The sequence below is a fragment of the Tenrec ecaudatus genome, chromosome 8, assembly GCF_050624435.1.
Source record: "Tenrec ecaudatus isolate mTenEca1 chromosome 8, mTenEca1.hap1, whole genome shotgun sequence".
NCBI classification, from domain to species: domain Eukaryota; kingdom Metazoa; phylum Chordata; class Mammalia; order Afrosoricida; family Tenrecidae; genus Tenrec; species Tenrec ecaudatus.
Window position 1 is genome coordinate 120,365,347 of NC_134537.1, and position 144,179 is coordinate 120,509,525.

Consider the following 144,179-nt stretch of genomic DNA (forward strand, 5'->3'; position numbering starts at 1 on the left):
TTATTAGTGGCTAAGATATTTAAATTTGAACACAAAGCCATATTTAAGCACTGTGAAAGGATACCATTTTACTGAGACCACATTTCTTCTGAAATTGTTTGTTAATGAGACCAAGTGATTTGCAAAATCGCATGCTCTACATTTTCTTTCGTTAAGACTTACGTGAGACATTGTCAGTCCCTCATATTTCTTATAGAAGGACACAAAAGGGACATCATTATCTACTCCCCTATCTTTAAATGTGAGAAGCATGTGTCCAATTAAATGGAGCGCTTCCTCTTCATTGTTCTGTGTGAATAATTAACCTTTCTAACTGCTGACTTCAGGAAGGTTGTGATCTCTCCTTTTCTTCCAGGGGAAAAATAAATGAAGTGTCGGACTGATGCATCTGTAGAGTTTTCTTGCTAATCACTTTGAAAGATAGTTAAAATAGGGATGTTAAAATCTAAAACGTCGATCCTAAAAATTATTGTTTATTCTTTGGTACTAAAGATTGTGTTTTTACTGTGGGCTTTTCTAAAGTAGTAATGTTCTCTAATGCAATCATTCAGAACAATATGGTCCCCAATTTACTTTCATTAGTCACATGGGACACTGTCATGGATTGAGACACTATAAATCAATTTATATGATCTTTGCAATTGAAACTTGCTGGATGCCAGCTGTGATAATTTCTGCTAATTATCATCCTTTTAAATCTCATTCTTTCTGTAAGTAAGATACACACTCTAAGATTTTTTTTATAGTTTAAATTGTTCTGCTCATCCTCCTACAAGATTTTGCCACTCTAAGTTGACTTATAATGTAACCTTGAAATAAGGAGAAGCATTAGTGGACTGCTGTTTTTATAAATGGCCTTTGAATTCTTAATTACTTTAAATATTTAGTTGGACAAATCTTGACCATATCTATAATCTTGTACAGATAGTTGACAGAGAGAAAGTAACTTGGCTCTGTCTATATATTTTGATATTTTTGTCACTAGTCAATTTAAGAAGTAGGAAATGTAATGAAATCATTTTACATTTCAGCTTTAAATGATATGTTTTGGGGGTGCAAAGGTGTGCTTTAAAATATTAGTATTATGGATTCAATTTGACCGATTTTGAACCAATTAATAAAATATGGCATTTCCCTCCCCTAATAAATATATTTGTTGTCCTGAGCTTTTGTTTCTGCAATCATTTGTATTAAAAACAAAAATAAGGAAAATCCTGACTATTCTAAAGCTACACTTCCTACCGACAGAAGTAGAACATGGCCACTGCTGCATTTTGTAGTAAGTATGTGGATCTAGACCCGGGGTGTCCCTGGCTGCAACCACTGCCAAAGCGCTGAATCTGCCTCGTGGTGGGTGACTTCGCGTGAGTCTGAGTGGAATAGCGCTCCACGTGGCTGGTTTTCAGAAGACTTTCTTCCCATGCCCCTCGATGGACCTTTCGATTAGCAGCCAAATACCGTGCCACGAGGAAACTCCTCAGTGACTGCGAGAAACAGACACCTGTGCTTCCTGATGGGAGAATAAACTATCATCCAGTAAGTCGCCTTGCCAAAGGAAAATAGAAAAATTAACATAAGCCTTTAAAAGTTCAGGAAATAAAGGAACCTGATTATACCACAGAGCTGCCAGAAGCAAAGTTCACACTGTAGAAAACTCTACAGGACAAACAACACCATTTTGTCAACAAGTACATATCATGGGAAGGAGGGGCCTATGTTCACAAAAGGCTGAGAAGTGTTTATCAACATTGCCGTGTGTGGACCTTATTTTATTCTGAGAAGGCAAACAAGCGATCATCTAGCTCAGAAGCAACAAAGCCCACAGAGAAGAAGCACACAGCCTAAGCGAATACAAGGTGTTGAATGGACCAGGTAGCAGACACCAAGGAACAAAAACAATCATTGTGTAATCACCTTCCTCACATAAACGCTGAAGACGAATGTGTGCATAAGCAAGTGTGGTGAAGAAGGCTGATGGTGCATGGCTATTGAGAAATATAGCATCCGGGGACTTAAAGGCTTGAAAATAAACAAGCGACCATCTAGCCCAGAAGCAACAAAGCCCACACGGAAGAAGCACACACCGATACGTGTGATCGTGAAGGGCAGAGGGGACCAGGTCTCAAACAATAAAGGCCGGGGGGGGGAGGAATCACATCACCGTGAGTGAGGGGGGAGTGTGTGATGGGGACCCAATGCCCATCTGTACATAGCTGGACATCCCTTGCAGAGGGGTAGTGGGGAGGAGATGAGTCACTCAGGGTTCAGTGTAGCAACAATGAAACTCAAAACCTTCCTCTGGTTCTTGAACGCTTCCTCCCCTTCCAGATTATCATGATACCAATTCTACTTTCGGACCTGATTAGACCAGAGGATGCACAGCGGTGCAGCAGGGATCTGGAAACACAGGGAATCTAGGACCGATGAACCTCTCAGGACCAGCGGTGGGAGTAGCGACACTGGGAGGGAAGGGGGTGTAAAAAGGGAGAACCGATCTTGGGGATCTATGTGTAGCCTCCTCTCTGAGAGATGGGCAATGGGAAGGTGGGTGAGAGGAGACGCCGGGCAGTGTAAGATAAAATAATTATTTATAAACTATTAAGGGTGGAGGGGGAAGGGAGGAGCGGGGAGGGAGGGGGAGGGAACAAAAAGGAAAACGAGCTGATTCCAGGAACCCAAGTGGAAGGTGAATTTTGAGAAGGACAAGGGCAACGAATGTATAAGGGTGCTTTACTCAATTGATGTATGTATGGATTATGATAAGAGTTGTATGAGCCCCAATAAAAAGATTTATTAAATTTTTAAAAATTCACAGGATCTTTAAAGTGTTCCAGGAAAAGTGTAATGAAAGATTGAAATTTTCCATGTACTGTGGGAAAAAAGCATCATTTATAAGACAATTATAAATTTGAATCCTGACTCATTGTTATTTGATGATGATGTTATGCATTTCCTCTGTATGTGTATGTTAACATTTTATTATTATTAAAATAATTTTATTGGGGGCTCTTACAGCTCTTAAAACATTCCATACATCAATTACATCAAGTATATTTGTACATATGCTGCCACCATCATTTTCTAAACATTTAGTTTCTGCTTAAATCCTTGGTATTGGAGAGCAAATGCTTTGAGAATGATTGGGGCAGGGAATGTATGGATGTGCTTTATACAACTGATGTATGTATATGTATGGATTGTGATAAGAGTTGTATGAGGCCCTAATAAAATGTAAAAAAAGAAAAGAGGAGAAAAAAAAAGAAAATGATTAGGGCAAAGAATGTACAGATGTGCTTTATACAATTGATGTATGTATATGCATGGACTGTGATAAGAGTTGTATGAGCCCCTAATAAATTGTTTAAAAACAAAAACAAAACAAAAAAAACCCTTGGTATCAGCTCCTCTTTTTGCCCTCCCACCCCAATCACACCCTCATGACACCTTGATAAATTATAAATTATTATTGTTTTCATATCTTACATCAAACGCTGTCTTCCTCCTCTACCCACGTTTATGGTGTTCATCCCCTGGTGGTGGGGGATGGGGTGAGTCCTCTGTATAATTTTATATATGAAATTTGGTAGTTGTTTTTAAACACACCCTTAAACATTTGCCAATTGTGTCACAGCTGAAATTCTGAGCACTAGGCTGGGTGTGTTTCAAAGTGAATTAAAACTACTACTCTACACAGCCCTGGGAAGGGCGGCCTTGTGATTGATCTGGATGTGATTGATCTGGATGAAACTTGAGACAAAATCTTGTGGACTTTTCTAATCTGCAAGAGTGTACAAATTTCAATCATGGTCCCTTTCCAATTCTGTAGGCCTGCCTGAAACTTGCTCTGTCACCACTCATGGCTTTTTGACCGTTTTCTTTGTTGCCATGTCCTATTTATGTGGCTGTGTGGTTTAGAACCCTTGGACATTATAGCCTCATGCGGATGGCCTCCCTCATTTGGATAATTCAGTTTTGTCTTTGGCCTAAGAATCAATAAATGGGTCTCTAGAAAATATATTTTCCCATTAATATTATAAACTCGAGGCTTGAATTTTTCTTCAGTTCAATATTTCTAGGGAAAAATATTGGATGTAGAAAGCATCAAAAGAAGATGGAAGGAATACACAAAGTCACTGTACCAAAAGCAATAGTCAACATTCAACCATTTCAAGAAGTAACCTGATCAAGAACCAACGGCCCGGCGGCACTGAAGGCATTAGCAGTGAAAGAAAGCGCCAGGGCGTGCTGGAGCGCCCACTGAATGTCTCCACAGCCCAGGAAGCGCTGGAGCACTCACCAGTCTACACCCAGAACTTCAGAAGAAGTCTAGAAACTGGAAGACTGGAAGAAATCTGTATTTGTGCCTATTCCAAAGTAAGGTGATAAATACAAATGGCGAAATTATCAAACAATTTAATATGACATGCAAGTCCCATTTTGCTGAATCCAATGTAAAACTTGATTGTAGCAGTCCATTGACAGGGAGCTGCCAGAGATTCAGGCCGGATTCAGAAGAGGACATGGCATAAGGAATATCACCGCTAATGTCAGGTAGACCTTCCTGAAAGCAGAAAATTCCAGAAGATGTTTTCTTGTGTCTTATTGACTAGACAAAGGCAGCTGACTCTGGAATAAAACTGTGGGGATTCTCTAGCAGTGATTACGCTCACTTGGAACATGTACATGGACCAAAAGGCAGAGCAAGACACCGTGGGGTTTGAAAGTAGGAAAGGACATCCAAACAGCCAACAAAAATATAAAGAAATGCTTATGATCACTAACTATCTGAGACATGCAAATCAGAACAAAGATAAGATACCTCCTTTGCACTCAAAGTGACAGCCATGCACGCACACACACACAAACAGAAAATAAGAAATGCTGGAGAGGCTGGGGAGAGATTGGCACCCTCACACCCACGGCTAGGGAAACTACAGAATACGTACAGCCACTATGGACATACAGGGCTTATCTCCAAAAGCTGGGAATTGAAGTTCTATGTATGTTTAAAATCCTCAAATAAAGTGCTTTAAAAAAAAGACAATGTTTTTACAGTTAAGTAAATCCTGTCTAAGGAAGACAATATTCAGTCATTGGTGAAATTTGCCCTACATTACTTGCAACCTGGTTGTTATTATTTTAGTACTATGTCTTTTAAATAGCATCCTACATTGTGACTATGTGATTGTTTTATATTTTAGTTTCTCGTTATCATCTCACTGTAATTATTAATATTTTAATGACTGGTTCTCTTATGAATTTGTCTGACAAAATTTAATTACATAGAATTTTAATTTTAACACTAAAGTACCTACTGGGAATCTTGGTGAGCTGTTTTTAAAATACTTTTCTTGGACAATGACTTTTCCCTTTCCTTTATTTCCCTATTTGACAGATTGTTGCTTCTAGGAGTTTATTTCTCCATCTTCTGCTGGCAATTTGTACCCTGCTTCATATTTGGAGTCTGCAGTGCTTCTCTTACCAGCACTTATTAGACACTGCTGTGTTAAACACCATCGCCACCCCTTTTCTAAAGAGTTTACAATCTAATGTATTTAAAAAAAAAAACAAAAAAAAACTTTCTTTTAAGGAAATTCAGGAATACAACCAAGAAATTATTGTATAGATAGAAATGAGATTGTAGGGCATCGTGAATGGAGTGACTCATCACGATAGTATTGGGGCTTAGGCTGTGGGCAAGATTTAAGGAAATTACTTCCCAGTACTTTTATGCTTACTTATTTGCTATAAGAGTTAAATTATCTTAAGAAAGCAGTATCATTTTCTAATGTAAATTCTATACAGTTCTGAACCTCCCCATTCAAATTTGATCACACTCACTTTTCACGGTGATTTTTTTTCTCTCAATATGCACACTTGTCATTTCAAAACCACGCTCCCCTTAAACAGAAGTTCGTATGGAGTCTTTCTCCTCCCAGGCCCTTGCTTCTCTTCCTCTCTTCTCGGTTCTATCTCTCTCGCTGGCACTACAATCCATGCACTTGACTGGGCTGAAAATCTGAGGGCCACTCTAATGCTTCCTTCCTGCTGTACATCATCAGGGCCTGATAATTTTCCCTAAGTATTTTCACTCTTCTTTCTCCTTTCTCCTTACAACTGCTGCCTTTTCCATATTTCAGTGTTTATTATTTCCAAACTGACCTGTCTTCCATCAGTCTTTCCTGCTTTGCTTCCTATCTGTAGGCAGCATGAGTGTACAATATGCCATAAAAGTCTTTTTTTGCTTCCATAATGAAAATCTTTAACAAAAAAAAAATCTTTGATTTTTCTAGAATGCACTTACCAAAATAGATTCCTCTTACTGTTGAAAATTTTTATTTTTAATATATTTTTATTTTTTAAACTTCTGTCATATTACTGGAAATTTAGCTCACGTCTTATAACAGAACAATAGTAATGAGCAAAACAATATAACATAAAAAATTCAAACAAATACACCTAGAACTTCTCCTTCAATTATATCTTTTGATTGGATAGATGAAGTATCAAAGCTCCTAAATACAGTATAGAAGTCTCTTTAGTACCAGGCCTTAACCACATCTCCAGCCTTTTCTCTTACATTACCTGGCATTGCTCCTACCACTTCATCTGACTGGAATTCCACAAAATCACCTTTTGTGATCTCGCAGCATCAGTTTTCAAAGCACTTTGCTAATGTCAATGGGTCTTTATCATCTCGTAATCGAACTTCAAACCGGCACCCTCTTGAGGGCCCAAGCCATGTTTTTGTTGTTTGTTTTTAAATATATTTATTGGGGGGCTCTTACATCTCTTATCACAATCCATACATTCATCCAGTGTGTCAAGCACATTTGCACATATGCCACCATCAGCATTTTCAAAGCATTTTCTTCCCATTTGAGCCCCCGATATCCATTCGCTCCGTTTCTCCCCGCCCCATCACAAACCTTTGATAAGTTATAGATTATTTTTTCCATATCTTACTTCATCCTCCGTCACCCCTCCTCCATTTTTCCGTTCTTCATCCCCCTGGGAGGGGGTTCTAGTTGATTCTTGTGATGATTCCTCCTTTCTTCCCCCCACCCTCTCCTAATCCTCCTGGTATCTCTACTTTCCTTGGCCCTGAGGGGTTTATCTCTCCTGGATTCCCTGTGTGTGGCCTCTTATCTGTAGCACTGTGCATGCTCTGGTCTAACCCGATTTGTAAAGTAGAATTGAGGTCATTATGATAGTGGGGTGAAGGAAGCACCAAAGAACTAGAGGAAAGCTGTGTTTTTCATCAGTGCTATACTGCACTGACTGGCCCATCTCTTCCCTGTGACCCCTCTGTGAGAGGATGTCCAATTGTCTACAGATGAGCATTGGGTCTCCACTCCATGCCTTCCCAGTTCACCTTGGGGGTTGTTCTTAGACGCCTGACACATAATCCCATCAACACCTCATGATCAAACAAGCTGGTGTGCTTCTTCCATGTGGGATTTGTTGCTTCTGAGCAGACCATGGTTTTAGCAATACATTTGCTATTCATCTATTGACTGTCTCATTATCTGGCATTTCACATTTACAACAATAGTAAAAAACCTACTACCCAACTAGCTGGCATGTTACCAATGGATTTCAGTAAGTAATGGATTTAGTAAGTAATGAATGTTGAGGTGGCTGTGAAGGCTAAGGTTTTTGTCAACTTGGTTGCACTAATACTCTCAGTGGTTGGCAATGATGTAATTTGGCAGTTAGATAATGATGCAGGAGAAGCTCTGCTGGTAGTGGACTGCTACTAACTGCAACATCACCTATTTGAAACCACCAGTCGCTCTATGAGAGAAAGATGAGGCTGTCTACTCCTGTAAAGAGTTACAATCTCAGAGGCCCACAGAGGCAGTTCTGTTCTATCCTGTGGGGTCGCTATGAGTCGGAATGGACTTGACAGTAGTGAGTATGATGACGTAGTCATTCTCCATTGTGATATCTGATGTGGTCACTTGTTTTTGCATAAAGACCTACCTGATCTGTGAAACCGAACCATGTCCTATAGCTATTAGTAATAGTAATCACAATATCAATAATAGTAATAAAACAGCTTACAATTTAAAGCAATTCTCTTAAAAGAATTCCTTATCATCCACCAATACCATTGAATGAGAATAGACTTAGAACTAAGAGGAGTTTTAGAATTATACTCTAAGAATGTTGCTATTTGAAGTCATGATTTTGGATCTGACCCCACATATAACAGAATGAAACAATGTCCAGTCCTATACCTTCCTCATAATAGTATATCTGCATCCATTATTGCAGATAGTGTCAAACCATCTGGCTGAAAATGGTGAATTTTAAATGTGCCTTTCCATTTTATCATTCAAGGAGCTTAGCTTATTCCTTGGGATCCCTTCCCACCAGCAGAGGAAGCATCCATCCAGTGGCAAGAGCTGCACTCAGGCTACTTTGTCCCCAAAGAGATCAAATAACCTCCTAACTCTAAAGGATAGCTATTGCTGGATCTGCCTCTCATTTAGAGAGTGCGATGAACCATTCTGAAAGTCTTCTTCACTGAAGCTCAGAAGAAGAGAAGCATTACTTGAGTCCCACCTGAATTCTGAACTAAGAATCAACCATAAAATAAAGAACTTGGGCACATTTAAAACAACAATGTATGAGTTTTCCCAGTTATGTGTTGTTTTTATTTTACTCTTAAGTAATTTTAGATACTTGACAATGAAAAAATGATTTGTGAGGGAAACTTTTATCTACATCAAGCCTTGCCCAAGAATGATGCCATTGCTGGTTTTTGACGATAGAATCCTAGCATACTTCTGTGAATCCGTGTGGGGAAGTACTGGAAACTGTGCTGATGAGAAAAGTATAAGGCTCCGAAAAGTTCATGGAAAAATTAGAAATAAATTATATAAGTGTGTGTATGTATGTGTATATTTATATATGTATATGTATATATATACCATATTAAATGAAGGGGGAAGTGCAGAGTAGAGACCCAAGGCCCAAGTGTGGGCCAATGGAGATCCCCTCATAGAGGGGTTTAGGAGAGGAGATGGGTTAATTAGGGTGCGAGGTAATACCGATGAAGAACACAGCTTTCCCCCAGATCCTGGATGCTTCCTCCCCCCAACTACCATGATCCGAATTCTACCTTGCAGGGCTGGATAGGGCAGAGGCTGTACACTGGTACATATGAGGGCTGGAGGTACAGGGAATCCAGGGTGGATGATACCTTCAGGACCAAGGGTGTGAGGGACGATGCTGGGAGAGTGGAGGGTGAGTGGGTTGGAAAGGGGGAACTGATTACAAGGATCCACATGTGACCTCTTCCCTGGGAGAGGGACAGCAGAGAAGGGGGGGAAGGGAGACTCCGGATAGGGCAAGATATGACAAAACAACGATGTATAAATTACCAAGGGCACATGAGGGAGGGGGGCAAGGGGAGGGAGGGGAAAAAAAAGAGGACCTGATGCAAGGGGCTTAAGTGGAGAGCAAATGCTTTGAGAATGATTGGGGCAGGGAATGTATGGATGTGCTTTATACAATTGATGTATGTATATGTATGGATTGTGATAAGAGTTGTATGAGTCCCTAATAAAATGTAAAAAACGAAGAGCCTAGTGGGGACTGAAACGAACGCCGATGGCACAGTGGCCTTCAAACTGATATGCTAGCCGCAGGTCATCAGGTCAAACCCAATTGTTCCACAGGAGAAAGAAGAACTGTAGACTCAGGTACAGATTTGCCTTCAGAAAACCACAGGGGGCATGTGGTCCTTACATAATCTGTTGTCAATTTGAGAGGATTAAGAGTGAAGGGGGAAGTTTAGCCTGTCAATCAAGTGGCAGCTTGATGGCCTCATTTAGAGGTGCTAAGAAGATAAAAACGCTCACTTGAAGCATTGTCTCATTGTAGCATGGGAAGAACTGGAGGAAATTGAGTTAAGCAAAGTAAGCCAACCACAAAAGGACAAGTACAACATGAGTGTGATGAGGTAAACTTAAAAATGCAAAAAAGGGCATAGGGAAAAAGCTACTGTATACATACATTCCTGGGTTGAGGTCCAGGTAATATGGCAGGGGCCAGACCAAATCCAGGGCTACATCTGGACAACAGGGTAAGACATGAAATAATAATAATAATTTATAAATTATCTATGGTTCATGAGGGAGGGTGGGGGGAAAATGAAAAGCTGATACCAAGGGCTCAAGAAAATGTTTTGAAAATGATGATGGCAACAAATGTACAAATGTGCTTGACACAATGGATGGATTGTGATTAAGTTGTATGACTCCCCAATAAATGATTTAATAGATACACGGACTTGATGTGGACTGGACTAGGTTGTTTTCTTAATGTATAATTACTCTCTATATAAAGCTCTTGCTTATTCACATATGAATCTCCCTGGATTTGTTTCTTTCGTCTACCCAGATTAATACAGGGCAGTTCTACTGCATCCTATAAGGTGACTGTGAGTTGACATAGGTTGATGGCAGTGAGTGTGGGAGTAAATATCAAAGTCCTGGTGGTGTTACTGGGTTCAAAAGAAGAAGGATGAGGCTATAAAGATCAACAACGCTGGAAAATCTATATAAAGGTCATTATGAGTTGGGGTTCACTCAATGGTGTTGGGCTTCATTTGGGTTTTGGTAGTGGATATTGAGGCACCGTAGACAAATGTTGGACTGCTAACTGAAAGGGCAGCAGTTCAAACCCACCAGTCTTTTTCTGGGAGAAGTATGAGGAGGTCTGCTCACACAGACTTACAGTCTTGGAAGCGCTACGTAGAACTGCTGGGCAGGAACTGAACGGATGATAGGGGACTTGGCAATTTTGGTTTCAGTGAGTATATTCAAGTGCATTTTCATTGTGATTTTGCTTTGGATTTTCTTACTGAATAATGACACCAAGAATGTATTCCTTCATGGCCTTATATCTTCTTTGGGAATAGTAAGATTATTTGTCCAATTATTTGAGTTATGTCTTTCTTGTTTTGTGCATTAACATTCTTTGTCACTAGCATACTGTTATTTCTTGGAAAACATTTATTTATAGTTGAATGTTTATTCTAATATCTATTAATCAATTTACTGTGTTCCATGCGTGCGTTTACTCTAGTGGCATAATTGTTCAATTCTTGGCAGCTAACTGAAAGCTTGGTTGTTTGAACCCATGAGGGACTTTTGTGGGACACAAGATGTGGTCATCTACTTCCATAAAGATTACAGCCTAGAAAATCCTACAGAACAGCCTATTGTGTCCAAGAAAGTTACTGAGCTAGACCAAGTTGATGATACAAAAACACCTGGACTAGAAATATAGTTTGGTTAAATATCATTCTGGTTAGTTATCTCTCCCTGGATCAGTACAGTAATGGCCCATTCCCTTTTCAACAATCTATCCAAAAGACTTTAAATATATATGAATTAATTTGGCCATGTTACTTACTACCCTTCAATGCAGCCTGTATTGACGATAAAAACCAAGTCCAACTCTTTAAATACAATGTAAAGAGACTTCAAATACTGTCCTTTACTTTTCTCCACAAGGTCTTTCCCACCTCCAGTAACTTCGTGGATCTTCTAGGTAACTCCCTTAACTAGTTCTCACTCAATCAGTGGAATTCTATGACAAAAGGGCATTTCTTATATACCGTTTGGGGGCTTGGGGTGGTGGTGGTGTAAAATGCTAATGTCTAAGTAAAATGTATAGTCACCTGCTATATAGATATCTTTCCTGAAGGAAATTGACATATTTCCGTTAGTAATCTGGTGGAACAGAGTGCTCTCTGCTACAAATCATAACCAGGTCTTAGGCCAAGCTGAAATGAATTACTGGGACTTTTACTACAGATTCTGCAATGATTGGGTTCTCTGAGGCCTGACTGGAGAAAACAAAGCATGTTGATATTCTCTTGCCTTTAATAGGGTCTTTAAATGTCCTAGTTTTATCTCCGTTTTACTGTGGAGTGTTAAAAGTTCATGCCCATGTTTACACTAGGGTGCTTCAGGTGAGCATCTCCCTTTAAGGACAGTAATCTCAGCAGCAATGAGGAATATTACCTTAAAGGGAGCCAGGGCCCTCCCAAGATAACAGAACAAGTTCTAAAGATAAACTGTTCCAGCCATGTGGAGGTGTAGACAATAGATTTGCTTTTAGAAAATAGAGCTGCATTTTTTTTCTGAACTACCCTACTAAATAAGCCAATGTCTTCTAGTCCAGGAAGATGACACTCCTTGCCTCACTGTTAAGACTGCCTGAAAATAGACCTGCTTTGTGACGTTGAAAAGGTATTAAATAAGTCCAAGTGTTTTCTACTGCTGTGTGATCCTGAGACCTGGTTCTCTTTCAAATAAATCCTATCCATTAGCTTTTCATTCCCCCTTGTAGAACACACACACACACACACACACACACACAAATGAAGTGGTATAAAACCACCATTTTAGCATTTTATGGAGCTGGAATCTGGGAAGGGATCATCAGGATAGTTTGTCTCCAATTCAAATGACATCAGCAGAGGTTCCTGTAGCTCTTAAGATGGCTCCCTCCCTCATGTGGCCGACACCACACCTCACTGCTCATTGGTCACTCAGATTTCATGTCTTGTTCTACAGGCCCTTGTGTAGTGTGCCATTCACCCAAACATGTGGATTTAATGTGATACTTAAATTGGTGGTAGCTTCCAAGCAAGGGAAGCAGTAGCTACCAGGCCTCTTAAAACTTGAGGCCCAGATTGACATGGCATCACTTCCATTGTCTGCTAATTAATCAAAGACAAACCCAGATCTTTTTTGGGGGGGGGGGGATGAGGGGGTTGATAGGTAGGTTTATTGTGTCAACCTGGCCAATAAGTACATGAGGGATTAACAGGGTCACAGTTTGATTGGAGGGAAAAGAGATTAATGGCTCGGTAAGCCCCGCCTCTCTCTCTCTTGCTCTCCAGTGATGGGACCATCATGCAATTGCCTTAGCTAGTTCTCTGCCTCAACTTGTGAGCTACACTACTGGTGGGACACCCAACCCATGGATCGTTTTGCTATTGCTAAGGTTCCTTCCAGATCTGCTGTGCCATGCTGCTGGTGTATACATTGCTTGAACTGTCGGATCCAGTTGCTGACTATTGATGACCTGCCCTGATGTTTGCTGCCTGTGGACGGCCTGCCTACATTGCTCTATGGAAGACTCAGCTGTCTGCTTCCTTGACCTTGGACCCAGCAATCCTCGTGAGTTGAAGGAATTCCAGTATATTAACTGTTCAACGGAATGATTTGAACCGAGCTCTCTGTACTACTGTGTGGACTAATTAGTTGTAATATTCCTTAGTGCTGTATGTAGCTATCATACATATATAATATATATGTATATAGCTATTATATATATAAAATCATAAGTTTTTGTTTCTCTAAATAACCCTAACGCAGGGGGTAAGAAACAGATCAATTCTTTCTCTCTTTTTTAAACATAAGAATAAACTTTAGTAATCTGGTTAAAAGAAAGAGGTAATTAACTACTTGAATCTACAGATGTTAGGAAGTATAGCAGTCAATCTACATGCATGGATAGACTTAATCTTCTCAAGGTGCTGAGGTTTCAGGAATGTGCTCACTGTGCCATTATTATGATTACCAACATTCTTCATGAAATCATCTATAGTGCTATGGATTGAATTGTGTCTCCACAAAGTATTTTGAAATTCTACACCCTATACCTCTGAATGTGACCCTACTTGAGGAGATAAGGTTTTACTATGCAGATGTGATCTATGTGGTTAACAAGGTCGTGCCCAAGTTATGTATGGGGCTGCTACCCGCAAGGTCAGTAGTTCAAAACAGCCACTCCATGGGGAAAGGTGAGGCTTTCTACTCTAGTCATCATTTTTGGGAAACCCACAGGGTCAGTTCTCTGTACAACAGGGTCACTATGAGTAGGGATCAATTTGATGGCAGTGAGAGTTTGCCAAAATTGAGTGGATCCTAAAATCTTCTGAATGGTATCTTACAAAAGAGGAAAACAGGCAAGTCAATAATCACACATACAGGGAAGACACATGTAAGGATCCATCTACAGACTAACGAACACCAAGAAATGCCTGGGGTTACCTTCCCACTGAAAACAACTAGGAAGGCTCTTTCCCTGAAGTCAACAGAAAGAATACTGTTGCCATTATGTGCCACGGAGCCGTTCTGGCCCACCGCCACCCCATCTATACACAAGCCAACAAAACAACGCCTGGCCCCACACCATCCTCACAATGGCTCCTCTGCTTGAGTCCATTGCTGTAGCCACTGTCAAACAGACCAACTCTCAATGGAAGAGTATCAAATAATTTGCAATTATCTTTAATCAGAAATAGCAAGCTATAAATACAAACATTTCCTCCCTTCACAAAAATAAGTGGCATCCATGCTGAGCTCTCAGCAGTTCACAAATATTTTAAATGCCTATGTAAGGACGAGGTCACTAATATGTATTACATATGCAGTTTACTACCTTATTCAGTCATTTTTATATTTAATGGCCATGATAATCAGAATTTGCTCAAGTTTTATGACTTCTTTGATTTGGACCCCTCCCCACACACATGTGTAGCGATCAACATTTTGAGAAGCGGGAAACATATATTACATATTTTATGACACAGAGCTAAGATGTTGGGAGTATTAAGGATAGTTTATTAATGCCTAGGGTATCCTTCTGGCCTACCTGATGCTTTTGATTTACTAAAGTCACAAAAGTTATGTTGGCTTTTTTCCTTTTTTTAACAGAGTGAACTTTCACCACAAGGTAAAAAAAACAAACAAAAAAAACCCTCCATACAGGTAAGTTCATGTCTGTCCCATTGACTTCTAAGAATTCCAAATATGGGGTCATGGAGAGAAGCTAAAGTCTTAATAAAAACCACGTGTTCACCATTAATGTTCACTGACCAAATCCTGCTTAAACTCGTGTACTCTCAAAGCTAATTCCATCCAATTGCCTTTTAATTACAGTCTCTTGCTCAGAGTTCCAAATATAATGGCTTTTTAATATAATTTTCACTGCTCTGTGTCCAATGTAGGATGTAATCATGCAATTTAGTCCATCAGAGCCAGTGTATCAGGTAAGTAAAACACAAGCACACCCAGATTTCTGTACATGCATATTCCTGGCCAAACCAAAAATCCAAATTCACTACCATTCAATCCTACTCATACCAATGCTGACAGGGTAACACTGCCTCTATGGGGTTTCTAAAACTACCGGACGGGGAGAGAAAGCTGCCTGTCTCCTGCAGAGGCTAGTGCATCTGAACTGCTGACCTTGTGGTTAGCAGTGCAATGTGTAACCTTTAGGTTAGATTCCCCTCACAGTGACCAGATCGGACAGAGAAGAATTGCCCCTGTAGGTTTCCTAGACCCTTTAAAGACTTTGAAAGCCTAGTTGTTCTCCTGAGGTGTGCTGGTAGTTTCTAGCAGCTGGTGGTTTAGAACTGCTAAACCCTGCAGTTAGCAGCCCAACATATATCCATTATGCCACCAGGGCTTTGGGAAAGATTGCTATAAATCCTACTATTGTTGTATGACTATGACTTTTTAAAATCAAATCCTTACTTGGGAGATTTGGGTACATCTCACATATAAGACAGTAAGATAAAAGAAATTGATTTACTATCCGATCTGTTACTGGTACGTAGTTAATCTCGAGGCTCTCAAACAACTCCACTGCCATTTTGATTGAGTCTGACTCACAGTGACCCCACAGGAGGACACAGAACTATCCCTCTGGGTTTCCAAGACTGTAACTCTTTATGGGAGTAAAAAACCTCATATTTCTCTTGCAGTGGTCAGTGATTAATGCATAACCGCTACACCATGGTGCCTGTCAGTTCTTCATTGTCTAGGTGTTGGGATAAGAACACTTTCTTGACTGTCCCTTTTGGAGGTGGAAGGCAAGGTAAGAATGCTGTTCTCTACTCATAAAGATGTACAAACAAAATGTGACTACAGAAACCTTATCTGAACACCCTTAAACTGATTAGCTTACAAAGACATGCTTTGTTTCTAAAGCATGTATAATTTTAATAACAAATGTAAAGTTACTCATGTTATTTTTTCAGAGTAACCAAGAGGTTTCATATAAAAATGCCATTGTTGAATTCAATATTTTCAAGTTTTTATCAACTTTTATATAGAATTGTGCCATGAATGATACCAAAAGTGATGACCTTGGCATGAACTTCACTTTTTTGTATGTGTATTAGAAGTGAACTTTTCTGCTACATTTCCGTTACGTTTCGGCTACAATGATTGGTCGCTGATAAAAGGATTCAGGTAAACATGCAACAAAAATATAAGTGCAAAACAAAATATTTATTCAATTATCAAGACTTGGGATTTGTTCAATGCCAACATAGAGAAGCATAAAAACCTAGACGCAATGATTTTGGGGGGGGGGGATATATTTCTCAAAGATATGTACTTAAATATTTCTCCAAAACAACCTTTTCACCTTCAAAGTACTCTCCCATTACTTCCCATATACACTCCAGTATAAGCCAACCTGAATATCAGCAGAAGCGCCTAATTTTATCACAAAAACTGCATTAAAAATATGCTGACTAAAGGGAGGGTATTGTTTATATCTCCACAGAGAAAAGGGGACCAGAATTCAACCTGGTACTCCAAGATGTGAATGCAACATGCTGGTGTGCAGTAGGAAACCAGTGGAGAGGTCTGAGGAGCCAGCCCCAATCCCAACCACGAGAATACCTGCTCCCCCCTGCCCAAGAATTTATTTCAGAGGACAGCACTGAAGCTGCAGCTCAGGGAGAGGGATATGTCTGATCAGAGCACACGGGAGCAAATGAAGGGGAAGAGAGTGGAGCACATGCTGGCCCACCAACCTTGAGTACGATATTCCTGCTCAGAGCAGCCAATGCACAGAGAAGACCATATGGCCGGCCCCTCTATGAGACAGGGCATCCTTCCCTGACCCATACCCCTAAAGGGAACAACACTGGAGACACAGTGTGGGAATTGCACCCGATCTTATCCCACCACACCGAGGTGAAACACTAAGGGTATGCAACAGAACAGCAAGGGGAAGAGAGCAACAAACTCCCCAGGGAATACCAAAAATAGACTTTGGGGCCAGGTCTTGGCACCCAATCAGACTTGCCTGGAAAACACTCCTAAAGGCCAGCGAACAGTCCTTGAACTAACTACAGGCTTTTATTTTTTGTTGTGTTCTTAGGTTTTTTGGCATTGACTTTCTGTTTTCTTTTGTTGCTTTGTTTTGCTGTCTTTTGTGTGCATATTATTGTCTCCACAGGTCTGTCTAAATAAGATAGGCTGGATGAACAATCTGGAGGAGAAAACAACAGGACCAACAGTTCTAGGGAGACATGGGAGAGGGGGAGGAAAGGAAGTTGTGGTAACAACCCCAGGGACAAGGGAACAAGTGATCCAAATCAGTGGAGAGGAGGGTGCAGGAGGCCTGGTGGGATGTGATCAAGGGTAATGTAACTGAGAGGAATTACTGAAATCCAAATGAAGACTGATCGTGATAGGGGGATAAGAAGAAAGCAAAAGGAAATAGAGGAAATAGCTAGGAGGTAAGGGCATTTATAGAGGTCTAAATAAAGGCATATACACATGGAAATATATATATGTGAGGGTGGGGAAACAGATCTATGTAGATATATGTACAGATTTAGCATTAAGGAAGCAGATGGACAGTAGGTGTCCACTCAAGTACTCCTTCAATGCAAGAATATTTTGTTCTATTAAGCTTGCATTCCATGATGCTCACCTTCCCGACACGATCACTTAAGACAAAGCGGTGCATAAGCAAATGTGGTGAAGAAAGCTGATGGAGCCCGGGTATCAAGATATAGCATCTACGGTCTTTAAAGATTTGAAGGTAAAAAAGCAGCCATCTAGCTCAGAAGCAAAACCCATATGGAAGAAGCATACCAGCCTGTGTGAACATGAGGTGCCAAAGGGATCTTATCAGACATCAAAGTACAAAAAAATCATATCCTTGTGTGCTCACCACCCCAATACAATCGCTGGAGAATAATGGAAGCATAAGCAAATGTGACAAAGAAAGCTGATGGTGCCCGGCTATCAAAAGATATAGGGGTCTTAAAGGTAAACAAGCAACCATCTAGCTCAGAAGCAACAAAGCCCATATGGAAGAAGCACAACAGCCTGTGTGATCATGAGGTGTCGAAGGGATCAGGTATCATCAGAACAAAATATCATAGCATTGTGAATGAGGGGGAGTGAGAAATGGGGAACCAAAGCCCATCTGTTATAAACTGGACAGCCCCTTACAGAAGGGTCGTGGGGAGATGAGTCAGTCAGGGTGTAGGTACAACAATGATGAAACACATACAACTTTCCTCTAGTTCCTAAATGCTTCCTCCCCACCATCATGTTCTCTATTCTACTTTACAAGTCTGGCTAGAACAGAGGATGTACATAGGTACAGATAGGAACTGGAAACACAAGGAACCCAAGACAGATGATTCCTTCAGGACCAGTGGTGAGTGGGAATACCGGGAGGGTCCAGGGAGGGTGTTGTAGAAAGGGGGAATCAATCACAAGGATCTACATATAACCTCCTGGGAAATGGACAATAAAGTGGATGAAGGGAGACGTCAAGACAGTGTAAGATATGACAAAACAATAATTTATAAATTATCAAGGGTTCATGAAGGAGGGGGTAGCCGGGAGGGAGAACAAATGAGAAGCTGATGCCAGGGGCTTATATGGAAAGCAAGTGTTTTGAGAATGAGAGTAGCGCATGTACAGGTGTGCTTTATACAATTGTGATGTATGAGCCCCAAATACAATAATTTTTTTTAAATGTGCTGAAAAACTCAGCTTATAGATGAGTATATATGGTAGTAAGAGTGTTTCTCAACCTTCCTAATTCCGTGACCCTTTAATACAGTTCATGTGTGGTGACCCCTTCCAACCATAAATTTTAAAAATAATTTTATTAAGGGCTCATACAACTCACAACCCCAAAATACATCAATTGTGTAAAGCGCATTTATACATTCATTGCCCTCATCATTCTCAAAACATTTGCTCTGCACTTAAGCCCCTGGCATCAGGTCCTCACTTTTTCCCTTCCCTCCCCACTCCCCCCTCATTAACCCTTGCTAATTTATAAATTATTTTGTCATATCTTGTCCTGTCCAATGTCTCCCTTCACCCACTTTTCTGTTGTCCTTCCCAGAGAAAGTCACATGTAGATCCTTGTAATTGGTTCCCCCTTTCCAACCCACTCTCCCTCTGCCCTCCCAGTATCACCAATCACGCCACTGGTCCTGAAGGGATCATCTGCCCTGGGTTCCTGGTTTCCAGTTCTTATCTGTGCCACTGTATATCCTCTGATCTAGCCAGACTTGCAAGGATTTGGATCATGATAGGAGGGCGGGAGGGGGAAGGAAGCATTTAGAAACTAGAGGAAAGTTGTATTTTTCATCATTGCTACCTTACACCCTGACTGGCTAGTCTCCTACCAGAGACCCCTCTGCAATAGAATTTCCAGTGGCCTACAAATGGGCTTTGGGTCTCCACTCCCCACACCCCCATTCACTATGGTATAAGATTTTTTGTTCTGATGCCTGCTACCTGATCCCTTCAGCACCTTCTGATCGCACAGGCTGGTGGGCTTCATCCATGTGGGCTTTACTTCTGAGCTAGATGGCTGCTTGTTTACCTTCAAGCCTCTTAAGACCCCAGACGCTACACCTTTTGATAGCTGGGCATCATCAGCTTTCTTCACATTCGTTTATTCATCCGCTTTGTCTTCGGCGGTTGTGTCGGGAAGGTGAGCATTATAGAATCCCAATAGAAGTATTCTTGCATTGAGGGAGTACTTGAGTGGAGGCCCAATGTCTTTCTGCTACCTTAATACTAAACCTGTAAATATATGCACATAGATCTATTTCTTGATAGTCATATATAAATATTTATATATGTACTTGCCTGTGTTTACACCTCTATAAAATGCCCTTTGCCTCCCAGCTCTTTTCTATTTCCTTTGACTTTCCTCCTGTCCCACTATCATGTTCAGTCCCAACCAGGGTTTCAGCAATTCCTTTGTTACATTACCCTTAATCATTCCCTACCAGGCCTCCCACACCCTCCTCCCCACCAATTTGGATCACTTGTTCCCTTGTCCCTGGTTTTGTTAACACCACTACCTTCCCCGCCCCCCTCTCCCCGCCAAACTGTGGGTCCCGTTGTTTTCTCCTCCAGCCTATCTTATTTAGACAGATCTGCAGAGATACTAACATGCACAGAAACAAGAGCAAAACCAAGCAATATACAACAAAACAAGGACAAAAAACAAAACACAAGAAAAGCTTAGTTCAAGGATTGTTTGTTGGCCTTTAGGAGCGTTTTCCAGTCCAGTCTGTTGGGGTACCACGCCCTGACCCCAAAGTCCACCTTCGGCATTCCCTGGAGACCTCGCTGCTCCATTCCCTTGCTGTTCTGTTGCACCCCCTTAAGTGTTTTGTCTTGGTGTGGCGGGATCAGCTCAGGGGCAATTCCCGGTCTCTGGTGTTTTCCCCTGTAGGGCTATGGGTATGTTAGGGGCATCATGTCTCATAGTGGTCCTCTGGACTGGCTGCTCTAATTGGGATCCTCCTCCTCACAGCCTGGGGAGGCAGCATGTGCTCTACTCTCTCCTCCGCCCCCTTCATTTGCTCCTGTATCCTATTAGATGTGTCCCACTCCCAGAGCTGACTGAATGCTGTCTTTTGAAATAAATTTTTCTGGGGGAGGGGCCAACCATAAATTTTCATTGGTACTTCATACTCCATGAATTGGGCGACCCTCAGGTTGAGAACTGCTGCGGTAATACATTTGTCAAATCTGTGCTCCCATTCTTGGAATCATTTTCCAAACTCATTGGTTTGGATGGCTAATACCACCTACCCCATTTTTTCTGTTCACCTATTCTGTTGTCAAATCACTGTCCTTTCGTGTCCCTCTTATTTGCCAAAACAAAAAGAACTCAGAGTGGGGCAAGAGAGGCATTGTGCTTTTTGCCAAACACTTGTGCACTGATGGCTGCAAAAGTAGGTGCATTGTCGTGGTGGCAAAATCAGTCCCGTCTGCCACGAATCAGGCCATTTTGGTCACATATTGTTATGCTGTCTTTTCAGAACCTCTAAATAGAAAGCTTAACATTCTGACTTGGTAGAATGAAATCCAAATTCAATACAAGTCAACATTTCCAACTGTTCATTCGTTGACAGATTTCCAGAACAAGGTCTGTCACCAATCACCATTTCACCTTTTTGAAACAAGAAAAGCACTGTACACTCTTTCCATAGTGCTGTCCTTGTCAGCTAGGTCCAACGTCGCAAGTTACTGCAGCATTTCTCTAGGCAGGAAACAAAATTTCGCAGACGCATGCTATTTTAAGTTTTGGCAAATCTTTTACAAAAAATTTCAATGACCAGAGAGAACCTTCCCAGGCAACACCACTGGGTACACTAACTCAAAGTTGCTAGATGCTGGTGTAGCAGGAAAAATGCATACTACAAAATGTCCACCCAGTGTTTTTTTTCCTGGGGGTTATAAATCCATCCACATCTTAGATGCATCAATTCTTTAATATAAATGGAGAACGTATGCACATTTCAGAAATGAGACCTTTTCAGATACGAAGCCTCATCAGTCATCTGAAATTCCTACTATAGAAGTCCTAGTGATCTGGTTACATGTTGAGCTGCTAAGCATAGGTCAGTAGCTAGAAGCCACGAGTTGCTCTGATGGAGACTTGGTTTTTCTCTTCCTGCAGAAGTCAGTCTTGGAAACTCAAGAGTGGCAATTCTACTGACTTATTGGGACACTGAGTCAGAATTGACTCCATTGCAATGAATTTTGGGGGGTTAGCTGAAGTAACATTCCGCTCCACTTCTTTTGGTAAAACAAGCATGTTCCATCCTCCTCTTGGGAGGACAAAACCCAGGTAGAAAGAAACCAGCCAAACACCATCCCAAGAAATGTTAGGGAGCCCTGTGGTGCAATGGTTAAGTGCCTGCCTGCCACGTTAAAGACTGGGACTTGGAACTCGACAGCCACCCCACAGGAGGGTTTGTTTCCTAATGCAATGGATTTAGTTTGGGGTAAGACAAATTGTTTGTACATATAGCTTTTGAAATTCTAAAAACTGAGCTTTTGAGCTCAGTAGGATGACTTAGACCACCTCCACTCGGAGAAATCTTGATTCCAGGACATCTCAAATGTTTGCAGCTACAATTCTACCGTGGGGTTTTCATATAGTCTCACTTGCTCCCCACTTAATGTCTTACAGCTGAAGTTTCAGAGAGGCTGTCTTTCTTCTTCTCCAAAGTAGAAATCCCTCAAGGACCAAAAGCAACACACGGTTGCAAAAACAAAAACTAGATTAACCTATTTTCTATCACTCATCCACCCTAAACTCTACACTGGGATGTTTGATTTAGAGGCAATTCCAAATTTTCAAATGGGCTCTGTATTCAACATTTATTTTATCTTAGATTTGAGACTCAGGGTTGATATTACTAAAGAAATGATGGTACAACTGCTATTCAATATTAATAAAGTTAGAACTCCAGGCTAGTCCACAGTAACAGTTCACTCATACTAATGTCAAAAGGCCGCACTTTTCATTTGACATTACGACATACTTGCTTTTATATTTTATCATTTGTAGTCAACATTAGTCATAAAATGGATGTCAGTATGATTACTTAACAGATGAAAAGCTAGTAAAACCATGTTAATCATTGTCTTTAGTAGTCCTTAAACTCACAAATATCAAAGATATGTGGCATTCTTATTCTGATTACTTAAGATTTTGGGGGGATTGTATTGTATAAATCTGACAGCCATATTTTTCCTGCTTATTACAAACTGGCAATTTGTGGACAACCTTCCGCCTTATCTGTTTATTACTTTCTCGGATTTTCTTCCATATCACAAACGCACATGAGGTCCGATCACAGAAAAACAAAAACACCCTTCATTTTAGGACTTCCCTCTCATCTTTGTTCTTGTTTCTTCCTGCAGGCAAAGCTTCTTTACCTGCACATTTTCTATGGAACAGAGGAAATACGTGGTTCCTTCTTAAAGGATGTTTAAGTTATGATGCATTACTAGTAAAATTGGCTTCATTTAGCATATCTGAGCAAATATTTTACATTAGTGCAAATATTCCCGTAGAATTTTATAGTCTAAAAAAATGAGTATCTGCACAATGTTCTTCAAAAACTTGTACTCTAAGAATAGTGACAGGAAAATAAATGTTCAACTCTTTTTAAAGCAGCTTTATTTTTTTTACTCCAGATTTAGCATATTTGGAATTATTTTAAGATATGTAAAATGGATTGAACTTGATTAACAGTATATCAAATGTATGATGTATGTGTCTGATACAAAGAATCATAAAAATACCACTTTCAAATTCAATATGAATTTGAAATGTGTAACTACGCATCCATTTATTAATTTACTGCAAAATTTTTAATCTCTAGAATCGTCAAATAATATTAGGTACATTCCTAAAAGGCACAAGCTAAATAGCTGGAAATTAAAAAGTTAAAATCAAAAGTATCTTAGTAATATTGAAAGTAAAGCTTTATAGATTATTTTTAATAATAGACTCATTAAGAAATAATAATCAAGAGGCACATTTATCCTTAAAATGCTTACCCTGTTCGAGGACTACTCTCCCACCTGTATTTTGGCCTTTGCATGAGTTAAGATGTGAGCTTTCAGGTTACTAGACTGAATAAACTTCCGGGAACAGCCCTGATAGGGGCACGAAAAGCGTTTCTCACCAGTGTGGATTCGTACATGTGTGCGCAAATTGAAGTCCAGGGAAAAGCGTTTCCCACACCCTTCGAATGTGCACCGGTAGGGCTTCTCTCCAGTGTGCACCAGAAAATGTCGCTTCAGTTTTGAGCTCTCAGTGAAAGCTTTCCCACATTCTGCACATACATGGTCTCGGGGACCATGAACTAGGAGATGCTTTCTCAGGGAGGACTTATCCTTAAACTTCCTTGGACATCCACCCTGAGGACAGGGGAGTGTTTTTTGATCATCATATTCTGTACTTTTTCTCGGCTTCTTTCTAGTAAATTCTGTCAGCTGTTTAGGATCAGATAAGTCAACACCAGGTATTCCACCAGGGGGAAGCTTCTTGCCAGTCATGTACTCAGAATACACAAGTGAATTCTCTTCAGCAAACTGTTGAGAAACGTTTGGTCTGGTCCCTTCTTTGGCGCATTCCAAAGAGCATTCAAGAGAGTTGTCTCCAAGAAGTGAATTTTCTCCAAGAACCTGTTGAGCAAGGGTTTGTTCTGATTCTTCTTTCAGGTATTCCAAGGATTTAAGAATTAAGTCTTCTTCCAGGATGGGTTCTGAAAACTCACCTCTTATTATGCATTCAATGTAGCACTCAGGGAAGGGCTCATCAAATGCCTGAAGACCAGTGTTAGAGTGCTCGCTGTCTTCATCACATAAGGCCCACATTGTATTAGCAGGTTCCTCCTCTGCCTGCAGCATGGGGCTAGACTTCACTTGGTTTGGCTTAGTCTCAACAAAGGCCTTTTCACCTAGGCCCTTATGACAACTTTTTCTGAGTCTTTTCTTCATTTGCTGTTCCATGTTCTATCTGCTTCCTTCTTGAAGATTTACAACAGGATCTAGCAATCAGGTTTAGGTAGTAACAATCTGGTTTGCAGCAAGCACCTGTTTTGTGATAGAAATATTTAATTAAATTTCTTTCAACATTAGAGTGACTGTCAAACAAGAACCTCAAAAAAACATCCAGAAGCATGTTCTGTTCATGAAAGGCATATTTACATCATCTGACAACCTTCCCAAATTAAAGGAATTAGCTCCTATTAAGACCAAGAGGAGTTTTGGCAGTGTAGTGGTTATGTGTGGGGCCGCTAACAGCCAAGGCCAGCAGTTCAAAACCACCAGCCTATCCCAAGGAGAAAGATGGTGCTTTCTAATCCGCCAGTCTTGAAAACCTGCAGGGATACCTTTATCTGTCGTACAGGGTCAGGATTATCGTAGTGACAGTGAGTTGGGTTTTTGGGGCCTTGCAAGATCTTTTCTGGGAATCTTTATAACTACTGAAAAAAAGTGGGTGAATAAGCAAATATGAAGAAAGCTGCTGGTGCCCGGCTATCAAAAGATATAGTGCTGGGTCTTAAAAGACTTGATGGTAAACAAGCAGCCATCTAGCTCAGAAGCAACAAAGCCCACATGGAAGAAGCCCACCAGCCTGTGCGATCACAAGGTGTCCAAGGGATCAGTTATCAGGCATCAAAAACAAAAGATGATATCATTGTGTGCTCACCTCCCTGATACGTCCGCTGAAGACAAACGGGTGCATAAGCAAATGTGGCGATGAAAGCTGATGGTGCCCGACTATCAAAAAATATAGTGTCTGGGGTCTTAAAGGTGTGAATATAAACAAGCAGCCATCTAGCTCAGAAGCAATAAAGCCCACATGGAACAAGCACAGAGGCCTGTGTGATCAGGTGCTCAAAGGTTCAGGTATCAGGCATCATCAGAACTAAAAATCTTATCATTGTGAACGAGGGGGGGAATGCAAAGTGGAGACCCAAAGTCCATCTGTAGGCATATGGACATCTCCTTACAGAAGACTCTCAGGGAGATGAGTCAGTCAGGGTTCAATGTAGTAATGATGAAACATATGCTTCCCCTGCCCCTACTATCATGATCCCAATTCTACCCTACAATCTGGCTAGACCAGAGGATGTACACTGGTACAGATGAGAACTGGAAACACAGGGAAGCCAGGGCAGATGATCCCTTCAGGACCAATGGTGTGAGTGGCAATACTGGGAGGTTGGAGGGAGGGTAGGTTGGAAAGTGGGAACCGATTACAAGGATCTACCGGTGACCTTCTCCCTGGGGAACAGACAAGAGAAAAGTGAGTGAAGGGAGACTTTGGATAGGGCAAGATATGACAAAATAATAATGTATAAATTATCAAGGGTTCATGAGGGAGGGGAAAAAATGAGGACCTGATTCCAGGGGCTTAACTGGAGAGAAAATGCTTTGAGAATGATGAGGACAATGAATGTACAAATGTGCTTTACACAATTAATGTATGTATGGATTGAGATAAGAGTTGTATGATCCCCTAATAAAACAATTTAAAAAAAGAATTCAAGGTGGGGGAAGAGGAGCTGATACCAAGGGCTCAAAAAATGTCTAGAAAAGAATGAAGGCAATATATGTCCAAATTCCCCTGATGGCCAAGTGATGTATGGATTTGTCACAAGAGTTCTCAGTAAAATGAAGGAAAATAGATTTTAAAAATAGTATTCAAAACAAAACACCCATAAAGTGACTGCCATTAAGTTGATTCTGACTCATAGCAACCCTATAGGACAGGGTAGAACAAACCCCGGGGATTCCTGAAAGTGTAACTCTCTATGGTAGTAGATGATGGGTTCAAACTGCTATGTTGTGGTTAGCAGCCCAATGAGCAATGGCTATACCAACTCTCTATTTTAGACTTTATGGTTCCTATGGGCTCTGTCAAGGAGCCCTGGTGGCACTGTGGGTTAAATACTCTGCTATTAACTACAAGGTGAGCAATACAAATCCACCAGCCTCTTCATGGAAGATGAGGCTGTTTGCTTCCATAAATATTTAGTCTCAAAAACCCTAAGTAAACAATACTTTACTCTGAGTTAGGCTGCAAGGTTAGCAGTTTAAAATCACCAGCTGTCAGTGGGAGAAAAATGAGACTTTTTATGCCAATAAAGATTTATGATCTCAGAAACTCACAGATACTTCCCCATCCTTTAGGATTGCTATGAATGAGCAGACTTACTGACAGAGTTTGGTTTTGACATGGTCATTGCCACTATTCATCTCTGTCACTGTAGTGTCAAAAGAAAAACAAAGAAAAAAATAAAAGAACATGTAAGGGGATAAGCATAATTGTGGTCCATAAATCCCAGGGCTGCTCCATTTGACCTCTGAGTCAGTTACAAGAAACTTGTTTTACAAGATGAGGGTGTGGAGTAACACAAATGAGGTCTGGGGCACCCTTATTTTTTATGCGTCTACATAAAAAATAAAGGCAGAGTAGTTTGCCCTGAATAATTTTCTACCATCCCCTTAAAAATCTGAGTATGATAAAAGTTATAGCATATGTGGTATTGTCTTTTTCTTAATTGTATGCACAAAAGTTACAATAATATATACTTTCAACATTTTTAGAAGATGCTTAAGGTGGGGGGAGCACAATGTGAAGTAAACAAACTTGGATATATTTTTAAATAGCCACACTTAAAAGTAGCACCTCAATAAAATCATGAAAACAATTAAAAACAAAACATGCTTCTCAAGGCAAAAGTGTTAAAACATGTGATGCACATTAATTGGAACAAGAAGTTTAAATAGGGCAAGTAATAATTATTACTCTTTGAAAAGGTAAAATAAAACAGAGAAATTATGCCCAGAAATATTTGCCCAACTTGCTCTTGTAATGAGAAATAACTATTTTTTAAACAAAGAGTTTTTTAGAGCAAACTCACTAGCTATTGGTGAAATGTTAGATTAAGTCTGAAGTAAACTTCTATCCCCGCCACCACCCCAAAGTAAAACTTAAATGACTGCATTTACAGTAACTGCAATTTGACTTGATTTTCTAATTGTATCTTGTGCCATCTCTCACTTTCCCATTTCCCGTTCCAACTATAAGAAAATAAATTAAGTGCTTTTTCTTTTTGGTCTCCAGCCCATTGCATATGCTTTCTGTTTCACAATTAGCATACACTCTCACTCTTCTACCACCTTACCTGCATACACACTGGGGAGTCCCTACCGTACTTTCGATCACCCCTAAAATTCCTCCTCAGGAAGGCTTTGAGTTTTAGGCTTTGTTAAGTCCAAACTAAATGCTCCTCTAGCTCTCAATTTCACACTGACCTGAGACCCCTGATAAATTGCTTATTTCATGTTGATCTTACCGGAGGGAAAGGGTCTCTTTTGATTTCTTCACCATATACTCCAGCGCATAGTGTCTAATGTGATTAGTGATCACATGTAACACTTAAATACTCTAAAATTAATACATAAGGGACTTTAGATAACTTAAAATCACTGGGCTGCTAACCAAGAGGTCAGCAGTTCAAATCCACCAACTGGGTGCTTCTTCAGAGATGAGTACAATTTCATAACTTCTGTACCATGGCTGTCTTGGCTAATTAGTACTGGTGATACCGTCTGTCCCAACTACAAGGTCAATGGTTCAAACCCACCAGCCATTTGGCAGGGGGAAAAAGGAGGTTGTTTGCCTTTGTAAAGAATTATAGTAGGCCAGGTGCTCTGTGCCTCCCGGTGCGAAGGCGAGGAGACGGCGAAGAGCCAGCTGCCAGCACTGCGCGCAAGCAAGCACCCCGGACGCAGCGGGATCATCACCCACCCACTGGTGGCTCCGTCTGAGCGGCCGCGTGATGCCAAGGAGCTCTGACCCTCCACTTAGGATGCGGTGCCGTGGCCCCGGGCAGGGGCAGATTGCTTGGACCCGAGCCGGGAACTGGCCTGGGCTTGGGCCCAGGGTAACTTCGAGGCCCTGTGCCGTTGCTCCTGCGACCATGCACAGTCGTGCCTGAAGAGGGGCTGCGGCGGCGCCAGAGGGCTGGAGCGCGCGGCTTGGCCACCGCACACCGTCGTCGTCGTTGTCGGGCTGGATCTCAGTCCAGAGCACAAGCGCTGCAAGGTGCCCTTGGAGTGGGATGGACAGCAAGGAGCACGGAGGATGCCAAAAAGCTACTGCATGGGACCTCGGGCCCTCCGTACGGGCCTCCCGGCGGCACCTGAGAGTCCCGCGGAGGAGCAGGCCGCCTCCTCGAGGGGGCCGGCCACCACCGTGTCCGGGCACCAACCAGAGACGCACAGGCCCTGCTGCCCAGTCACACGCCAGGCGCCAAAGACCCCCGGAGGCCTGGACGCCACCGACCACAGCGCGGGCACACAACGCTTCCCGCCCAGACCGGCGCCAGCAAGGCCGCAGGGCCTGGGGACCCAAGTCCTTGTTCTGGAAGCTTCTCCGTCTCCGATGACGTCGTGGGTCCCTTCCAACATTCACATGTGCGAAAATACTTATACATGAAGATGGGCAAATAGATAGAAGCTGTAAAGGAGTTATCTTGCTTGGTTGGATCCACAACAAATATTCCTGGAGATCCACCAATGTTGCATTGCCTTGGGTAAGTCAGCTGAGCAAGTTCTCTGCTCCGTTGCAAACAAAGGGTGATGGGTTTGCCCCAATCCCAACTACTAAGTGGACACCTTCCCCTCCACTAAGAATAATTTCCTTCAAAGAACGGCATTGAATCTGCAGCTCTGGTTTGGGACATATCTGATTGGAGAACATGGGAGCAGATGAAAGTGGAGCAGGAGAGCATGGAGCACCTCCTGGCCCACCAGGTCTTGAGGACGATGTTCCAATTAGAGCAGCCAGTCCACAGAGAGGACTGCCTGCCCGGCCCCACTATGAGATGTGACGCCCCTCACTGACCCATCTAAATGGGGTGCCTTTGGTTGGCTTCGCTCTGATGCTCCCTGTGGTTACTCGTAGATCCTCAACCTGAGGCCCCTGGTCCAGGCTTCCTGCCACCCAGGGTTTTGTTCTCCACAAGTGTAGAGTTCGGGGGGCTGGTGGCCAGGACCTTCCTGTGGTTGGGATATTGGGTAGGGTAATGCAATTTGTGGAGCAAAGGATGACTGCGGTTTGGGGGAGCATTAGAACTGATTTTGATTATGTATCTATAGAACTCATTTTAAAAGCAATTTATCAAGGCAGTGTATGATATGTAAATACCATATCAAAAACCACTAAAGAAAAAAAGAAAGAGGGCAAACTTGACTGATGGTTGATATAGGTGAAGATGAATGAGTTGCTAGTGGATTTGAGTTCGTGTCAATGGTGGTGGAATAATTTGGAAAAGGATATATAGATAAATGGGTTGCACAATATGGAGTATAATAATGGCACTGGATTATATAAGTAGAAATTGTGAATTGAGAATGATGAGGGCAACAAATGTACAAATGTGCTTTACACAATTGATGTATGTATGAACTGTGATAAAAGATGTATGAGCCCCCAATAAAATGATTTAAAACAAAAGAATTATAGTAAAAAAAAGTATTATAGTCTTGGACACTCTAGATAGGTAGATAGGGTCAGTGGGGTTGGAGTAGCAGTGTTTTTGTTTTTCTTTGGTTTTAATGTATGTTTTAAAAATCTAGCACTTGTTGGGTGAAGAAAGGCAATCACAAAAAAATAACTATTGTATAAGCTCACTTAATGATCTAGAATAGGAAGCATATAAAGTCAAAATAAGAGGACTCAGGCGGCACTGTGAATTAGGTGTGAACTACAAGGCGGATGGTTCACACCCATCGATTGTTAAAGGAGAAAGATGAGGCTCTTCGTTTAAGGATCATCTCCATTGAGTGGATGCTGACTTACAGTGACACTACAGGACAGGGTAGAACACCTTGTCTCTCTTCCAGGAACAGTTGGTGGCTTCAATTGCTCCCCTATCAATCTCCCCTATAATCTAGAAACCCAAGGAAAAGTTCTACTTGGTCCTAGAGGTCCAGTGAGTAGAAATCCACTCAGTGGCCATCAGGAGAGACCATAAAGTCCCTGGGTGATGGAAATGGTTAACAAGCTCCATTGTTAACTGAAAATCGGGGGCATCAAATCCTCCCAGAGGCATCTTAGAAGGGTGGGGGATCTATCTCTGAAAACCCAATCTTTGTTTGAAAACCTAAGGAGCACAATTCTGTCATCATGAACTGGGAAAGTACTCAGAAGGGACCAGTTATGGAGATCGACGTTTATTAGTAGTTACCAAGGGTAGGAAGAAAGGAGCAAAGAAGGATCAATGCAGCGAGCACAGTGCGTTTGTTAGGCCAAACAACCCACTGACAAATGTAAGCGTGCTAAAATGTCTGTAAATATTATGCTGATGCTTGTTACTGAATTGTGATCTTAAAATGTCGAAAGTGGCAAATAGTTTGTTATAAACAGATATTTACCACATGCTCACAAACAAAACTCTTCTAACATAAAAGAAAAATGAACCTTGCTACTAAAGATGCAAAATTATTTTCTAGAAACATCCTAAGAAGTTAAAGTTGGAGGGAAAAGAATTTTTAAGGAATTTAAGAAAGGTCTTACCTTTCTAAGTTAGACTCTTTGCAGGTTTTCGAGCATTAAATCAGCCCTCACAGTATACAAGCCTATGAAATGATAAAATTAACATAGTAATATATTCATTTATAAATGGAAAATCCATACATATTCCAAATACTTGCATACAGAATCAAATGGCATTTTCTAAATAAACACAGTTGATAAGGTCAAGGCTTGACTCTTAACTGCTCCATGGCTCTGGTTTTACAAGGCTGTACCCTTTAGGAGGCAAACAGCTAGGCTTGTTCTCATCGGTGCCTCTGAGACCAATCTTTGGGCTTGAGGGCCAGCACATAACCATTTGCACTACCCAAGGACCTGACCCCAGAGCAATGAGAGATCTCAAAGTCACTGGTCTTCACGGATGTTTGGCACAAGCAAATGGTAAGTAAATCGGACAAGTTTCAGACTGAGGACAACGCTATGGAAAACAAAGCAAACACCAGCACCTGGGCGAGAAAGTACCTGGGGGCGGCCATCTTTAGAAAGAATGCTAGGCAAAACCTCCATTAGACCAGAGAGCATTAAAGAGGAAACTCAGCGGGCTCTGGGAGAGATGGAGGAAGGCACTTACAAATGGATTAGCATAGTAGCAGGGAAAGAAAGCCTATTTACCAAAGACCAAAAGAGCAAACTCACTGCCCCTTTGTTAATTTCCGAGAAGATAACTTTTGGGGAGTAAAAAGCTCAGACTTTCTCTGCAGGGAGTGACTGGTGGTTTCAAGCCACAGGCCTTGCAGATTGCAGCCCAACACTTATTTCGCCAGGGGAAACAGTTGTTTACTAAAGAATACTTGTTAAATTCCACAGGTGCAGAGAACTGCCCTACCATGGTTCTCAAGACTGTGGCCTTGCAGGAAGCAAATCTCCAAGTCAGTCTCCTGAGGTGCCAGTGGCTGGGCTAGTAGTAATCAGGCCCTTAAATTGCAATAAAACCAAAAACTAAGCGACCCTATAGGACAGGGAAGGACTGGCCTTTTGGGTTTCTGAGACGACAACTCTGTTCTATTTTTTAAGTAGGATCAATAAAAATATCAAATCATTCCGTAGTTCAATCACGCGCAGCTGAATTGTACTTATGCTACCACAATCCGTTTCCAAACATTCTTTTGCTATGAGATTGCAACTCCTTACGGCAGCAGAAATCCTCATCTTTCTCTCACAGATCAGCTGCTGGTTTCAGACTGCTGACCTTTGTGGTTAGCAGCCCAATGCAAAAGCACGATGTCAAATGAGGTAGTCATCTATAAGTCTCAGAATGGGTCCCAGAAGCCATTTCAGTTTCATTCCAAGATGAATAGGTAACCATCCTAGTGTTTCAAACGAAATAGCAACCACTGGCTTGTATCTGAAGTAAACCCTGGTGTTGATGTGGATTAAGCACTGGGCTGTGGCAGTTCCCTTCCTTACTAAGTATTCCTCTGGAGAAAAGTGAGGTTGTTTGAGCTCTTAAAGATTTAGTCTCAGAATCCCGAGGGCGCAGTTCTACCCTGTTCTAAGGGTCCCCATGCGCCAGAACCCACTGCCGGCCGTGGGGGTTTATATTAATTTAGTATATTATTATATTACATTATCTTATATTAATAGTTCTTATGTGATAGATTGCAAGCACTTGGCTGCTTATGTAAAGGCTAGAGGTTCAAGTCCACCCTGGGAAAACGACCTTATAATCTGCCTCAAAAAAACATGGTGCAAAAAGCTCTTCTAAGCCACATAGGGTCCACCATCAAATGGAACCCACTATCTAGTAACTGGTGTATTGACTGGTTTATAGCATTGTAAGATTACTCAGTCTGCTTGTGGGAGGATTGGATTGGCATAATAAAGAAGTGAAAGCAAAATACCTTAGACCATTTAGTGATTCAGGAGAGACATGTGGCGATGCTAAGGGGGAGGGGTAGAATGGTAGACAGCAGCTTTCAAAGTGGAAGGCATACACATTACGAGCTGAATCAAGGATGGGTTGTTCCAGGCTTTGAGGGAATGGCATTCGCAGAAAAGACTGAGGTACAGGGGAGTGGGGTGCAGTGGGAAGGGACCTCAGTCTGCTTCCTTGATAGCCATTTTGAACATGAAGGAACCCTGCTCCTACTGAAGTCGAATGTACCACTTACATCTATTTTTGAAACAAAAGGGTGCAACTTCAATGGAATTTCAACCCCACAGCTGGTAGCTTTCTTGAGTACTCGCCTTTCTTCTCCTGCCCGTTTTCAAAAGTTTGAGGCCAGTGGCTGCAAACACAAATGAACACCAACACCGGCTCGGTAGGTTGCCAACCAAGCAAACAAACAACAACCCACAGCCACGAGCTCATTCTGACTCAGAGACCCTACAGAACAGAGCACAACAGCTCTCTTGGGTTTCCCCGGCGTAAAGCTCTACAGGAGCACACGGCCTCATTTTCCTTCGGCGCAACGACTGGTGGATTCGATCTCGCGTTGGGCCAACACTTAATGCCCTCCCACCCACCTCACGCCACTCACGATAACACATATTAAATATACTCCAGGCACCGCCACCCCTCACATTTGGGAAAGAAATAAGACATTCACAAGAAAAAAAGACTTACGCACCCACAGGGCACTCCGACGTCTCCTACTCCTTTCCCAGATGCAGCCACGTCTCCTACTTCCTTTCCCAGATGCAGTGAATGGACCGAGGAAACTCGGAAGTAGCGGCCTAGGATCAGGTTAGGCCCCACCCACCTGATGATGGACACATGTCGATCAAGCGGCACCTCCTTCTTCATTGGGCATTAGATTGGCCCGCCCCCAGAAGGGGGCGGGTCTATGGGCGGTGCGTGGGAGGCGGGCCCGGAGCACGCCGCCTGCGAGGGTCACCTTCAACTAGGGCGTGAGGGGCGGCTCCGCCCACTGCGTCACAGGCCCCGGCCTCGCCAACTGCCTCCAATGCGCCATGTTTCAGCATGTAGTACGTGCTCAGTAAAACGTCTGTTGAGTGAAGGTCGTGTAATTAAATGTAAACAAGTGTAAAGAAAGTCAGTCGGGCAGGGCAGGTTTAGCCCCCAGAGTAGAAAAGAATTTACGTCTTCAAAAGGTTTACGGAAACACAGCCACACCTTCCCAGCTCTCCCGGCTTCGCAATCTCCCCTCCCCCTCCCAACCTCGCACGATTCTTCCACGCCCAAAGCCCAAGCCCCCCAAAACGCGCCCCCAAAGAAGAACCCACCTAACACATTGGACTTGAGTGAATCTTCCGCTCAGTGATCCTACAGGGCAGAGCAAAACTGTCCCTTCAGGATTTTCCTGGGTTGTAATCTCCACGGAAGCTGACAGCGGGCCGCCATCTTTGCATCTTGCCCCCAGGCCTGAACGCGTCGACGTAGCACTGAGCTTCCAACGCAGCCCTTCTAGTCGATGCCAACTCGGCGTGATCCTATGGACCGAGTAGAGCTGCCCCTGTGGATTTCCGAGACTATCGGTTTTTACAGCCGTAGAAACTCTGTCATTAACTAGGGGGAGTGGCTGGTGGTTTCGAACTGCTGGTCTTCTGGTGAGCAAGCCAACCCGGAACCACTATCGCTCCTGGACTCCTCCTGTGCAGCCACTTGTCTATCACAGCCTCTTCTGTTTCAGGTGTTAACGTGACTGTTCGTAGCCTCACTAAAACAACTCTCTTTGAGAGGAGCTATCAGTCACCGCTCAGCACCAGCTATGCTCTAGTGAAGTTTAATAGTTCGTGTAAGTATACACACACCATTAAAACAAAAACCAAATCAATGTTTAAAATCCTCTTAAATTTTCACTGGAAGCTTGTCTGCAATTTATATAGATATATATCTGGAAGCAGTTCTCCATTCGTCTATTTTTTTAGACTGTTTAGAGTAAGCTTCAGCTCTGAGAATGGAAAATATACGGTCATTCATTTGCAATAGAGAAAATTGTTGAAACTGTTGTGAAATGTATTATTCCTTGATCTCCCCCCAAAGGCATACCAAATCCCCATCCATTTATAACAAGTTAGATAAAGTTTTCTTAGCTCCTTACGTTAGAAATTATTATTTTCAGATGGATTTCTGAAGGCCGACCTTGTTAGAAACTTTCGCTCCTAGTCTCTGTGGTACCTGGCTACGGCACAATTATGTTCTCAAATCAGGTTTGCACAACGTTTTTGTTTTTGTGGGGGGGTGGGGTGAGGTGAGGTAGGGGTGATTAAAAGCCGAATGTTTTAGGTTTCAAGGAGAACTATGATTTCAAACATTTGTTAGTGAGAATCCCCAGCAGAGAAGTCTTCCTAAGCCCTAAATGGCGATGCTGTTCGATGTTCATTCTTCTACAATTCAGAGAGAGAGCTCAAGAGCTGAAAAGTCTTTTATAAGCATCAGATTACATACTTTTGCTGTCTCTTAGCCACTGAGATGCCACATACTGAAAATCACCTTCGTTTACAATCCCTTTCTCAAGAATGGGCCCCCCGGTGGCAAGAGTGCGTTAAGGTAGGGCAGCTAACTGCAAGGTCTGCACTTCAAACCCCAGCTCCTCCTAGAGCGTGATTGTTCTCTGTCCAGTGGGGGCTCTGAGTCGGAATTGTCCTTGGTGGCAGTGTTTGGATTTTCTCACTGATCGCATTGGGCTAACTGACCTGTGGTAGGGTGGCTCTCTCCGGAAACTGGAAAGCCTAAGTTTACATGTCACAGTCACCCTTATGTAAATGAGTTTTGCTCACATTTTGATTCAGAGCCCTGGTGGAGTAGTAGTTGGGAGTTTGGCTGGGATCCTTCAGATCCGGCAGTGCAGTTGAAACAACCAGTCGCTGTGGGAGAACGCTCGCACTTTCTATTCCTGTAAACGGTTACACTCTCAGAAACTCGATTTGATGGTGTAAGGTTGTTTCTCTACTTTTTTCCGCTCCTTTCCGAGGCCCTAAAGAAGTCAACTAAAAAGAAGCATCTGCTGTCATAGAAGCTGAGTGCTCTGAAAGACCTGTTTCCAAGCCAACCAGCTGTCCATCCTCCAGTGGAAAGATGTGGTATTCACTGCCATAAAGATTTACAACTAGGAAATGCTAATGGTAGTTCTAATCCGCCCTATTGGGTCACTGTGACAATAGGTTCAGTAGGCATCTCTTGTCATTTGACCCTAACACAGGAAATTTCTTCAAAATGAACTAAGGAAATGTAATTAAACTGGGAGACAAAAATGGGCTCCCCTTTTAGGCTGACAACAAAGTGAGTGAGATTGCTAGAAGTTAGTCCTAGTCATTCTTCTAAGACTATGACTATATTTTAAAAATAATATGTTAGAATAAGGCTATTTCTGTGTTTAAACAAAACACTAGAAAAGTATAAATATGCCTTAAATCATGCAATATATATCTGCATTTCTCCCAAGGCAGACTCTGGAAAAGCCCTGGGGATACTGCAGTAAATACAAGAGCAGGCATTTCTGTCCTCCAGCAGTTTACTGGCCAAACCTGCAGGGCTGGAACTAGGATGAGACAAATGAGGCATTAGCTTTGCACTGGTCACAAAATTTAAGGAGCTAAAAAATTTAGTAATCAAGATGAATAATATTTTCATGATTAAAAAAATACAAAAAGGTCACAATGAACCAGTTATCACAAATGTTAAATAAAGGCAGGATCAAAGGTTATCAATTTAATACATATCAAAAATGTATCCACTTTGAGAACAATGAAGGAGCAGTGTTTGGTGTTAATGAGAGCTCATACTTGAGGAGTAAGATCAAACCAGAAAAATTTCCTTGAAGCAATTGGAAGAGGAGAGTCGACATTGATTGGGTGGAAGGGGAAACTATCCCCAACTCTAGGGGGCATAGCTGGGTGGGGTGGGGAAGGGAATAAAAAAAAAACAAAACTGTCATCTAGCCACTTGGAATGAGGAAGAGGCAGAAATGCCCCTGTGAATCTCTGAGTCTATGGGAGTAGAAAGCCTTGTTTTCCTCCTGCAGGGACACTACACCTGACTGCCCAGTTAGTCGCCCCAAGTGTAACCACTGTGCCACTAGGGGTCCTGGCTGTGAAAAGAGGGAGAAAAATAAATGAGTAGGAAATGGAGAAAAAGAAGTCGTGGAGTTCAAGTATTGCGCCAGACATGGGGAGGGGGTCAGGGGAAGTTGTGTCTCACAGGAAGACGTTAGATCTTCATATCAAGGTCAATGGGAATGGATTATTATAAGAAAGCAGGCTGCATTTACTAACTTCAGTTACTAACGCTAGCTTAAGTTCATCCTGTAAAACAGTTCATTACTGGAGTTTTGGGTTATTTCTGTTTGGTTTATCTACTAGTAATTGAATGCATTACATGAATTGTCTCATTTTGTCTTGAAATAAAATTTATAAAATAGTCATTTTTACTATTATTTTGTTATCCTCATTTTAAAATGGTAAATCTGAGACAAAGCATTTACACCCTAGTAAATTGTTGTGCTCAGACTATTTATTACCCAAGGATGTTTAATTCTTTAAGATGTGTAATTAAGTTTTAATATAGCATTTTACATTACACTGCTATTTCAAAATTTCCATAGTTACCAGCAAATCTTTCATAAAAGTCTCTTGCATTATTGTTTTGCTATAGCATATAAATTTCTACTTGGAATTTAATATTTCTGTAGAGTATGATTTTAGAGAGAGTATACTGGGGTCTATTTTGACCCTTCTTGCTTTTTAACATTTAAATGGAAGCTGTTTGGTCCTTTACACTGAGAAGAATGAATCTTGTCATCAAGCTAGTGTGCATTTCCCATCGTGTACTCTCTGGAGGAAAGCTACTGCAGAGGTATTGGATTATGTAATGTGTGTTTTTCTAGTGAAAGTCTAACTGCCAACAAACTGCCTTTTCTTGTATGTGTCTGGTAAAAAACAGTGGGAGGAAATCCTCATAGTATACACCTGTGTCTAATTGTGAACCGGATTCCCTGGCTTGCCATCCTGCGGTGTATATAATGAGCCTTCTGAGAAGCTGGACGAGGGATAGCAATATTAGCAAGCCAGGGGTGGAGTGTGTCTTCTGGACCCAAGATTCCTGTGAAATTTGCCTCCTAGATTCAGAGGACAACTATCTTATCAGGGGAGCAGCAGAAGAACCGGAACCAGAGCATGGAACAGAGCGGTGAACTTCCCAACCCCTGGGGCAAATAAAGCTGAGTGCCTTTGTACAGGAGGCTGACTTGCGGAGTGGGTATAAGTGCTGTCAGGTAAGAAAGGGGGATTGGGCTTATGCATGGTAACAGGGTCTGCTCAGTTATTAACAGAGAGAGACTCAACTATTCTGAGTCAGGAAAAGTTAGACTTGGAACTATTTGTAAGGTCACTCTTTTTTTTGGTGTCTGTTGTACAAGATAGGCAGGATAAGTAACCAAGGAGACTGCAACAGACATATGGTTGAGAGGTGGGAGAAAGGAGTAGGGCAGGGGAATGGTGAGCCAACAATGACAGGGACAGGGAAATAGCAAGGAATCTAAATAGACTATGAGAAGGGTGTAGCATTCCTGGTCCTGTTTGATCAATTGAAATGCATCTGAAAGGAATTACTGAGGTGAAGAATGATGGTTGAAATGATAGTGTGGCAGGAAGAAAGAAAAAACAAAGAGGATAGAGGAATAAAGTAAAATTTATGTATATATATGCATAAACATAGATATATTACATGCAATTATATAAAGATATGATAGCTGTATTTGTTTATATTACTTAAATCTTACCTTGGTACAAGAATGGTTTGTTCTAATAATGTGGCAATTTATATTTATCTTCCTGACAAGATCGTTGAAGAGAAAAATGTGTGCATAAGCAAATGTGGCAAAGAAAGCTGATGGTGCCTAGCTATCAAAATACATAGCTTCCTGGGTCTTAAAGGTTTATAGTTAAACAAGCAGCCATCGAGGAGGAAAGCAACAAAGGAGCATACCAGCCTGTGTGATCATGAGGTGTCAATGGGAATAGGTATCAGAAGTTCAACAACAAGCAATCAAATAGATGTGAGGGAACATAGACAAAGTGGAGACCCAAAACCCACCTGTAAGATAATTGGACAGTCCCTCATAGAAGGGCCACATAGAAGTGATGATATATCCAGGGTGCAGTGCAGCACTGATGAAACACATAACTATCCTCTAGTTATTTAATATTTCCTCCCTTACTATTATGGTCTCAGTCTTACCTCATTAATCATATTAGCCCTGTGTATGTTCACTTGTATAATTAAGATCATTCAATGCATGAAATCCAAGACAGCATACTCAAAATTATGCTTCAAATGGATAATAAGTTATATTGTGAAATGTATATTCAGGAAAATGAACAGAATAGTTTGAATTTGAGCTATGGTAAGATTTCTTAAGCAGGACATAAAAAGTGCTGAATATAAAGGAAAAATGATAAATTGGACCATATTAAAATTGAACTTTAAGAGACAGTATTGAGAGAATGAGAAGGTATACCCTAATGATCTTTTAAAAATGTAAATGAAATGCAATTTCCTCCAATGGGCTTTGAGTCTCCTTTAAAATAAAATCTAAATTCCTTCTTTTCTTTGTCTTCCTTTTTTCTTTCTGGTTTTAAAGAAGAGACATTTATTTTCTAAAAGATCTGGAGGCCAAAGGAAAAATCATGGTCTTGGCCATGTTGGCTCTTTCTGTAGACCTTTCTCCTAGTTTCTGATGGCTCTGGCTCTCCTGGGCATTCCTTTATTAGAGAGGTGTGCTCACTTAGTGTTTGTCTTAAGACCAACTGTATTCGTTTATTCTGATCTTTTTAATAAGATTCTTTCCAAAAGTGACTCAAGTAAGAATGCACGCTATTCAGGCATGACTAGTTAACATCAACAAAATGAAACACTTGTACCCAAATAGACTCAATTTTTGCAGGATGCTCCTGATGCTGTTGGGTAAGCATTTGACTGCTAACCAGGTCAGTGGTTCCGATCCACCAATCATTCCAACGGAGAAAGCTGAGGCTGGCTGTTCCCACAAAGAGTCAAAAAGGCTGGGAACCCCTACAGAGGGTAGCAGTGCATCCGAATTGACTCAATGCAAGGAGTTTTCACAGATACAGGGATTAAGGCTCCAGCATAATGTTTTGGGGAGACACAATTCAATCATGACATCTGCATGCTTAGACTATTTTATCTTCTAGTTGAGAATATATACCTGCCATTATTATTTTAACAAGCATTTTATTTGATTTATTTATTTTTAACTATTTTATTGGGGGCTCTTACAACTCTTTTCACAATCCATGCATACATCCATTGTATAAAGCACATTTGTACATTTGTTGCCATCATCATTCTCAAAACATTTGCTTTCTACTTGAGAACTTAGTATCAGCTCATTTTCCCCTCCCTCCCCGCTCCTCCTCCTTCGTGGACCCTTGGTAATTTATAAATTATTATTATTTTGTCATATCTTACACAGTCTGATGTCTCCTTTTACCTACTTTTCTGTTGTCTATCTTCCCGGGAGGAGGTTATATGTGGATCCTTGTAATCGGTTCCCCCTTTCCACCCCACCTTCCCTCCACCGTCCCAGTATCGCCACTCTCAGTACTTGTCCTGAAGGGATCATCTGTCCTGGATTCCCTGTGTTTCCAGTTCCTATCTGTACCAGTGTACATCCTCTGGTCTAGCCAGATTTGTAAGGTAAAATTGGGATCATGATAGTGGGGGGAAAGGAAGCATGTAAGAACTAGAGGAAAGTTGTATGTTGCGTCATTGCTACACTGCACCCTGACTGACTCGTCTCCTCCCTGCAACCCCTTCTGTTCGGGGTTGTCCAGTTGCCCACAGATGGATCATAGGTCCCCAATCTACACTCCCCCTCATTCACAATGATTTAATTTTTTTTTCTTTGAACCCTTCGACAACTCATGATCACACAGGCTGGTGTGTTTCTTCCATGTAAGCTTTGTTGCTTCTGAGCTAGATGGCCACTTGTTTACCTTTTATATATATATACTTAATCATTTTATTTTAGAATGATTTTATATTTGCATAGAAATTGGGGGAAATGTCCCACTGGGTTCTTAATATACCTCAGTCCCAATTTACCCCTAGTATAAACATCTCAATTTAATATCCTATATTTTTAATGCTAATGCTAAACCAACAGTCTACTTTGAACTAGAGTCCATTCTAAAATCTAAATCTGAGGTAGTATGTGATATGCCTCTGCCTTCCTTTTATATTTCTCCTGCGTATAACCTAACCATCTTCCTTTTATATTTCTCCTGCATATAACCTAACCATCTTCCTTGTTCCTCAGGGCCGTGGCAGGCTGGGCAACTCAGGATCTTCCTGCTTGCCTTTCTTCTTTCTGAAAATGTTCATTTCAGATGATCATAAAATCGGTTCTTCACTTCATATGGGTCTTAATTAAGTGTGAATTAGGATCCGATGTAATGTGTTTCCTTAGTCAATCTCTAGCATATCATGGTGCATTTCAGAACAAGCAGGAGGCCATTTAGGAGAGGGCAAGTGAATCAACATCCACCAGCAAGGCAAGTTTGACGTGATTTCTCTACCACTAAGAGGGAAGGGTTTGCTTTCTCCTGCTTTCCCATAGGGACTTGATTAATTCTCCTCTTCCTCCTCCTCCTCCTCCTCATCCCCTCTGTTACCACATTCTTCTCCTCATCCTCCTCTGGAGTTCAGTGCTCAGCTGATGACCAAAAGGTTCATGTTTTGAACCCATTAGCTGCTCCTCAGAAGAAAGATGTACCAGCCTACGTTCACTGAGATTTACAGAATTGTGAACCCTAAGGGAGAAGAGCCCTGTGGTACAGTGGTCAGCAGTTCTAAGCCACCAGCCACTCCTAGAGAGAAATATGGGCTGCCTACTCCCTTAAAGGAACTTAAAGGAGGCCATTCACCCCTGTCCTGCAGGGTCACAACGAGTCAGTATTACTGGCAATGCTGGGCAGTTCTCTGTCTTTAGGGTGGATGTGGTTCAGAATCATGGTCAACAGTAAAGGATTGGTAATAAGACTTATTATTCTGATTAATTCCAATGGGACTTACATTAACAGCTTAGTGTTTAAGGACTCACATAGGTGCCCTCTAGGGCAGAGTAGAATGGTCTCTGGATATCTGAAATCATAACTCTTTATGAAAGCAGAAAGTCTCCTCTTTCTTACATGAGTAATCCAGGTGGCATAAGGGATATGAGTTATAACTGTAACCTGTAACTAAAAGGTCAGTAGTTTGAAACCACCAGCTGCACTGTAGAGAAAGAAGGGGCTTTCTACTCGGTAAAGAATTCCAGTCTCAGAAACTCATAGGGGCAGTTCTACCCTGCCCTATAGGGTTGCTATGAGTGGTCATCCACTTGATATGGGTGAGTTTTGGTTTCATTCTGATTAATACCAATAAGAGCTACTTGTCATTTGATGACAGAAATTCCTGGACATGTCTTTACTCTTTCCCGAGGAGGGAGTGAAGGAATCAGGGAAATGATAGTTCATGGTAAAATTCTTGTCTATTATAATGAAGACCCAGGATTGATTCCCAGCCAGTTCTTGGATGTTTCTTTCTATTAAAGTATAACATAGGTTTCTGAGACCCAAACCTTTAAAAGAAGCTGTGCCCTAGTGGTGCAGTATGTTAAGTGTTGGTCTATTAGAAAAGGTTAGAATTTTAGACCTACTAGGATTCTCTGGGAGGGAAATGAAGTAGTGTGCTTCTGTAAAGATTTATAGCCTTAGTACACCCTAAAAGCACTTAAACTCTGTCCTATAGGGTCACTGTAAGGAGCTCTGGTGGTGCTGTCAGGAAACCTTTGGACTGCTCACAACGTCAATGATACCCACCAGTGATGATGAGGGAGAAGGATATATCCATAAAGATTTATATCCGACCTGATGCAAAGGGCTTAAGTGGAGAGCAAATGCTTTGAGAATGATTGGGGCAGGGAATGTGCAGATGTGCTTTATACAATTGATGTATGTATAAGTATGGATTGTGATAAGAGTTGTATAAGCCCCTAATAAAATGTTTTTAAAAATATTTATATCCTCAGAGAATCTATGAAGGTTCTTTATGAGTTGCAATAGACTTGATGGAAGTGCCTTTTTAAAAAAATCCTGGTGGTATTGTGATTTAAGCATCAGAGTCCTAACATGAGGTTAGTGGTTCAAACCTACCACACACTCAATAGGAGAAAGAGCAGGCTGTGTGTTCCCATAAAGATTTACAATTTAGGGGAGTGTGAGTTAAAAAAAAAAACGATTTACAATTTTGAGAAACCCTAGAAAGGTTTGATATGACTCAAAGGCAGAAAGCTTCTTTGTGTGATTCTCCCACACCAGGGCCTTTGGGATGAGAATGTTCCTCTGTCCATGCCTGGTATGTCATTCAGATATGTCAGTCAGAAAAACCAAGAAAAGAAAGTGTTTATGAAATTGTAAAAATAAAAATTACTTACCTCAAGTCCCCTTAATTTTTTGCTTGGATGTTCCTTTTCTAAACTCCTTTCCCCTTTTCTTTGTTGCTGTTATTGTCATTTATCAAGGAGTAAGCCTAGACTCATGATGAATATGTATCAATCTCCCACAGCCTCATAAGTATGCATATACAGAAAGTTTGTAGAAAATGGTGAAAGAAAATGGAATTGACTCACTCACTCACTCTCACTCTCTCTCTCACTCATTCTCTCACTCGTTCTCTCTCTCACTCACTCACTAACTCACTCACTCTCACTGTCTCACTCTCTCATTCACTCTCTCACTCACTCACTCACTCACTTTCTCACTCACTCACTCTCTCAATCACTCACTCACTCACTCACTCACCCTCTCTCAATCACTCACTCACTCACTCGCTAAAAAAAAGGAAAATGGAACTGTTCTATAAATTTTTTATAGTCCCTTGCTGTTTATGTGTAGCATATGTATTATATATGAGATAGAGGATTAAGGGTCTCTCTTGTTTTTGAAGACCCTTCACGTTTTCAAGGCCTTCCTGGGTGACATAGAAAGTTAAGTGCTAATTAGTTAGATGCAATCCAAGAGTGCCTTGCAAGAAAGGTTTGGCCATCTACTTCTGAGAAGTCAGCCATTGAGAATGCTATGGAGCATAGTTCTATCTGCAATATGCAAAGTCATCATAAATCATCTCTGGATCAATCATAAGTCCCCACCCCCAACATTACTAGCAATTGGTCTTTGCTGATGACATGTCTAAAGTAAATGAGCCTAAGTTTAGGCATCTTTGCTTCTAAGGAGTATTCTGGCTGTCTTTCTTTTAAGACATATGTTTGTAGTCTATCTGTCCATAGTATAGTCATATTTCTTAAGAAGAACACAATTCAAATGCATCTATTCTCTCTTCCTTTTTCAACGTTTGCATACGTATAAGGTCATTGAGAAGACCACAGCTTGGGTTATCAAAGTGACCTATTTTTCTTACTAGCATCATATTAACTTCTGAGCCCTGTTATTTCCATATTTGTAATGTTCCCAAATATTCTGAGTTTTTTCTGTCTCTGCTGTATATGTGGTGTTACCTCTACCTGCAAGTATTCTCACAGTTCTATTTCAGAGCACAGCTTGCTTTCTTTTCTCATGCGATATCATGCTCCTTTTTAATCGCAGCATGCTAGAAGAGAAAATAAAATGGAATAGTTAATTTTCTTGTCAATGTTACTACTTTATTTCTAATGACAAAGAATGACATATTTTCTTAAAAGTGGTATTTACAGGTTCTCTAGTTGAGTGTGAAGATGGCTGAACTGACACCCGGCAATCAGGTTGTCCCCCCCATAAAATATGCCAAACCTAACACATGGTAAATGCCTGTACACTTGGAGGTCAACAACTTAGAGGTTATCTCCCTGAGGGTATCAGCTATCTAGAGCAATCAGACTCCAAAGTCTGTCCCACCCTAAATAGGGCCCACTCCCTGCTGATAAGGACAGTAGATTGTTTCCCTGAAGGAGAACCCAAAGACAAGGTCAAGCCAACTCAAGGAGGGCCAAGATTAGGCTGTCATCTTGAATATAGGGTACTCCATCTTGTCACATGTATGCCCCCAGCGCCTCCCCTTCCTATTGCATGTACATCCCTAGCTCATCCCCTTTCTGTCGCACGTATGCCTCTTGCACAGTCCCTTCCCGTTATGATATAATGGGGGGGGCAGGGTGCATGTCCCCTAAAATGTACATAAGCTGTGGTTGGAAATATATTCTCTCTCTCTGTGTGGACCTGGCTGCTGATATCATGACCATCCGGGAGGTCAGAAATTGCATGCTTTATCTAGTCTGATGTCTCTAATTTTACCCCTCAATTACACAACCGTCCCTTGGACCCATTCAATTGTGGGGGCTGGCACCCCACAAATCTGAAACTTTTTTTCTGAAGAAATTATAGGGTTTTTTTCTTCTACAAAGTGCTATAACCCTGTACCTTAACACTCTTAAATTGATCTGCCTTGTTCTCAGTCTATCTACCGATCATTATCACCCCTATGTCCATAAAGCTGTCCCCCTGGTTAAAAGCACGTTTGTCTGCATTAAATATATACATGGTAACTGAGCAAACACACAATGGGGCAAACGGTGAACTGTGAGTTTGCAACCACTAACCTCAAATGAAAGGAACCAGATGGAGCAGTGATTAAATGGTCTACTGTCAACTAAAAACATTGGTAGCTCCCACTGGTCAGCTGATTATAGAAAGTTTCACAGCCTTGGCTACCTTTGGGACAGATCTGCCTTGTTCCATAAGGCAGCTATGAGTGGGAATCATCTCCGCAGCGCACAGCACAAACCTCAAGTGGGTCCTTAGGCCGTGCAGTACGCCCTGTGCTGCTGCTGTTTTAGGTGCCATCTAGGAGGTTCCAACTAATAACGAGTCAATGTATGACAGAACAAAACACAATTTGGACCCGAGACATTGCCAAGCATGACGTCCGTTTCAGGGGCTAGTCACTCCTGATAACAGCCCAACGTATTTGATGCAAAATTGTTAAGTTTTTCTCTCCGGCCTAAATCTCAGCCTCAGTCCTTGGCTCCACGCGAGAAAGATTTCATGCCGAAGCCGGGCTCGTGATCCAAGTGAATTTAATGAAAGTTCAAAGAAGCATCAGGTTTTATGCGGCACCCATAGGATTCCTTTGACCATGCGGCCTGGCAGAGACTGCTCCGGGACACGCAAGGATCTCTCCCCTCCCACGAAGACGACCAGACCACCCAAGCAAGAAAAGACCAAGAGACCAAGAGCCCCTCTCCCTTCAGGTCCCTGCCTTTTAAGGGTTCCCAGGGGAGGTGTGGTGAACGACCCCAGGTCAATCCCAATGGCTGAATTGCAATCACCGGCCCAGGTGGGCTGCTCCATGTGTAACGCCCATCTGGGCCCACACGTGGGAAAATCCAGCTTTTGTCCTTTGCTGGCTCTCCTGGGCATGCGTAAATGGACTCCCCACTTCCCTAGGCTAAGCTACCTAACAAAATCTCACCATCCTCAATCTAAAGAGCATCCTGGCTGTACTTCCAAGAGATTTGTTTGTTCTTATTGCAGCCCACGATACTTCCAACATTTTTCACCAACACCATAAGTCAAGTGTCTCAATTATTCTATAGTCTTCATTATTCACTGTCCACCTTTTCTTTGTGTATGAAATGATTGAAAATAACATGATTTAATTCAAGTGCACCCTAGTCCTCAAAGTGACATCTTTGCTCTATAATACTTTCAAGAGGTCTTGTGCAGCAGATTTACAAGATACATCATTTGATTTCTTACTGATGCTTCCACAAGCATTGATTAGGATCTAAGTAAAATGTAACTTTAAAAAGAAATCATTTTACTGGGGGCTCTTACAACTCTTATCACAATCCATACAAACATCCATTGTATGAAGCACTTTTGCACATGCATTGCTATCATCATTTTCAAAATATTTTCTTTCTACTTGAGCCCTTGGTATTAGCTCCTCATTTCCCCCCTTCCTTACCCACCCTCCTGTCCTACCTCATGAACCCTTGATAATTTATAAAATTCCACTTCTCCCCCATGTCTTACACCGACCACTCTCTCCCTTTACCCACTTTTCTGTTGTCTGTCCCCCTAGATAGGGTTTATATGTAAATCATTGTGATTGGTTTCCAATTTCTACCCTACCTTCCCCTGCCCCTTCTGGTATCTCTGTTCTGTATCTTCTGGTATCTCTGTTCTCATGATTTGTTCTGAGGATTTTATCTGTTCTGGATTCTCTGTGTTTCAAACTCTTATCTGTACATGCTCTGATCTAGCAAGATTTGTAAGGTAGAATTGAAATCATGGTAGTGTGGGTGGCGGGGGAAGCATTAAAGAACTAGAGGAAAGTTTTGTGTTTCATAGGTGCTATACTGCACTCTGACTGGCTCATCTCTTCCTCATGACTATTCTGTAAAAATAAGATGTCTTCTTATTTTTAAAGCAAATATTTTCATGCAACAAGTGTTCAGTAAATATTGATCAAAGTGAGCTTTCCCTTTATTCCAGGGAAGAATGATAGGTTTAAATATTCTTACTGTTCTTAGGTGCTGTCAAGTTGGTTCCAAGTCATAACGACTGAAATACAACATAAACCAAACCCTGCCTGGTCCTGTGTGACGCTCACAACTGTTATGTTTGAGCTCTCCGATGCAGCCACCGTGGCAATTCGTTTTGTTAAATGTTCTCTATATAATTTATTCTTGGATCATGAAAATCTATGCTGACAGTGTACTCTTTATTCCCCACACATCAGCCTCCACACAAGCAGTCTGCATCATTCTGTTTGTTTAGAGCCCAATGCATGCTAGAGAAGAGATCAGAGGTTTGCAAAGTGTCTTTTCAGAAGAACCCTCATTACACAGAACGACAACTAAGTCCATCACTGTCAAGCTGATTCCAACGTAAAGCAATTCTACAAAGGGTTTCCAACACTGTACATCTCTGTGGTGCAGACCATCCTCAGGTTTCGCCCAGAGAGCGGCTGGTGGCTTTGAACTGCTGACTATACAGTTTGCAAACAATGCTTAATCTGTAGCATCATCAGGGATAAACTGTACAAGACAAATGAGATGAATGGAAATTTCTTTTGATCTTTGTCTCTTCACCTGCTTTACATCTCCCCTGTAATGTGGTCACTCCAGAGATGCTTTCCTTGATCATTGTCCTTGGAGGAGCACTTGGCAGTCACACTCTACCTCTTACAGTCCTATATTCTTTTTTTCTTTTTTACATTTTATTAGGGGTTCATACAACTCTTATCACAATCCATACATATACATACATCAATTGTATAAAGCACATCCATACATTCCCTGCCCTAATCATTTTCAAAGCATTTGCTCTCCACTTAAGCCCTTTGCATCAGGTCCTTTTTTTCCCCTCCCCCCCCCCTTCCCCCCTTCCTCATGAGTCTTTGATAATTTATAGATAGTTATTTTGTCATATCTTGCCCTATCCGGAGTCTCCCTTCCCCTCTTCTCTGCCGTCCATCTCCCAGGGAAGATGTCACATGTGGATCCTTATAATCGGTTCCCCCTTTCCAACCCACTCACCCTCTACTCTCCCAGTATCACCCCTCACATCCCTGGTCCTGAAGGTATCATCCACCCTGGATTCCCTGTGCCTCCAGCTCCCATATGCACCAGTGTAACAACCCCTACCCTATCCAGTCCTGCAAGGTAGAATTCGGATCATGGTAGTTGGGGGGAGGAAGTATCCAGGATCTGGGGGATGGCTGTGTTCTTTATCAGTACTACATCGCACCCTGACTGACCCATCTCCTCTCCTAAACCCCTCTGTGAGGGGATCTCCAGTGGCCAACAAATGGGCCTTGGGTCTCCACTCTGCACTTCCCCCTTCATTCACTATGGTATATATATACCTTTAAGAGCCCAGACACTATCTCTTTTGATAGCCGGGCACCATCAGCTTTCTTTGCCACATTTGCTTATGTACCCGTTTGTGTTCGGTGATCGTATCATGGAGGTATGCAGCCAATGATATGATTTTTTGTTCTTTGATGCCTGATAATTGATCCCTTCGGGACCATGTAATCACACAGGCTGGTGTGTTCTACCATGTGGGCTTTGTTGCTTCTGAGCTAGATGGCCGCTTGTCTATCTTCAAACCTTTAAGACCCCAGACACTATCTCTTTTGATAGCCGGGCACCATCAGCTTTCTTCACCACATTTACTTATTCACCCGCTTGGCGTCAGCAGTTGTGTCGGGAGGGTGAGCATTGTACAGTGCCAATTTAATAAAAGAAAGTATTCATGCATTGAGGGAGTGCTTGAGTAGAGGCCCAAGGTCCTTCCGCCACCTTAATACTTAACCTATAAATGTAGACACATAGATCTATTTCCCCATCCTGCTATATATATTTGCATGTACATGTCTTTGTCTAGACCTCTATAAATGCCCTTTGACTCCTAGCTCTTTCCTCCATCTCCCTTGACTTTCCTCCTGCCCTACTACCATGCTCTGTCCCCACCTGGGTTACAGTTATACCTCTTCTTTAGGTAACCTTACCCTTGATCATTCCCTACCAGGCCTGCCACTCCCCCCTCACTACCATTTTGGGTCCCATGTTGTTCCCTTGTCCCTGTGTTTGGTAACACCACTTCCTTATCTCCCCACCTCCCCCTATCCCAAGTCACCCCAAAACTGTCAGTCCCGTTGTTTTGCCTCCAGATAGTTCATCCAGCCTGTCTTATTTAGACAGACCTGTGGAGATAATAACTTGCACAAAAACAGGACAGAGGAAAACAAAGCAACAGTATACAACCAGACAACAAAACAACAACAACAACAAACCACTGACAAAGAACAAAACAAAACACATCAAGAAAGAAAAGCTTGTAGTTAGTTCAAGGATCGTTTGTTGGCCCATAGGAGTGTTTTCCAGTCCAGTCTGTTGGGTCACCATGCCCTGGCCCCAAAGTCCACTTTCAGCATTCCCTGGGAACCTTGCCACTCCATTCCCTTGCTGTTCCGCTGCACTTTGCCTCGGTGTGGTTGGATCAGGTCAGGTGAAATTCGCACACTGTGTCTCCAGTGCTGTCCCCTGTATTGCCCTTGGTCACTACTGTCCTATTTTCATTACTGATTTATGACTCTTCATGATCTATTAAGGAGCTATTGGGTAAGCACTGGACCACACGGCAATGATAGCAGTTCAAACCTACCAGCTGCTCTGAGGGGGGACGATATGGCTACCTGGCTCAGAAACTCTGTATAGCGTTACTATGCATCAGAGTCAGGTTAGGGGAGGTAGGCTTGTTTGGTTTAGGTTGTTTATGACTATCTGAAATTACTCATCCCACTTTTGTACGTTTTCAGCATCCACCTTTTCGTCCCTATGAAGTGTGAGCTCCATAACTACAGGAACATTGCTTTTTCTTATGTCCTGTAGTTATTGCTGAATAATTCAAAGAAGAGTGCTGGGCTGATAGAAAGTGCCCAGTAAATATTTACTGAAAGAATGTGCTAATGCAGCCTCATGTCACTGGATAGCATTTTTGGTCCTAAAACCTATTGGAAAAGAATTGAAATATAAATTTTATATTAAAGCTTGGTGATGAGTTAAGGAAAGTTGAGAGAGATATTAATTTACTTTGATGGGCTTCTGACAGTCTGTGAAAGGCTTGATAGAAGATCTTTCAGATTTGGACGGGGAAACGACTGAGAAAATACCTATTAAGCTAAAATGAAAATGCTGGGGTCTTTGTTGTTCAAGACATGTTCTCCTGTAGCAAGTTTTCAAATATTTTTGGAGGAATTTTCTTAGCCGATTATTTGGCAGAAGGATCCCTGGTGGCACAGTGGTTAAATTTTAGGCTGCTAACTCAAAGGTTGGCAGCTTGAGCTCACCAAGCATTCCAGATGTGGCAGTCAGCTTCAGAAAAGGTTTGGCCTTAGACACACTGTGGGGCAGTTATATAATCTGTCGACTTGTAAGAGGGTGGTGTCTAGCTTGTCGATCAGAACCTAGCCAGTGAGACTTCTGTGTGGGCATGGCCTTCTCCCGAGGATTCTGGGAACTTTGGTCATGCTCCTCCAAAGCAGGACACGCACACACACACTGCTGACAAGTCACATGGAGACCCCTGATGAAACCAGAGCCTTGGAGCTGGAGGAGCCCCATGGAGATCCATGCCAGCGCTGAGATGCTTCCATCACTACTGAATGCACAAGACTTTCCAGCCACTGGCCTGTGATCTTCCTGCATTCAGCATCATTACATGTGTTGTGTAAGTCTGAAGAGGAAATTAGAGACTGGTATCAGACATATGGACTAACATCAGACTTATGGACTTGATCTGAACTGGGTTGGGAGGTTTTCTCAATATATAATTGCTCTTTATATAAGTTCTGTCTTACACATACAAGTATCTCTGGGTTTGTTTCTCTAGCCCACCCAGACTAACACAGGCAATTCTGTTCTGCCTGCAGGGCCAGTATGAATCAGGATTTACTTGTAAGCAACCTGTATGACGTTTTTACTTTATTTTGCAGATATGACCTACAAGTAGCTAGGATAAATTTTGCCCCAGAGCCTGTGTTTAGAACTACAGAATTCTATATTGAGTAAAAATAGAACCTTGCAACTCAATGAGTGATTCCAGTCAGCAGAATGGCTATTGCCCTGGAGCCTGTCAGTAATACAGGACTTCAGGCCCTTGATCTCCTGAGACAGAATTCCGATCTTAACAAGATGCCCTGGTCAGTCTTAGGCAAACTAGGGAGTAGTGCAGTAGAAACCATGTAGAAGAATACCTAAGTGGGGTCCCATGAAGGCTGAAGAAGAATTGATGCACTTGAACTGGGGTGTTGCTGAGGAAGATTGAATGACCCTGGGCTGCCAGAAGGACAAACAAATCTATTTTGGGGGAGGTACAGTCAGAATACTCCTTAAAGGCAAGGATAATAAGACTTTGTCTCAAGTCCTTTGGCTCTCTGGAGGGACTAGTCCCTGAAAAAGAACATCAATCTTGGTAGAGGGTCAGTGAAAAAGAGGAAGATCATCAAGAAGGTGGATTGATATAGTGGCTGCAACAGTGGGCTCACACATGACAATTGTGAGGATGGTGCAGGACTGGACGGTGTTTTGTTGTTTTAGATGAGCTGGAACCAACTAAATGACATCTAACAATAGCAACAACAATGAAGGAGTAACAGAACTATTCTTTTAAAAAACAGAAAAGAAGGATAGATATAACAAAGATGAAATCTGGAGTAGGCAGTGTTTGACGAGAGATAAAGGGGAAAAGTTGCCCCCCAAGAGCTGAAATCATATTCATTTTCATCTCATGGTCAAAATAAATAACTTGGATTAAGACATTCATGTCATTAAGTCCTTGTGACTAGTCTAAGATAGAGCAGGTGTTTGGCATTATACAAAGAATCGGGGACAAATCTATTTTCTGACTTGATTTTAGTGAAATGCATTCTTCCTTATAATTAGACTTTTACTTCAGTGTTTTAGGATGCTAGGTGCCTTGTCTTAAGACTGTTCAGAACCTTTAGGAAAGAGGTAAGCCAAGAAGTGAGATATCTGATCCGATGCAATATGTCGACTCAGCCACAAATGAAACAGAAAAAAAGGAGAAGGCTTGGAGAAATGAAGAAAAAACAAAACAAAAATCCTTTGCATGAGTGGAGACTAAATCAAATGAGGGTTGTTTAAATAGGATCAGATTCCTACATGTATTTATACATGAGAGGGAATTTAGCTTTCCCTTGTTGAGGAAGAACATACATTGTTTTACAGATGTCACATAGAAAAGGAAAAAAGAATTGAACTTGTGTTCAAGTAGACCTTTGGCATGAGCAAGGGACTCATATCCTGAAAGAGGAGAAATCAAGAAGAAATAGACCTATGCTTGTTTGCTTACATATAGGGAGTTACAGTGATTTACTAGTGCACTATACTGCCATGACATCTTTATGCAGCCACTTTAAGCTTCCCGATATTTTTAATTATAAGTCACTTAGCCAGCCCCCTCTGATCCTTGGCAGCAATGGACTTAAATGCCTGTGGATTGATAAATGAGGACTGTCCTCCCTCCTACTGTCCCAGATTTTCCAAGGGCATATACTCACTGGCTGAATGTCAAGGGTATATTTTTGTGAAGTCTGGGGAAATAGAGTTTCACATCTCATGTTTCCATATCCCATCCGCTTTAACAGTATGCTCAACATACTTCTCAATATAGTGCTTTGGACTTAGTAGCCTCTCAGTAAATATTTGTTGAAATGCAGTTATTTGCTCCTCAGTCCTCCCAGTGTCTATAATCAATGAGTATCCATGACTTTGAACCAAAAGATGCATAATCACAAGACAAGAGAGAAAGAGGCCATCAAGAGGCCATTTTGAGTGGAGACTTTTTTTTCTCAAACCCACTGCTAGCTAATTTTGTGTGCAATTTGGATGAAAGGAGGGGAAGTGGGAGAGCAGAGCAGACTTTTGTGAGTATAATCTTGGGTGGTGTTGCCAGCTAAGCATTGGACGCTAACCCTGTGGCTGTCCACTCCAACCCACCCACAGTTCTGCAGGAGAACGATTGTGCTGTCTGCTCTCATAAAGATTTACACACTCTTCTATTGTGTCATGATGAGTCATATGGATCCAATGGCTGTGAATCTGTGGGGTTTGTTTAATCTTAATGCACTATTTCCCTGTAAACCACCACCACCACCACCACAACAAAACCTTTACTTTGACTTTCTTTATAAATTATCAATCTGGAGGCTGCCAATGACCAGAGGGGCTGGCTAAGTGACTTCTAATTAAAAATAAAGGAAAGCTTAAAGTGGCTGCATAACGATGTCACGGCAGTATAGTGCACTAGTAAATCACCGTAACACCCTATATGTAAGCGAATAAGCATAGGTCTATTTCTTCTTGATTTCTCCTCTTTCAGGCAACAATGTCACCAGCCATGAAGCCCAAACATCAACGATTATATTTACAGAGAAGGCGTCTGAGAAACTGAGCTTCACATTCCATCCCCGCCATGTCCTCTGTGTTGACGAGCTCCAGCTTTAAGTTTTTCTTATCACTGTAGGAATTTGAAAAGAGAATAAGAAGACAGCTTCCTGTAATCTTTCCTCTAATTTACTGCCCATTTTAAAATCAGATCTTCTTTGTGGATATACTGAGTCTGACTTGGGAGAGTTTTAGGTGGGCAGTCTAAACCCCAAAGCAAAAGAAACAAAAATGAAACCAAACTCAGCCCGGGAGTTAATTCGGAATCCAGGCAGCCCTGTGTGTTAAAGAGTAGCACTGCTCCGGTGGGCTTTCTTAGCTGTAATCTTTGGGGTAGCAGATTGCCAGGTCTTTCTTCCACGCTGCGGCTGGGTAGGTTCCAACAGCTTACCTGTCATTTCATAACCAAGGGAAAACTCTTTGTGTCACATTTGGCTGTCCTGAAAAAAAATTATATTATATATACCCGACCCAAACTCCCTATCATCAATTCAATCCTGATTCAGGGCCACCCTTTATGGCAGGGTAGAAGTGACCCAATGTGCCAAGATTGCAACTCCTTACAGGAGGGGAAAGCTCCATCTATCTCCAGAGGAGCACAGGTGATTTCCAACTGCTGAACTTAAGGTTAGCAGCCCAACACAGAACTCCTAGGACACCAGGGCTCCTGTAGCTGTCCTAACAATCCCACTGCCATCTAGTTGATGCTGACGAAGAGTGACTCCATAAGACAGGGTAGAATTGTCCTTGTGTGGTAATACTGAGAGGATGGGCCCTAGTTGAATCTAACTGGTGCATTTAAACGAAGCGGAGGAGAGACATAGGACACACATAGAGGGAAGATGACTATACAGAGGGCTTCAAAGATTCACAGAAAATAAAATGGAGAGATAATGAAATGTTTCCATATACATTTTGAAGCCCTTCATCTATAAGATTATATTTCCAAAAGCTAAAGTATGGCTGTGGCTAACATTGAAAAATTCAAGCTCGATTCAGAAGAGTACTTTTGATGAAGAATATCATTACTTATGTCAGATGGATCTTGGCTGAGAGCAGAGGACACAATAAAATATTTACCAGTTGTGTTTGAGAAACAAATCCAGTGACACTCATATGTATAAGGGAGAGCTTTATATCAAGAAGTAATTAAGCATCAATAAAACATCCAAGCCCAGTCCAACTCAAGCCCACAAGCCTGTTAGTCCATTAGTCCCTCTGCAGACTCATGAAGCCTCATGCAATGATGCAGAATGCAGGACATTCTGGTGGGTGCAAAGTCTTATGGACCCATTGGTGATGGGCACATCTCCAGAGCTCACACAGGTCTCAGCATGGCTCATCCACAGGAAGGAGGAAGCAGAGAGAGATGAGGTTCTCAGGACACTCTTTATGAGAAGGTAACACCCACAAAGAGGAATCATTAGGCTATGATCTTATTGACAGGCTAGACTCCACCCCTACATTTTTATATCTTCAACATGACATCAAATTATGTAACTACCACACTTGTTTTTTTGCTTAACTATTGTCATAGATTGACTTGTATCCTTTCAAAAGATGTGTCAACTTGGCTGGGCAATGAGTCTCACTGGTCCTGTAGTTATGTTCTATTGTGAGGTGGCACACCTGTGATCCCCCGTGGTGCAGTCAGTCAATGAGCGAATTAAGCATGCGATGCAACACCTTTAGTCTTGTTACAGCCCTGATCTTATGAGAGGAGAATGTACCTGCTGTGGACTGCCACCACTTTTCTCTCATGAGAGATGAAAGGAGAGAGAAGTGAACAGAGACGGGGAGCTACTACCACCAAGAAAGAAGAGTCAGGAGCAGAGTGTGTTCCTTGGGCACAGTGTCCTTGTGCTGTGAACTTCCTATTGCTGGTTCATTAAGTGCTGTCAAGTCAGTTCCAATCCATAGAGACCCTTTGTACAACAGAACGCAACACTGTAGGGTCCTGCACCATCTTCACAGTTGTAGCTATGTTTGAACCCATTGTGTGAACCACTCACGGCCAGGAAGAGATTGAGAAATGTAGGGCCTCAGTGGCATAGTGGTTATATGTTCGGCTGCTAACTGCGAGGTCAGCAGGTTGAAACCAGCAGCCACTCTGCAGAAGAAGATGCAGGTTTTTACTCCTGCCAAGAGTTAGTCATGGAAACCCACAGGGAAAGTTCTACCCTGTCCTACAGAGTCATTATCTCAATGGCAGTAAGTATAGATAAGGATCTTGCACCATCCCCTCACTCTGACCCCCAAGCTGACCTAGAAAGGCTTTGTCTAGAAAAGCATGCTGAATTTGGATTTCAACCTTCCTAAACTGTGAAAGAATAAATCTGTTTGTGAAAGTTGTTTATTTGTGGTATTTAAGTTATAGACGTGCTACTTATTGAAGAAAGTTATTCAAAGACATTTAATTGTTTGGATCACAATTACTTATGTAGAATATCCCAAAGAATGTGAATTCTAGACACTCCATTGTGCTCATGTGGAACCTATAAGTAGGCCAAGAGGTGGTTGCCTCAATTACTCTAGTATCAGGGAAGAGTGAGTGATTTAAAATCAGGTAAGGGAGACCGGAGGAGGAAGATGGCCGACAGGGACACCCGCATACTCTGAGAGCTCCTCCAAACAAAGCGGGATTGGCGACCAGGTAGCTGAATAGTAAGAGTCTGGTGAGTGAAATATCCCCCTGGGACAGCACCCCAGTCCTACCCCACGTATTTGTCCGGAGCAGGGGTCTAGGTGAAAGAGGACCGGACTCGTGGGACATCTCTGGCCACTAAGCTGCCGTGAGCTCACTGGCGACCGGCTTAGGCTCCATCCCCAAACCCGACGCCAGCCCAGAGCCGCTTGCCTGCCCGGCCTACTCCAGCGGCCCACTCCCCACTCCCCACTCGCGGATCCCCACTGGGAGAGAAGCTTTCCTCTCCCGCAGTTCCCCTCTCCCCACAGGGCAGCTATCTGCCCTCGGGCCCACGTCCCTCCCTCCATTCATCCAAGCTCAGGGGAGCGGACCCGCGGGTTGTCTGGCGACCCCCACGGGGGACCATCCACCCGCACCGCTGCCGCGGACCTCTCCACCTGCCCTCCGTGCACTGGCCTCCCACCCCCGCCTGCCCCCGCCAGCCCCTGGCAGCCTAGCGCCAGCTCCACTCCTGGCGGGGACCCTGCGCTGAGCACTTCCCGCCGACGGGAGCCATAGCCCAACCCGCGCCTGTTCCGGACCCTGAGCTTCCGTGGAGCACCGCGCCCCGTGCTGCTGAGTCTGCCCACCAAGGGCCCCTCCCTGCACAAGGCACAAGAGTAGGTGCCCTCCCCAGGGTGCTGCGGGGACCCCGGCGGCCGCGACTCTGAGCCTGAGCAGAGGAAGGGCGCCATTGCCCCCTGCGGTTTCGCGCCAAGCCTCCTTTGCCGGCGCCATTACCCCCTGTGGTCTCGCGCCAAAAGGGCGGAGAGCGAACACCATTGTTCCCTGCAGTGTCCCGCAGCTGCCTGCGCAGCTATCCAAGGGGCCTCCCCGAGCCCGCTCACAGCCCGGGCAGATCAAACACTCCACCTGCAGTGGAGCCTGGGTCTCGGCTTTGCAGTCCCTGAGGAGCTGTCAGTGAGCTCCAGCCAGCTCTCACCACCTGGGGCCCTGTTGGGTCCCCAGTGCCAGCCCTAAGCCTGCCGCAGCCCGCCCCAGCCACCCCAGGAGACGGCACAGTGGCCTGAGCCTCCACACAATAAGGTTACTCCTGTCTCCCAGAAGCATGGGGCCTATTAAAGGATCAAGGAAAAATTAACAGACCACATCACTCCCAACAAAAAAATCAGAAAAACGAGGCACTTTAACAGACCTAACGTCACTCATAGAAGAAACAGATATAGATCAGCCACAAAAGGAAATCTTCAGAACTCTGCTTGCAGTAATACAGGAGCTAAGAGAAGCAAACCAAAATAAGGATGCAACGATAGAAGGGATGAAATGCACAATAGAGGGGATGAAGTCCACAATAGAGGGGATGAATACTATCCACCAAAAGGAACTGCAGAAACTAACAGAGGAGGTAGCAGAGGCCACACAAAAGGTCACAGAAGCTATATCTAGGCTTCAGGAGGCTGAGAACCGTATCAGTGAACTCGAGGACACTCAAACCAAACGAAGCAAGCGAGAAAAACAATCAGATAGGAAAATTAAAGAAACAGAAGACAGCCTGAGATCAATGACAGATGCTATGAAGAGGAATAATATTCGAATAATCGGTCTACCGGAACACAACATAACACACAAATCGACCGCCAAGATAGCAAAGGAATTCCTGGAAGAAAATTTCCCCAACCTAACAAAGGAGAATCCGACTCTCATACAGGAAGCAGAGAGGACGCCGGCTAAGCTAAACACCAAGAAGAACACGCCAAGGCATATAATTGTAAAATTATCCAACTTAGAGGAAAAAGAGAAAATTCTACGAGCATCAAGAGAAAGGAAGACAGTCACATACAAAGGAGCGCAGGTAAGGTTATGCTCAGACTTATCAGTAGAAACCATGAAGAGGAGGAGAGAATGGAGCAACATCTTCCAAAAACTGAAAGATGAAAATGCCTCCCCCAGAATCCTATACCCTGCCAAGTTATCCATTAAGATAGAGGGTAAGATAAGGGTCTTCCAGGACAAGGAAGAACTCAAAAAATATACTGCAAGTCACCCGACACTGCAGAACATACTGGCTGACTCACTATGGCCAGAAGATCAAGCTCCAACTAGAACCACCAGGAGACCACCATATAGCCCATCTCCATCTAGAAGCCAACATGCCAGCAACACGTACCAGGACAACACGGTCTCAGATGGAAAAGAGGACAGGATAGAAACCCTCCACTCAAACGCAGTACACTGATATGAAGGAAGATAGGCAAAGACCCAAAACACAAAACAGAATATGGCAACCATGAAGCCAGAGATTGTAATAATCACTTTGAATACAAATGGGCTCAATTCATATGTTAAAAGAAAGAGGCTGGAGGATTGGATTAGAAAACATAACCCATCAATCTGCTGCCTGCAAGAGACACACCTTAAGCAAGCAGACAAGCATATGCTGAGAATAAAGGGCTGGCAGAAAGTTTACCAAGCAAATGGTAACTCCAAGAAGGCAGGAGTGGCTATCTTAATCTCCGACAAAATGGATCTCAAGATCCAAAACATAAAAAGAGACAAAGAGGGACATTACATAATGCTCAAAGGCTCAGTAAACCAGGAAGCAATAAGCATACTGAATATTTACGCACCTAATAATGGTGCGGCAAATTTCGTCAAACAAACTATTAAAAAAATGACAGAAGAAATCACGGAAACAACAATAATAGTGGGGGACTTCAACACTCCACTATCAGAGAAAGACAGGTCACAGGGAAAGAAGCTCAGCAAAGAGGCCAGAGAGCTAAACAATGTAATTAGGCAACAGGGCCTGATAGACATCTATAGAGCCTTTCATCCAAAAGCAAAAGGTTTCACATTCTTCTCCAATCCAATCTTTCTCAAGAATAGATCACATGCTGGGGCACAAGGCCAGCCTGAGTAAATTCAAACACATAGATATTATCCAGACGTCTTTCTCAGACCACCATGCCATAAAGCTGGAGATTAATAGAAGGGCACCCAGAAAAGCAAGGGCCACCAATTGGAGAATAAACAACGATCTCCTGCGACATGAATGGGTTAAGGTCCAGATCAGAGAGGATATCAGGAAATTTCTAGAAACTAATGAGAACGAGCATACAACATATCAAAACTTATGGGACACTGCAAAGGCAGTTATCAGAGGTAGCTTGATATCACTGAATGCATACATGAAAAAAGAAGAAAGGCGTATGACAGATATGTTAACACAAAACCTCCAACAACTAGAACAGAGTCAACAGAACTACCCCTCCAATAGCAAGAGAAAAGAAATAATAAAAATCAGGGCGGAGTTAAACCAGTGGGAAGACAAAAGAACAATGCAAAGGATTAACGCAACTAGAAGCTGGTTTTATGAACGAATTAATAAAATTGACACTCCCCTGGCAAAGCTTACCAAAGATAGAAAGGAACAATCATCAATAGCCAGGATGAGGGATGAATCGGGGGCAATAACAACAGACCCCAATGAGATAAAAAGGATAATCACAAAGTACTATGAAGGTTTGTATTCTAATGAATTCAGAAACCTGGAAGACATGGATAAATATTTAGAAAAACAATCTATCCCTAGATTATCTGAGACAGAGATCAAGAACCTCAACAAACCCATAGCGAAGGAAGAAATAGAGAGTGTCATCAAAAACCTACCAAGGAAAAAGGCCCCAGGGCCAGATGGCTACACAGCAGAATTTTACCAAACATTCAGGGAAGAGCTGACACCGATCCTCCACAAAGTATTCCATAACATAGAAACGAACGGCAAGCTCCCAAACTCATTTTACGAAGCCAGCATTACTTTGATACCCAAACAGGGAAAAGACCCCACAAGTGTAGAGAATTATAGACCAATATCTCTAATGAACATAGATGCAAAAATCCTTAACAAAATATTGGCCAATAGAATACAAAGGAACATCAAACATATCATTCACCACGACCAAGTAGGATTCATCCCAGCGATGCAGGGATGGTTTAACATCCGAAAATCCATCAATATCATACACCACATCGAGAAGAAAAAGGATAAAAACCATATGATAATATCCATAGATGCAGAAAAAGCATTTGACAACATCCAGCATCCATTCCTAATCAAAACACTCATGAAGATAGGATTGGAAGGTAAGTTCCTCAAGCTCATACAAGCTATCTATGAAAGACCAACAGCCAACATCATAGTCATTGGAGAAAAGACAAGAACAATACCACTGAAAAGGGGTACAAGACAAGGATGCCCCCTGTCCCCTCTTCTATTCAATATCGTTTTGGAGGTTCTGGCTAACAACATAAGACAGCGGAAGGACATCAAAGGGATCCAGTTGGGAGAGGAGGAGGTGAAACTATCGTTATTTGCAGATGACATGATCCTATACATTGAAGACCCCCAAAACTCCACAGTTGGAATACTTACAGCAATAGAGGAATACGGAAGAGTAGCAGGATACAAGATCAATAAACAGAAGTCGGTAGGGTTTCTATACACATCGGACAGGGTCATGGAAGAGGCGATTAAGAGGGAAGTACCCTTCACAGTAGCCAAGAACAAACTGAAATACCTAGGAATATACTTAACAAAAAATACTAAAGACCTATATAAGCATAATTATAAAACCCTATTACAGGAAACCAAAAGTGACCTTCACAAATGGATGAAGCTCCCCTGCTCATGGTTAGGTAGGCTGAACATAGTAAAGATGACAGTTCTTCCTAAAGCACTCTACAAGTTCAATGCTATACCAATCCAATTACCATCAACCTTCTTCAAAGAATTGGAAAAACTGACCACCAACTTCATATGGAGAGGGAAGAAACCCAGAATTAGCAGAGAACTCCTCAAGAAGAAGGACACAATTGGAGGACTCGCCCTACCTGATTTTAATGCCTACTACACAGCTACAGTGGTCAAAACAGCATGTTACTGGCACAATGATAGACACTCAGACCAGTGGAAAAGAATAGAAAGCCCAGGAGTAAAATCATCAGCATATAGACAACTGATCTTCGACAAGGGTCCCAAAAACGTCAAGTGGGAAGCAGATGCCCTCTTTAATAAGTGGTGCTGGAAACAATGGATATCCACATGTAGAAAGTTGAAACAAGACGTCTACCTCACCCCATGCACAAGAATAGACTCAAGGTGGATCACAGATCTAGAAGTCAAACCCCAAACCATCAGGACCATTAAGGAGGGAATCGGGACTAATCTCAGAGCACTGGCCCAGGGAGCACATAGGCTCACTGCAACAGGGAAGGGGACACACACAGGTGATCTGGAAATCGACATATGGGATCTAATAAGAATAAAACACCTGTGCACCTCGAAAGACTTTGCCAAGAGGGTGACAAGGCAACCCACAGACTGGGAGAAGATTTTTAGTAATGACACGTCAGACAAAGGGCTCATTACTAAAATCTACAACACCATCATGACCTGCAAAAAGAGGAAAACAGTTAACCCCCTAAGGAAGTGGGCAAAAGAAATGAGAAGAACTTTCACTAGAGAGGAGATCAATATGGCCAATCAATATATGAGAAAGTGCTCGAAGTCCCTTGCCATAAGAGAAATGCAAATCAAAACAACCATGAGATACCACCTAACACCCCTCAGGCTAGCTCAGATCAGTAAATCAGAGAGCAACAAGTGTTGGAGGGGCTGTGGTGAAATAGGAACCCTCCTCCACTGCTGGTGGTCGTGCAGATTTGTACAGACACTGTGGAAAGCAATCTGGCGATACCTAAAGAAAATGGAAATTGATCTACCTTACGACCCAGCCATCCCTCTACTGGGCATATACCCGGTTGAAGCAGCAAATAAAACACGACCAGTCATATGCGCTCCAATGTTTATTGCGGCACAATTCACAATAGCAAAGACTTGGAAACAGCCTAAGTTTCCATCGATAGACGAGTGGATTAGCAAACTTTGGCACATACACACAATGGAGTATTATGCAGCACTAAAAAGCACCGATGAGCACATGAAACACGTTATTTCATGGGAAGAGCTGGAAGGTATTATGTTAAGCGAGGTAAGCCAGACCCAAAGGGACAGGTACAACATGAGTCCCCTGAGGTAAGTACAATCAGCATGACAGAAATGGGGCATTAATCCACCCAAGGGGAGGGTATGGTTTATATCTCCACAGGGAAAGTGGGACCAGACTTCAACCCAGTGTCGCAAGGTGTGAATGCAATATCCCGGCGTGGAGGACGGAACCGGTGGAGAGGTCTGGGAGGCTGGCCCCAGCACCATAAATTAAGTGGATTCCTGCCCCTCCCCCGAAAAGAACTTGTTCCAAAGGACGACATTGACCCTGCAGCTATGGGAGATGGACATATTTGATCAGAGCACACGGGAGCAGATGAAGGGGCAGGAGGAGAGAGTGGAGCACAGCCTGGCTCACCAGGCCGTGATGATGATGTTCCTGAGTAGAGCAGCCAGTCCACAGAGAGAACAACATGGCTGGCCCCACTATGAGACATGATGCCCCTCAGTGACTAAGGGCGATACAGGGGACAGCACCGGAGACACAGTGTGGGAATTGCACCTGACCTGATCCCACCACACCGAGGCAAATCACTGGGGGAGTGCAGCGGAACAGCAAGGGAGTGGAGTGGCAAGGTCCCCAGGGAATGCTGAAAGTGGACTTTGGGGCCAGGGCGTGGTGCCCCAACAGACTGGACTGGAAAACGCTCCTAAGGGCCAGCAAAGATCCCTGAACTAACTACAAGCTTTTCTCTTGTGAACTGTTTTGTTCTGTTCTTTTTCAGTGGTTTGTTTTGGTTGTTTTGTTGTCTGGTTGTATACTGTTGCTTTGTGTTCCTCTGTCTAGTTTTCGTGCATGTTAGTGACTCCACAGGTCTGTCTGAATAGGACAGGCTGGATGAACTATCTGGATGAAAAACAACGGGACCGACAGTTCCGGGGGGACTTGGGGTGGGGGGTAGGGGGGGTAAGGAAGTGGTGTTAACAAACCCAGGGACAAGGGAAAAACATGGGACCCCAAAGGGTAGAGAAGGGAGAGTGGCAGGCCTGATGGGAAATGATCAAGGGTAAGGTTGCTTAGAGAAGAGGTATACTCTAGCCCAGGTGGCGATGAAGCATGGTAGTAGGGCAGGAGGAAGGTCAAGGGAGATGGAGGAAAGAGCTAGGAGTCAAAGGGCATTCATGGAGGTCTAGACAAAGACATGTACATGCAAATATATATAGGAGGTTGGGGAAATAGATCTTTGTGTCGATATTTATAGGTCAAGTATTAAGGTGGCGGAAGGACCTTGGGCCTCTACTCAAACACTCCCTCTATGCATGAATACCTACTTTTATTAAATTGGAACTCTATGATGCTCACTCTCCCAACACAACGGCTGGAGCCAAAGTGGGTGAACAAGTAAATGTGGTGAAGAAAGCTGATGGTGCCCGGCTATCAAAAGAGATAGTGACTGGGGTCTTAAAGGCTTGAAGATAAACAAGTGGCCATCTAGCTCAGAAGCAACAAAGTCCACATGGAAGAACACACCAGCCTGTGTGATCGAGTGGTCCCAAAGGGATCAGTTACCAGGCATCAAAGAACAAAAAATCATATCATTGACTGCACACCTCCATGATAGGATCGCTGAAGACAAATGGGTGCACAAGCAAATGTGGTGAAGAAAGCTGATGGTGTCCGGCTATCAAAAGAGATAGTGTCTGGGGTCTTAAAGGCTTGAAGGTGAACAAGCGGCCATCTCGCTCAGAAACAAATAAGCCCACATGGAAGAAGCACACCGGCCAGTGTGATCACGAGGTGCCCAAGGGACCAGATATAAGGCATCATGCAAAAAAAAAAAAAAGATATAAGTGTGTGTATGTATGTGTATATATGTGTATATGTATATATGTATGTGTATATATATATTATATTAAATGAAGGGGGAAGTGCAGAGTGGAGACCCAAGGCCCAAGTGTCGGCCAATGGAGATCCCCTCATAGAGGGGCTTAGGAGAGGAGATGGGTTAATTAGGGTGTGAGGTAGTATCGATGAAGAACACAGCTTTCCCCCAGATCCTGGATGCTTCCTTCCCCCAACTACCATGATCCGAATTCTACCTTGCAGGGCTGGATAGGACAGAGGCTGTACACTGGTACATATGAGGGTTGGAGGTACAGGGAATCCAGGGTGGATGATACCTTCAGGACCAAGGGCGTGAGGGACGATGCTGGGAGAGTGGAGGGTGAGTGGGTTGGAAAGGGGGAACTGATTACAAGGATCCACATGTGACCTCTTCCCTGGGAGAGGGACAGCAGAGAAGGGGGGAAGAGAGACCCCGAATAGGGCAAGATATGACAAAATAACGAGGTATAAATTACCAAGGGCATATGAGGGAGGGGGGAAAGGGGAGGGGGGGGGGGAAAGAGGACCTGATGCAAGGGGCTTAAGTGGAGAGCAAATGCCTTGAGAATGATTGGGGCAGGGAATGTATGGATGTGCTTTATACAATTGATGTATGTATATGTATGGATTGTGGTAAGAGTTGTTGGAGTCCCTAATAAAATGTAAAAGAAGAAAAGAGAAAAAACTGATTAGGGCAAAGACTGTACAGATGTGCTTTATACAATTGATGTATGTATATGTATGAACTGTGAAAAGAATTGTATCAGCCCCAATAAATTGTTAAAAAATAATAATAATAAAAAATAAAATAAAATCAGGAAAGGTATTCAGCAAGGTTGTACCGTTTCACCATATTTATTTAGTCTGTACACTGAGAAAATAGCCCCAAAGCTGTACTATATGAAGAAGAATGCAGCATCGGAATTTGAGGCAATCTCATGACCAACCTCTCATATGCAGATAGCACAGCCTTGCTTGCTGAATATGAAGAGGTCTTGAAGCACTTACAGAGGACATTCAAAGACTACAGCCTTCAGTATGGATTACACAATAACATAAAGAAAACAAAATTCCTCAAGATTGGATAAATAAGCAGCATCTCAATAAAAAAAAATATCGACATTGTCAAGCCCCACAAAACTATTTGGATAAGTGTGGCCATTTTCTTGAATCAGATAAATAGATGGGGTACTGTATCAGGAATAACAAATTGAAGAGATTATGTTACATTGATATTCAAAAATAATATTTCCAGATCAATCACAAAGCACACTGCTGTCATGCTATCCATATGCCTACAAAGAAGACCAGACAATAGAACTATTATTCAAATCTATGCATCAACCACTAAAGTAAAGATGAAGAAATTGAAGATTTTCAAAACAATTTCTATAGTGTGATTTTAGTCAAACATGCAGTCAAGATGCATTGGTAAATTACTGGTGGTTGAATTGTGAAAATCAAATTAATGTACACTTGCAAGCAGCAATTAAGAAATCAAGTGATATATTGTATTAGGCAAATCTATGGCAAAAAAAATCCTCTTTAAATTGTTACAAAAGCAAAAATATCACTTTGATGACTAAGGTGTGCTTGACCCAAGCCATGGCATTTTCAATTGCTCACATGCATGTGAAGAAATAAGTGGTATGGTCTACAGTACCGCTTTTCATCCATACTGGTAGGCAGGTCTCTCTCTGGTCCTCAACCTCTCAGCCATGTCGTCTCTTGGCTTCTGTCCTGTTGAGCCAGTGTTCCAAAGGTCCCTTAGTACTGTTAATGCTGACTCCCACTCTGCATGCTAACCTCCTGCCTGAAGGCACCCCGCTTTACTTGTTCTGTAGAATGGCAAGCCTGTCACTCTGCGTCATGGCCTCAGTGTGGCTGTACTGCCCTGACCCATGGTTAAGGTGCTGTGGTGTCTGGTGTCTCCGGTGCCTCAGTTACGCCAGGACAGCAGTTATGTTCTGATGGTAGCTCTCTTTCTTTCTCTTTTTTTTCTTGATGGTCAAAGTTGTGCCCTCTGTTTCTGCTTCTGAGATGACTCACATTAATACCTAGTAGAATGGGAAATTTATAGTCTTCTACACCATATTTACATTGTGTTCTCCGAGCAGGTGCTAGGTGAGAATGAGAAAAAGGTGAATTGAAGAGCCATACCAAGCAGATTCACTTCACCATAACACCCATTGGCTGGCAAATGAATGATGAACAGACAAACTGAACATTTGAATTTTGATGTTGGCAAAGAATATTGAATGTGCAGTGGATTTCCAGAGAAATTAGCAAATCTATTTTGGACGAAGAAGAGATTTTATCTATGTACTCAGGACATGTTTCAAGAGGGAACAGTTTCTGGAGAAGGATATCTAGCTTGGGTCAGTGAAGAAGAGGAGGACCGTTGGCGAGATGAATTGACCAGTGGCTGAAATGATGGGCTTAAAGTAAGCAACGATTGTGAGTATGGTGCAGGACTTTACAGTTTTTTGTTCTATTGTACATAGAGTTGCTTTGAATTGGACAAATTTAACTGCTCTTTGCAACAACAATACCAGAAACTGCAAGAGACAGGAAGAATCCGCCCTAGCTTTCAAAGAGAGCATGACCTTGCCAACACCTTGAATTCATAATTCTAAACTCTGGAACAGTGAGAGAATACATTTCTGCATTTTCTCTTTCTTTCTTTTTCTACTTCTTAGGGGGGGGAGTTCTGTTGGGAAATGATGTGTAATAAAAAGGGTTCCTTTCTAAGAATTTTCTGCATTTTTGTAGGTAGCATTACTTCCATTTGTTTTAATCCACCCACTTTGTCCTACATTGTACAGTGGTTGTAGGAAACCAGCATAACCCCTTTCTCTTTGAATACAGATAACATCTGTGCAGAGCTTCATTCTTGCAGAGGGGGTATTTTTTCTAACATGGTCACCTAAGTGTGCTTTTTTTTAGGAGGTGATGCCCCTCACCTTTTTTAAAAAATCATTTTATTAGGGGCTCATACAACTCATCACAATCCATCCATACATCCATTGTGTAAAGCACATTTGTACATTCATTGCCCTCATTATTCTAAAAACATTTGCTCTCCACCTAAACTGCTGGCATCAGCTCATTTTCCCTTCCCTCCCCACTTCTCCTTCCCTCATGAACCCTTAATAATTTATAAATTATTATTTTGTCATACCTTTCCCTGTCTTACGTCTCCTTTCACCCACTTTTGTGTTATCCATCCCCCAGGGAGGAGGTCACATGTAGATCCTTGTAATCGGTTCCCCCTTTCCAACCCAACTTCCCGCTACCTTCCCAGTATCGCCACTCACACCACTGGTCCTGAAGGGATCATCTGCCCTGGATTCCCTGTGTTTCCAGTACCTATTTGTACCAGTGTACATCCTCTCGTCTGGCCAGATTTGTAGGATAGAATTGAGATGATAGTGGGGTAGGGAGGAAGCATTTAGGAACTAGAGGAAAGTTATATGTTTCATTATTGCTGCATTGCACCCTGACTGGCTCGTCTCCTCCCAGAGACCCTTCTGTAAGGGGATGTTCAGTGGCCTGCAAATGGGCTTTGGGTCTCCACTCAGCAACCCCCTTCTCATTCTCTATGATAAAATTTTTGTTCTAATGATGCCGGATACCTGATCCTTTAGACACCTCATGATCGCACAAGCTGGTGTGCTTCTTCTATGTGGGCTTTGTTGCTTCTGAACTCGATGGCCACTTGTTTACCTTCAAGCCTTTAAGACCCAGACGCTATATCTTTTGATAGCCGGGCACCATAAACTTTCTTCTCCACATTTGCTTATGCATTCATTTGTCTTCAGCGATTGCATCATGAAAGTGAGCACACAATGATATGATTTTTTTGTTCTTTGATGCCTCATAACTGATTCCTTCAGCACCTCATGATCACCAGGCTGGTATGCTTCTTCCATGTGGGCTTTGTTGCTTCTGAGCTAGATGGCCGCTTGTTTACCTTCAAGCCTTTAAGACCCCAGGCACCATCAGCTTTCTTTTGAGAGCCAGGCACCATCAGCTTTCTTCGCCACATTTGCTTATTCACCCACTTTGTCTTCAGCAGTTGTGTCGGGAAGGTGAGCATCATAGAATGCCAATTTAATAGAAGAAAGTAATCTTGCATTGAGGGAGTACGTGAGTGGAGGCCCAATGTCTAACTGCTACCTTAATACTAAATCTATAAATATATGCACATAGATCTATTTCCCCATCCTCATACATGAATATATTTGCATATGTACATGCCTTTATTTAGACCTCTATAAATGCCCGTTGCCTCCTAGCTCTTTCCTCTATTTCCTTTGACTTTCCTCTTGTCCCACTGTCATGCTAAGTCTTCATTTGTGTTTCAGTAATTCCTCTTGGTTACATTACCCTTGATCACATGCTACCAGACCTCTTGCACCCTCCTCACCACCGATTTGGTTCATTTGTTGTTTCCTTATCCCTAGGTTATCCCACTACCTTTCTCCCTCCTCCCCATCTCCCATGTCTTCCCAAGACTGCCAGTCCTGTTGTTTTCGCCTCCAGATTGTTCATCCAGCCTATCTTATTTAGACAGACCTGCGGAGATAATAACATGCACAAAAACAAGACAGAGCAAAACCAGGCAACAATATACAACAAAAGTACAACAACAGTAAAGCAATGACAAAGAAGAAAACAAACCAAAACACATCAAGAAAGAAAAGCTTGTAGTTAGTACAAGGATTTTTTGTTGGCCGTTAAGAGTGTTTCCCAGTCCAGTCTGTTGGGGCACCATGCCCTGACCCCAAAGTCCACTTTCAGCATTCCCTGGGGACCTCTCCACTCCATTCCCTTGCTGTTCTGTTGCACCCCTCTCAGTGAGGCAAGATCAGATCAGGTGCAGTTCCCACACTGTGCCTCCGGTGTTTTCCCCTGTAGGGCTATGGGTCAGTGAGGGACATCATGTCTCATAATGGGGCTGGCCATGTTGTCCTCTCTGTGGACTGGCTGCTCTAATTGGGAACATGGTCCTCAAGGTCTGGTGGGCCAGGCTGTGCTCCACTCTCTCCTCTTCCCCCTTCATCTGCTCCCTAAGGTGTGCTTATTTTAATCTTCACACAACATAATTAAGTAGATTGGGCCCAGAGGTTCATTATCCTCCTTTGACCTCTGGCAACAGTGCATCTAAAATAGCAGGAGTTAATATTTTGCTTTAGAAATCCTATGAAGCAATTAGGAGTGAAGTTTCACTGTGAGGCATAGGAGAGGGGAATTTCACAGTAAGCATGATAAAGTGGCTTTCTTCTCAATGGCAAGGTTTCTAAAGAGGGCAGACATGCTGCACATCTTACCCCTGGTAAGTTAGCTCTGGACTCCTGCAGAATACTGAGATGTGAATAAAATATTTTGCTTACTTGATGACTTTGTTTCTTTTTTCAATGGGTAATACAGTTACATCTATCCAAATTCTCAAAATCCCATGTTCAAAATTGAAAAAGAGTGAAAGATTACTCAGGCATAAATCTCTGGAAATATTACAGAAACTTGCTACTCCCAAGTGTGGTTTGTGGACCAGGTACATCAGTATCACTTTGTAAGGGAAGCAGAATTTCAGACCCTTCTGGTAGTTGGATGTTTTTATGTCAACTGGAAACTCGTAGACAGGGGTGGAATCAGACTTGTCAATCAAGTGGTAGCTAGATGGCACTTCCTTGTGGGTGTGGCCTTTTGTATGAGAGTAAGAGGCTCTGAACACTGCTCTCTCTCTGACCCTCCACCTTTCGGCCTGCTGCAACTGTGCCTGCCTCCAGCAGAGTGGGCCACTCCACTAAGAGTTATGGGTGCCTGCCATGTTTTCACCAGCTTGGATCTACGAGATGTTCATCCACTGGCCTGTGACCTTCCTGCTTTCTGGTTCACCATTCTGTGTCACCATGCGTCTGAAGAGGTTTATTTATGGATTAACGTTCGACGTATGGACTTGAGTATAATTGGGCTGGGATGCCTTCTTGGTATATTATTACATCTTGAAATAAAGCTCGTCTTGAAATAAAGGTCTTATTCAAAGATGAGTGTCACTGAATTTTTTCTCTTGGCAACCTGACCCAATACACTACTCCATACCTACTTATTCGGAATCTGCTGTCAATAAACTCACAGCGATTTATGTACACATAAAACAATGAGAATTGTCATAGATGCATGTGTATAAAAACAGTGACTCTAAATCCCAGCAGCACCTTCTCCACATCAGGAGAGGAAGGCCCTTAAAATGATATTCATTTTATCAGATGTGAGCCTTTGTTCTTACTAGTTTTCTTTTCTTTTCTTTTTTTTTTAAGGGCACTGTATCTATCTATTTATTTATTTATTTAACCATTTATTGGGGCTCATACAACTCTTATCACCATTCATACATATACATACATCAATTGTATAAAGCACATCCATACATTCCCTGCCCCAATCATTCTCAAGGCATTTGCTCTCCACTTAAGGCCCTCGCATCAGGTCCTCTTTTTTTTCCCCCTCCCTTCCCTTCCCCCCCTCCCTCATGTGCCCTTGGTAATTTATACATCGTTATTTTGTCATATCTTGCCCTATCCGGAGTCTCCCTTCCCCCCTTCTCTGCTGTCCCTCTCCCAGGGAAGAGGTCACATGTGGATCCTTGTAATCAGTTCCCCCTTTCCAACCCACTCACCCTCCACTCTCCCAGCATCGTCCCTCACACCCTTGGTCCTGAAGGTATCATCCACCCTGGATTCCCTGTACCTCCAGCCCTCATATGTACCAGTGTACAGCCTCTGTCCTATCCAGCCCTGCAAGGTAGAATTCGGATCATGGTAGTTGGGGGAAGGAAGCATCCAGGATCTGGGGGAAAGCTGTGTTCTTCATCGGTACTACCTCACACCCTAATTAACCCATCTCCTCTCCTAAACCCCTCTATGAGGGGATCTCCATTGGCCGACACTTGGGCCTTGGGTCTCCACTCTGCACTTCCCCCTTCATTTAATATGGCATATATATACATATACATATACACATATATACACATACATACACACACTTATATCGTTTTGTTTTTTTTTTGCATGATGCCTTATACCTGGTCCCTTGGCACCTCGTGATCGCACTGGCCGGTGTGCTTCTTCCATGTGGGCTTTTTTGCTTCTGAGCTAGATGGCCGCTTGTTTATCTTCAAGCCTTTAAGACCCTAGTCACTATCTCCTTTGATAGCCGGGCACCATCAGCTTTCTTCACCACATTTACTTGTTCACCCACTTTGGCTCCAGCCGTTGTGTCGGGTGTTACTAGTTTTCATTGAGTCCGCTCCAACTCCTAGCAATATTATATACAACAAGACATAGGCTGGCCTTGTGCCACCATCACGATTACTGCCATGTTTGCTGTTGTGGTCGTGAGTAATGCTTCCCAACCTAAGGGGCTCATCTTATAGCACTCTATTGAATAGTATTTTATTCTGATCCCTAAGGTTTTCATTGGCTAGTATGTGGAAGTGGATTCATATGCCTTTCTTCCTAGTTTATCTTAGTCTAGAACTCATGCTGAGACCTGTTTATTATGGGTGACCCTCTTAGTATTTGAAATACCTGTGTTATAGCTTAATTCATCAGAGCAACACACAATCTACCACGGTAGGACTAACAGATGAATGACAGATCCGAGTCTTAGGGTTGCATAATTTACAAATCCATAAACAGTTTATAAATCAACAAACCCATAGGTGGAGTTAACATTTTTTATATGAACAAGATTTTTAACAAGTTGCCCTCAAGTCCATTCCAACTCAAGGCAAATCTGTGCAGCATGAACCACACTTCCTAGGCTTTTCAAGGCTGGGGACTTTCCCAAGTAGATTACAGGGTCTTTCTTCCCTAGCCCCTCTGGGTGGATTCTAAACACCAACTTCTAGTTAGTAGTTAATAGCTTAACCATATAAGGCATATTATTCATATCCGAGATGAACATAATAGGCTTCATTACTTTTATTGCATATTAACCATGTGAGTAGGTATATGAACAGCATCACTCTTAGGGAAATGTCCCACTATAGAATGAAAAAAATATCATCTCGGGGTTTTTGCCTGCAAGGCCAAGTATGTGATGTACGGAGGAGGAGGATGTCTCACTTTTCTTCTAATATATGTTGTTCAGTATCATTTTGTCAGTTCTGACCCATGGACCCGATGCACAACAGAACTAAATATTGACCAGTCCTACACCATTCTCAAAATTATTCCTATGACTGAGCTTATTGTGGCAGCCACAGTGTCAATCCATCTCCTTAAGAGGTGAGTTAGTTGATTGTGCCAGCCTGGCCGATAAACGCATGTGGGGTTAATTGAAGGGCGGAGGGATAAATGGCTCGGTGAGCCTTGCCTTTCCAGTTCTCGGGTCTCTTGCTTTGTGATGGTCGTACCAGGGTGCAGCTGCCTCAGCAGTTCCCAGCTTCAGCTTGCAAGGCTGACTTCCTGCAAGACATCCCCAAGGAGAAGCCACATGGACCTACCCCAATGCAGCCCTGGGTGCTGGAGCAGCCGTGTGGAGATCCCTGCCAGCGCTGAGATACTTACACATTCACTGACTTGGCTTTCCTCCTGCAGTCGGCATCATTGCGTCTGCTTTGAGAGATGGAGGAGGACCTTCTGGATTGGTGTTGGGCATATGGGTTAATGGGTTAATGTTGGACTTGTGTAGCACTGGGTTGGGATGTTTCTTGATTCACACATAACCTTTATATAAAACTCTTATATATGAGTTTCTGTGGATTTGTTTCTCTAAAGTACCCAGACTAATACAAGGGACTCCCTCCTTTTCACTGCCTCTCCACTTTACCAAGCATGATGTTCTTCTCCAGGTACTGGTATCTCCTGACAACAAGCCCAAAGTATGTAAAATGAAGTCTTGCCATCCTTGCCTCTAAGAAGCATCCTGGCTGTACTTCTTCCCAGCCAAATTTGCTTATCTTTTTAGCAATCCATAGTATTTTCTATATTCTTCACCAGCACCACAATTCAAATGCATTCTGTTGGGATACCTTCTTTGCAATGTCCGACCTCCACATGCATATGAGGTGGTTGACAATACTATGGCATGGATCAGGTATTCCTCAATCCTCAAAAATGAACCTCTCACTTTTCAACACTTTAAAGGGGTCTTGCGTAGCACACTTACCCACTGTAGCATGTCTTTTGCTCCTTTGACCACTGCTTTCATGAGCCTTGATTGAGTATACAATCAAGACAAAAACCTCAACAATTTCAACCTTTCCTCCATTTATCATGATGTTACATATTGGTCCACTTGTGAGGCTTTTGGTCTTCTTTCCATTGAGTCAGAATCTGAACTGGTCTATAATCTTTGATCTTCATCAGCAAGTGTTTCAGGCTCTCCTTGCTTTCAGTGAGCAAGGTTGTGTCATCTGCATATCTCAAACTGTTACTATGTCGTCCTCCAATCCTGGTGTCACATTCTTCTGCATATAATCCAGCTTCTCTGATGATTTGCTCATCATACAGATTGAATAAGTATGGTGAGAGGATACAACCCTGGCGCACAACTACCGTGATTTTAAACCATGCAGTAATCCCTTGTTCTGTTTGTACAACTGCATCTCAATCCATGTATAAGTTCCGCAGTCGCACAATGAAGGGCTCTGGAATTCTCATTTTTCTCAAGATTATCCCTAGTTTTTATGATCCACATTTTTGAATGCTTTGGCATAGTCAATAACACACAAATAAACATCCTTCTGGTGTTCTCTGCTTTCAGCCAAGATCCATCTGACATCATCAAAGATATCCCTTGTTCAATGTCCTCTTCTGAATTCAGCCTGAACCTCTGGCTGCAAAAAATAAACCTCCTTTTCAACACTTTAAAGGGGTCTTGCAGGTAGATTTACCTAATGCAATGCGTCTTTTTGTGATTTGCTGCTTTCATGAGCATTGATTGTGCTGCAACTCTTGTTGGATGATCTTCAGTAAAAATTTACTTGCATGTAATATTAGTGATATTGTTCTATAGTTTGAGCATTGTGTTGGATATCTTTTCTTTGGAATGGGCACAAATATGAATCTCTTCCAGTCAGTTGGCCAACTAACTCTCTTCCAAATGTTACAGCACAGACAAGTAAATGCTTTCAGTGTATCATCAGCTCATTGAAACATTTACATTCTAACATATAAAGGTCAGTAAGACCTAAAGACCCTAGAGGCACATCTATCACTGTGATGACCAATACATTTTTACAAGGGGTAAAAGGACCCCATGACAGGCTTTTATCTAGAAATTAGGGTATCATAGTATTTACCTTTGCCTTAAACAAATATGTATGCTATAATATTTATTGATAGAAAGGTTTCATTTTGATTATTCATTTAATGTTGGGTGTTCTTTTAAATTTTTGAATAGTCCTATCATAAATGTAAGTAAATTAAAAATACAAATTATTAGTTTCTACTTCCTAGTGTTATTCCAGTAGTACAGCATATAGCGTGTTCACTCTAGTGCTTTATAGTATAGTGTATTATTTGATATGATTCTTTTAGCCATAGTCTCAGTGAGTTCCACCAAATAACTAGTGGAAACTGCAAATTGGGTATATTTTCTGTTTCTCTAATGGATCTGAGTAAGAGGAGATGGAAGATGCTGATAGGATTTCATGATTCAATTGTGAATGACTATTAACAAGGTTAATTGTGATTGTAAAAATTTGGGACTCTAACATGAGGATTGGTTGGTTATGCTATCCTGCTGGGTTTAAAATCTATCCCCTCCCTCAGCAGGAAGCAGGGATCTGACTACCATCAAGAAAGAGCACTAGGTGTGGGGTGACAGAGGAGTGGTAGCGCAGATCCAGACAGAGACAAAGAGGCCACGAGCATTCCTGGACTACGCCCCAAGTACAGTTAGATGTCTTCAGACAAGAAGCTTGCTGTAGAGCAGGGTACCTCATTGACTCAGGGAAGACAGGTTTGCTGACTCAAAACGCTAGAGCTGGGAACCTGTGGACTGAGGCTTGTAGCAAAGCGGAGTAAAGGGCACTTATCAGCAGTGGTAAAAGAGCTTTGTAACATTGCCTGGGCAGGGCAGAGGCCAAAGAGAGGCCTGTCCTTCGAAATGTCAGAGAACAGACTCTCCTGCCCAAAGAATTGTATCCTGCACATTTCTGATCCTGAATTGAAATGGTTAACTTCTCTAATAAGTCTCATAATTTTGATTATTATCTGTGAGTTCTACGTGGCCATTGCAATGAGTTACTGAAGTAGAGAGTGCTCTGGGAGGGAATACTGGTAAAGGAGGAGCGAAAGTGGATGCATTTCTGACCTCTGCCACAATGGCATTGGCCTTGGATTGATACATTTGGTTCTTGTTTCTTCCTGTGAAGTCAGAGGAGGACAGCACTATGCCCTCCCACCATTTTTTCAGGATTAGACATTCACAACTTTAGACATTCACATATTTATTCATACATTCTTAAATCAAACTCTGGGCCATTGAGATGATTCCAAATCATAGCTACCCTATAGGGCAGAGTAGAAATGCCTATGTGGGTTTCCAAGACTATCTTTTTTATGGGAGTAGAAAAACTTGTGTAGAGTGACTGGTAGTTTCAAATTGCTGCCCTTGTCGTTAGCAGGCTGATGGGTAATGACTATGCCACCAGGGCTCCTATTCATACATAAATCTTTACATGCATATATATATATTTTTTTCTTCCTCCATTTTTCATAAGTGGGATTCTACCTGGTAGCACAATTACTAAGTGTTCAACTGCTAATTAAAAGGATCGCAATTCAAGCTTACCCATGCTTCCATAGGTAAAAGACCTGGTGATTTACTCTCATAGAGATTACAACCTAGAAAACCCTTTAGGGCAAGTCTAGTTGGTCACACACGGTGCCTGGGTTGAGATGAACATGAGATGAGTATTCAACAGCAATCATATAGACTTCATGCCTTGATTTTACTTAAAGTATCTTGGAGAACCCCTCTTGTCTATGTTTGTTGTTACTGTGGTGGTTTGTGTGTTGTTATAATGCTGGAAACTATATCCCTGGTATTTCAAGTTACAGCGGGGTCAGCCATGTTGATTAGGTTTTAGCAGAGCTTCCAGACTAAGGACAGCTAGAGAGAAGGAAGAGACAACTCACTTCTAAAAAACTAGCCACTGAAAATCACCAGATTTTTTTAGGTAGAGCCAAAATGAAGGTATAAAGTGTGAAAGATAGACTAGAGTGATTTTATATCACACAAGCAACATTTAAAAATTTGAAGTAACAACACAACTTATGTAACACAACATCTGAGATTGCTGTTAGGAGTGCTTGAATCAGTTCTGACTCATAGCAATTTTATGTACACAGAACAAAATTCTGGCTACTCCTGCACCATCTCTCCAACTGTTATGTTAGAATCCACTAGTGCAGCTACTGTGTCAATCCATCCCATGGAAGGTTTTCCTCTTTTTCGATGACCCTCTACTGAATCGAGTATAGTGCCCTTTTTTGGGGACTGTTCTCTCCCGGCAACACATTCAAATTACTTGAGATGAAGGAGCTGTCAAGGAGCATTCTGGCTGTGCTTCTTCTAAAACAGATTTGTTTCACTTTCAGTATTCTTCACCGACACCACAATCCAAATGCATCGGTTCTTCTGTCATGATCTTACTCATTGTCAAACTTTCACATGCACACGAGGCAACTGAAAATAGGGCTTGAGTGAGGTTCACTTTAGTAGTCAAAGTGACATCTTTAAAGAGATCTTATACAGCGTATTTGCCCGTGCAACATGCTGTTTGGTCCTTTTACCATGAGCGTTGATTATTGACACAAGTTAAATGAAATCCTTGAAAATGTCCCATCTTTTCTCTGTGATTATGATGTCTATTGGTCCATTTGTGAAGATTTTTGTTTTAAATTGAAATTCATACTGAAAGATGAAGTTTTTGATCTTATAAGTAAGTATTACAAGTTTTCTTTGCTTTCAGCAGGCAAGGCTGTGTCATCTGTTACATAATATGTCATGCGGTAAACAGCCATGGAGGTGGACATACCTGACCTCTTCTGGCTTCCTTCCCTGGTGCCTGCATGCTCCATCCTTTTTGAACTCTTCTGACACCATTGCTCCTCCCATGGCACTCCATTTGGATGCTGGGTTCCGTAATGTGTTGTGATGGCCACTCAGAAGTCACAGACAATGCTCACAATTAAGAGGGCCTATTAGGGAAGATGACAGGTTACCATAGTCAGGATCAGCAAACTGCAGGGATACAGCAATTGCTTTCTTCAGCCAGTAGCCAAATCTCAGACTCTCTCTATCCCTCCCTCTCTCTCTCTCTCTCTTGGTTCTTGGCCTCTTAGCCATGTGGTCCCTTGACCTTTGCCTCCATGAGCCAGGAAGCCAGCTCACTTGCCACTAAGTCTCTGGCCAGCTGAGAAGAAGGTACTTCACAGTTTTGGCACTGTTCCCCCGAGTCTCCGTGCCACAGTCACATCCGGTCTTAGCAACCTCTGCTACATCAGCCAGAGATCTTGGACCTCCTCTTCCAAATGGCCCTGCGCTTTCATTCTCGGCTGCTGTTTGGCTTATCCTTATAGCCAGGGAGATGATACTGAAAACGGACCAGTCCTCTCTATTAGTGTTACACATTTGTAATAGACCCACCCAGTCACTTAGTGGAAGTTACAGAGACTTGGGTAGCAGAGGCCGTATTAAGAAATGTTATTCCATCACACAGGAACCAGGGGAGCCAGAAATGGATGTCCCTTACACCAGACTTCGGTTGTTAGGTACTGTCAAATTGACACTGACACATAGCAACTCTGTGAAACAGAGTCAAACGGTCTTATAGCCTTTCTAAGGCTACTACAAAGGTTGACGACCTCATCTTCTCCCATGCAGTCTGGTGGTTTGAACTGCCGACCTTTCAGTTAGCAGTGGAACACTTAACCACTCAGCTATTAAGGCTCCTTCCTGACCTCTATTCTTTGAATTTTCGTCTTAAGGACAACTGCCAAAACATAGCTTTCTGTGATGACTGTATTTTGTCATTTGACTTTTTTTTTTTAATTTTGGCTTCCAAGAAGGCAACCTATGAGAAGACCGTGAAGATACATTAGATGGCTCCCTTTCCACATCTGCTTGTTTAACAGAGACCGTGTACATGGCTTTAGAGCTAAGAGAAGATTCCCATACTTTAGGCACAATCATAGCTCAGAGATCCATGAGTTTAATAGTTGTTCCCAGAGGGGAGTGATCTTGTCCATACTGATGGCACAAACATTTTCTTCTTTAAAGTCTTCTGCTTTTTGCTGAGCTAGTCAGTCTGAAACCAAATTAGAAAGATGGAGTACATGAACTTGGTAACCTCTATTTTCTCTTCCTTTACATGACTTGTTAAAACTCCTAGTTAAAAAAAATGGGCCTATTAAGTTTCTTGCATTTCTCAATCACTCCTGTTTTGTTTCTAATGGTATCTTCAACTGAAACCCATTTCTCTAGTTTCAAATTAGTTTGAATATATAGAGAATAACTAGTAAAAGTTTCTGAAAGTACATGGTAACCACGATTTAAGTGATAAATATTTTAAACAGTAAGTTTCATATCAAATTTAGCATAAATATATTGTGTGTTTGAACCTAAAATTTCCATAAAAAAATAAAGTAAAATGGAAGCCTTCTAAAAAAATTAAGCTTTGGGGGCATAATTTTTTCTACCACTAGAGAAGGCCTGGTGGCTAGTGGGTTACAAATTGGCCTGTTAATCACAAGGTTAGCAGTTCAAACCTGCCAGGTGCCCCAAGGGAGAAAGATAAAGCTTTCTGGTCCTGTAAAGATTTATAGTTTCAGAAACCCACAGAGGCAGTTCTATCCTGTCCATAGGGTCTCTATAATTCAGAATTGACTAAATGGCAGTGAAGTTGGTTTGTTTGAGAGGAAATCCTTGGAAAAGTTTGACAAGCTTTATAAATAAATAAATCCCAGTGGAACTTGAATGATGAACTAAACTTGACATATCCTAAATGAAGAGCAAAGTGAAGATGTTAAAATTGGCATGAATGTGGGAGGTAGACAGTTTTTCTGTGGCTCATTCAAATAAATATAATTTAATGATGTAGCTGTCCATGATTGAAATTGGAAAACAGTGATAGAACCCAATTACAACTAAGAATGTTTCCTATGTAAATAGGAATTTTTTATCCACATGAAGCATTGAGTATATATTACCTTCATTTCAAATATGACATTAATTTAAATAGCAAAGTCAGACAAGTATAATTTTAAAAATTATTTTAAAATTTTAAAAGTTATAATTACTTTTATCTGAATACAACATGGTAATATTTGTAAGTTAAAAGAAAATATATCTGAATACCAAGAGGCTGACAATTTTCTTTTTATTCTCAGGAAGCTGGAGTGTTAATTAAACAATGTTTATTAAGAGATGGTAGGAAAAATGACAATCAGTGACAATCAGTGACAATCAGTTGCTGTCTTCCCTACCTCTCCTATCTTAGTTGACCTGGCAATTCTCATGGCTGCCTTTAGGTTTCATAAATTTGTTTTACTGTTGATTCCTCCTCTGTTCTCATTGCTGAGATTTTTTGCGGGAAGGGACAACTCTATTTAAATATTTTAGTATAATGAATGTGACGCATGCAAGTGTAAATTAACTTTAATTTATACCCACAAACCTTTAATCTGCCTAAAAAAGCTAATTGTAGATACAACTATAGATATAAAATATAAGTGGACTTATCAAGGCTTTAAATATTGAATCTGAATCTAATTCAGAAGGATTGTTAATTAGCACAAGAAATGTATAGAAAAATATGTCATTGGTGAAGTGAGCCGTGTTCCAGATAAGTGGTGGGCAAGAAAGATTTTGCAGATTCCTCAGTGGCATAGTGAGTTACAGGTTGGGCTGCTAACCACAAGGTTAGCAGTTTGAAATCACCATCCACATCATGGTAAAAAGATGAGACTTTCTACTTCCATAAAGGCTATAGTCTATGGCAGTTCTATTCTGTCCTATAGTGTCACTACAAATTAGAATTGACTTGATGGCAGTGGGTCTGTAGCTTTTTGGTACTGTCCCTTGAAGGAATCCCAGTGGTGCAGTGGTTATGCTCAGGAATGCTGACTCAAAGGTTAGCTCTTACAAATTACTCCGTGGGATAAAGATGTTGCAGCTGGCTTCAGCAATGATTATAGCCTTGGAAAACCTAGGGGTTGTTCTAATCTGTCCCATGGGGTCCCTATGGTTATGAATTCACTTAAAGGCAGCGCGCTTGCTCATGTGTTTCTAAATCTGAAACTTTAGTCACTCCTAGAGTGCTTCATTTGATTCCGCAGCTCCACCCTACTGGGCCTGAAAGTCTAGGGATGGAGTTGAACCCATCAGTCAGGTCACAGCTTGATGATGCCTCCTAGGGGTGTGGCCTTTTCTACAAGAGACCGTGACAACTTCTATTTCCTTTCCCTGTCCTTTCACCTTTCTGCATGGTGGGACTCTGTGCCTGCCTCTAAATGTGGGCCCATGTGGGCTGCCCAGTGGTGAGACCTCTTTGTGCTCTATCATGTTTCATTGACCTTAGAATCATACAACTCAGCACCCACTGGCCCCTGATCTTCCTGCATCTCAGTTCACCTTTCTGTGTCATCAGCCTGTGTCTGAAGAGGGCTCCAGCTAGCATAGGGCCCATGGACTGAAGTTAGACTGGGCTGGGATGTCTTCTTGATATGATCGCTGTGGTAGTTAGATATTATGTCAACTAGACCCTCCTGGCTAGGGGCAAAGTTCACACTGTCAGTCAAGTGGTAGCTTGATGACAACTCCTTGTGGGTGTGGCCTTCTCATATGGAGAAACTGGAAACTTCCTTCTCTCTCTGCCACTTTTCCTTCCTCCTTGCTGGAATTTCCCTAGAGTTCTGTGTCTGCCTCCAGGAGCAGCCCCATGTGGGCTGTCTAACCCTGAGACCTGTCAGCAGCCTGCCATGCTTCCACCAACCTTGAATCCATGTGACTCTGCACTCACCAGCCTGTGATCTCTCTTCCTCTTATGTCAACGTTCAGCATCACTGGCCTGCGGCTATGTGAATCTGGAGGGCCCTAGACAGCACTGGACTATGGACTTGAGTTGTACAGGGCTGGAACGCCTTCTTGATGTGAAGTTGCTATTTGATATGAAGTTCTTTATTGTACATAGGTGATCGTCACTTGTTTTTTTCTCTCTAGATAATCCAGTTTAACACAATTACTCCTCGATATAAAGCTCTTTCTTATACATATATGAATGTCACTGGTTTAAAGGTGATATAATCTGATGTCCCTGGGTGGTACTAATGGTTGGGCATCAAACTGAAAAGAGGGAAGTTATATATATCTAGAAGCACTTTAGTAGGAAGCCCTGGCAATCTATGAAAGGGCTCAAAAGTTGTTTTTTTAAAAAAATCTTCCCAGACCTTAACATATATATATTTCCCCAACAGTTTTATTGACATATAATTCACATATCATAAAATTCAATAATTTAATTGTATCAAGAAGAGTTGCATAATCATTACCACTCTCAGTTTTAGAACATTTTCTTCATTCTTATCCTCATTGTTATTAGCTCCCTATTTCTTCCAACCTCCCCTGCCATATCTTCAAGGAACCATTAACCCAGTTACTGTTTCTATAGATCTACCTATTCTGGATTTCATCTAGAGAAAAACATATAAAAAACCCAAAAAAGCTAACAAGAATAAAATAAAACAGATAAAAACCACAATTGAAAAGAAAATACAAAAGGCTGGAGTAGATTTCATGAGCGAGATGAAATGATAGGCACTGAATTTGAACCTAACTGCATCTGCAGCAGTCCACTCTCCGGTGCTGTCTGCATGCTAGCAGGCTACTCACAGCCCTGGTCATGGTCAGAGGGACTCACAGGGACTTTATCAATATGCATTTCCCTTCACCTTAAAAAATTTAATTTATTTATTTTAATTCATTTTACTGGGGCTCATACAGCTCCTGTCACAATCCATCCATCCATCCATTATGGCAAGCACATTTGTTGCCATCATCATTTTCAAAACATTTTCTTTCTACTTGAATCCTGGATATCAGCTCTTCATTTCCTCCTCTCTTTCCCCTCCTGCCTCCCTCAAGGGATTAAAAACTTGAGGGAAAAATACTATTATCCTTCAGTGTCATTTTTCGTGGACTCTTTGTAGTCCCCTCATACTTCCTAAAGAAAACTCTACAGAGTGCAGGCAATCATGAGTCAGAATTTATTCATTTGCGAATGCTTGGTGTGCTTATGCATGTGTGCATGTGTGTGTGTGTGTGCATTCCAGTCTTAGAACCCCACAGGCGAAGTTCTATACTATAGGGTCCTATGAGTTGGCATCGAGTTGAGGGTTGAGTGTGCATTTCAGTTTGGGTTGTGCACATGGTTAACAGGCTTGTCTGCTAAATGAAAGCCTAGAGATTTGAGTTCACAGAGAGATGTCTTCAATGTAAGAACTCAAAATCTATTTCTGCCACCTTACCCCACTCTCCAACCAGCAATTGAAAACCCTATTAAACACAGTTCTACTCTGAAATAGATGGGATCACCATGAGTTGGAATCCACTCAATGGCAACTATTTTTTCAAAATATTAATTAATTAATTTCATAATACAGTAATTTGATATAACCAGATAATTAGCTGTTCTTATCTTCAAAATACAAATGTATCTGCTTGGCGTGTACCTTTTGAGTTATGTGTTTGTCAAAGCACACAGAATTAATAGTTGACAACAGTAATGAAGTTATTTTTCTGCCTACTTCCTATTAGATATTTGTAGGATTGGAATTAAGTTTGAGACTTGCTTTTCTTGTAATACACTACCTGGAATAAAGGTAGTAATAGGCAGGATGGGTATATCTAGCTGGAATCCACTGCCATTTTTCATAAGATACTGATAATGATCTAATGAAGAAATAATTTTCATATCTATATTATACATCTAGGTTTAAATATCCCACTGAAGTTAAGCAGGATCTGCCAGTCTACTTTGGTGAATGTTCCATGTGTGCTTGGAAAGAATGTATATTTTGTTATTGTGTAAGTCTTGTTAAATATCAATTAGCTCAGTTGGCAAATATTATTGTCCAAGCCTTTTATATCATTACTGAGTTTTCCTCTAGTTGCTATAATCATTTATTGAGATGAGTATTGAAGTTTTCAATAATAAATGTGTTGTAGGCTGGGTTACCTAGAGAAACAAAACCAGTAATACTTATATGTAAAAACCCAAATCAAACTCTCTGTCCTCAAATCAATGCTGACTCATAGCAACATCCCGTAGATTTCTGAGATTATAACTCTTTATAGGCATAGAAAGGCCAGTTTTTCTCTGAAGGAGCTTCTGGTGATTTCAAATTAATGACCATATGAATCACAGCCCAATTTATAATCACTACATCACCAAGGCTCGTGTTGTGTTTGTGTGTGTATACATACACAAGAAAATGGATCATGCAGTTGTAGAAGTGGATAAATCCAAGATCAGGCAGCCTCTAAGTCTTGAAGTTTCTCCTGCTTTCTTATAGCTGTGGGAGCAGATGAACCCAAAATTTACAGAAGTGAATGAATCTAAGGTTGGCAGGTGTGTTAGTACAGGTTGACTAGAGAAACAAAGTCATAGACACTCATATATGTATAAGAAAGAGCTTTATATAAAATAGTATATTAAGAAAACACCCCAGTCCAGTCCAGATCAAGTTCATAGTCTGATCTTAGCCCATATGTCCAATACCAAAATTTCCTCTTCGTACTCATACAATACATGCAATGATGCCAAATACGGGAAGATCACAGGCTAGTGGGTGGAAGTTCTTTTGGATGCAGTGGTGGTGGAAGCATCTCAGTGCTGGCGTGGTTCTCCATGTGGATTCTCCAGTCCCAGGGCTCTGATTCCAGCAGGGGTCTCCATAGGGCTTGTCAGCAGGAAGACAAGTGAGTGTCTTTGTATCTGGCGTCCAGTCAGCTATTTATCTCTGTTGCACCTGCAAATGATGTCATCAAGCTGCCACCTGATTGACAGGCTAGACTCCTCCCTTTCACAAGTGGGCAGGAGATTATGTAACTGCCACAGCAGATCACAAGGCAGGCTGCTGACAGATCCCAGGCTAGACAGGCAATATCGCAATATGGTAGACTTTTGGTTCAGGTACAAAGAATCAGAGGTTGATGGACCACATGCAGAATCCAAATCCAGCAAAAATAAAGCAATCTTTTCATAAATGTTCAACTATATTGGAAGCAGACCACACCTTCAAGGAAATGTCATTTTAATTGATTGCATCTGGACTGTGATATGCGTCTGGATGCTGCATCTCACCCTAATGTTCTTGCAACTACTTGGTAAATCATGGTAAGCCAGGCTCCAGAAGATTAAGAGGTGTTAACTCTCAAACCACTGGTAATCTTGGCCCATCCAAGTTAACATAAAAACCTATCACAAACTGTAATTTGGCTATTTCTCCTATTTATCTCAGTTATTTTTGTAAATATTTTAAAGTTCCACTTGTAGGATTGTTACCTTTTCTGAATGAATTGACCATTTATCAGTATGTCATGTCCCTCTTTATCAGTGGGACTATTCAATATTTTGAAGTCCTACTTTGTCTGGTTTTAATAAAGCAACATCACCTTTTAAAATATTCCATGAATATTTAAATGGAATAGCTGAATTCCCTGGTGATGTGATGGTTACACATTGGCCTATGATTCACAGTTTTTTAAAGATTCTGATAGATAAGCAAACAGAATGTTTAGTAGAAATTTCAATCCCAATAACTCTGCTTTCATCAAATTGCTTATCACCCCAAATTAAAAGCTGACTTAATAATGATCAGAACTATCTCAGAACACAATTCTATAGAACTGTGATACACAAGTGTTTTTCAACACAAAATTACAAAACTTAATGTTGATAATCTTTACTAAAACAATTGAATGACCTTTGATATCTTTTTATTTGCTCACTAATGTATTTTTCCAGTCTAATAAAATATTATGCCTTAATTTTTTCAGGAATAATGGTACAATAAAATGTACGCTTAAATATGAAAACCTTGTCATGCAATTTACTATTTTTTTAGGGTGGTAAGCTTCAATGTTGCAAAAAATCATGACATTATGAAGCTATACAAATAAAGCAGCCACATAATTTTCCTCCTTTCTATACTAAGTCATTAAAGAAAACTATATTGACAATAGATATGAGAAAAATAATGTTTTATTTCTATATTTGTCATATATATTAAATATTAAGGCTTTCATTTTTTGTGCAGGTAAAATTTAATTTTATTTTACATATAAAAGTAAAATAAAAATAATTATTTTCTTTTTTCTTCTAGCTTCCAAAAGGGATTATTATCATTCTCAACTTGGCAAATCTAGACTTATCTGTAAACAGCTGTTGATTAATTTATTTCTCTCTACAGGGTTTTGATTTAAGCCATTGGAACTTTTCAATCTATTAGTAGAAGGCACCACAAGGACATTAAAAAACACAAAATGCAAACATATGCTGTTAACAAGTGTGTTTAAAATGAGATTCTTGAAGCTGATATTGTCAGCGTTTGGAAAGGAAAGATGCATATCTTTGAACTCTTTGTTTCTAGCAGAGATCCTCTAAGAAACAAAACAAAAAAATCAATTGACTTATGGGTTTGTCAAGAGCTGAGCTCTGTTAAAGGAAGCTATGGTGGGAAAGTTCAGCTCTCAGGTCATAGATTGGCGAAGGTAAACAATAGGGAATTAGATGCTGGTAGTGGACTAGAGATCCATAATGCTAATGAGACAGTGTAGGTCAAGTCTCTTACAAAGCAGCCAAGGATCAAGGATGGGCAAACCCCAAGTGCAGCATAGGATTGAAAGTTGAAGTAGAAGAGGTCATCCCAGGCTCTCTGAGATAGACTAATACAATACCACGTGTTACAGCTGAAAGTGAAAAGCATTTCTTAGAACAAAAGAAAACCCATAGTTCATTAATTTAAAGAAGAGAATGTCACAAAAGAAGAACATTGTATTTTCTATCACAGTATTTATTGAGGACAACAATGCTAAACAAAGTCACAGGAGAGATTTTACATAGAAGGCGCAAGATTATGGAGCATGACTTGCTTAAACACTAATGCTTTAGCTACTATTGCTGGATGTTTGGGATGTGATTCAGGTAATGTCATAATCATGTGGCATATAAAGAGAAATTCATTTTCATAATCAAATAACAGCAGAAATTGAAAAAGCATTATAAAATCCCTCAAGAACCATTTCAAGTTTGCAAAGACAATTATACCTATAGAAAGAATGCAGACAATAAGTATTTATTTTATTGAGATACAGTCAATTAATAGCCATAATCTCTTATGCAAGAGATTTTAAAGTATAGCTTTTATGCTTATGATATAATCCCATTTTGCAGGCAATTCTCTGCTCTGTTGTGTTCATTTGTATTGATTAGAGAAACAAATCCAGTGACAGTGATATATGTATAAGAAAGAGCTTTATATCAAAAAGTAATTGTGTATTAAAAAACATCCCAGCCCAGTCCAGATCGAGAACATAAATCCTATATTAGCCCATAAATCCAATACTAGTCCATAAATCTCTCTTCAGACTCATGCAGCACATGCAATGATGCAAAATGCACAGGCTAGTGAGCACAAGGCCTTGTGGATCCAGTGGCAGTGGAAGCATCTCCAGGGCTCTCCCAGGTCTCAGTGTGGCTCCATGTGCTTGTCAAAAGAAAGGTGAAGCAGAGAGACAGAGGCTCTCACAGGGCTCAACAATTCTCTGGCTGGCTTCTCAAGAGGAAGGCAAGGCAGAGAAAGAGAGGAAGTTCACAGAATCCTCATGAGAAGTCCATGCCCACAAGGAGGCATCATCAGACTGTGACCCAATTGACACACCCCTAGACTCCACCCCTACACCTATTTATCAAGTTGATATGAAATTAAGTAACTACTGCATATACTAATGGGCAGGATTAAGTTACCATGTTTTATTTTCTTTTATTGGGGGTATGGTCTATGAAAAGACAAAAAACCATATCTTCAAAGCCAATTCTCTGTGTATAAAAGCCATCTCAGAAATACACAGAGGAAAAAAGAAATTCAAGATGACTCAAAGCAGAGGCATTGGAAGAAAAGCCATTCGTGGAACACATTTGAGATCTCTGGCTAAAGTGGTAGGGGCCAAGATCAGAGGTACCAGAGATGGGGGCATACAGACCACAGGACAGAGCTAGGGAGCCACGGTGAGACCAGGGGCAAGGAAAGTAGACCATGGGGTAGACCAGACAAGCAGTGCCAGGGCTAAGAGTCTGAGTCGGGCCAGTGGCTAGCTTCCTGGCTCACAGAGGCAGAAGTCAATTCACCACATGGCTGAGAGGTCAAGGACTGGAGAGCGAATTGGCTCCTGGCTGGACCAATGACAGTATCCTTTCCGTTTACTAGTTCGAACTGTGGTCACCTGTTATCCTCCCTAACAAATCCCCCTTAGTTGTAAATATTGTCTGTGATGGCTGTGTGGCCACTGCAAGGAATTCTAAAACCCAGCAGAGAAGTAGAGTGTCTCAGGAGGAATGGTTGTGTCAGAGGAAGCAAAGAAAGAGGGAGGGTGGGGGCATGTCTGTCCTGTACATTGTGACAATAAGGAAGCCAGAGGAGATCAGCGACGGCTCATCACTGTGCTGTTTGCGTACACTTATGTGTTTTGCTGTTATCATTGAGACTATGCATAGCAAGCTATGCCCTGATCCAACAGTTTCTAAAAGCACTGTTCCCTGACACTGATCACCTTCTCTGGTTGTGCAATCATTCTCACCCTTCTATTCTGAGCTGAATAGTGTACACTCGCTCTCCTCTAAATTTCCCTTTTCATCTTTCAAGTGGCTGCTGTCAATATGATGCAGTATAGATGGATCTTGAAAGAGCACATGCTCAAGGCAGATATTTCTTGTTTATGAAGCTAAACTTGACTTTAAAAAGACTTAAGGGGGGGAAAGTCATTTAGCTGAAAAACACCCTGACCAAACCTTATGACAAATTGTGGTACTTGAATCATTTGATTAAAATGTTAGTAATTTTAGTTAGTGTGTTAGTCTGGGTACATTAGAGAAACAAATTCACAGAAACTCATATGTATAAGAGAGAGTTTTATATAAAGGTTAAGTGCACATTAAGAAAACATCCCAATCCAGTCCTGCCCAGGCCCATAAGACCAACATTAGCCCATATGTCCGACACCAATCCACAAAGTCCTCCTCCATCTCACAAAGCACACATTATGATGCCGACTGCAGGAGGAAAGCTGAATCAGTGAGTGTGTAAACATCTCAGCGCTGGCAGGGGTCTCCATACGGGTGCTCCAGCACCCAGGGCTGCATCAGGGTAGGTCCATGTGGCTTCTCCTCAGGGATTTCTTACAGAAAGTGAGCCTTGCTGGCTGAAGCAGGGAACTGGCTAAGGCAGCTGCACCCTGGTACAACCACCGCAAAGCAAGAGACCTGAGAACTAGAAAGGGGAGGCTCACCAAGCCATTTCTCTTTCTGCCCTTCAATTAATCCCACATGTGTTTATCGGCCAGGTTGGCACATTAAACATTAACTATACAGTAAGCAAAACTAGAATATCTTAAGAAAATTAATTTCTGATGCAGGATATTGTTATCTAGAAAGGTTTGACCCACTGCTTAGGAATAGGTAGCACAACTTTTGGATAGAACGTGAATGGTAGATTTCACAACTTCCATATTTATTTGTTCCTTTGTGGAAAAGTAGCATATATCAGTATGTCATGATACCAAAGTTTGAGAACTTAACTAAAAGTAGATAAAAATATACTGATTATCAAATATTACCTCATTTTCAGAGTACAATCTCCTCTACAAACTGTCTGCTAGATGATCTCCAAAATTCTTTGGCATATTAACTGTACATGGGAGCCTATGTCCGTACAAAATGCTTTGCCTACACTACCATTGTTATTGTTGTTCACTGCCATCAAGTTGATTCTGGCCCTTGGTAACCCCACGTAAAGCAGAATAAAATGTTGTTCCTGAATCATCTTCAATTTCAAGATTGTTGGTATGCTTCTGTCAATTGTTTTGGTTGTTTTATTAATCTAGCTTATTTAACCTTAATTGTCTTTTATTTATTGAGTACAGGTTTAAAATCTGACATTATCGTCAATAATAGGTAGTTAAAATTCTAAAAGACTAGGAAACAAACAGTTTCATTATCAATGAGAAAGTAAAGTTTTGAGAAGATCAGAATGTGAGATGTTTCCCGGAAGGGCAGTTACTGTATGTGTCTTAAGAACAGTGAGCAGGAAGCAAGGGGACTTTGGGAGACATCTAGGCTCAGGAGATGGAGGCACTGTACAGGACAGCTTGGGTCAATTTCACCCCTTCTCCCCCCTCCCCAATATCGTTCCCGAGTACAACAATTTAAGTTATAATTCTCATGACCATCAATATAATTGCACATGTGATAAATTAGCACCTATAGATATGCTAGCAGCCCTGATGACATGATGGTTACTTGTTGGGCTACTAACTGCAAGTTCAGTAGTTTGAAATCACCAGCCCACTGTGCAAGAGAAAGATGAGGCTTCCTACCCACGTGAAGAGTTCCCCTCTCGGAAACCCACAGGATCCATTCAACCCTGTCCTGTAGAGTCACTGGGAGTTGGAATCAACCAAATGGCTGAGATTGACACACGCATTAGTGATTGCAGCCCTTGTCCTCCCCCCTCCCCCACTCCACCTGGTCAAGAGGATGGCAGTGATGCAAAATGAAATAGGAATAGGAATACAAAAGAAAACTGTGTGGGTGGGATTTGACTATTGATAAGAACCTGCATGTTTTGGTCTTTGTTACCTAAATAAATAAGGCTACCCAAAGAAAACCAGCTGACTGAAAAAGAATGTGGGCAGTGGCTCTTTATAGGGAGACTACAGGCAGCCCCAAGGTTTCCAATGAGGTCTATTCCTAATGGTGTCTTTAAGTAAATTTGTAGGTGAATCAGAACCAGTGCATATGGTTCATATTTAGTCCTATTTTAGGGCAAGAAAAGGCTGAAAGCTCTTTTAATGAGTTAAAAGCTTTAAGTGCATCATATGAAGGTGATTGTGAGGAAGAATTTATTATGAGATGAGGTTGGCTAAATTCTTTCAAATTGAGAGCAAGTATACAGCACATCAGAGGGCCAGTAGCAGTCGTTCAGTAGTGGGACAAAAGTAACCAGGGCACTGTCTCTACTAATGTTTCCCTCCTGGAAAAATATCAGACTTGGTAGATGGGATGTAGCTGATCCTTGGGATTTTCTCTTATATTTTTCCATATAAATCTCATTTTTTTCTTCACCTCAGATTTAGTTTACACCTATGAGAAAATAACAGAAAGGCTTCAGTTTTTGGTTTCCAAACTGAAAATTGTAGAGAACGTCTTTATTGTCCCATTTTAGAATAAATGCCCACCATTTAACCAGTCAACAAGGGTTGAAGTATAGAGACTAGCTCACTTCAACTTATATATACCTGCCTAACCACCTTTAAATTCTGGCTGCCATTCTGGGCTAATGTAAACATATGGCTGTTCTCATAAAAAACTATATTAATGGTGTTTTCCACAGAAAAAGGGAACTGAGCAAGCATGTGCTCTATAAAGCACTGTGTTTATCACGTGGCAAGCTTCTCCAGAGCAATGAGGAGACAGACTCATCAACTAAAAAATATTCTGAAATAATTAGAAAACTGCCTGTTTTGCAGTTATAAATATAATATTTTTATGTTTTCAAGGAATCAATTTGATTAAATACTTTTTTCCTGAGAAGGTCCTCAACTAAGCAAACTTATATAGACAAGGTGTCTTTGGAAAACGATCCTCCATGTCAAATTTTCTTGAATGTTCAAATGAGTCTTTATCTGTGAAATGCTTTACAACTCCTCTTTAACGGGGCTAATTGGTAATTCTCCTCCAAGATGCAAAATTGGTATGATTTCCTTCAAAAGGAAACCGCTGTACCTCCTGGAGTGTAATACCTCCTTAAAGCATTGTGTGTATATTTCATTAATAAAATTTATCAGACAGTAATCACAAAAGACGGATTACTGGAAAAGAACATCATGTTTGTTAAAACAGACAATGAAAGTGAGGGAAACCCAATTAGATGGACTGACACCATGGTCACTACACTGGACTCAAACACACCAATGATCACGATCAACTCACCTAAGCAGACACTGTCTCCATCTGTTATGCATAAGGCTGTTAACCAATAACAGGCCGACAGCAAATGATACGTCAACACACAATTGTTGGATCGTTCCTTTTCTCTCCCAATTCTCTTGTAAAATAGCATTACTTTTAAATAGTTTCAATTCTTTTTTTCTTTTTAATCCTTCAAACTGAAATACCAGTTTAGCAACAAGGAATTAGCTATTAGAAAGAAATTCTTATTTGAATTCAGTATCTCTTTAGGCATTACTACTTTTACTTTTTTTCTCCAAATAGTCTAATTTTATAGCTGAATGTTTAAGTTCTGAAAATCATTTTTATAAGTCTTATTACAAAGGAGGAATGATGCTAGTGGGAAAAAGCCACAAGAAACAAAAGTATAAAAGCACCAATTATACTTATATCCCCAAACACACACACACATATTTCTTTATTTTATTGTTTTATTAGGGGCTAATAAAACTCACCACAATCTATACATACATCAATCACACAAATATTTCTTACAGGATTGTTTTTTCATGGAATTTGCTAGTAAGTCACAGTCAATTAGGGAATGAAGTACCACTTAGTGAACCGAAGCAGCAAAACAATTTAAACAGTGAATAATTACAGGGCTCACCTTGAGGATAAGGGATATAGTATATTTATAATTTTTCTGCTGTCAGTTACACTGCACTGATTAAATTATAGAGCAAGGGATTAATCAGAATATGTGATATCTTAATAAGAGAGCTAATGGACATATTTCTCCATTATGAAAACAGTCAGTTTTAAAGAGTAAAGACATTTGGTTCTAGTATATTTTAGTTGTAGAATTCCATACAAAGAAAAATATTTAGGACATGTATTTTTTTATTTTGTATACTGCAGAATTTAGTTTGATATTTTTATACTTTTTTCTGTCCTGATTTTAAAGTCTGTTCATAGTTGTAGGTATTTCATTTTGAAGTTCTTTTTGTTGTTGCTGTTAATAGCCGGAGTACTAGTTATGACACTGACAATGGTCAGCATTGCATGGTGACATGGCTACTCTGTAGACCCAAGTTAAGGGTTGTGGTGGGAATATTTTGTATATATGATGAAAGTTTATAATCAGTTGACTTTAAGTGAGAAAGAGTATTCGAAGAAATTTTTGTGGGGTTGATTCAATCAGTTAAAAAAAAAGAGAGAACACCAAAAAACATTAAGGCCAGTACTGTGGATTCCCTTAAAAATTTCCCTTGTAGGTAGTGACTTTGACTCATTCCCTCAAATCCACTCTTCCTTCCCTGACAACTTGACCTACAGATGTCAGGTGTGGTTTGTATGAGTCCCCACAATCACTTCTGAATTTACTTGAAGTATTTTCTTCTGTTTCTCTGGTTGTACGCTGACTTATATGACCTATATAAAATCAGATTCATGGCAATCAAAAAAAAATTTTAACAAGTGATTTCTATAAGATAGGAATGCTCTGTGATATGAAAACCGGTGGGATTTTCCTTTAGAATATTTAGGCTGCTGCTGCTTTTGCTTTGGGAGCCGAGTTCAAGAAATAAGCAAGGCAGCTAGCAAAGCTCGGGGCTCCCCGCAAACTCCTGTGTGGGCAGGGGGAGCTGGGGCGGGGGCGGGGGCAGGGGAAGGTGGGACGAGGGTGGGGGCAGGGGAAGCTGGGGTGGGTGCTGGGGCAGGGGCAGGGAAAGGGAAAGCCAGGGCGGGATCTGGGGCAGAAGAAACCCTCAGTGGGAGGCTTCCCCCAGGAGGCGATGGTGTCTGTGCGCAGGCCTGAGCGTAGCAACAAACACAGTGCTTGGTGGAGAAAGCCGTTTTTTACTTGAAAGCTTTCGTGTGCAAGGTCCCACCGTGCAAAGCAGAAGAATCTGGGTTTGCTGGTTTCATTTTGCCGCCGATTGAGGTTTCTTTCTTTCTTTCTTTTTTTGAATCAGACAGGAGCAAACAGGATGTTGCGAGTCCTGCTCACAAGGAGACGCTAATCACGTATCATGAGAGCTCCGATCATCATTTTATCTCTGTTCTCCAGAAGGAGGAACAGGTAAGGATTAACCTTACTGACGATGATTGAGGTTTCTTTTAAGAACAAGGAAGAACCTAAGGAAGTTTGATTGGATTATGACTTGTTCCTGCATCTTGAGGGCCATCCACCTGAGAAACTGTCAACAACCGCACCTAGGAGTTTAGAAGAAAGTTGCTGGGGGCGGGTGGGGACCCTACTAGGAGAGATTGCACCAGCAGCAGCGGCAGCGGCAGCAGTAACACCCAGTGGACAAAGCCTCACATGTTAAGGAATGGGCACAAGGAACAACCTTCTACAGACCCCAGAGAATAGGAGAGGGCCTTCAATGAACCTTCCCGGGATCGCAACAAATCTCCCAAAAATTCCTCTGAGAAACCCCAAGAAAACAAACCACCGAAAGAAGAAAAAAAAGTTCCTAAGATGGCCTGGACACTGGTCCACGTCACAAGAACCCCACCTCGACGGGCACTCGCTGTCCATCACCAGCGGACAAGAAGGCGCCCAGGAAAGGCCCCATTTCAGATTCTGAGCAAGTCTCGGGCAACAGAAAGGACAAAGAGCAGCTCGAAGGTTCCTTTCAGATCCCTCTAGCCGCCACCATCATTGATGCCCACTGGTTCTGCTGACAACAAGCACACAGCTAAAAGACAAATCCCCTGTCACGGTGGGAAAGGTCAACATAGAAAGGGAGCCATCGGAGGAGGAGAAGAAATCAACTTCACCTTTTGAGGATGCCGTCGTGGCTCCTCCCGATGACTGAGGAAGGAGACCGTTCCCTGCAAATCAGATTCCCAACAGCCGCCGCTGCCCGTTCCAGCTCCCGAGAGCCGTGCGGCCTCCGGACAGCTCTGCACCCCCTGACACGGCGACACGGCGACCCGAGGGGGAGTCCCATGAGGCCGCAGAGGAGGACGGTGCCTCCGAAGTGGAGAGACCTGCGACTGGAGGGGGCAGAGCTTGCTCGCTGGCGTGATGGCAGCCACCGTGAAAGCAGCCCTGCGCCTTTCCCCCATCACCGTATTGAAATCCACCAGGAACCCGATTCTTGAAGTGAACAGTCCGACACAGCGAAACAAGTCAGAGAAGCAAATAAGAGTGGCCAAGGACCCGCGGACCTGCTTGCAGCGGTAGGGCCGCCCAGGACGTTAGTGGCGCTGAGCAAAAGACGCATTCTGCCACAGATTGTGAGCCTTCTGGAAGAAACTGGACACTTTCTTATCACGGACACATTTCATTTTGACCTGGCCTCCTTGGACAAAACGACAGTTCGTAAACTACAGAATTACCTGGAAACATCTGGAACATTCTGAGGACACAACCGAATGCATCACATACTGTTGGGGTTTGGGGCGTCTGCTTGGTCTTTTTTGGGCGGGGAGGGGGCGTGGTTTGTGATTGTGTGTGCGCGTGTGTGTTTGATTCTTTATATGAGCAACCGAAAGGGGGAAAAGCAAAAACCAAACAACCTTCAGCTTTACATTTCTTTAAAGCCAGCCACGATCTCTTGATAAAGCAGAGGGCGCGCAAGCCACACCCTTCTCTCGGGGAAAGCCCAGGGAAGAGTTAGCCTGCGTAGCCCGACAACAAGCCAACCAGAACACAAGGCAACTGACAGACTGTGTGTGGTTTCATGTCTCTAGCTGTGGTGGTGCATTCCACAGGATGAACTCATATCAACACTTCACCCTATTACATAACAGACCTATTTATTATCACATACAGATATCTGGAAGTTGTGGACGGAATGACACCACCAGACGTTATAAGCAGGTGGCCCCGTGGATGCTTTTTCAATGAACGTCCTTGCCACCCCAAGCCTAGTGACCTTACTCGTACGTCATGCCGCTTCCCACCAACTTTTTCAAGTCCTTAACTCATCGCAGTCTGCATTTTCTAACTTCATTCTCACTCCCCTCTCCCTCAGGCCTCCCCCCAGTTCCGGGACACATGTTATGAACTAGAGAGAGAGGAAGCGGCGCACCAAATAGCCCCCACTGATTTTCTTCTTTGTGGTCTTTTTCCTAAAAGTGTGGCCAGTTCTTGGCTTGTATCCATGTAATGATCTTGGACTATGGTAGAAAATGCACCAAATAGGATCATATAAATTCCTGTCTGGCCTTAGTCAATAAACTTGTAGGACTTTTAAACAAACAAACAAAGACAAAGAATAGTCTTAATGGGGAGTTGGAGATATATATATATATATATATATAGTTTTATTTTATTAGTCTCTTCAAGTAATCAATGTTGGTTTATGGTTCCAGTTGATTCTATTTTGCTTTCTATTTCATTATAGTCTGATTTTGATGATTATCTTCTTTCTTTTGCATTTTAAAAGTTATTCAATTATTATTCGTTACTTGACTTCCTCATTTTGGCATATAAATAATTTATTCCCAAGCATTTTCTTTTTCTCATGTCTATATATATATATATATGCTTTTTAAGCTTGACTGTAGCTGAATCCAAAATGTTTTGATAAGCATTTTTTTTAAATGTGGCATGAGACAGAACACAATTTTCTGTTCCCACGTACCAACATGATTTAACTGCTTTATCCAGAACATTTACCTTCAGGAAAATAAGTCATGAGTCAATAAATAATGTCACTGTTAGTTGTAGGAAATATTTTCAACTCGACTTGTAAGGGTAAAGAACTTGTTTGTTAGGGGGGTGGGGGAGTATCCATTAGAATAGAAGCGCACCCAAACAGTTTGTTCATACTCACTTAAAGACATTCATTTTACTTCCTCCATCAGCTCTAAAATATATTTAACACAAAGTTTGCATAACCTAAATTCCTTGGCTTTAAAGACCTCCTTTAAGCTACCAGAATGGTCCTATGAGAAAATCATCACAAAGTGATGATAGTGACGAGATATAAAATGTTACTTGGCATGTATGGTAAAGAGAAAAGAGAGGCGGGAAAAGGGCTGACACATTATCAAAGCTGTGGTCCAGTCCAAAGAGCAATACAAGATCATCAGTTCACATAGAGAATTGGTGGTGGGTTCATCCTTTCAATAGACAAGTTAAACATAAACAGTAACTTCTGCAAGGATCTTTGCTAAACACTTTTAGAATAAAAAAAGTCAGGAGGGGGTGTTTGTTGATCCATCAGTCCCAAATAGGGAAAACAAAGGAGATTGCTCTTTGTCAGGGGAGGCCAGTTCCTAACACATCATTAAGGGTCCAGTAGGCACAATTGTACAGATAATAAGTAAAGATCATAGTAAAGTTAGAGAGAGCATGATAGGTAGAAGAGAAGTGTTGAAATAAATGGAGTCAGATACAATTCATGGTAGCATGCTCACCTCAGCCCCGCTTGGTGGTCCACGTGGAGGGAGAGAGAGAGATCTTTAATGCTAGCCCAGGCTTTTTATATTCTCTGGGGACATGCAAGCCCCCTAATTACAGGTGAGGACATACATCACAGGAAGGGGTTGTGTTATAGGTAATACAGTAATGAGAGGGGGTGGTCTAGGGACATACATGCAATAGGAAGAGGAGGAATTGGGGGTATACATGTAACAAGATGGGTGAACCCTAGATTCAAGATGGCAGCCTAGCCTTAGTCATCCTTGGGTGGGTTTGACTTCTCTGGGGTCTCCTACAAGGAAACAGACAACTACTATCCTTATCAGAAGGGAGTGGGCCCTACTTGTGGTGGGATAAACAGTGGTGACTGCTTGCTCTAGATGGCTGATTACTCTCAGGGAGAATAACCCCTGACCTACTTCTGATGACCTTCAAGTGTATAGTCGTTCACAAGCAGCTGTTTGGCATAGATTTGGGGGAGAAAGCTTGGGAGAAATCCTTCTGTATCCCACAGCTCTTCTCTATGCACAATCTTAGTCTGAGGGGCACTCCCTTTCTTTTTTCGTGTGTGTGTGTGTGTGTGTGTTCCTTGATCTGCCTTTACAGTAGGCAGGCTGTTCTTCCCTGCCCTTTGCCCCTCCTTGTCTCTGGTGACTTCATCTTGAATGTTTGGTGGTCACAAAGTGAATGTATTGCTCTTTGGACGTAGACATAGCATGGAGAGAGTATCAACCCATGTCTCACCTGTCTTCTCTCTTTACCTCATATGTGTTTCTCCTCACTATTATACCTTTGTGGTGATTGTGCCCTAGGACAGTTCAAGTAGTGTAAGGTAGGTCTCTCAGGCTAGGGAACACAGACTGTGTGAACTTCAGGGTATATGTTTTAGTATTTCTGGAGGAAGGAAGATAGAAAGCTTTCAAGGGGTAATTTTGAACAAACTGGCATTAGGACCATTTCAAGATTTAGGATGAATCTGGGGCTCTGGCTGGTGTGTCTTTGCTTTATACACTAACACAGAAGTCAGATCCTAAGTGTTATAAACAAATTCCAAGGACTCATTGTTTTGGAGACACTGTCTGATTTCAATTAATTGTTTCTCTTTTCATGCCCTGGAAGAGTCTTGCACCCCTTTTAAAGACAATCCATTTGTTAAATGTTATATCTCTGTGATTTACATAGCAAGTATATTTATTTGTATGTTAAAAATAAAAATAGTAAAGAGTTATACTTTTTAATACATTCTGGTTTTAAACATGTCATTTTGCGATCATCCAAATCAAATCTCTATTTAACTCATGCTGAAAGGCAGTCAGAGATGTGTTTCTTTTTAGAAGCTGCCAACACAGGGCTCAAAGCTAGGTTCCAAGCCAGACCCCAGAATGGACATGGTGGCTGAGCCAAGAGTTCTATTGGAACTATCATGTAGCAATCAGTATGACTCTTGTGTCATTGCATTGGAATAACTATTTTTGTTTTCTATTGTCATCTGTCTTTTAAAATCCCCATGTATGATATCGTATGAAAAACCCGGATACTTCATTCTTAGGTACTTACCTGCTATTCCTGTGAAATGCCAAGAAGAAACCCAGGGGCGGCTCAAGGCAAAAAAGGTAGGAGAAACGTGCCCAGGGATAAAGTGTTACTTCTGCTCACATGTAGTTTCCCAAGCTGCTTCTCCATGTGGTTGGTACATGCTCTCAAGTTGCTTCTGACTCACAGTGACCCTCATACAAAAGTACAAAATTCTGTCTGGTCCTAAGCTACCCTCACAATTGGGTTTGAGCCTGTGGTTGTAGTCAGCAGTTCTTCTCTGGCTTCATCCTCTATGTTTACATCCCTCAGGGAGCTACAGGGTGGCAGGGTTTCTGGTGGGTGGTCTCCTCCTTGGATCTGAGACTAACATTATTTATTATTACTAAGATAATACTATTGTTTTTAGTGAGATAGTCTGGAGAGAAAACTAAAGTTAAAGTCAAGGTAAACAAGAATTCAATTTTCATTTGTTTACTTACTTATCTATTAATTCACATGCAGTCCCTATATCAATATGTCTCAAGGGTTATTTATGTACCCATGATGAATGCAGTTATTGCGTGTGGAATCTAAGAACTATACCATACAAGTCCAAAGGAATTTGAAATAGTCATGCTTTCTAATCACACCCTCCTCCCCCTTTTAACCATAGCTGTGGTTAGGCATACTTTAGCCCCCAAAGTGACACATTCACTTTCTAACACTTTTTTTAAAGGTGTATAAATGTTGGAAAATTCATAAAACAGCTTAAAGAAGAACTGATGCTTTTAAATCATGGTTTGGGGAAAGAATACTAAATAGACCATGGACTGCAAGGAGAGTGAACAAGTCTGTTTTTTGAAAACGCACAGCCAGTATTCTCCTTGAGGCTCAGGATCATGCAACTCCATCGCACATACTTTGGGAAGAGTATCAGGGGGCCCCAACCCAGAAAAGGACATTACACGTGGTAGAGAGTCAGCAAAAATGAGGAACACCCTCAATGAGATAGATCGGCACCTTGGCTCTAATGAGAGCGAATATAGAAATGCTAGTCAGGACAGTGCAGGACCGGACAGTATTTCCTTGGGCCATTTTGAGTCAGAATTAATTCTACGGCAGCTAGCAACAACATAGCCACACAAACAGTACTTTTCTTTGTAAAAGTGGTAAAAATAAAGGATAGATTGAAAGAGCGGAGAATTATTTGTAGAAGCATAGTAAAGATAAAGTATGTACAAAAGAGAATTATGTAGAAGAATATCAGAAAGATATTTACTTGTTTTCTATTGACTATACCAAGGACTTCAACTGTGTGGATCACAACAAACTGTGGATGGCCTTAAGAAGAGTGGGAATCCCAGAATACGTCATTGTGCCCATACAGAATCTGTACATGAAACAGAGGTGTTTGTGTAAATAGAACAAAGGAACCCTGTGTGGTTAAAATCAGGAAAGGTGTGTTAGGGTTGTATCTTCTCACCATATTTATCCAATCTGTATGCTGAGCAAATAGTCAGAAAATCTGGATTATACGAAGAAGAATGTGGCATCGGGATTGGGGGAAGGCTTACTAACAACCTGAGATATCAGCTGACGCAACCTTGCTTGCTGAAAGTGCAGAGGACTTGATGCACTTGTGGATGAAGTCAAGGATTGCAGCCTTCAATATAGATTAAAACCCAATGTAAATAAGACTCAAATCCTTACAACTGGACAAAAGATAACATCATGATAAATGGAGACAAGATTGAAGTTGTCCAGGATTTCATCTTGCTGGGATCTACAATCCATGCTCCTGGAAGTAGCAATTAAGCAAGCAAGTGATGTTCTGCCGTAGGCAAAGCTGTTGCACAGGATCTCTGTAAAGTGTTGAAAAGCAGGAAGACTTTAAGGCCTAAGGTGCACCTGACCCAAACGATGGGTCATATGCATGTGAAAGTTGGCTATTGAATAAGGAAGACTGAAGAAGAATCGATGCATTTGAACGATGGTGCTGCTGAAGGATATTGGAAGTACCAGGGACTGCCCAAAGGACAAACACATCTGCCTTGGAAGAAGTATGTGAAGAACACTCCGTAGAGCAGGGGTGGAGACAATTCATCTTACAAACTTTGGACATGTCAGGAGGACAGGACATGGAGAAGGACATAATGCTTGGTAAGGTAGAGGGGTAGTGAACAAGAAGACGGTCCCCAATGAGACGGACTGACACAATGTCTGCAACAATGGGTTCAAGCACAGGGACAGTTGTGAGGATGGGGTACGACTGGGCTCTATTTGATTCTGTTGTCCATCCAGGTTGGGACTGACTTTAGGGCACCTAACAACCACAGAGTATAGGAGAGACATTCTCAACCACTGCTTTGTCAATACATCTAAATTGGTGTTGTCAAGCTTTATTTTCTTTTTTTAAAAATTCTTTTAAGTTAGTCATCCTACTGGGAGTGACATGGTGTCGCATTGTGGTTTTGAGTTACATTTCTCTGATGACAAATAAAGCTTTGCATCTTCTCATGTGTTTTGCCACTGTTTGAGGTCCTCTCATGAAATATCTATTTAAATTCCTTGCCTGCTTTATGGTTGGATAAGTAGTCAGAATTTTATATGTATGACTTTCTATGAGGGTCCTTTTGTTTGTTTTTTCTTTTCCTGTTTGTATTTTTATTATTAGCTGGGATTAGCTGTTGTTGAAAGCTAGGCCTCACCATGTCCCTGCTTTTTGTTCTAAGGACCTTATGGTTGCTGCTTACACTTTTGGCTTTCAACCAATTTTGACGTTGCTTTGATGTTGAGTGTGGCACGTGGATCCTGTTACATTTCTCTGTATGTGGAAATAAAATTTTGCCAGAACCATTGACTGAAGAGACTCCATTTGAATAGACAGAGCCCTTGTCAGAACATCCATCGACTATATTTATTTAAAATTTTCATTGTGAATTAGGTGGGATTTTCTCTATCAAATCATTATTTTTTGCACATAGCAGCTTAAACTTATCAAACATCCCAATGGCTTTCCCTGGTTACCCTCATTTTTTCCGTAGCTCTGCCTAGTAAGATATAATCTCCACCTTCACCCAAGGTAACACCTACCTGCCCTCCATTAGTTCCCCTTTCTCCACTGCTACCCCACACCTTTCTATTTTATGATAATTATAAAAGTCTTTTGCTGTTGGTATGGAAACCTTTGTTTTGACTTTTAAAATGTCACATAGCAGTGGTCTCAGACAGTATTTGTCTGCTTGTGATTGACTAACTTCACTCAGCATAATGTCCTCCAAATACATGCATGTCAGGAGGTTTTTCAGTTTCCCCATTATTTTTAATGATGCATACTACCCCAGTATGTACCAACATTTATTTATCGACTCTTCCGTTGATGTGTCTCTAAGTTGTTTCTATGTTCTTACTATTGTGAATACTGCTGCAATGGACATGGTGTATATATAGCTGTGTTCTTTCTTTCTTTAGAGTATAAACCGAGTGGAGAGATCATTTGACCACATGGTATTTCTCCACCACTTGTCCGTCACTTTGTTGTATTGTAGTGACTTGCATGTTGCTCTCATGCTGGAAACTGCGTCACCAGCATCTTAAATACCAACAGGGTCATCTAAGATAATCAGGGTTCCGAGAAGTGTCTAGACTCACAACCAAGTGCAAAGCACAAATAGTATGTGAACTTCCGAGACATTAGCCACTGGCAACCTTATGAATAGCAGGGGAACCCTGCCAGATATAGTTCTGGGAGATGGGCCCCTCCAGCTGGAAGGCAATCAAAATAGGATTGGGAAGAGCTTCGTCCTCAAAGTAGAGTCAACCATAATGATACGGATAGCGTAAAGCTTTTGAGAAAGCCATTTGCTAATGAGACGCAACTGTGAAACTTGTTATTGGTTATAGCCCCGCTTCCCTCTCAAAACTCACTGCCACAGAGCAAATTCTGAATATAAGGTAGATAAATTTAACAGGAGACATGAAGTAAGGGCGCCAAACAGAAATTTTCAAACGGCAGCTTGGAAAGGTAAAGTAATGGATTATAGTTAGAGACTTCCAGCAAGATGTTGGACCAAACAGGCCCACTACACAGACCCTCTATAACAAGACATGAGCTACCACTCAAAATGGAGACCGGCACTTGCAGGGAAAGGATGGAGAAGTGATTGAATACTGATGTAGAAGAAACAGCTGAACAAAAGTGGCCATAGGAAAAACAAATGAGAGGATCATTGACTGGCCAGATGCAATTCCACTACAATTAGCTTTCTTGCTCAGAACCAAGGAGGCCTGCTGGTATAGTAGCTATGCATTAGGCTGCGATCTGCATGGTTGGCAGTTCAAAACCACTAGCAGCTCCCCGTACGAGAAAGACTGGACTTACTACTCCCATAAACAGTTACAGTCTCTGTCATCCACAGGAGGGTCACTATGAGTCAGCATTGACTTGAATTTGCTCAGAAGCAGCATAAAGTACCCACCCTATTTGGTGATGAGGAGGAAGATGGGATCTTTCCTGACTTCCCAGGCCTTCACCTCACCCCCCAGAAGACAAACCCGTGCCTCCCTGCACAGAGCCTGCTGTGACCCGGTTCCTGCAACGCCCCACTTCAGATAGAAGCACAAAAAGAGCAAACGTGATTTGTCACTGGCTACACGAAGCAGCAAGAACTCCTTCCACAACCACCTGCCTTGCTCCCAGCGACCCTCTGGGACGGATAAGATTTGTTTGCCAGTTCAGTCCCCCGGTGCGTGGTGAACAGATTCCAGTAGAACTGAGCTGGTACTTATGGTACTGGTGTTGGAGCGCCCAGCAGCACAGTAAAACACAAGTACTGTAAACTGACAGAGAAGAGGTGGCATTTAATTCTTAGTGTCGGTATATGGCTTCAAAGTCTCATTGCTTGGATTTCTAATAATTAAAAAAAACTTATGTCATCAAGTCAATTTACAGACAATCGTTATTTTACCATGTACATTTTTTTCTCCTCAGTTTTCACCTTCACGAGAATTAACCATGCTATATTCGATGCTGGGTATGTGGTTTGCTATTAGATTGCTTTCCCTTGAGTTGGTTAGTCCATCAATATTCTAATCAAAAAGCTTAGTGCATGGGTGATAACATTACGTCATATTTCAGGTAAAGAAGTCACAAGGTTTTCTTGAGTTCTTTTAACCATATTTTGAAAAAAGCATGATGTCAGAATAAATCAGAAAGACACAGCAGGAGCACTCTCTGCAATTTTAGTGAAATTTGTGTCTCCTGAGTTTACTAATGAAAATGAATGGGGCAGTTTATGAGTTCCCACAAACTCTTCAAAACCTTTGCTACTTCTCAATGGACAGCTGCTGTAATTGAATAGAATGCAGAGATTGATATTAGGATTAAAGGTTAGGAGCTATGAGCACAGCTGAAAACTTAGATCGCTAAATTCTATGAACAGCCAGCTATTGAAATAAAAATTTGAAGGCATATATATATATATAAACCTGTTGCTTTTGTTTATTGTGTCCAAGGCTAATTATACTAATTGGATCAGAAGCCATGAATTGAAATGAAAGAAAAAGCCACTCAAGGGAAAAACTATATAAAGAATTGCTTTGTTCATTGTTTACTAGGAGGAATTGAAGAGTAGTTTCAATCATCATCCAGCCCTGTAGATATATTGTGTGGAAGTGAAATTCCTGTAAGCAGAGATGATATTCTGTGCTCATGCAGTAACACTATCTCAGTCATTAACTATGAGGACTAAAGATGAAGCACCCTACACTTGTATGTGAAGTAAATGTAGTCCATAAAGGATCAGAAAATCCACACAACAGAAGCAAAAATCATCTCTAAGTAGAACATTTGTGAGAGATTTCAATGAGTCGCCTGCAACCCTACCAAACTAATAAGCATGAGTGGAGAATCTGAAAAACAATGAAATTTTAAAGTCGAGCGGCCTAACAAGAGCATGGGCATCCTGAGAACCAGTGCGCGATGGGTAAAGAAGGACCTTGAAGGCACAGCCACACGACAGCATTTGTGTGCAGTCAAATAACAAAGCTCACAGGTTCATTGGCAAATAATCTGAAAGATCACCTGTATCCGTTGCTTTGTGGGGGAAATGAATTTATTTATTCAGCAAATATGAAGTGGCTTCAAAAAATCCATGGAAAAATTCCATTATCTTGTTATCGCATTTCCCACCAGCTTTTGAAGCCACCTCTTATTTGTTTATACTTACAATGTTCCAGGTCTATTTTTTATACCTAGTTGTGGAGAATAATATGAGGATGGAGGAAGCATAGAAAATAATGAGAACCTCATGGCGGGAATCTTTTATGTATTTTTAGGACAAAGGAAGTCTTGGGAAAAGAAAAACAAAACAGATCAAATTGCTGAGTAGGAACAGGCAGAATGAAGTAACTTTAGGGAGTAACATATTTAAAAGTCTCAAGGCAAGAAAAAGAAATGGAAATTCATCTATAATTTAAATTTCAAGGGAAAGAGAATTTTGTCAAAGAATGATTCTAGAGAACAGGCATAAATATGCTTAAGAAGGACTTTGTTAGTCATATTAAATATTACTGACTTTATCCCGAGGCATAAAGAAACCATGATAGGTTTTAAGCTACAAATGTGTGATATGTCAGAAGCTGATTTCAAAAGACTATACTTATGGCAGTGGAGAAGATGAATTGGAGATGGAAAGAATGTTCTTTAACCTGGACATAATTAAACATTTCTGCAAACATACAATCATCGGATAGTGTAAGATATGACAAAATTAATAATAATTTATAAATTATCAAGGCTTCATGAGGGAGCAAAGAGCCGGGAGGGAGGGGAAAATGAGGAGCTGATACCAAGAGCTCAAGTAGAAAGCACATGTTTAGAGAATGATGAGGGCAACAAATACACAAATGTGCTTGACAAATGCATGTATGTATGGATTGTGATAAGAGTTGTACAAGTCCCAAATAAAATGATTTAAAAAGTATTACCCCCAATAAAAGAAAAGAAAATGAAAATCCAATCAGGAGGATGCTGCAGACATACTTAGCTCAAAATTTAACATACTATTTATTTTATCATTGGCCTATTTTAATGTGTTCTAGTTTCTATTATCATCGCTTTCTTTCGGATTTATGTTTCCCTCTGTGTTTTATTGTCACTGTTGTGTTTTCTGCATGATCTTTGTTTAATGGAAATTCGGATAGGTGCCCCCCAGGCTAGGGGTTGCCAGACCAGCACTCCGGCTCTCTGCGGCCCTTCTGGTACACATGTGGAGCTCTGAAGAAAAATTGAGAAAATTTAAAGGCAATTATTCAGATAACTGTGATTCATTTGTTTGTAAAAATATGCTTATGGCCCTCTAATAATTTTCAATTGTGAGGGATAGGATTGGTTATTCCTCCTGAAAAGTTTTCCAACCATACATAGTAATTAGATTAATAGGTAATAGAATAGAATTATATATAAAATTGTTTAAAAGTATTAAACAGTAAATATTAATGAATATAATAATATATTATATTATATGCTATAGACAGTAAGTAGGTTAATAATTCTTTAGGGTTATCGCAAGGAAGGTGGAGGGGACATGGGGAGGTAATAATGGGTGGAAGAAAATGTTCCTAAATTGATGGGGTGATGAATGCACACATTTTTAAGCCATTGAATTGTATAGTATGTGGCTTATAGGCTAATCAAACTTATAAAAAAGAAAATACTATCAGATTCAAAACATAAATTGAAGGTTAGTTTAAAAAGTAGTGCTACAAAAGTATAGAAATCCCCATTAAACAAATATTATCAAAATGTAAGCTGCTGTTTCTTGACAGATCCTCCAACTACATATATACACTTCTAAAGAAAATATTTCCATCTCTGCAAACCTTCCCCAGAGTGGGTGGGAGTGGGGTGGGGGAGGGGAGGGCTTTCCAATCCTGCAAACAGTTCCAGTCTTGGAAACTCCCTGGGCAGATTCACCCCGGCCTGGAGGATCACCAGGAGTTGGCATCGACTCGGTATGGTAGTGAGTGAGAAACCTTCCCCGAGGTTTTTTACACTCTAGCTTACACCATATAAAAATGACAGTTCGCGCATCCTTGAGAGATTCAGCTCATATTCTTTTAAAACATTCTTTGAGTTTTAGGAACAAAAAGCTGGTCTGAGGAGCAAGGTCAGGGTTCTCAGGTAGCTAGGGTAAGGTTTTCCAATAGAATTTTCACAGAACAGCACTTGCCACCTTGAAAAAATGAACAAAGTGCATCGTCCTGATGGACAATTTTCACTGTAGCTTTCCTGACTGTTTCCTCACCAATAGTTTTCAATTTTCTTTCAACTTCTTCCTAATAAGGCCCCATGATCTGCATGAATCCTTCAAGAAAACCTATCAAGTTTACCTGGCCAAAAAGTCACCATATGAACTGGCATCTCTGCCTTGAATTCATTTTCCAGATCTTTTTAACCTGCTCTAAAATGATAGATTGATCTAAAAATTTTTGTTTCATGTAGGGAAGTATTTCTGTAAACATGTTGCAATGCTTAAATAGGAAGATGTCTATTTGAGTTGTTAAAAATTGAATTATGAACCCTGAGCTCAAACATTTTTTTCCCATATCACTAATAGAATTCTTATTTGTGAAGTAACTCTAACAAGACTAAGTGTATCCCTGAGAAAAGAAGCCATCCATTGATTATGGAGACATGTTCAAACAAGTTTTGTTTGGAATAAATACATATGTGTGTGAACGGGAATTGTAGAGTCAATACTTTCTCACTAATTCTCATATGTCAAAGTGAAATATGCCAGCATTAATATGGATCTGCTTTCTCAGTACTTAAAAAATTTCAAGAAATACATACGTAACAAAACATTGTCTATCTTGACACATTTTACAAGTAAATTTTAGTGGTGTTAAATACATACTAGATAAGCAGGCAGCTAAAAATCACTGTGCTTGTGTGGGATTCAGCATCAGCAAACTATGGAAGCGTTGGGAAAGAGAACAAGGTGTCTGAAATGAAACTTATATAATATAGTGGACAACGAAATGGAAATTCACAGATTACAGAGATGAGGCTGTCAATGGAACTGATATCCAAAGCACTGATGCCGATAAGGATACAATGGATATGGAAAATGCTTGCATTTTAGGAATAAAGGGAAAGATTTCCAAAAAAAAGTAGGGAAAGCAAGAACTAATCTAGTCACTCCTTAGGATATGGTACAAGGATGGTATTTTAGGCTGGTTTCTTTAGAGAAATAAAACCAGTGTGTGTGTGTGTGTGTGTGTGTGTGTGTGTGTGTAAATTGATATCAACAAAATAACTCACACAATTGTAAAAGTAGGCAAGTCCAGACAGCTTCCACATCTATGGGTCAGATGGTAAGCTGGAGGTTTTTCCTAACTCAGTTTTTCCAAGATTGACAGGAAGATGACAGGTTGATGGTTGCAGAGGCAAATGAATTCAAAATCAGCAAGACAGGATTGTGGCTTTAGTGGCAAATAAATTCAAGATTAGAAAACCAGGCTGTAGATAGTTGCAGAGACTGGCAATTTCCAAGCCTTCAGGTTAGATGTTCAGCTGGTGCAGTGGTTCTCAACTTTCCTAATGCCATGACCCTTTAATACAGTTCCTCATGTTGTAATGACCCCCCAACCATAAAATTAGTTTGTTGCTACTTCATAACTGTCATTTTGCTCCTGTTATGAATCAGAAGACCCCTGTGAATGGGTTGTTCGATCCCCAAAGGGGCCACGACCCACAAGTTGAGAACTGCTGGGCTGGAGGCTTCTCTTGACTTGAGAATCTGCAGGTTCGGAGGAAACCCGAGATTGGCAGGTCAGCGGACAGAATTATGATAATGAAGGTGAATGCATTATGAAGATCAACAGAGAATATGATAAGCTGATGATGACCCCCAGGATTGGCAGGGAGTATGGTAGGCTACTGGCTCAAGTTCAAAGAATCAGAGGTTGGAGGACAAACCATATGCAGATTACAGACTTAACAAGAGGCAAGCAAGTCTTTCCATAATAGCTACTTATATTGGAAGCTGGTCACACCCAGAGGACACTTCCTTTTGCTTGATTGCATCGGGGCGATGTCTTGAGTAAGGGGTTGTAAGCCACCCTCATCTTCTGACAACTGATTAGCTGCTCATAACAGATTCCATTCTGGAATGGAGCACAATATGTTAGCCCCATGAAGAGGATTTGCTAGGTATGAATTGTCCCATCATTGTGAGCATAGTACAGAACTAAGCAGTGCTTTGTTCTGTTGTACACGCAGTCTCTATGGGTCAAAACCAACTCGACAAAAACAGCAATTGCCACACCATTGAGAATCCTGGCCTGGCAAAGCTGGCGCAAACCTGAACTATCACACATGGTTCAGCAGATAGATGGTTAAGTAAAGGATAGTAGAGACTATAATCTATATTGGCTTAAATAAAATTCCTTTTCTCAATCCTATAGTTTATTGTCCCAGCCTGGCCAATAAACACAAGTAGGATTAGCTGAAGGGCAGAGGGATTAAATGGCTCGGTGAGCCTTGCCTTGGTTGTTCTGTGCCTCAGTTTAAAGGGGTACACTACCTGTGGGATGCCTAGTCTGTGGACTGTGTTGCTGTAAGGTGAGGTCCCTTTAAGCCCACACGATTGGAATGTTCATCTCTGGAGCTGGGGACTGGCAGTTGATGACAGTTGGGGACCTGCCTTGCTGTTTGCTACCTGGGTATATATAGCCCAGCTCTCTCTACAGAAGGGGACTGGCAACTGGCAGCTCTCAAACCTTGAAGGACTGCTAGTGTCTCACTGCTTTATAATTTAACTGTTAATTTCTTGTATTATCTATCTGTATATTATTTAACGGTTTATTTCTTGAATTATATATCTATCTTTATAAATATATTTTTATATAATTACCAGCAATCTGGTTTGTCTCTCTAGAGAACCCTGTCCAATACGCTCATAGAGATGTCCTGCTTGTTCAGTAGTTGAAAGCGCTCGACTGCTAAGCAAAAGATCAGAGGTATAAACGCACCATCTGCTCCACGGATGAAAGAGGTAGCAATCTGCTTCAGTGAAGATTTACTGACATGTTTGGATGCCCTGAGGACCAGTTTTACTCTCTCCTATAGCGTCTCCATGACATGGAGCTTACTGGATGGCAACTCCCCTGATGAGATCCCAAACCAAAGCCATTGTCATCAATTCAGTTTCAATTCACGGCAAATCTGTAGGTAGGTAGAAACTCTTGGGGAGAACTTCTTCAGGGGCTATGTCATTGCTAAGAGGCTGGTGGGTGTGGGACACTGACTTTGAGAGGTGGAGCCCCATGCTTAATGCATAGCGCAACTAGGGAGGCTGGTTATATAACAAAGTAGACTGATCCAGATGCCGCATGATGGCTTCAGGAACCCAGGTCTTTCCTTTCTCTGTTAAATGAGAATTATCAAGTGTCTTTTGCCCTCACCGTTTGTTAAAAGATTGTCTCCAAACACCAGGTAGAAAGCGATGGATAGGGAAAGGGATACAAAAATAATCAAAGTAGTATCACATCATCACAAATAGTGGCAAGGAAGGATGGGATATGTAGAAATTTGAGTTCACTTCTCTTAAATCTGGCATATTACACTATGAAAAGGTATTAAGTTTTGATTTTAAGAAGCAGGAAAATATATTGGCAGGGCACTGAATGTCACCACTATAGAGTTGATGCAAACTCAAACTAGTAGGATGTAAAACAGGTAATAAAAAACTGAGATGTTTCAAAAAGAGGCTTAAATTGCAATTCTGGTGGTAACATATTAAATGTATGAAATGAAGGAGCCCAATAATTTAACAATTATTGTGGTTTGTTTTGTAGATGTAGGACAATATCCATCCATTATAGAAAGAAAGTAAACAAAGGAAGGTTTTAGGAAAGAGAAAAAAATGTAAATTGGTAAGCTACCATTCTTCATTTCTCAAGTAACGGATTTCAAATGCTCCAGAGTTTTATAAAACAATTTTTGCATTATACTATCCACAGGGTTGTTTGTGACAGTAAGTCAAAATATATTTCCTTTTACCTGGCAAATCTGAGGAAATAAATAGGGGCTTCACAATAAACTATCCAAGAATCAATAAAAACTTAAAATGTAAAAAAAAATTACCTATGAAAACTGCCATTCTATTGCATAGAAATATAATTTCATCACTCCAATGTACATATCAATTGAAAAAATGCAATTTTAAAATATAATCTCTTCTGAGCTTTATATTTTTTAATTTTACAGTTTAAAGTCATGGGGGTGAAGCACATACAAATTGGTTTCCTCTTTATTTCTCAAGAAGCCACTCTTTCTTTTTCATTACCATATTCTTCGATTACTATTATGATTTTACCTCAAAGGTGACTATGACAGTAGAAAGGTGATATCATTATTAAAGTTCTGCTCTTATTGCATTTCTAGAGAAAGCTGAAGGAATGAAAAATAATTATGTAGGAAGATATGTTTCAAAACAAAGAAAAGACCTTATTAAGAATAAGAACTCATAAGTGCAAGTAGCACAGATTGACTAGATCAAAACAATATGCATGAATTGAATATATTTTTGGATAATAAATTGATAAAATGAACCATGTATCTGCATTTATTAAAGAGGGAATACTATCTACATGTAAATGTGTAGTGTGATCTGGCATTCTGTTTGAATTGTTAGTCAATTTATAAATATGACCTATGTGAAATGTAAAACAGTCATTCTCAGAATAAGCTACTCATCACAAGGTCCTGGGAAAACCTTTTAAAATCACATATTTCTGCGTCCTATCCAAGAAGATTCAGTAGGGTCTAAGTTGATTCTGGTAACCTATGGCATTTAAAATAAGCTTCCCAAGCAACTAAGTCACAGGGAATACCAAAAATAGACTTTGGGGCCAGAGCTTGGTGCCCCAACAGACTTGACTGGAAAACACTCCTAAAGGCCAACAAACAGTCCTTGAACTAACTACAAGCTTTTCTTTCTTGTGTGTGTGTTTTTTTTTATGCCATTGGCTTGTTGGTGATGGTATTGTTTTATTTTGTTGTTTGGTTTTGCTCTGTCTTGTTTTTATGCATGTTATTATCTCCACCGGTCTGTCTAAATTAGATAGACTGGATGAACAATCTGGATGAGAAAACAACGGGACCGACTGTCCCGGGGGACATGGGAGAGGGGAGGTGGATGGAAAGGTTGTGTTGTTAACAAACCAAGGGACAAGGGAACAACAAGTGATCCAAATCAGTGGTAAAGAGGGTGTAGGAAGCCTGGTAGGGCATGACCAAGAGAAATGTAACCGAGGGGAATTACTGAAACCCTAATTAAGGCGGAACATGATAGTGGGGCAAGAGGAAAGTCAAAGGAAATAGAGGAAAGAGCTAGGAGGTAAAGGGAATTTATAGAGGTCCAAATAAAGGCATTTACATATGTAAAATATTTATATATGAGGATGTGGAAATAGATCTATGTACATATATGTCGATCACAAGGTGTTGAAGGGATCAGTTATCAGGCATCATCAGAACAAAAAATTATATCACTCTGAATGAGGGGGAGTGCAGAGTGGAGACACAAAGTCGATCTGTAGGCAATTGGACATCCCTTTATGGAAGGGCCTGGGGGGGTGGGGGGAGGAAATGAACCAGTCAGGATGCAGTGTAGCAACCATGAAACATACAACTTTCCTCTAGTTCCTAAATGCTTCTGCCTCCCACTATGATGATCTCAATTCTACCCTACAAATCTGGCTAGACTAGAGGATGTACACTGGTACAGATAGGAACTGGAAACAGGGATTCCAGGTCCAATGATGCCTTCAGGACCAGTGGTGAGAGTGGCAATATCAGGAGGGGAGGGAGGGTGGGGTAGATAAGGGGAACTGATTACAAGGATCTACATATAACCTCCTCCCTGGGGGACGGAAAGCACAAAAATGGGTGAAGGAAGACATTGGACAGTGTAAGATATGACAAAATAATCATATGTTTTAAAGTATTAAGGGTTCATGAAGGAGGGGGCGTGGCAAGAATGGGGAAAAATGAGGAGCTGATGCCAGGGGCTTAAGTGGAGAGCAAATGTTTTGAGAATTATGAGGGCAATGAATGTACATATGTGCTTTACACAATTGATGTATGTATGGATTGTGATAAGAGTTGTATAATAAAATTATTTTTAAAAATAAAATAAGCTTCCCTGGTGGTTATCATATACAGACAACAGAGAAGTAGACAGTTTATTTTGAAGCACCTCTGTAAACCAGAGCAAACTCACTGCCAACTAGTTCATTTGGATTCAGAGCGACCTTATAGAACAGAGTAGAACTGCCGCTGTTAGTATGTAAGACCATCACTCTTGACAGGAGCAGAAATCCTCATCTTTCTCCCTCAGAGCAACTAGTAGTTTCTAATTGCTGACCTTACGGTGAGCAGTCCAGTGCATTATCCACTCCACAACCAAGCCTCCAGCTTTGAATCACCATGCCTTTGAACTACGGTGTTGCTAAGGAGTATTGAAAACAGCATAGACTACCAAAAGAACTTGGAAGAAGTCCAGCTAGAATATTTCTTAGAGGCTAGAATGGTGAGACTTCATTTCATATACTTTGACATGCTATCAGGAATGATCAGTTATAAATCCTCAGAGAAGGACAACATGCTTGGTAAAGTGGAGGGGCAGCCAAGAAGATGGATTGACACCGTGGCAGCAACAATAGGTGCAAACATGAGGATCATTGTGAGTACGGTACCAGACATGGGAGTGTTTTGTTCTGTTGTGCATAAATCTCTGTGAACTGGAACCAACTTGATGGCACCTGCCAATGACCACTATGGGGAAACTATTGTGCTCAACAGTTCAGGGCAGTGATGGACTCTCTATTCTTATGGAACTTCCATCTAGCACCTTGACTCTCAAATGAGAGGAACTTTGCCTTTCAAGTGGGCATTGAGCAATGTCTGAAGATATTTCTTGTCATAACTGAAGGGAAGAGGTGCCATTTATCAGAGGCAACAGATATTGCTAAATATCCTCTAATGCACATGACCACCTTCTTCCCCCCCCACCCCCCGCCCACCCTAAATTCTAACAGCATTCTTTAATGGCTCTTGAAACTAATCACAAATTTGATATGAAATGGAACCTACTGTCATCAAGTTATTCGGACTAATAATGACCTTATGTAAAGTTTCAAAGGCTGTTCCTTTTTTTTCTTGTCCACAAACACCATTTATTGAAAAGCCTATCACTTTACCAAGATCCTTTAATGTTTTTTCTTTTTTTCTTACAGTTTTATTGGCACATAATCCACACATCATACAATTCAATCATTCAATCATATCAAGAATTGTAAATCATTACCACAATCAATTTAAGAACATTTTCTCTGCAGCTCCCATGATTAAATCACCTTTAAAATGAGTTGGTAATCATATTCAGTTCTAGTGCTCCCTTCCCCTCCCACATTCATTGTTTCCTCCCAAAATGGTCTCTTCCTTCCTGAACCCCCAATGCCTACAGCCCCTACAAACCCTGGCATCTGTTATTGTACCCACTCCTTCTGTGCTTCCCAAACTGAAAAACCTTCTTCATGAAAGATGTGTCTGAGCCACAATATCAGTAGTGACAAGATTGACAAACCATGTTTCCATAAGAGGAACAAAAATTAAACATTAAAAATATAATTAATGGTATAAATATTTAAATTTTATTGCAAAGATACAGGTAAATATGTCAAGACAGTATAGAGTAACCTGTAGACAGCAGGTGAAAAATCATTCTCAAAACATTTGCTCTCCATGTAAGCCTCTGGCATCAGCTCCTCAATCTCCCTCCCCCTCCCTCCCCATACCCCCTTCCCACATGAGCCTTGGATAATTTATAAATTATTATTTTGTCATATCTTACACTGTCCGATGTCTCCCTTCACCCATTTTTCTGTTGTCTGTCCCCCAGGAAGGAGGTTATATGTAGATCCCTGTAATCAGGTCCCCCTTTCTAACCCACCAAACCCACCCTCCTGGTATCATCGCTCTTACCACTGGTCCTGAAGGTATCATTTGTCCTGGCTTCCCTGTGTTTCCAGTTCCTATCTGTACCAGTGTACATCCTCTGGTTTGGCCAGATTTGTAAGGTAGAATTGGGATCATGATAGTGGCGGGAAGGAAACATTTAGGAACTTTACTAGAGGAAAATTGTATGTTTCATCATTGCTACACTGCACCCTGACTGGCTCGTCTCCTCCCCGAGCCCCTTCTTTAAGGGGATGTCCAGTTGCCTACAGATGGGCTTTTGGTCTCCACTCCGCACTCCCCCTCATTTACAATGATATGATTTTTTTTGTTCTTTGATGCCTGATACCTGATCCCTTCAACACCTCATGATCACACAGGCTGGTGTGCTTCTTCCATGTGGGCTTTGTTGTTTCTCAGCTAGATGGCCTCATGTTTACCATAAAGCTCTTTCTTATACATCTATGAATTTGTTTCTCTAGTCAACCCAGACCAACACAATGTACAAGAGAACAAAGAACTGCCTGGTTCTGTGCCATGCTTATAATCTTACTCTGAGCTCTGTGTTTCACGGTGTCAGTCCATCTCCTCCAGAATCTTCCTCTTTCTGCTGACTTACTTTATCCAGCATGATGTTCTTCTCAGGGACTGGTCCCTCCTGACAACATATCTAAAGTATGTGAGGTGAAGTTTCCTCTTTCTGTCTCTGAGAAGAATTATGGTTACAATTCTTTTGAGACAGATTTTTTTCATTCTTATTGCAGTCCATCATATATTCAACAGTCTTCACCAACCACATACTTCAAAGGTTTTTTTTTCTTCCTTTTTCAGTCTTCTTTTTATGTTGTTCAGCTACTTATGTGCACACATGGGTAACTGAAAATACCATGTCATGGGTCAAGCCCTCTTTAGTGTTTACTATATGCATTTTTATCACTTTAAAGATATATATATATATATATCAGCAGATATGCCCATTGATGTTGATTGTAGATTCAAATAAAATGGAATTCATGACAACTTCAATTCTCTGTTTTTGATGATATTGCTTAACCATCCAGTTGTGAGCATTTTTATTTTCTCTATGCCAGGATGTAATCCCTACTCAGGGCTGTACTCTTTGATCCTCATTAGTAAGTGTTTTTAAGTTTTCCTTACTTTCTGCATTCAAGGTCGTGTCATCTGTGTATCACAAGGTGTTAATGAGTCTTTCTTTAATCCTGATGCTGAATAGATCTCAGGACTTTGAACCTGTTCAAACTTGTTCAGCACTGATGTATGTAGGGAAATAAAAATGAATCAAAATTTGTAAAAACATTTTATAAGCACGTGAAAGTTGAATACCGAATAAGGAAGAACAAAAAAGAATCACCACATTTGAATTATATGTTGACAAAGAATATTGATAGTACTCTGGACTACCAAAGAACAAACAGATCTGTCTTAGAAGAAGTAAAGATGGCAAGAATTTGTCTTACAAACCCAGGACATGTTGTCAAGAGAGACCAGTCCCTGGAGAAGGACATCATGCTTGGTAAAGGAGAGGAGCAATGGAAAAGAGTAAGGACGTCAAGGAGACAGAGTGACACAATGTCCTAACAATGGGCTGGCTCATCATAAGAACAATTGTGAGGATGGTGCAGGACTGGGCAGTGTTTCATTCTTTTGTGCATAGGTTTGAAAATGACTTAATTGCACCTAACACCAACACCAACAAATTCAAATCAAAGTCGAAGAGAAGGAATAAAAGTCGATGGGTGATGAATTATGACCACAAGTTAAAAAAAATCACAATGATGTCAACAACAATAAAAAAACTCACTGCTATAGAGATTCCAACTCATAGAAACCCTAGTGTTTAACCACAAAGTAAGCAGTTATTAACCACAAAGTAAGCAGTTCAAACCCATCAATACAATGGGAGAAAGATGAGCCTATCGCTTCCCTTAAAGATTCAACATCTCAGAAACTCAAAGAGACTGTTAACCCTGCCCTATAGACTCTCTGTGAGTCAGAATTGACTCAATGACTCTGAGTTCTTGACCAGGAATACATCACACCTGAATTTAGTGACTATCTCAACAATAGATTTGACCCATGGAGCACTAATCACTAGAGAAGAAAGAAAAGATCAAAGTGGATGTCAGAACAGATCTGAAGCTTGCCTTTGACCATGGCATAACTAAGACTTAAGGAAGATATGATGAAGACAAAGCAGAACAGACGATGTCCAATGGAGGCTCGGCAGCTCACTGCCATCGACGTGATGCTGACTCATAGGGTAGAACTGCCCTTGTGGTTTTCTGAGTCTATAGTTCTCTACAGGTGTAGAGAGCCCCAACTTTCTCCTGGAAGCGCAATAAGACAAAGTAAATTATTATTATGACATATGCAAATATCTAGAGTTAGAAAGTCAAACGGGAAGAACACCCTCCACATTTCTCAAGCTGAAAAAAATTAAAGCTTTCATTTGTAATATAAAAGGATTCTGTGGGCAAAGTAATAAAGGTGCTGGGAGCATCAAAATAGATGGAAGACATACACAGAGACATCGTACCAGAAAAAACTCATTGACATTCATCCATTTCAAAAAGTTATATATGATTAAGAACTGATGGTATTGAAGGAAGAAGTCCAAGCAGTTCTGAAGGCACCAGTGAAAAATATGGCTTTGGGAATTGATAGAATACTTATTGAAAGTCTCCAACCAACTGACACCATGCTAGAAGAAATCAATCTATGACAATATTTTTGAAAGACAGCTACCTAACCAATTGACTAGAAGCAATCCTATTTGTATCAGTTCCAAAGAAAGATGACCCAGAAGAATGCTGATATTACTGAACAATATCATTACTATCACATGCAAGTAAGATTTTGCTGAAGATAATTCAACAGCAGGTGCAGCTTGTAATCAACAGGGCACTGCCAGAAATTCAAGCCAGACTCAGAAGAGGATGTGGAAGGTTGGAGACCAATGGTAACATCAGATGAATCTCAGCTGGAAGCAGAGCATGACACATATATTTACTAGGATTTTACTGACTATGCAAAGACATTCAATTAGAAAGATCATAAAAATTATAGAGAATAGTTTTGGAAGAATTGAAATTCTTCCAACATTCTATGGAAGTATGGAAATTCTAGAAGACTTCATTTTGCTTATGCAAAGTCTGTACACAGTTGAAGAGTCCAAACAGAACAAGGGAATTATTTTGTGGTTTAAAATCAGGAAATATGAGATCAGGGTTGTATAGTTTTGCCATACACTTCAATTTATGAGCTCAGCAAATGACGTGGGGAGCTGGATGATATGAAGAAGCACACAGCACACAAATATAACTCAATAACATCTTACAATGAGCACGTGACACAACTTAGCTTGCTGAAAGCAAAGATGGTTTGAAGTGCTTACTGATGAACATCAAAGATTATAACCTTCAATGTGGACTAAATCTTAATCTAAAATAAGCAAAAATCCTCACAATGGAATCAATAAGAAACATCACGAGAAACAAAATATTGATGTTGCCATGAATTTCATTTTACTTTGATCTGTATCAACACTCATGAAAGTAGCTGTTGAGATGCTAAATGATTTACCTACTGCATTAGTTGGGTCTATTAAAAGAACGCTTTTAAAAGTGTTTTTTAAATGTATGGATTGTTATAAGAGTTGTATAAGGCCCCAATAAAATGATTTTTTAAAAAATGTTAAGTAAAAATGTGACATTGAAAGTGAAAGGGCACCTAAACCAAATCATGGTCTTTCAATTGTCTCATATGTATGGGGCAGCTGGGCAACGAATAAGGAACACGTAAAGGGAGCTGATGAATTTGCATTGTAGTGTTGTGAAGAAGGTTGAATAAACCATGAACTGCCAGAAGAATGAAGAAATCTGTCTTGGACAAAGTACAGTCAGAATATTCAGTAGAAGTAAGGATGGTTAGATGGCAGCTCACACATTTTAAATGTATTATTAGGAAGAACTACTTCCTGGAGAAGAAAATCATGCTTCGTAATAGAGAATCCGCAAAAAATAGGAAGATTTTCAAGAAGATGCGTTGAAATAGTGACTGTATCAAGGGACATAACCACGACAATGATTATGTACATCATGTAGACCAATATTTTGTTTTGTTGTACTTAAAGGATCTAGGAGTCAGAACTGACTGGAGAATGCCTAGCAACACATTTGAATGAAAATATTTCTTTAAGATAATTGTGTGATGATCCGTCTATAAAGAAGAATAAAGTGAAAGAGTAGAATTAGAGAAGGGGGTGGGGTCAAGAGCAGGTGCAGGGCATGGCATTATATGTTTCAGAGGTCAACAAACCATTTTCTCTAAAAGGTGAGATAAACATTCTAGTCTGCCCTGTCAGTGTGATCTCTGTCAAAATTACTCAGTTCTGCTGTTGCTAAAGCACAAGCAGCCGTACACAATTTGTGGATTAGGATAAATGAGTGTAGCCGTGTTTCCAAATTTAATTTATGGATATCCAAAATTGAAATTCATATAATTTTAATGTACCCAAAACATTATTCTTCTATCAATTTTTCCAGATCATTTAAAAATGGGAAACAAAAGTCTTCGCTTGTGGGCCAGGCATAAGTTATGGCTCATAACTTAGATGTAGTCAGGGCAGGAACCATCAAACAATTGAGAAAGCAAGCTACATGTTTCTCTTAGAGAAATGGAAGTGAGCGCTCGAGCTCTGAGGTAAAAGCTTTCTTGATGCGTCCAAAAGCAGCCATCTGGCTAGAACGGAGTGAACCAAAAGGAAAGCAGTCGAAGAGGAAAATCAGAGAAGTCGATAAGAGCACGTGGAGTTTTCCAGATACCTGTTAGGCAACGAACCTTTTATAGTAAAAGGATGATAAATTGATGGGGAGAAATACCATGAACACAAGCCAGAAGTTTTAAGAATATGGAGCAGAGAAAATAGGAACTTGGGTGGAGTGGAGACCTCTATGTGCCACAAATGGTTTACACTTGATTGTTAACCTAAACGTTGGTGGTTCAAACCAACTCAGTCACTGCGGAGCCAAGACCCGGGACTCCACTGAATGACGGCCTGGAAGCTTCTGCATGAAATGGGTCATGATGCTCGACATTGTATTTGAACAAAAGCTCACCCATTGGGTTTTTCACTTGGTCACAATGACAGATGTTATTATATCCAGCTTTAGCCAGCCAACGTTTGTTCTTTTACCTAGTATTGTACAATTGCTACCACAATCCGTTTCAAAACCTTCTCTTCCTTCTTGAACTCCTTGATATCAGTTCTCCTTCAGCATCCCTCTGTCCCAGGTGCCCCACTCCCCATGGAACCCCTATTCTGCTTGCTGTCTCTATAGGTTCATGAGTCCTGGGTTTCATATACGAGAAAACAGAAAAACAACAATCCGAGACGGTTACCCTCAATGACAAAATACATCTGAAATACTCATAAATCCTGATATGGAAAAAAAAAATCTCCTATAAAACAGAAAAACACAAAAAATGTTGAAAACGAGATCAGGCCCAATGTGCATCAGAGGGGGATCAACTAATAAGGTTTTAACTATTAAAGTCAGATTTATCATTTTGAACTCTTATAGTCATCTCTCTGATGCACTCTGTTTAGTAAGCAGTTTCTTCCTGTTCCTCTATTATGGATAGAGGAAAATCATCAGAGGCCTATTTCCTCTGTAGATCTCACAAATGTAACTCGGGCTTCCACTGTCATCTATAGCCTTCTGCAAACCAGAATCTCCCAATTTAGGCTCTGATGCTATTCCCTACTTCAGGATCGTATGATTTACGCATAAATACGTATTGGTATTGGTATACCAAATTACACATGGTGGCCCAGTGGTTTACCAGTTGGGCCGCAAACTGAGGGTCAGCAGGTTGAGCTCGCCAGCTGCTCTGTGAGAGAAAGACCAGGTTTTCTGCTCCCGTAACGATTCACAGGCTCTGAAACCCAAAGGGGCAGTTTGACTCTGTCCAATAGGGTCACTATGAGTCGGGGTCGACTTGATGACAGTGAGATTTTTGTTTGTTTTCTTTTCAGTCATGCATTGAATCGTGTCCCCCTCAACATGGGTGTCAACTTGGCTAGAACATGATTCTCCATCATTTGAGAGTTACATAATGATATCATTTAGCAGTTATGGCCTGGTGCATCATGTCCTCTGATGCCATGTGATGTAATTCCCCTCCAATTGTGATAATTTAGAAACCCAGATTCTCCATAGGAGACAGATGGAGCAGTCTGCTATCCCAAAGATTACAGCCTTGAGAACGGAATGTGGCAGCTCGACGTTCCTGTGCAGCATTGCTCTGTATGGAAATTGACTCGATGACATTGGATTTGAGCTCGGGGTGCTTTACCCACCATGATGCTCTTTTCTAATGGCATATCCGCACTAAGGAAGCCAGATGAAATCGTGCCAACCTCATAATGCTTCTAAGGAGTGTTTCTTCTATGTAGACCCTAACATGTCCAACGTACACCTATTCTAATGTAAAATATAGATACATTTATGAAATTTCTATGTTTATGAAATATACTTTGAACTGATCCCTCTCAATTAATTGCTTTCTTTGACTGGTTTTTGTTTTATTTTCCCTGTGTGTGTGTTTTCATAGTGAGTAAAGTGTAGCGAGAAGTGCTGAACTATTTTTGTAGAACTCATTTTTAATTTAAATGTGGGCTTTATAGACAAGGATAAGAAGCCTTGATTGCAGCTAATTTCAGCAAATTAAGAAGAGCCTACAGGGAAAACCGACTGGTAATGATGGAATGCAATCAAGTGTGCAGCAATATTGATCTTCAAACACCAAGCTGAAAAGATAATAAAATACAGTTTGAAAATCTCCTTCATTTTTATGATGAGGATATAGCAGATGCTGACTTAAGTACTAGAATAAAACAAAAATCCCATTGATTATTACAACCGATAGTGACAACATTGTATATGCATAACTCTTCTCAGTTTGTAATTGTTCATGTCCTCGGGCAGCGTACTTACCCAGAGTTGGCAGTAAGCTACTTTTATCTGAACAGAACCTCTCACATTAAATATTTAGGTTTCAGCAAGTAAGGAAAGGGGAAGGAAATCAAACAGATCCTGGGGATGTGTGCATGCAGCATTGTCAGAATGTAAACACAGCATGCTCACAAACCTCTCTGATATGCCCTCTAAAACTTCTCTTGTCTTTGTTTGATTGACAAAAGTCTCCTGAGCAAGGGGTTATAAAACAGGCCCAAGCAGTACCTTGAAATAAATTACTGTCTTAATTCCTAAGCAGAAATTGTTTTTTAGGATTAGTATTTATGATAGAAGAGAGACTTGTTTAGTATAGATGAGGATGTTGTCAGTTTACACTATAGTTTTAGATGAAGGGATAGCTCATTTAGACTGGAAAGTCTGATGGATCCTAGAGTAATTAGGGTTGGCATGGGGGCAGTTATCAGGAGAAACTTCTAGACCTATTAGCCTCTAGAACAGCGGTTCTCAACCTGTGGGTAGCTTGATTCATGACAGTAGCAAAATTACAGTTATGAATTAGCAAAGAAAATACTTTTATGGTTAGGGGGGGGTCACCACAACATGAGGAACTGTATTAAAGGACCGCGGCCTTAGGAAGGTTGAGAACCACTGCTCTAGAATATAGCTTACATGCCACAGAATAAATACAAAAGAAATTGAGTTGAAATGTTGCCACCAATATGATTCTTCAATGCTGAATTACACTTAGATTATCTGAATAGAAATCACACAAATTAGTTCTGATCACACCCCCATAGACATCAATGTGATTCCCACCCTGCTAAATTCCAAGTGTTAGATCTGGAGGATGAAGGGTAAGGTTAACCAGATAAAATACATTCTACATGTTTAAGTTGAAATTCAAGATGAAATTAAAATATAATTGTGTTAGTTTGAGTTGCCTAGAGAAACAAATTCATAGACACTCATATGTGTACAAGAAAGAACTTTATTTCAAAGAGCCATTGTATTTTAACAAAACATTCCAGTCTAGTCAGATCAAGTCCATAAGTCTGATATTAGCCTATATGTCCGTTATCAATCTATAAATTCCTCTTCATACTCACTAAACATATGCAATGATGCTGAATGCAGGAAGATCACAGGCCAGTGGATAGAAAGTCTTGTGGATCCAGTGGCATTGGAAGCAGCTTAGTGCTGGCGTGGGTCTCCACGTGGTTCTTCCAGCTCCAAGGCTCTGGCTTCCATCAGGGTAGCTCCATAAGGCTCATCGTCAGTAATGTCTCGCAGGGAGTGAGCGAGTGTCCCACCTTCAGTGAGCTATTTATCTCCATGGAGCCTCCAAATGAGGTCATCAAGCTGTGATCAGATTAACAGGCTAGACTCCATCCCTTCACAAGTTGACAGCAAATTATGTAACTACCACAATTAATGAATAATTATAATGTCTTTGATTTCTATTTATGAAATCTGACAATTCTAGGAAGGGACTACTAGGAAATAAATATTCTCATGGTTCAGTTATTTTTATGTGCTGTCAAATCAGTATGGACCGCTGCACTGTTTTCTATTGTACTATATTTGAACTCATTTGTTATAGTGACTGAGTCACCAAGGGCACATGAGGGAGGGGGGAAAGGGGAGGGAGGGGGAAAAAAGAGGACCTGATGCAAGGGGCTTAAGTGGAGAGCAAATGCCTTGAGAATGATTGGGGCAGGGAATGTATGGAGGTGCTTTATACAATTGATGTATGTATATGTATGGATGGTGATAAGAGTTGTATGAGTCCCTAATAAAATGTAAAAAAAAAAATAGTATAGTGACTGAGTCACTCTATCTCCTTGAAGGTCTCCCTCTTATTTGTTGACCCTCTATTTTCCAACCATGATGTCCTGCTCTGGGAATTGGTCCATTTTGGTGGCATGCTCAAAGTATGTGCAGCAGAGCCTCACCATCTACCCTTCTGAGAAGCACTCTGGCTGTACATCTTCCAACACAAATTTGTTCTTTCTTCTGGCAGTCCATGGTTTATTCACTATTCAAGTGTTGGATTACTCGTGGTAAGGTTGGCAGTTCAACCCTATTAGCAGCTCTGAAGGAAAAAGATGAGGCTGCCTCTTGCTGTAAAAGTTTACAAACTCAGAAACCTTATATAGAGTCGTTAAAGAGTTGGAAAGAGGAGACGGAAGAAGATGGCTTCCAGTTAGAATTACCTGCCCTGAGTTCCTGCTGCCAGACAAGAAAATTGGGAGGTAAGGTGAAGGAGACTGGGAGGCAGAGTCCGGAAATTAGAATCAGGGTACTAAGGTCTGTACTGAACCCCCCTTTTATTAATTTTCACTCACAAAGCGAAAGGAGAACGCATTAAATTGCTCTAGGTTGTGTGTGCTGGGCTTGTGGACTCCTGCCCAGCAGCTACCAGTGGCCAAGGGAACATAATCTCAGACCCTGGGAGACCCTCTGAGAGCTAGTCACAGGACCCACACCAGAGCTCCCCCTGCTGTTCGCTGCCTGGAGTTCATAGCCTGGCGGGGGGTGGGGGGGTAGCCAAAGATTTGGAGCAATTGAAAAGAAGTAAGGAAATTTACCTGACCAGGGGCAAATTCAGTTCCAGTTGGCCGAGAAGAAAACAACCTCTCTGATAAGTTAGATCTCCTTCACTGAGGGTCAGCGTGACAGCCCGGAAATCAGCGCACCCCATAAGCCCATTATAAAAAAGAGAGAAAAATATTTTCTCAGCAAAAACTGAAAATCCCAGGCTCACTGTTTAACTCCAAGACAACTGGTAGAAGGAGTCCTTGCTATGGAATGCCAGAAGTTAGCTAAGAGCCCAGAGGCTTTCAACATAACAAAGACCCCTGGAGCAAGCCTAGGGTTCAGAATAATTTACCATATATACTCCTGTAAGCAGAGTTTTTCAGCACAAAAATGTGCTGAAAAACTGGGGTTCAGCTTATACTCAGGTCAGTGGCATGAATGGATGTCATCTGATCAAGCCCGACTAACAAAAGGAGGAAATCTCATGAAGCCCGACATAGAGTTAATAGCAAAATGGGTTCGAGATGCATGGGAAGACATTCCAGAAGACATGGTGCGATGTGCCTTCCAGAAATGTAGTATTAGTAATGCTATGGATGGCAGTGAAGACTGCGCTTTGTATGAAAATGACAGCAGTGATGGTGATGACGGCGATCTCAGTGAGGACAGCGTCTATGATGACCTCACACCAGCTGAAGCTCTGCATTGGGATACGGATGATGATGAGGAATCCAGTTTTGAAGGATTTTAATTCTTGACATTTTAGCTTGGTTGCTGATTGAGCTCAGGGAATAGTACTCTTAAGGTATCATTGTTGATATCTTATTGTTTCTGTTGAACCTATTTTCCACTTACTGTGCTGGTTTACTAATGTTAAATGACTTGTCCTTTTATTTATGTTTTTTATTTAAAATAAATATTTAAATACATTACCCCACTGACGTCTCGATTTTTAGTAATTTTATTTTCACTTGTTTTGATTATTGAAACTCACCAATAGTTTCTGCATTTTCCACCCTAGGCTTATACTCAAGTCAATCAGCTTTTCTGGTTTCCCAGGTAATAATTAGGTACCTCGGCTTATACTCAGGTCGGCTTATATTTGAGTATATATGGCAATTCAATTCCACCTGGCCAGGAGAAAAAACAAACAAACAAAAAACTTCTGAGCTATTAAGTATCAGTGGTCTTGGCACAAGCTAGAGCTACAACTCCACAAGCCCAACAGCGGTGGAGGGTAGTGCGGTGTGAGGGGGGCGGGGAGCAGAGAGGCGGGGAGCTACTGTCCACCCTCAGTGATCCTGCATTCAGCTGGGTGGGGGGGGGCGGTTCCGGCCTGTATTCCATGTGACTGGGGGACCTCTGACTGTCCTGGGGCCCTCCATGGGGACAGAAAGAGAAAAAAAAGACAGAAGTAGGTGGGGAGCAGGACACTAACTCACCCAAAGGGAGGATATTGTTTATATCTCCACAAGAGAGGGAGAGAGAGACCAGGCTTCAACCCAATGCTTCAAGTCGTGAATACAACACACCAGCATGTGCTAGGGAACCAATAGAGGAGTCTGCGTGGCATTCCCAATCCTAACTATGTGGACCACACCCTCTCCCCCTCCTCAGAAGAATGCATTTCAGAGGACAGCACTGGGGCTACAGCTTGGGGAGAGGGGTGCATTGGATTAGAGCACACGGGAGAAATGAAAAGGGATGGAGAGTACTGAGTGGACATTCTGGCCTACCAAGCCCGAAGGATTATAATCCTGCTTAGAGCAGACAACACACAGGGAGGACAGTAGGGTCGGCCCCACCATGGGACATGGCATCCCTCACCTAACCATGGCGCTGTGGGGTACTGTACTGGAGATAGAATGTGGGAATAGTGCATGGTCTGGCCCCATCACAATGGGGTGAGGCACTGAGGGCAGGCAGTAGAACAGCATGGGAAGCAGAGTGATGAAATCCCAGGGGAATACCAAAAATAGACTTTGGAGACAGACTGTGGCACCCCATCAGACTCATCTGGAAAACAGTTGTAAAGGCCCAACAAACAGACCTTGAACTATTTATAGGTTTTTCCATTTTTGTCAGTGATTTTCTTTTTGTTATTATTACTTTGTTTTTGAGTTTGGTGGTTGTTGTTATTTTGTTGGTTTTGACTTCTTTTGTTGTTTTATTTGGCTTTGCCGGGTTTTTGCACTTATTAATGCATCTGCATGTCTATATGCATAAGCTAGATGGGATAAATAATTCGGAGATGAAAAGAACGGGACAATTGGTTCCAGGAGGATACTGGAGAAAGGGAGGTGGAAGAAACAAAAGGGGGGAGGATAACCAACCTAGGGACAAGGGAACAACAAGTGAACCATAATCAATGGAAAGAAGGTAGTAGGATGCCTAGTGAGGCTTAATCAAGGGCAATGTAGCAGCAAGGATTTACTAAACCCAATGAAGGTTGAACATGATAGTGGGATATAAGGAAAGTAAAAGGAGAACCAGGAGGCTAAGGACATTTAGAGAGGCCTAAATACAGGCATGTACATATGTAAATACATATATAATGAGAGTTGACTAGAAACTCATATCTATATGTTAAGAATTAAGGTTGCAGATGGACATTGGGCCTCGACACATGTACTCCCATAGCACAAGAACACTTTGTTCTAACAATCTGGCATTCTGTGATCCTCACCTTCCTGACACAATCATTAAAGACAAAATGGGTGCATAAGCAAATGTGGTGAAGAAACCTGATGGAGCCTGACTATCAAAAGATATAGCGTCTGGAGACTTGAAGATAAACAAGTGGCTATCTAGCTGGGAAGCAAGAAAGGCCACGTGGAAGAAGCACACCAACCTGTTGATGGGATCATGTATCAGGTGTCTAAGACCCAGAATAAAATCATATCCAATGAGAATGGGGGTAGGGGGAATAGAGGGGAGATCCAATGCCCATCTGTAGATAATTGGATATCCCCTCACAGAGGGGTCACAGGGAAGAGATGATCCAGTGAGGGTGCAATAGAGCACCAATTATACACATAACTTTCCTCTAGTTCTTTGATGCTTTCTTCATCCCAGTATCATGACATCAATTCTACCTTACAGATCAGATTAGACCAGAGCATGTACACTGCTACAGATAAGAGCCCACAACACAGGGAATCCAGGATAGATAAACCCTTCAGGGCCAACAAGGAGAGTAAAGGTTCCAATAGGATTAGGGTTTGGTTGGGGGAAAAAGGAGGAATCAACCGCAAGGGTCAATATATAACCTCATCCCAAGGGGATGAATAAAGGAAAAGTTGGGTAGGGGTGATGGAGGACAATGTAAGATATAGAAACAATAATCTATAACTTATCAAGGGATCGTGAGGGAGGGCGGGTGGGGGAGGAAGTGGGAAGAAGTGGGTAGTTGATATCAGGGGCTCAAGTGGGAAGAGAATGCTTTGAAAATGCTGATGGTGGCATATGTGCAAATGTGCTTGACACACTGGATGAATGTATGGATTGTGATAAGAGATGTAAGAGCCCCCAATAAAAGTATTTTTTAAAAAGAATTGGAATATAAAATTAAAATGTTTTAACTAACATTTCCTTGCATGTGATTTAAACATTTGTGAAAAGCATTAAACAAAAGCCTATACGCTGAAAAAAAATAAAATAAAATAATAAAATTCTATAGCCAAATATCTTTTTTGGCTTTCTTTGCTTTCAGCTAAGTCCACTTGATATCAACAATATCATTTATTTCATCTCCTCTTCTGAATCTGAATTTATTTACTGGCAGTTCCCTGTTGATATACTGATAAATTGCTGAAAAACTTTTGCATTATCAACAGTAAAGTTTTACTAGCATGTGCAATTAAGGATATTGTTTGATGATGTCCACTTTTTAGATCATATTTCTATGGAATGGGCAGGACTGTGAATTTCTTCCAGTTGGTTGTCCAACTAGCTGTCTTCCTGTCAAAGACAAATGAGCATCAGTATGTTGAAACATTTCAATTGATATTCCCGGAGCCTTATTTTTTCACCAATACCTTCAGTGAAGTTTGGATTTCTGTATTTATTACTATTCTTCTTGATCATATGATACCTCCTGAAATGGTTGCTGGTCAACCAATTACCTTTGTGAGAATGAGTGGCTCTGTGCATTTCCTCCATCTTATCTTGATGCTTACTGTGCCATTGACTATTTTGCCCATTGAGTCCCTAAATATTACAACTCAAGGCTTGATATTTCCTTCAGTTGTTCATTGTGAAAAATATTGAACAGTTTCTTTCCTTTTGGTTTCCTAAATCTAGCCCTTTGCACCTTTCATTACAATTTTTTTGCAGTCTTCCTGAGCTATCCTTTCAAGTCTTTTACTCAATTATTTCAAACTTTCTCCATTCCAGAGTAAGTTTGACAGTCTTTTTGGATAACTATTTTGTGTTTTTTCCTCTTTCCTTTTTTTAAAAAGTGTTTTTGGGAAACAAGAAAAAATGTATAATTATCACCACAATAAATTTTAGAACATTTTCTTTGTTTTTGTACTCATGGTCATTAGCTCCCTATTTCCCCCCAACCTCCCCTGCCATAACCCAAGAAAACATTAAGCCAGCTACTGTCTATAAATTCAACTATCCTGGATTCCACACACAGAAAAACATTTTAAAAAGAAAACAATAATGAAGTAAAACAGAAAACTCTCAATAGAAAAGAAAGTAACAAATATTAAAAACTAGAACAAGTTTAAAATGGGTTAAAAGGGAGTTCAAATGATAAGGTGTTAGATTTTAATCTAACTGGTTCTGTAGCTTTCCACTTTCCCCTGTGCCCTGCACCAGAGCAAGACTATTCACATCTTTGAACTACCGTCAGAGAATTTTCACAGGATGCTTAATCCACATGTATACATCCCTTGACTTTATTTTTCTTGAAACAAGTTAAAATGGATCAAAAGGGAGATGAAATGCTACGACATTACATTTTAACCTAACTATATCTGCCCTAATTGACATTACACTGCCCTCTGTCCGTTAACAAGCTATTGCATCACTCAACTATGGTCAAAGGGGATCCCCCGAGACTTCCTACATGCATGAGCTCTGTAAATGGATTTTGGACTTCCGCTGTGATCCACAGTTTTTTGCAAACAGCTCTTCACAATTAAAGCTCTGATCCTATTTCCTCCTTAAATTTTGGTTATTATTATTATTTTTAAACATTTTATTAGAGGCTCATTCAACTCTTATCACAATCCATACATAGACATACATCAATTGTCTAAAGCACATCAGTCCATTCTTTCCCCTCATCATTTTCAAAGCATTTGCTCTCCACTTAAGCCCTTTGCATCAGGTCCTCTTTTTTCCCCCCTCCCTCTCCTCTCCCCACTCCCTCATGAGCCCTTGATAATTTCTAGATTATTATTTTGTCATATCTTGCCCTATCCGGTGTCTCCCTTCACCCCCTTCTCTGTTGTCTGTCCCCCAGGGAGGAGGTCACATGTAGATCCTTGTAATCAGTATTTATAATCCTTGGATCATATGGGCTTGTGTGTTTCTTTCATATGGATTTACTTGATGCATCAATTTACTTACAAGGATACTTGTTTGAAGACAAGACTTAAGACTCTAGACACTATTCTGATAGCAGAGCACTGACCAGTTTTCCATCACACTTTGCTAGAGCACCCATATTTTCAGTCATCTCTGGATGAGCGTGAGCATCAAGCAGGGTGATATTCTAAGAACTAATTGTTCTGCGATTGCAGAGAGAATTAAGTGTGAGTCCCACATTCATTACTATAGCTTTGGTCTATGTATGTCTCTGGTTCACCTTAGAGTCATCATTGCTGTTTTTTATTAGAAAACATTAGGAAAAGCCCAGCTTACTTCATGGGTCTTTTCTGTCATTTTAATGACCTGTTGCATTGTTCACATATGATGTCTTTGATGTCATCCTGCAACTCACCCAATCTTTAATCATTGGTCATCAATGCATCAAATATCTTCATCAGATGGCCTCTAAATTCAGGGTGGATATACTCAAAGTCAAATTCTGGTTCCCATGGACTTTTTCTGTTTTTTTTCTCAGTTCCAACTAGAACTTGCATACGATCAATGCATGGTCTGCCTTTGGCTTTTTTCTGACCCATGCTATTTAATTTTTCCATTAACTATTTCCAAAGATGTAGTCCGTTTGATTCCTGAGTATTTTATCTGGAGAGATCCATGCATGTAATTACAATTTATGTTGTTGAAAACAGTATTTTCAATCAATAGGTCATTAGTCAAAATTCTTTCAAGTAATTCTCAGAGTTGTTTCTATTACTAAGGCCATATTTCCCAATTCAGATGATTTGTTTTTGTTTCCAGTTTTTGTGTTCTAATCACCAGACGTTATCATTCCATCTTGACATCATATTTAATTAATTTCAGAAAGCAAGCATTGGTGAAAATCTTCAGTTCACTCATCTTTGGCATTAGTAACTGGTGTTTAAATTTGAATAACTGTATTAACTTGTCTTTTTAGGCATATCAATCTTCTCGACAGCACTGTGGTTCAGGATAGATCTTCAAATGATCCTTTTGACAATGAGTGCCACGCCAGGCTTCAATATGCCATCCTGGTGTAGTAGCTCATATGATTATTTAATTCAAAATGTTCAATAATAGTTTATTTCAGTTCACTACTGCCTAAGCTATCCATCTTTTATGCATTCTATTTCAGTTTTGAAGCGTTCCCGTTTTCCTAGAATCATACTTTGTCCTTTGCAAGTCCCAGTTATTCCTGATGTTTTCAGCTGCTTCTTCCCTCGTTGAGTTTGCAATAGCAGATGAGGAGCCCCAAACTTCTTCCATCCACATCCTTAAGGCAAACTCTACTGTGGGAGGCAGCTCTTCCCCTGGTATGCTTTCAGTACCTTTCAGCCTCAGCAACTTATCAGACAATGTTTCACTCTTCTTCAAAAGATTTCCAGTGGTTAAATTTTCAGAAGTGACATCCTCTTTCTCAATCCAAATATATTTTATTCTGGGAGATCCACTGAAACCTACCTATCATAGGTGGGTCCATTGTTATTTGAAATATCAGGGGTATGGCTTCCAATATCACAGCAACACAAAATATGCCCCCATGTGACACATTGGCAGACAAGTGATCACGACTCAGAGTAAGAAGGAATAAATGACTTCACTTTCTTATGAGTGATGATTCTAATGGTGGATGCATATAAGGAGTTGGTCAAGTCTTTTGTCATGTCCAGTGATGCACTTTGGAAAAAGCCAAAATAGCCAATTGACTGAAAGAATGGGGGATTCCTAAAAGATTGTTATAAAATGTGTAAGAAAATGTCCCTGGTATGTTAGGCAAGACAGAGGCATTGGCTCTCCTCTCACTTCACTTTGGGGAGAGAAGAATCGCCGTCAGCATCAGCCCAAGGCTGATATCTGTGAAGCAGAAGTCAGGCATATCTCCTCTTTTCAGCCTTGTTATTAATTTTGATATACCTGAAGTCTTTCCTTTGGCATTCTGTATTTCTTTGCTTTGATCGATAATCTGTGGCCATGGCCAAATAGAACTCATAGCAATACTCACCATTATGAGAGCAATCAGCGAAGTAACGAGTTATAATTTAAAATCAAACACGACTCATGAGACAGTTCTTTGGTCATGAGAGCCTCTTGTCAGTTGTGCCCACAGCAGACCTCTCTGGTTTTCTGATCCTGTCGCACCAGTGCTAGGTCCTACTGTTTTTGTTTGTTTATTTGTTTTTAGCCACTTTGGCTTCAACCCTGTTAGGATGTGTGTTACAAAGTCTTCCACGCCACCAATAAGTGACCACAGGTACCCAATTCACCAGAAAACCTTGGCCTGCAAGCACTCTGCTCCCTCCCTTCATGGCTCAACCAGCCCCCCTTGAGCAAGTGCACGGCAGCATCAGCCAGCAATTCCCTGCTTGAAAGTGCTAGATTCCTCACTCTGTGACCTCAGAAGCCTACCTTGCTGTCATTTGTGGCCTCATTTCTATTGCCTCTGGTGCTATTGTTTCTATTTGACTCCTATGTCTCAGATGTTCACAGTGCTGAGACCTTGGGTCTGAAGGTTGTGCTCTGCGCATGTCTTTTCTTGGTGTTTGAGCCCTTCTTGGTGTTATATCTCCTCGGTCCTCGGCAAAATGACAAGTCCCTCATTAGGGTCGAATACACCTTATTTGCAGGGTTCCACACCGAGTACCTTGCATCTTTTCTTTTCATTATTAACAAGTTATCCGATACCTTTGATGAACTACCAGTAGCTCATTTGTATAGCCCTACCCAGATAAGTGATGTAAATTACAAAGTTTTTGTCTACAAGGACCATATTAAGTAATTCACTGCACTACTCCTTGGAAATGGAAGATGAGGAAAATATGTTTTCCTATTCCATGAGTGTTTTCCTGGATGGTGCAAACAGTTAACATCCTCATTTGCTAATGGAAATGTTTGAGGTTCAGAACTCCCTAGAGGAATCTCAGAAGCAAATCCTGGAGATCTATTTATGTAAACTTATCATTAAAAAACCCTATGGGGCAGTGTTCTGCTCTTATATACAAGGAATCTCCATGAGTCAAGATAATATCAACAGCAACTTTCCCCCTCTTACTCTTATTTTGTATCTCTTGTTCCATACTTTAAGAGTAAATTAGAAATATCACTTTCAGATATTATAACCAAGTCAAGGAAAGGAGAAGTAAGACAAGAAGTAGGGAAATAAGGAAAGATAGAAAAGAGGTAAGAACATACAGTTTCTATTTACTATTGAAAGGTGTTCAGAAAATCTTGACGTATAGCCCAGAAATTTAAAAAAAAAAAAGATGTTTTTTGTTTTTTGACAGTGCTACAGGAGATGCAACAAAACTTCGTGAGATTAATAAAAGAGCATGTGGCTAGGCCTACTCTCATCGGAAGAAGTCTTCGGTTATGAGTTGGGCTGATAACGAAAAGGTCAGCCAGCAGCTTAAAACCATGAGCCTTTCTGAATGTAAATATGATGTTTTCTAATCTTGTAGAGATGTGCAGTCTTGGAAAGCCACAGGGGCATTTTCACCGTCTTATAGCACTTTAATGAATTGGACTCTACTTGATGGCAGTGAGTTTATTCTCATCTGAACTTTGAGATTGGGAGAGGGAAGACGGACTGGCTCAATTTTTGATAAGTATGAGAGGGCTGAAAAAGGACACACACAAACAGAGCTGGCAGATTGAAAGCTCAGATATTCCAGAGTGAATTAAATTTAGAAAAATTAATGGACCACGTAGATTCCCCAACACATGGGTGAGAAAAAGAACATGAAATCCTGAGAGGAAAAAAGTCAACTATAGAGAAGATGGAAGAGTAGATAAAATGAATAATTATGCTGAATTGGCTTGAACAAAATATAATTCAAGAAATAGAATGTAATTAATTGTAAAAGTTATATCTAAGTTTTTATTAGAATAATTCCAAATAATAATGATAAGAACTATCTTAATGCAGGAATAAATTCAATACCATTGCCTGTGAGAAATCTAATTATGTCAGTTAAGCTGGAGATAGGCTATTGGATACACAGTGCCTCTCATTCCAATAGCAAAGACATTTTGTTTCCATGGGAAACTTCACAAAAGAAGTGTAAAGTGCCTTTGCCAGTAAGACCTTACAAAAGTGAAGTTGATAAATAAATCACTTACGTTTAAAAAAGGACAGTTCAAGGAAATCATAAAGTATCCTACAAGAGTGTGGCTGTCAAAAATATCTGTGATTATGTAGTCTGTTAAGACATGCAGCCCTTATCAAAGGACACCTTTGGATCACTGTATGCTCTAACTCTGAAGACAATGTCAAGATCAATAATCTTTCTGCTGATACTGATGAATGCATCCCAGCTTATGTCAACCCCAGACAAGGAAACAGTGTAGCGTTGCATCAAGATGTCTCAAAGGAAGAGAAAAAGAAGAGGAAGGCAGCAGAAAAATAAACTTCACAGTAAATAAAGAACATAACGTTGCCATCTTTACGTCTAGAAGACTATACATTGAATGAGTAAAGCGGCTCTCAGACCCATTGATGACAACAAGGAAAAGAGCAAAACAATAGCAATCCCGCCTGACACCATGGCCTGTACTTTCCCAAGAATGACACAAGTGGTAAGAATATCCTGTTCATACAACATAAATAGGCCTCCTTCTGCTGCTTGCCAGTGGCAGCGAGAAACATCCTCTACCATTTGTTTTATTGTTTGCCCTTATGGAGGCTTTTGGAAATACATATAAATACCTGAACTGTTCAAGGAATGATATTTGATTGTGTGTGTAGAAGTGTGACCATCACACACAAACCATTTAAGAGGAAAACTTTACCATCACATCATAGATTTTGGTATCTATTGAAGACTATCCATTAACATAAATGATGTGTACTTGAATGCTGAAAATAGATCACTTCAATTTCAGTCATTTGCTCATTTATACAGTACAAAAAGGCCTGTATTGGATACAAAAATGAGAAACAAAAACGAAAATGTAACAACAATCCAGAATATGCATGTCCACACAAAAACTTTCATATGAATATTCATAGCAGCATCATTCATAACAGCCCCAAAGAGGAAAAAATACAAATTAATGGATAACTAAAATGTGGTACATTCACATAGTGAAAAAATATTGAGCCATAAAAAGTAATGAAGTACTGATACATACTACACCATGGATGAGCCTTGAAAACATTCTTCAAAGTGAAAGAAACAAGCCGCCGAAGCAGCAAAAGATATGATTTTATTTATATGAAATTTCCAGAATATTTAGAGAAAGAAAGCAGGCTACTGGTCACCTAGGACCCGAGAAGCTGGACTACAGGAAGAAGAAAGGGGCCTGAGGATCGGAGGGAATGTCAGTCCAACCTACGACATGTAGGTGACACACCTTGTTTGCGGAAAGCCAAGGGGACTTGAAGAGTTTACAGAAAAAGATCAAAGACTGCAGCCTTCAGTATGAATTATAATTGACTGTAAGGACAATAAAAATCCCCACAACTGGACCAACAGACAAAATCATGATAAACTGAGAAAGGATTAAAGTTGTCAAAACCAAAGTTGATTCTGACTTGAAGCAACCCTGTAGGACAGGGGAGAGCTGCCTGTGTGGGTTTCCAAGCCTGGAAATCTTCACAGGAGTGGACAGCCTCATCTTTCTGGAAGCAGCTGGTGGTTCCAAATCCCTGACCTCGGGATTAGAAGCTGCAACTACCATTCATGGAAGCAGCACTCAAGAAATCAGATGATACGTTGCTTTGGTCAAAACGGTGGCACTAGACCTCTTTCAAGTGCGCAAGCTCAAAGCTATTACCTTTTGAAATAAGGTGACTGCGTCTAAGTTGTGTCCAACTTAACAAATACATGTTAAAGTTAGACAATGAATGAGAAAGATGCAGAAGACCCGATGAATTTGAATTCTGGTGCTGTCAAAGAATATTAAATGTTTCATGGACTGCCAGCAGAACAATAAGCAATCTGCTTTGGGGGACACACAGCCAGATTCTCGTGGGAGGTGGGATTACTTTGTACATGTGATCAGGAGAGTCCAGTCATGGAGAAGGATATCATGCTTGGTAAAGCGGCGGAGCAGCGAGTTGACAGAGTGGCTGCAACAGAGTGGCTCAACCCTAACATCAGCTGTTAGGCTGGTGAAGGACTGAGCAGTGCATTCTTCTGTTGTACAGCGTTCTCTATGAATTGGAAACAACTCAGTGGCACCAAACAACAGGACGGCGGGGGCGGGTGATCAAAAAGGGAGATAGGGTGCAGTTGCCAAAGAGTAGAAGGTGATGCTTTGTTTTTCAGAGTGATGAAAATGTTTGAAAGTTGATCAGAGTGATGTTTGTACGACTTTGTGAGCACACTAAAAACCAGTGAATTGTGCACTTTGAAATGGTGAATTACTTGGCATGTGAATTGCATCTTGATAATATTTTTTAATGTCATTTCTACATTTCATTCTTTTAAAAATGTCTAGTCATCTTTAGTTTCACTGGAGCTTAAATTTGGGGAACCTCAGTTTGCAGAAGCAGATGAGAGTAAGAGGCCCAAACCCACTGGCAGAGTCCTCCCATAGAGTGAGCCTCCATTGTGCATTAAGCAAGGATGTAACTACTGATGTCCTCAGGCAGAATGCCTTGGAAAGTGGATTGCCTCTGCCCTTCTTCAGTCAACCTTGGAAGACCAAACCTCTCTTAGTGGCTTCCCTGGGTGTGTCCTTGATGGAGGTCACTGTACTAGGGATAGTACTGGAGTCACACAGTCAAGAATCATACCCCATCAATCATGCATTGATTGCCTTGGTTGGCAGGTCTGGACCGATCTTGGAAGGCCTTCGAACAGTGTGCATATCCCAATCAGAATCCTGTTCTGGCTTCTGTCGTCTCACCTCTAACTGTGATGTATTGATCTGCCACGAGTCATGCTTTTGTGACAGTTTCCTTAGATGTCCCATCTCCTTTTTAAAGCTCTCTCTCTCAACCAATCCTTGGAGGCCGTTCCGACTGCATGCTAATGACCCCCTCTTCCGGATGATGTGCCTGTGTCTTTGCATTGTCTGTCCCTTTAAGACTTTGTAATGTTTTCTTGAAATTATATTTTATATTGTACCCTAGAACATGACAGATTAAAAAGTTTTTTTTAAAAAAAAACATGTAAGTGTGCTGTGCCTTCTTACCTAAGGTTATGAATGTATATTGCGTTTGTTAGTTTCTTTAGATTCCTTTCTAACTCACTGCAACACCCTGGGGGCAGAAGAGATGTGTGTTCTGTAGGGTTTGGAATATACTTTCCAGGGTTTTTTTATGCTTATGCTGTAACATATTCACAATATCAGTACAAAGGAGTGTCTGTGTATATGTATTTTAAACAAACATTACATATCACCAATATTTGTCTGTTACTTGCAGGCTAATATATTAAATTTCCTACCAGTACATTTATATCCCGTTCCCTCACACATGTTCTTTCTGATCATTCCCATCAACCTGGAACTCAAGTCGCATGTAAGACCGAAGGTGAGATGCACAGGTGAGATGCACTAGTTTAGCTTTTTTATTTACTTATTCTTTTTCTAATAGCTTCTATGTTTTGAAAGAGAAGTGACTGCTTGCACTCTCCAGCCCTCAGGATATGAAGGGGTAGTGGAAAACAGAAGAGGTAATTCTGAGAATTGAGAAGATAGGATGACAGCCATCATCCAACTTCTCTAACCTCTTCCTATCATAGTCGGTTAGGAGTCCGGTCCCAGTGTCGCAGCGCTTAACCAACATCCAGCGTGTTGCCGTTTTCTTGTTCTGTACTGGCAATGGAGGCATCTTTCCCTCTTTTGATGTTGATGCCAACTCTCCTCCACTTGGCACTGCCAATTACCAAGGCAGAGACAACTTCTGTTGTTCCAGAGTTTTCCATAATTGTTACAGAACTTCGATAGATGCACCTCCCTCACTCTGGTCTGTAGAGCACTTCAAGGACTGGGTTAGGAGGAGAACAGCCCATAGTAGTCGGCCAGCTTTTCATTAATCCAAGTCACTTCTATTCTTTGAGCGCCATCTTTTATGTGACTCCTTTGAGTATTTCAGTACCACGTGCAAAGGGGCATGCAGTTGGGAAAATGATTTCCCCCCCAAATCATATAGCTAATCAGTGTTAGAATCAGGTTTGTGACACAGACAGTCTGTCTCCACATTTCATACAATTTCCAGTCTAATTTGAAGCTCTGCTATCAATTAAGTAGTGTTACAAAATGATTATTAAAGATGATAATTTAAACATGTTGTAACATAATTTTTAAGAGAAAAAACATTATTGTGGCATCTTTGGCCATATTTTTAACAGAACACATTTTATTTTAGCATATCTGCTTGTGAGCAGAGTATATTTAACAAGATAAAGTGCTCACTTTATCTACTGAAATATTTCATATTTTTCATTTTGTATGAGTTCACTTTTTTTCAGGTATGATGAACTATCTTCAGGTTTTAGATAAGATTACAAAAACAACTTTTTAAACCTAAATGTTTGTTGCAATCCAGGCCATAAAACTGTATCAGAAGGAGGGAGAATTTAGTCATTTAATCAAACAGGTTATCAGTACTTCTATTAAAAGGTTTTAAATGGCAAGGAGACAAAATGTTAAAAGGGGATAGTAATTACTTGCCTTTATCGCTTGTACCAGGTTTCAAACCTCACCATATGGTTGTTTGTGCAAGAGTCAGTATCTATTCAAGTGTGTAATGAGGTATAGATAGTAAACTAAATCAAAAGGTACGAGATATTCATATAGCATAGAAGAGGCTCAAAAAGAGCCACTCTAAAACTGGTATATGAAAGAGTTGATGAATAGATTGTCATTATTCCAATTTTACATGTTTTTTGAGGACCTTTTAACAAAATAAAGAAAACCTTTCTTTATTACTCTTATGTTTTCAAAACTGATTTTATGGTCCTATACTTCACATATCATACAATTTAATTGTTCAATTATATTAAGATTTGGGCAATCATTATCCCAATCAACTTCAGAACACTTTCTTCATGTGCTCATTATTGTTAGCTCCCCATTTCCCCCATCCTTCCTTGCCACGCCCCTAAGAATTTAGCAATCCAATTCCTGTCTGTGTAGCTCTAACAGAAGCTAGCACAATGACTAGACAAAACAGAAAAACCTCAAGCAAAAAGGAAGCGGAAACTATTGATAAGGGAAACAACTTGAGCTTGGATCAAAAGGGAGACCAAATGAGGCTGCTGTTGTTAGGGGCCATTGAGTCCATTCCAACCATCGCTGCCTGTGCACAGCAGGAGGCCATACCCTCAGTCCTGGGCCATCCTCAGAACTGTTGAGCCCATTGTTGCCGTGACTATGTCGATCCATCTCTTTGGGCGCTTCCTCATTTTTGTTACCCCTCTATTTTAGAAAACATGATGTTTTCTTCAAGGACTGGTCCCTTCTGACAACATCTCTGAAGTATGTAAGACTAGTTCTCTCCATCCTTGCCTCTAAGAATCATTCTGAGCATGCATCTTCCAAGATGGAATTGTTTGTCCTTTTGACAGTCCCTGATACTTAACAATATTCTATGCCAGCACCACAATTCAAATGCATGGATCTTCATATGCATATGAGGGAATTGAAAATACCATGGCTTGGGTCAAATGATGGTCGTATCTGCCATAATAGGTATTACAATGCTCTCTGACTGATACCAAGTCTACTCCCACCCCTGACTATGTTCACAGGGATCCACCAAAGGCTTAATCCACGTGGGGACACTGCAAATGCATCTGGGGCTTCTGCTGTTATCCACAACCTTCTGCAATATCCGGGGTTCCCCACTCAAGCTTTGATACCCTTTTCTCCTTCAGATTTTATTTTATTATTTACAATCCTTGGCTCATACAGACTGGTGTGTTTCTTCCATATGGACTGAGTTGTGGATAGCCAAGCACCAGCTAGGCTTTCTTTTTTTTTTTTTTTTTTTTTTATCTAGCTAGGCTTTCACTACACTTGGATATCACCTTCATATCGTCCGCCAGCTCTTTATGAGGGTGAGCATCATGCAGGGCCACATTATAAGAACTAATTGTTCTTAGACTGGGGATAGAATTAAGTATGAACTCTAAACCCATTGACATATCTATGTTTATATCTGTGTCTGGTTCACTTTAGAGAGCTGTATTATATACTATAGTAGCTATAGTACAAAGGAAGATGGGATGTATCCTAGGGAACATTAGTGTGTGTGTGTGTGTGTGTGTGCACGCATGTGTGAAGGAGCGAGAGAGAAGGAGGGAAAGAGAAAGGGAGAGGAGAAGGAAGACGAGAAGGGGGGCAATGGGACATCTAGAGGGAGAGAGAACATCTAGACTCTTTCAGTTCTTCTAGAGAGAGAAAGAACCATTTTGGTAACAAGATCTCATACAAATTCTGAAAATATACGAGATAGCAAATATATCAACATAAATATAAAAGTATAATAAAACCAACATGTTTTTAAAAGCAAACTTGGAAAATTTCAGGATATGTTAAATATAAACCACAAGAGAAGAATTTATGATTTGGAAAAATGCCCAAGATATATTATTGTTAAATTGCAAAATCTACAGCAAAATATATTTAAAAACAACTAGAACAAAAACCCAACAAAACTCCCTGCCATTGAGACCTGCCCCAGTGGGTTTCTGAAACTAGCTCTTTCCCAGAGCAGAAAGCAGTTTTCTGGTCTGGCAGCAGGAGCTCTGGGTGAGTTAATCTACCTGGATGCCATTTTCTTTCGTCGCTCTGTGTAAATCCCTGAATATTCTTTCATCTCTAAATTATTATTTTTATTTTGAAAAAAATATTATTAGCAATCTATAGATTTTAGACTTGTGTTTTAGAAAAGGAAAACATTTACTTCACATTATTTATTTATTTTTCACTAGAATTGGAAGTTACTTAAATATATATAGTTTTGTATTTTTGGTTAAAATTTATATCGCAAAACACTTCCCATTCTGATAGATGGGGTGAAAAAGTTAGCTTACTTTAATAAAAATACTAGAATTATAGCATAATTTAAGATTTAGTTTGTTAGAAGTAAAATAAATGGTTAACTTATTTTCCCTTGCAGTAAAAACTTCTCTTAAGTCTTATCATGATGGATATTTGGTAAGGCACTAAACAGGCAATTAAGATAGGTATCCAGGTACAAATCATCCCCCATTTGGATAACCAAGAGAGCATGGTGCTTTGTGGGCTGTCAGTCTGGTAACCCTTAGAAAAATGGATGTATTTCTAGTCATTTCCTGTGATCATTGAAAATGTGCTTTTTGACACACACAGTTCAGGGTATAACTTGCTAAATCTTCATTGAATTAAAAAAAATCATTTTATTGGGGGCTCTTATAGCTCTTATCACAGTTTATGCATACATACATCGTGTCACCCACATTTGTACATATGTTGCCATCATCATTTTTAAAACATTTTCTTTGTAAGTGAGCCCTTGTCTTACACCATGTCTTACACCAACCCCCGTCTTTGCTTCATCCACTTTTTTGTTGCTTATCCCCCTAAAAGGCGTTATATGTTGACCATTGTGATTGGTTCCCCCTTTTCCTCCCCCATCCTTTTCCTTTCCCCTCTAGTATTGCTATTCTCATTATTGTCCCTGATAGGTTTATCTGTCCTGGATGCCCTGTGTTGAGATCGCTTATCTGTACCAGTGTACATGCTCTGGTCTAGCTGGATTTGTAAGGTAGAATTGGGGTCATGACAGTAGGGGGGAGGAAGCACTAAAGAACTAAAGGAAGTTTGTATGATTTGTTAGTACTATGCTGCACACTGACTGGCATGTCTCTTCCTTGTGGATGTTCACTGACTTTTTGAAGCAGTTTGGAGGTGGCAAACCCACTTTTTCATTTTGTCTTGAGCTTATAGAATAAATTTGGTTTTTCAAATCAACCTGGTGTCTGTCTTTGGCTCAAATGGTGAATGATAATGCTAGACCTTTGTTCTTGGCAATAATTCCACTATATTTTTATTATTATTTTTTTAAATCATTTTATTGGGGGCTTATATAACTCTTTTTTTAAATTATTTTATTTGGGAATTCCACTATATTTTAACATATTTTCAGTGACACTGGTAACATTATTCAGTCATTTGTTAAAAATACCAATAAAATCATAATGATGCTTCTGATCAAATCAAGTAAACATCCTAATCTATGATTCAAATAAATAAATAAAATAGAAATGGATCATAGTGATATCCAATCATTCAATATAAACAACTTTATGCAATTGTTACAACTCAACTTAAACTTATCATGACAACCAAGTCAAACAGTTCTCCTTAAAGTACATAGACATAATTACTTTATATGAATCTTGGAACATCTTTGCTTTGCAGAGATAAGAAAATGTATTCTCTCTTTTCTCCAATTTCCTTTCAGTTACCAGTATTCAATCTCATTGTTAAAAGTGCCTTTTATACGCAAATGTTGTTGTCAGGTGTCCTCAAATCAGTGCTGACTCAGGGACCCTAACTAAGCACAATAAAAGGGAACACTGCCCAGTCCAGCATCTTTTCACAATTGTTATCTTTGAGCAAAATTTTGCAGCTGTTTTTATCAATATATCTCATCCAAGGCTTTCCTCCTTTTCACTGCCCTTCTCCTCTACCATGCATGATGTCCTTCTCCAGGGAGTGGCCTCTCCTGATGGCTTGTTCAAAGTACAAGAGATGAAATTTCACCATTCTCTTCAAAGAGCATCCTGGCTGTACTTATTCCCAAATATATTTGTTTGCTCTTTTTTTTAAAAAAAATTAAAAACCTTTATTGTGGGCTCTTATATCTCTTATCACAATCCATACATTCATCCAGTGTGTCATGCACATTTGCACATATGCTGCCATCGTCATTTTCAAAGCATTCTCTTCCCACTTAAGCCCCTGGTATCTGCTCCCCATTTTATATATTTGTTCATTTGGCCATCCATGGAACTTTCAGTATTTTTCACCAGTACCATAATTCGAACACATGAGTTCTTCAGTCTTCCTTATTCAATGTCCAACTTTCACATGCATATGAGATGATAGAAAATAGTATGGCTTGGGTGAGGTGCACCTTAGTCTTTAAACTCATAGAGACTTTATATAAAACAACAGCACCCTCAAAATTGTTTTGATCCCAATTTTTCAGTCAGTATGTGTGTTAGTCTGGGTTGACTAGAGAAACAAATCCAGAGACACTCATATGTATAAAAGAAAGAGCCTTATATAAAGAATAATTGTACATTAAGAAAACATTCCAGGCCAGTCCAGATCACGTCCATAAGCCCGGTATTACCCCATATATCAATACTAGCCCACAAACTCCTCTTTAGACTCATGCAACACATGCTATGATGCCCAGTGCAGGAAGATTACAGGCCAGCGAGTGGAAGGTCTTGTGGATCCAGTGGTGGTAGAAGCATCTCAGTGCTGGAGTGGGTCTCCACGTGGCTCCTCCAGCTCCAGGACTCGAGTATAGCTCCACGTGTCTTGTCAGCAGGAAGACAAAGTAGAGAATGTGGGTCTGGGCTCCAGTGAGCTATTTTTATATCTGCCGCACCTCCAAATGAGGTTATCATGCTGCGACTCATTGACAGGCTAGACTCAACCCCTTTGCAAGTTGACAGATTATGTAACTGCCACAGACCACCCCTTGTCAACAACACTCTTACACAATTCTTAGCCATACATAATTTTTAATAAAACAATAATAAAATCATATCTTTGTTAGTCTGGGTTGACTAGAGAAACAAATTCATAGACACTCATGTGTATGAGAGAATTTTATATCAAAGAGCAATTGTACATTAAGGAAACATCCCAGAAGGGGAGGTAAGAGAAAGGGAGGTGGGGGGAAACCAACCCAGAGACAAGGGAGCAACAAGTGAACTAAAAGCAATGTGGAGAAGGGTGTAGGATGCCTAGTGGGGCTTCATCAAGGGCAATGTAGCAGCGAGTAATTACTAAACCCAAATGAGGACTGAACATAATGGTGGGACAAGAGGAAAGTAAAAAGAAATAGAGGAAAGATCCAGAAGAGAAAGGACATTTATAGAGGTCTAAATACAGGCATGTACACATGTAAATATATTTATATATAACAAGAGGGGAATAGATCTTTGTACTTACCATATGTACTCATGTATAAGCCGAGTTTTTCCAG

The 144,179-nt window shown here is 41.0% G+C and overlaps 1 protein-coding gene, 1 non-coding gene and 1 pseudogene across 2 annotated transcripts; 1 reads left to right on the plus strand and 2 right to left on the minus strand.

Annotated features, from left to right (window-relative positions):
- Positions 1–23,705: 23,705 nt before the first annotated feature.
- ZFP42 (ZFP42 zinc finger protein) lies at positions 23,706–24,650 on the minus strand. The gene has a single exon (XM_075557236.1). The coding sequence runs from the start codon at positions 24,648–24,650 to the stop codon at positions 23,706–23,708; it is 945 nt and encodes a 314-aa protein (XP_075413351.1).
- Positions 24,651–26,517: 1,867 nt separating this feature from the next.
- LOC142455519 (protein AF-9-like) lies at positions 26,518–94,799 on the plus strand (annotated as a pseudogene).
- Positions 93,946–94,080, minus strand: LOC142455786 (U8 small nucleolar RNA). The gene has a single exon (XR_012785916.1). It is a non-coding gene; the product is annotated as a U8 small nucleolar RNA (small nucleolar RNA).
- Positions 94,800–144,179: the final 49,380 nt, after the last annotated feature.

Coding starts and splice junctions, on each gene's coding strand:
- ZFP42 (XM_075557236.1), bottom strand. CDS start 24,650: ATGGAACAGCAAATGAAGAAAAGACTCAGAAAAAGTTGTCATAAGGGC.